The sequence below is a fragment of the Phyllobates terribilis genome, unplaced genomic scaffold, assembly GCF_046119375.1.
Source record: "Phyllobates terribilis strain yellow unplaced genomic scaffold, ASM4611937v1 Scaffold_3__8_contigs__length_932513732, whole genome shotgun sequence".
Taxonomy (NCBI): domain Eukaryota; kingdom Metazoa; phylum Chordata; class Amphibia; order Anura; family Dendrobatidae; genus Phyllobates; species Phyllobates terribilis.
In genome coordinates, this window is record NW_027362763.1 from 231766903 (window position 1) to 231911081 (window position 144179).

General features: G+C 43.9%; 1 protein-coding gene across 2 annotated transcripts; it reads left to right on the top strand.

The window, feature by feature from the left end:
* The first annotated feature begins 36543 nt into the window (after window positions 1–36543).
* On the top strand, window positions 36544–95486 carry LOC141259135 (phospholipid scramblase 1-like). 2 transcript variants are annotated; one of them, XM_073674656.1, is made up of 9 exons: window positions 36544–36654; window positions 65041–65087; window positions 66143–66310; window positions 75904–76055; window positions 81772–81814; window positions 83472–83692; window positions 85763–85924; window positions 88823–88984; window positions 91805–95486. In XM_073674656.1, the coding sequence occupies exons 2-9, from the start codon at window positions 65075–65077 to the stop codon at window positions 91841–91843; spliced, it is 960 nt and encodes a 319-aa protein (XP_073530757.1). In that variant the 5' UTR covers window positions 36544–36654; window positions 65041–65074; the 3' UTR covers window positions 91844–95486. The 2 variants fall into 2 exon arrangements, with proteins under 2 accessions (XP_073530757.1, XP_073530758.1); XM_073674657.1 differs by lacking the exons at window positions 36544–36654; window positions 65041–65087; window positions 75904–76055 and having other exon boundaries at window positions 66144–66310.
* The last annotated feature ends 48693 nt before the right edge of the window (window positions 95487–144179 follow it).

Here is a 144179-nt window from a genome sequence, read left to right on the forward strand (position 1 = left end):
TCACATGGCTCAATGACGTCACCGCAGGTCCTTCACACCGCAAGCAGGGCAAGACACTGGACGGAACAGACAAAACACCGGGAAGACATCGGAAGGTGAGTATAAACTTTATTTTTTTTATTTTTCATTAACTTGGTCACACTACTATAAATCCATGCCGATTGCATGGATTTATATAGTTTGAACAAGTTGTCAAGCACTTTTCCAAATGATGCTAAAATCGCTTGGAAAAGCGCTTGATAACCCGCATGCAGAAATGCATGCAAAGACGCTTCACAAACGCTTCTACCTGGCGGGAAAACCGCATGTAAAAACCGCATGCGTTTTTCCTGCCAGGGAGAAGCGTAAAAAATATGCAGCATTTCTGCATCGTGAGCACATAGCCTTACAGACTGTAACTTCAGGAAATCCATGTGTACATTAGCTGCAATGAACATACTGTGGTTCTCTCTTGTATTGCATCCAATAAGAGTGTGCAGAGGTGATTATGAAGAGAGGGGGTGCCAGGTCAGCTACGACATCATTTACTGTTATTCGTAGATTCTGTGTTATCTTCGTGTATACAAAGAGATGGCACATCCAATATGCGTGAATAATATTTTTTCCCATTATTCCATTAAAACATGAACATCTGGCGTGTTACCACACTTAGTCATAGAGGTGACTATCACTAAGTTCGGTAACACACCAGAAATACATCAGTTTTTTTATCATGTGAATTCAAATATGCTGTTCATGTTTTAATGGAAATGGGATAAAGAAAAGGTTTTATTATGCAAGGAATTTGGCTGTGCTATCTCGTTCTGTACACAAATTATCCTAATTGATAGTTTGCAACATGATGTACAATACAAAGTTATATTGTGGTACCGCGTTAGCCAGAAAATTCGATGTAAATACTTTTATGCCCAAAAATGACAAAAGTATTCTCGGAATAATAACTTTATTGGCTAACCAGAAAAAAATATATACATGCAAGCTTTCAGAGCACTCCTTCATGCAGGTTTGCAAATTAATTAAAAAGACAAACGCAGAAGGGCACAACATGTAAGATATATTCCAGCAGGACATTTGTTCATGAGGTGGAGGGGGTGATGCATCCTAAAGATAAGCCAAAGAAGTCAAATTATGTTTTTTGTTGCACATTTAGAAACTGTGAAAACGTTTAATTATCTGGACACCGTGTCTGGTGGAGGTGCGAGTTGAATCCATGTAGTGAGTCATAAATCCAGGTGTTAAATTGAGTCCTGTTGTCAAGGAATTTAACATTCCTATCAGTTTGAATTTCCAAATTTTTCTCTATCTGTCGTCCTTGAAATTACCTTTTAATATTACGACTTTTAAATCTGTCATACAGTGTCTTGTTCAAGAGAAATGTTTTCCCACAGATGTGTCCATTTAATTCTTAATTGTATGTCTGTGTAGATTCATTCTGGTCTGTAGCTTTTGCATAGTTTCTCCAATATAAACTCCTTCTGGGCACCTTGTACATTGTATCATGTACACTATATTGGAGGATGTACATGAAAAGACATCCATGATTTTATAGTCCTGATTTGTATTTGGTATGTGGACTGTATTTGCTGGTAATATGTGGGTACAAGTTTTGCATTTTTTATTGTTACATGGGAAAGTGCCCTTCTTCATTTGTCTGCTCAATTCATTTGTAATCCTGCCTGAAGAAGGGGCCTCTGTGCTCTGAAAGCTTGCATATATATTTTTTTTTCTGGTTGCTGCAAGGTAAGAATGCTTTAAAACAGAAGAATTAATAGCTTATTTTATTAAGTGAATGAACAAATGAGAAATCTAAATCACATTAATATTTGGTGTGACTGCCCTTTGCCTTCAAAACAATATCAAAGCATCAATTCTTTTAGGTACACGTACATGCAGTTTGTGAAGCATTTCAGAAAGGGGTTGTTCCACACATGCTGGAGAACTAAACACAGATCTTCTGTAGATGTAGGCTTGTGCAAATCCTGCTGTATCTTCATGTAATCCCAGACAAACTCAATGCCGTTGAGATTAGGGATCTGTGGGGGTCATATCATCACTTCCAGGGACCCTTGCTCTTCTTTACCCTGAAGAGTTCTTCTTTACTTCTACAGAATAAATTTGGAGACAATTAGATGCCTCCGTGATGGTATTGCACAATGGATAAGTATTAGGGGTGAGCGAACATGCTCAGTGATACTTGGTTATCACTCGAGCATCACGGTGCTCGGATGTGCTCGTTACTCTGCGAGCAATGGGCAGTGCTCGAATTCAAACTCCAATCCCCGCCCCGCATCTTTGGCGCCTGTTATGAAGCTAATAAGCATGCGGGGATTGCCTGTGTGTCACTGTAATGCCATTGCCATCTTGGTAGTGGCATTACTGTGATTTGCTGGCCGTCTGACATCATCAGAGATTATAAAAGGACAGGCGGTGCCAGGGTCGGCACGCTGACACCATTGCACAGCTCTGTGACAGTTCGTATTGGAGGGAGAGCATGCTTGTACAGGCATGTGTGCACAGTATAACGATTCAGAGTCCTGTACTGTTGATACTCGTGCTGAAACTGAACTATCATACTAACAACCCTTGTCAGGGCTAATGCTTTGCTTTGCTGTTTGTATCAGATACATTCTGCATTTAGTGTAGGGAGGGATTGTGAGTCACAGGAGCAGGGAGAGTGACAGAATACAGTCTGTAGACAGGGATTAGGTCTGTGCAGTCTGTTGGCAAATATATAGCTGCACTTTTTTTTGTGGGGGCTGAAAAAATTGAATATATTTTGATCCATCAAGTATCACGTGCTTTGAGGTCCTTTTTAATGTTATATAACATTCCCAAAAATCATTGAAACATTTTTCTGGGCTCCATTTCTCAGCCATACAGTGTTATGTGGTCTGTGAACATTTCTGTGATCTCTAAAACTGAAAAAAAAAAGCTTTTAAAGATTTAAAGATTTTGCAAAGTTCCATTTTTCAGCCATACAGTGTTATGTGCTTAGTGGGTGACAAAGATGGCAGAAGCACACGAGACTCCCAAGGGAATGACCGGAGGAATATCGGAGCCAGAGGAAGCTGGCACAACAGCAGAAGTGGCAGGAGCCTGTGGTCCTGATCCAGCCGATATCCCTGACACACCAGGGCCTGAGCCCAGGTCGCATCCTTTACCGCTGGGGCTCTTGCAGACTGCAGATGGGAGAACCAGGATCCAGGAACTGGTGAGCGGACTGTGGGGCCTGTCAACTGCAATTTCTCATCAATTTGGAATGTTTTATGATCACTCATTAAATTGGAGTAAAAGTGTGACAACATTGTTATCAGCAGAGATCTGGGAGTCAGAGATGCTTCCAGGGGTCTTCCCCATACTTTTCTCCTTCCATTCAGCACTTTTCCTATCCATTTGATAATTTTCAACGTCCCTCCCAGGCCTCCTTGTATGGTCTACCGGTAAAAAAATGAATTTCCCATTGACTCCCATTATACTCGTTACTCGAAACGAGCATGCGAGCATTAGGAATTGCTCAGTCCGAAAAACGAGTATACGAGCATTTTAGTGCTCTCTCTTCTCTAATAAGTATTTAAAGTGGAATTTCATCTGAATTTGTAATTTGGTTTGTTAAAGACAAGTCAGAGAACAGTTGGTAGGAGTCTATGAAGCTTCCAAAAATAAAGAAACTGCAGCACTCTATTAAGATGGCGCTGCACAGAAATTTTACCTGCTGATGATATCTGATTATTTTATATCAATGTAGAGATGTAGGAAAAATGCTGAACACATAATATCAGCAGATTGAAGATCCTTGAAGTTCAGGAAACAAAAGCTAGTATAATGTAATAACTATTGCATGGCCTTTTTGGAAATGGACTCCTTCAGGCACTGTGGCTGTGGTGCAGCTACACTTACCTATTGCTCAGCCATTGTTAGCGCATATATTATGACTCTAAGCTATTTTAAATTTCCTATGCTTAGTAACCCAAACCTAGAAATAATTTACTCTTACCTAGTACAATAGTAGTAATTCTTAATTTCAGTTATGGACTTCCTAATGGCCCAAGAAAAAGAAAAAATGTTTATAAGATTAAGAACACATCAGGAAGTGAAATGAAACCTAAAAAAGCAGTGATTTCTGCCAACAGGAGATATGAAAAGCTAAAGAAAAAGGATCTCCTCCCAAATTTCATAATGAACGGAATTGGCAAGGAAGTGTTGATGAAATTTCCTGCATATCCGCAGGATAGTACCGTTGCCTTCATGAAAACGATTTTATCAATATCTAAAAAGTCAGCTCATTGAATAGAGACTTTACTTTGCAAATTATCTTGTTTTTGTGAATAGTAGTACACTCAGCGTCAGCCTGTGGACCTCAGGTTGAATTGACTTTAGAAGACCGCACTACAACTATATGCATATAACTGGTAATCGCTTTCCCCATTAGCGTGGAGTGTCGAATACAATATACAGATGGATCACTGCACATCCACTGTGCACACACCATAACTGTGATATACTGTACAATTAAAATGGTTTGCATAATAGGGGTTCTTCGGTGAAAACAAGTTATCAATTTCTGCAGGATAGGTTATAACTTATTGGTGATAACTTATTGATCAGTGGGGGGTCCTGCCACCTGCACCAATTAGAAGAACGAGGAACCTTTATCCTTAATGGGACACTTAAACCCCATTTCAAAATGGAATGGCAAGTCAGATGTCTGACCACTGCTCCAATAATTCTCTATGGGACATTCAGAAAAAACTGAGCACTGGTTAAACATGCTGCTTCATCCTAAGAGGGATAAAAGTTCCCTATTCTCTCGATGAATACATGTCCCAGCAGTTGGACCCCCACCAATCAATAAGTTACACTTATCCTGTGGATAACTGATAACTAGATTTCACCGAAGAACCCCTGTATCTGCATTTCTTCCACTGTGTAATAGTAAGTCATAGGACAGAGAGGGGTTAAACTTTCAAGTATTTAATCTCTTATGGAAATAAAACAATCTTCTTTTATTGGGCAAAGAAAACAAGTGATCTCCATACATAACTCAATCCATTATACCAAGACCAATATACTAATAATACTACATATAAGTGACAAAAAGTCACAACATGACTAGATTCTTATTATCCCCACATAGTGACCGAATAGACCCATAGATCTTAACAGCTCATTTACATATTAATATGTTTTTTGGGAATAAGACATCAGATGGCAGATATGAAGGTCTCGTTTCCCTCAGCTTCCTATTACCTTCATGTTCATATAAACAACTTAGGAAGATCCTACTTAGGTTCCTACTAACAGATTCCCTTTAATAAGATCTGTCAGCTTAAAAATTGCACAGTAACATCTTCATTTACATTCAGAGTAAACTTCTTTTTCACTTGGTTTCTCAAGTGACCCATTACACCCACGCTGTTTACACTAGCGCTGTCATTTGTTTGTGGAAATGTATTGTATCATCCAGGTTCACTAGAAATAATGACTCTGATCACATAACCTACAAATCTCGTCCTACAACTTGCTACATAGCATACTTTCCCTATGCTGTTTTTTAAATGTCCTTGTCAGAAAATAAAACTTGACTGATAGTCCTCATCGTCAGCTTGTCATACAAGAATAATATAAAGTCGTGGTGGGACGTCCAGTCACTGGATAAACATCACACCTGCACCTACAAGTAGATCAGTATCACTACTGACAAAGTTAGAAAAAGATTCAGTTGCCTTTTCCTTGAGGTTTATGCAAATTCTTCTAGAATAAGAAAAACGAACCTTTGAGAAATCTTCCACTAGTCTTAAAGAACTAATCGAGGGGGCCTTTAAACACAAATTATCCCACGAATTTGAAACAAGGGAGGAAAATCTTAAAATAGCGGTTGAAAAGTAACAAGTTATATTAAAAGATAGGAAGCATAAGCGGTTCTTAAGAAATTTGACAGAATTTAAAGAAAAACAGGCCTATGCCATATTGAGTGACAAACCAACCACCTCCACTGACATCTCCTCTACTGATTTGGAATCCTCAGACCCTGAAAATATCTCTAGAGAAACACCTAAATCATTACGGGAGATCCAAGGGAAGGAAAAAGAGGTTCAACAAAAAGATAGCAAGGTGCGGAATGAACAGGACAAGGTTATACCCATACAAACTCTTCTTCAATGGCATCTTCCTTTACTCGCTCCTCTTTTTTAGAGAACAGGGACATTCGCCATAACTTACAGGGCCACACGGTAATGCACAAAAATATAACAAAAAATGGGCCAATGACACACAGGTGGGGTAGAGGAAGGGAAGAAAATAATTGTATTATTAACTTATCCTCACACATTCTTACAGATATAGAATGGAGAGTGTTAGGGGTAGATATGGCCATTGTACCCACCACATGATTCGACCCCTTCATATGGGTCAAGGACATAAACCTCTTCCTGAGGAAACTCAGATGGAGGAAGTTCTTTGCCCATAATGATCAACTCAAATGTCAACAATTGGGGATCTCCATTGAGGATCTCCTCGATGTCCAATTATTGACAGATCTTGCGGATGAGGGCGCAAGAGGCGTAGGGGAGGGTCATTTCTCGAACCTCAAACCTAAAAGCACCAAAATGCCTCCAATAGGCGAAGTTATTAGCATAGACATCTTTTTGAAACTCATGACAGAGGACATAAAAAAGATTAATCCAAAATCTTTGGAAAAGCATTACAAAATTTAAATGCAGATACCTCCACCATGAAACCATCAGACAAAGGAGGTAACATAGTACTCCTTGATTGTGACCAGTACGTGGTGATGTGTCAGACCATTTTAATGGACACTACCACCTATGAGATACTATGTAGAGATCCCACCCCGGAGTATAAGAAAGCGCTTTCCCATATTCCGTGGCAAGCAAAAACAACAGGCCTAATTTCATCTAGTGAATTACATTTTTTACTCTCGAAATACCCATTGATTGCGACCTTCTATGCGATTTCAAAAATCCATAAGGGTTATCCTCCTCTGAAAGGGAGACCGATTGTGTCAGGGATAGATGCCCTGAGTTGCAGCATCTACCTTGACCGCATACTCAGACCCTTTGTAACAGCTCTCCCCTCTTATCTGAGAGATATCACCGCTCTTCTGAGCAAATTAGATGAATCACGGTAAATCCAGATACTATTCTGGTCTCTATCTATGTGGAGGAATTATACTGCAGTATCAAATCATACAGCGGGTTTGTTAGTGGTGGCGTTCTTTTTGAATTCCAGAGGGACGCACCTGATTCCACATAACAAGTTCATTCTGGAATTACTAGAATTAATTTTGCAAGTTAACTACTTCCTGTTTAATGGAAAGTATTACCACCAGCTTAGTGGCATGGCAATGGGAAGCCCTTGCACCCCCACTTATTCTAACCTGCTATGAGCTGGTGGGATGATACGGTGGTCTTCAAGGATGGGGATGTCATCTGGGGCCCACATATCCAGCTTTGGGGCTGTTATATAGATGACATCCTCATCTTATGGTCTTGTGATCACACCTCCTTTGTTGCATTCATACGTCACCTCAATGACAACCAATTGGGGTTAAAATTTACCTATTAAGTAGGGGGGGGGACAAAATAGCCTTCCTGGACGTGATAATCTCAATGGAAGGAAATACGGAGAGAAGATACAAACTCCTTGCAGATGTTGTCCTTGGTGGAATTTGAACCCAGGACTCCAACACTGAGCCACCGTGCTGCTCCTGTTTATTTTGCCTTATATATAAGTTGCTTTATATATAAGTTGCATCAATTTGGCCAATTTTTAGGCCCCCTCCAGACCTCCGGGGGGGGGGGGGGCGTTGGAAAAATGCTTGAGTTTCCCATTGACTTACATTGGGCTCGTTGCTCGGGTCGAGCATTGCGATTTGCTCGACTCAAGCAACGAGCACCCGAGCATTTTAGTGCTCACTCATCACTAATCTCCAATGACTTTTGCACCCCAGTCGCAGACCTGGAACACTAGGCGATGGTGTACTTTTTAGTGTGCTGCATTGATCTCACTTAATTGCAGTCTGTGACACCTTTGTCGTGGCTTCTATGACTGTTGCTAGTGTTGCTGATGTTATTAAAAAAAAAATTAAATATGGAGACTCCAAGTTGGGTCTCCATCTAATGGGTTGCCTGTAGTGGAAGGGGTGTCAGAGCCCCATTACACTATTTCTACTATGGGGAAATTGATAATGTCTGTAAAGCACTGTGGAATTATTGGCGCTATATAAGTGAGTAAATTAAATAAATAGAAATTGATGCCACTTTAGTGGTATCTGCCCATAATTATTGGAAATGTTTGGTCTCCAAGTTGGGTCTCCTTCATGTGTGTTGCTTGAATTTAGCAGAGCTCTCAGAGCACCAGGCTGTCATCTGTCACTCTTTCACCAGTTATTGATCAAAGTTTAAGCTAGAAATGCTGCTAGAAATGCTGCTGCAAGTCCTGTCCAATGCTGAAACGTTTAATGATTTCAGGACCACGCTATTATCACAACCAATTTAGAATCTGAAATGTGGACTCCTGGCTGTAGCACAATATTAGCACAAAATAATTAAAAGCTGAAATGTGACCTAGTTTCTGTAACACAGTAGTAAAAGAACAAATTAACATTTTATCATGTCAACCCCTGTATGGAGCAGAATATCAGCACCAAAGAATTAAAACCTGAAATGTGTCCTAGTATATGTAGCACACTAGTTACAGAAAAAATTTAATTTTTTACTGTGGACGAACCCTGGATACAGCAGAATCTAAGAGCAAAAATAATTAGAATCTCAGATGTAGCCAGCTTTATGTAGCACGGTAGAAAGAAAACAAATTTAGATTTTATCATGTGAAATCCTGTATGTAGAAGAATTTCAGCATCAAAGAATTGAAAGCTCAAATGTGGCCTAGTTTGTGTACCACCGTAGTAGCAGAAAATATTAAGATTTAGTAATGTGAACCTCTGTAAGGAGAACAATATCAGCACCAAAGAATATGAATGATAACAAAAGAACTTTTTCTCCACTCATGGTTATTGGTTGGGTGAAGCCATTTATTGTCAAACTACTGTGTTTTCTCTTTTTAAATCTTAATGACAACCAAAAACATTCCAATGACCCTGATCAAAAGTTCACATACCCCAGTTCTTAATACCATGTATTGCCCCCTCTAACATCAATGACAGCTTGAAGTCTTTTGCTTGAAGTTGTGGATGAGGTTCTTTATTTTCTCAGATGGTAAAGCTGCCCATTCTTCTTGGCAAAAAGTCTCCACTTCCAGTAAATTCCATGAACTGCGCACTTGAGATCTCCCCAGAGTGGCTCAATGATATTGAGGTAAGGAGACTGAGATGGCCACTCCAGAACCTTCACTTTGTTCAGCTGTAGTCAATGATAGGTCAACTTGGCCTTGTGTTTTGGATCGTTGTCATGTTGGAACTTCCAAGTACGTCCCATGCGCAGCTTTCGGACTGATGAGCAAATTTGCCTCCAGTATTTGCTGATAACGTGCTGCATTCATCTTTCCTTCAACTTTTACCAAGTTTCTTTTGTAGCTCACACATCCTCAAAACAACAGTGATCTACCTTCGTGTTATACTGTAGGAAAGGTGTTCCTTTCATCATAGGCCTTGTTGACCTCTCTCCAAATGTAACATTTATGGTTGTGGCCAAAAAGTTCAATGTTGGTCTCATCACTCCAAATTACCTTGTTCCAGAAGTTTTGAGGCTTGTCTCTGTGCTGTTTGGCGTATTGTAGACGAGATACTTTGTGGCATTTGCGCAGTAATGGCTTTCTTCTGGTGACTCGCCATGCAGCCCATTTTTCTTCAAGTGCCTCCTTATTGTGCATCTTGAAACAGCCACAACGTTAGTTTTCAGAGAGTCCTGAATTTCAGCTGATGTTATTTGTGAGTTTTTCTTTGCATGCCAAACAATTTTCCTGGCAGTTGTGGCTTAAATTTCTGTTGGTCTACCTGACTGTGGTTTAGTTTTTACAGAGGCCCTGATTTTCCATTCGTTAATCACAGTTTGAACGCTGCTGACTGGCATTATCAATTCCTTGGATATTTTTTTGGATCTCTTTCCTGTGTTATACAGTTCAACTACCTTTTCCCATAGATCCATTGACAATTCTTTTGCTTTCCCCATGACTCAGAATCCAGAAATGTCAGTGGCTGGATGAAAGATGCAAGAAACTCACTCAGCTTTTATGCACAAACGCTGATTACAAGCAAACAGGTCACAGGTGAGGATGTTACCTTTAGTAGCCATTCAAACCCATTTGTGTCAAATTCTGTGCATGTTATCAGGTCAAAATCACCAGGGTATGTGAACTTTTGATCAGGGTCATTTGGATGTTTTCGGTTGTCATTAAGATTTAAAAAGAGAAAACACAGTAGTTTGACAATTAATGGCTTCACCCAACCAATAACCATGAGTGGAGAAAAAGTTTTTTTGTTATCATTCATATTCTCTGAAACAAGGCCAAGAAAGGAAAAATTCTGCAGGGGTATATAAACTTTTCACCACAACTGTATCTAAAATCTCTCAGTATCCAGAAGCAGCATCAGGAGCATCCTCTCTGCGCTGTTATACTAACAAAATGGCGCTAAAACAACATGTCCGATCTTTATATGGAGAGGGACATGTGATTTCAGCAGCCAATGGCATAAGCCCTTGTGTCTGGACATTGTGGATGGTTTCTGCGCCCTGATTGGCTTGCCGGAACCTGCACACATTAAGTTAAGAAAAAAAAATTAAATTAACAGTACGCCGCTACTCAGACCTCTCCCCACACCCTCCCCTCATCAAACACGTACCCTCGCTCATCATAGAGCACCACTATCCTAGTCAAAGTGATAAAAATACTGAAGTGGAAACGTGATAATTTCCCACACTTTTACTGATTTTTGCAGATTTTTAGTAAAAACGCTCTGGTGTCCGATCACAAATCCGAATGTGCAACATTCGTGCCAAAATTGGCGAACGTTTTCCGAACATTTTCGCTCATCTCTTTTTAGCATGAGTGCTCGCTCTATACAAAAAACTGTTTCAATTGATTCATTTTTTTCAGGAGCTGTTCCACATTATGTACTTAAACTTCATGGATGTGATTAACGATGAGCAGGACTGTATAAGTAATCGCACCATCCATCAAGTGTGAGCCCACATCAAAGGCAGGGACACGACCTTTGACGTAAATTTATGCCAAAGGTCGGGAAGGGGTTAACGATTACACTATCATCTTTGTCTCTAGAAATCATCTTGAATGTGTGATCATTAGGGCTGCAACTGCTGTGCCCTCCAACCAGCATTAGAATTAAAGCTCCTGGATATCAGCATTTTAAGAGTATGTTCACATTTGGTGGTTTTGCAGTGCTTTTTATGCAGCATATTTGATGGGTAAAATACGCCACTTTTTACGGTACCAGCATAATGAATGAGATTTCTGAAATCTCATGCACACGCTGTTTTTTTATTGCGTATTTTGAGCCCTGCTGCATTTTTTTTGAACATGCAGCATATCAATTATTTTACTGTTTTTGCAGATTTTTTTAACCCATTCAAAGTTTTTCCTGCCACCACTTTGGTTTTTGAGTCAGAAAAAAAACACATTGCAAAAATGCCACATGTGAACATACCCTAAAAGTGCTTCTTATTAAATAGCTTTCTGTAATGACAATAGACCTTAGCATATCTAACAGGTTCTCTACTAACTTCAGAATAAAAAAAAACTTAAAAGCCATCCCATGGCGTCAAGGTGACCTTACTCGGGATAGTCCTGTTTTTATCTTAGGTTCTGACTGTTTAGTGGCCAGTGTGAATATCAGCCTACATGCTGCATGCACACCAGCTTATATTCCAGCTTATTTCTTTGGGGTTTTGTTGTAGGTTTCTTGCACTCTGTGCAAATAAGAACATGGCCTCCCTTTTCTTTGAGCCGGACATTAGGTTTATATAACTTCCCATTGCTAGTTGTCAATTAGCCGGGTCTTGGTCCTGCTTCACATTTACGTCATTTGACATATGGTAAGGTTTGAATGCTAGAGGTTAGGACAGTCCCGAGTAGGGTCACCGTGACGTGGTGGGATGGATTTTACGTATTTTTGATCAAAACAATGTTAACTAAGCAACTTATATTATTTTCATGCACTATTGCTATTTATTTCCTTACTGAAGGGCATTTGCTCGTTTTCTTTTTATCTTCACTTCAGAATACAGGTTGCTGTAAATAGTGTTAGTATTCTGCTGGCATCAGCTGCTGATATAACTGAATTCAGCTGGTGCTATGGAATAATTGAGTAAAACTTCAGGAACAATATGCAGTTGTACAGAGCTTCCTTTGGTCATAGTACTTTATGACCCGTGATTACATTTGAAGTGTTGTCATTTTTTAGATAAAGTTTGTTAACGCATACCTGTGGCCTCGCGGGCACGCCCTGTTAATTGTTTTCTATTTTCTGCAAGATTACTTTAGTTAGAATTTTGAAACTCTAGGTATTCCTCTGGTATATAGTTGTTTGTCATTTCCAGTTGTTCATTTATTTTTATGTTACAGGCATTTTCGGTATAACAACTCTTTTTTGAAAATACCCATTTTTATGGTCATGCGTTCTAGGGTTAATAAGCACAAGGTAATCTAACTAATGACGATGGTAATAAAGTCGTTTAGAAATGGAAGACTCTGCGAGAAGGTGTAAAGTCCACAGAATTACCACTATTATGTCCACATCATGAAAACTGTGTCAATCTATGCAGTGAAGAAATCTCTTGACTACACGCAATCCGCTTGTGCAGTCATGTACCCATCTATGGCATATACGGAATAAAGCATTTTCAGACCAGTAGGGTCACACAGGACTAAAGCTGAACAGAACAATCCTATCCCCAAAATTCTAACAATCCAGGATAGTAAGATTTTTCTGATTTTGCACCTTATCCCCTTCCTTCTGTTTTCATTTTTGCGTTTTCCTCTTTTAAGAACCATAACTTTTTTATTTCTTCGTCATTGTGGCCATATGAGCATATGAGGGCTTGTTTTTTTGAGGGACGAGTTGTAGTTTTTAATAACATCAATCATTTCACCAAATAATGTGCTGAAAAGTAGATGAAAAATTGCAGTGACATCATAGGCAATTCCGGACCCCTTTTCTTTCTTTTTTTACAGTGTTCATTGAGTTATAAAAATGACCTGGTAAAATGATTCTCCCGGTCAGTATGATGATTGTGGTACCAAAGTTGCGCGCATTTTTTTTATTTAAATGGTGAAAAAAAATGTCCGAAATTTGTAAAAAAAAAAAAAAGTGGTTGTGTCTCAATTTTGAGACCTATAACATTTAAATGTTTTTCTCGTTGGAGCAGTGTGGGGGGATTACATTTTGCAAGACTTTTTTAGTGAAACCAATCTGTTATACATGTTTTCCAATAATTTAATCTTTTTTACTACACCTTTTTGAGAGGGTTTGGCAACTGAAAAACTACTGTTTTGCCATTTTGATTAGTTTTATATTCAAAATATATAAATTTTAATTAATTTTATAGATGGATATTTAGAGACGCAGCAATACCAAATATCGTTATTTTTGTTTTTCTCTTTTATTTTAAAGTGAAGAGGTGAGTGCTTTTAATGTTTTGTTTTTTTTATTATTTGAATTAACAATAGTTTGATCGCTTGTTCTATATTCCACAATAAAACAGTATTGCAGTGTATAGAGAAAATTATGTTCTCCTATAAAGTCCAATCTGAGGCTGTCATGCCAACCCATCGGCACGTCATAGGGGCCAAATGGAGTTTGTGCTCTCGAAGCAGCAATTGTGTAATTTGAAAACCACTGTCAGTGACTTACAGCGACATTTAAATGGTTAAAGGGAGTCAGCCAGCACAAAATGACTATTCACACACAGTACATGCGCTCCATGCATCAATTAGGTGCACCTTCCCACATGCTTGTTTTCCTTCTAACTCTGCCCTTCTCTGGCTCTATAAAGCCAGCCAGAGCTGTCAATCAAAGAGGAGGGTTAGCGATAGAGGGAAAACAAGCAGGTGGGAAGGTGCACTTAAAGGGGTTGTCTGGTCCAAATCGATAAGTCTGCAGTTACTCTGTGTTACTGCAGACTTCTAAATCCCCCCAGTGCACGCACTGTGCGCTGCCGGGATTTGGCAGTTTCTGAGCTGGGACTGAAGGGTATGTATGAGTTATACATACTCCTGGCCAGAGCCCTTCCATTGGGCGTGGCCTTGCTCCATACACTAGAGGACGTGGCCTTGCTCCATACAAGTCAGCCACGCCTACTGGATGGCAGCATCCCTACTCAGGGCGAGGCCTCACTCAATACAAATGTATGGAGCAGGGCCATGCCCACTGGAGGGGCTCTGACTGGGAGTTTGTATAACACATACATATCCTCCACTACCGGCTCAGAAACTGCCGAATCTCCACAGAGCGCAGTGCAGAGTGACTGCAGACTTATCGATTTGGACCAGACAACCACTTTAAACATTTGACCAAGCCATGATGCACCGAGCTCCTGTAATTGGTTTGATCAGTCATTCATTGCTGACAGTCTCTTTAAAGGGACTCTGTCAACACAAAATGACTGTTCAAACCAAGTACGGGTGGTTGGCGCACAAAGGTGGGGTCAATGATTTAACTACATCTTCCCACCTGTTTGATTTCCATCTATCTCCCCCTTGCATTACTCTATAAAGCCAGAGCTGTCAATCAAAGAAGAAGGTGGAGGGTCAAGATAGAGGGAAAACAAGCAGGTGTGAAGGTGCACTTACCATGGTGGGGCCAAACATATTTCATCAGTCATTCTGTTCCCTTTACACAGCAGCCATCTGAGCAAATTCTGGCTACTGTTGTTACAGGCAGATTGCCAGCTTTATGACACTGCCAGCATCTGCTGAGAATGATGCTGGCCCAGCTCCTGAGCCTGCTACATACCTGGGACACGGGCCCACAAAGCAGGACATACTATGTCGGGAAGAGGTTAAAGAGAATCACCTCTGCTCCCTCTGATTGTCTCCCATGTTGATGGGTAATTCACTTATTGACCAGGGTTTGTGTATTTAGATCATTGTTTTTTAGTGGACATTGTCCCGTTACACGTGGTCCAGTGGATTAATTCATAGTCCTAGATAAAGCAGCTGGTGCGTGGTCCTTGTTATCTTGACATGGACATTCATAATATGAATTTATTCAGCTTTTCAGAAAACGTTGGACTTTTCTTTGCAGAAATATACATAGTATACACAGAGAAGCAGGATAAAAGGTTTCCTTACTATACATCCTCCCACATATGCTGTACCCCATACTATAAGACCCTATCTTATGCCTTTTATTTCCTGTCATCCCCCTTTTACAAAAGTCCTTATAATGTTAGGGTGATCTAACCCACGGTCAGGTCAGGAGTTGCAGCTTCCATAATCATTCTATGGGGAGAGGCAGCAAAACTCCTAAGACCTGCTAGTTGTAAAGTATAGCGATAAGATATAGTCTCTTACAAACAGTTCACTGCACTCATATTCCACATCACCAGTGGAAAATAGTCCCGGGAACCTACCGAAACACATGGAAACGTTTGCCTGTTTACAGCACATGTTTAACTTGTCAGATGGTTAGTCAATGGTTCTAAATGGTACAATCAGCAATCTACTGACTGCGGCTTAGTAAGTGATCCCCGCAGGCCGACTTCACAAATTGGTATCAGATTTTAATCCGCAGAAGAAAAAAATATATTGTATAGTATAGATTTTTTATTCATATCCATGATTCCATTTCTCTTTTTTGTGTCATTCATTTTACACATAAGAAAGAAAAAAAATGAATGTCTCAAATGAAATGCACGAAATACATGGAACTCTAATGTATAAATGAGCCCTGAGCCAGAGAAACAGCAGCTCCTTATCCTTGTTCACACCTATTTTAAGACGTTGCAACAAATACTAATGAGAGATCTGACCATTATTTATTGTGAATGTAAGATGACACAATAATATACACATATTTGTATGTGTGTGTAATATAATATTATATATACAGTACAGACCAAAAGTTTGGACACACCTTCTCATTTAAAGATTTTTCTGTATTTTCATGACTTTGAAAATTGTACATTCACACTGAAGGCATCAAAACTATGAATTAACACATGTGGAATTATATACTTAACAAAAAAGTGTAAAACAACTGAAAATATGTCTTATATTCTAGGTTCTTCAAAGTAGCCATCTCTTGCTTTGATGACTGCTTTGCACACTCTTGGCATTCTCTTGATGAGGTTCAAGAGGTAGTCACTGGAAATGGTCTTCCAACAATCTTGAAGGAGTTCCCAGAGATGTTCAGCACTTGTTGGCCCTTTTGCCTTCACTCTGCAGTCCAGCTCACCTCAAACCATCTCAATTGGGTTCAGGTCTGGTGACTGTGGAGGCCAGGTCATCTGTCGTAGCACCCCATCACTCTCCTTCTTGGTCAAATAGCCCTTACAGAGCCTGGAGGTGTGTTTGGGGTCATTGTCCTGTTGAAAAATAAATGATGGTCCAACTAAACGCAAACTGGATGAAATAGCATGCCGCTGCAAGATGCTGTGGTAGCCATGCTGGTTCAGTATGCCTTCAATTTTGAATAAATCCAGAAACAGTGTCACCAGCAAAGCACCCCCACACCATCACACTTCCTCCTCCATGCTTCATGGTGGGAACCAGGCATGTAGAGTCCATCCGTTCACCTTTTCTGCGTTGCACAAAGACACGGTGGTTGGAACCAAAGATCTCAAATTTGGACTCATCAGACCAAAGCACAGATTTCCACTGGTCTAATGTCCATTCCTTGTGTTCTTTAGCCCAAACAAGTCTCTTCTGCTTGTTGCCTGTCCTTAGCAGTGGTTTCCTAGCAGCTATTTTACCATGAAGGCCTGCTGCACAAAGTCTCCTCTTAACAGTTGTTGTAGAGATGTGTCTGCTGCATTGACCTGGTCTCTTATCTGAGCTGCTGTTAACCTGCGATTTCTGAGGCTGGTGACTCGGATAAACTTATCCTCAGAAGCAGAGGTGACTCTTGGTCTTCCTTTCCTGGGGTGGTCCTCATGTGAGCCAGTTTCTTTTTAGCGCTTGAAGGTTTTTGCAACTGCACTTGGGGACACTTTCAAAGTTTGCCCAATTTTTCGGACTGACTGACCTTCATTTCTTAAAGTAATGATGGCCACTCGTTTTTCTTTACTTAGCTGCTTTTTTCTTGACATAATACAAATTCTAACAGTCTATTCAGTAGGACTATCAGCTGTGTATCCACCTGACTTCTGCACAACACATCTGATGGTCCCAACCCCATTCATAAGGCAAGAAATCCCACTTATTAAACCTAACAGGGCACACCTGTGAAGTGAAAAACATTTCCCGTGACTACCTCTTAAAGCTCATCAAGAGAATGCCAAGAGTGTGCAAAGCAGTCATCAAAGCAAAAGGTGGTTACTTTGAAGAACCTAGAATATAAGACATATTTTCAGTTGTTTCACACTATTTTGTCATGTATATAATTCCACATGTGTTAATTCATAGTTTTGATGACTTCAGTGTGAATGTACAATTTTCAAAGTCATGAAAATAGAGAAAAATCTTTAAATGAGAAGAGGTGTCCAAACTTTTGGTCTGTACTGTATATATATACAGTGGGTACGAAAAGTATTCAGACTCCTTTAAATTTTTCACTCTTTGTTTCATTGCAGCCATTTGGTAAATTCTAAAAAGTTCATTTTTTTCTCATTAAAGCACACTCAGCACCCCATCTTGACTGAAAAAAAACCCAGAAATCTAGAAATTTTCGCTAATTTATTAAAAAAGAAAAACTGAAATATCACATGGTCATAAGTATTCAGACCCTTTGCTCAGATATTCATATTTAAGTCACATGCTGTCCATTTCCTTGTGATCCTTCTTGAGATGATTCTACTCCTTTATTGGAGTGCAGCTGTGTTTAATTAAACTGATAGGACTAGTGTTGAGCTAGTATGTTCTATTAACCCTTTCGCCGAGTATGCTCGAGCCAAGCTCCGAGTATTTACAGCTGCTCGGTGATATGGTTGAATCGCTCCCGTGTGCATGATTTGCGACTGTTTGACAGTTTTATTACATGTGAGGAATGTCTATTTCTTACACATTCCTCACATGTAATAAAGCGGTCAAACAGTTGCAAATCATCAAATCATGCACACAACCGAGCAGCTGTAAATACTCGGAGCTCGCCCGAGCATACTCGGAACAGAACATACTTGCTCAACACTATTCAGGATAAATGAGTACACCGCTTTGAAAAGTAAGATTTTAATCAAGATCTCACTAAACACAAGAACAATTTCTTAAATTTTGATAAGACTGAGTTCCATAGAGCAATTTTTCAACCCATAACATGAAAGTAATGTTAATAAAACTTTCATTACCAAACCTTCAGTTTTCCTCAAAAATGAATATACCCCATCAAATGCTACTACATCTAGTATTTTGTATGGCCTCCATGATTTTTTACAACATCACCAAATCCTCTAGGCATGGAATGAACAAGTTGGCGACATATTGCAACATCTATCTTTTTCCATTCATCAAGAACGACCTCTTTTAGAGTCTGAATGCTGGATGGAGAGTGATACTCAACATGTCTCTTCAGAATTCCCCATAAGTGTTAAGCTGGGTTAGATCAGGAAACATACTTGGTCACTGAATCACATTCATTAGGTTCTTCTTCAGAAATGGAAACGATGTGTGTTTTGGACCATTGTGATGTTGGAAATGTGCAGGTCTACCAAGGGCACAGAGTGATGATAGCATCTTCTCTTTCAATACAGAGCAGAACATCTGTGAATTAATGGTATCATCAATTAAATGTATCTTTCGACACCAGCAACACTCTGCTGCTCAATGTAAGGACACTGATACCACCATGTTTCACTGTAGGCACCATGTATTTTTCAAAATGCAAGGTGCCTACAGTGAACATGGTGGTGGCAGTTTCCTTATGTGGGGCTGCTTGACTGCTGCTGGTACCGGGGAGCTACATTTCTTGATGGTACCATGAATTCACAGATGTTCTACTCTATAATGAAAGAGAAGATGCTACCATCACTCTGTTCCCTAGGTAGATGTGCACATTTCCAACATGACAATGATCCAAAACAGAAATCTGTTGCATTTCTGAATAAGAACAGAGTGAAAGTGATTCAGTGACCAAGTGTCTCCTGATATGAACCCAACCAAACATCTATGGGGAATTCTAAAGAGACAAGTTGAGCATCATTCATCATCCAGCATACAAGATCTAAAAGAGGTAATTCTTGAAGAATTGAAAAAGATAGATGTTACAATTAGTGATGAGCGAGCACTAAAATGCTCGGGTACTCGTTGCTTGGGTCGAGCAAATTGGAATACTCGGGTGCTCGACCCAAGCAACGAGACCAATGTAAGTCTATGGAAAACTCGAGCATTTTTCAGGCGGCTTCCCCCGGCGGTCTGCAGAGGGCCTAAAAATTGCCCAAATCGATGGGAACAGTGCTCAAATGACATGGGAACAGCACGGGGAAGACCTCTGGAAGCATTTCTGACTCCCAGGTCACTGCTGTTAACAACGTTGTCAGAGTATTACGCCACTTTTACGGACTCACAATAAAACATACAAAAACGAAACCAAAATGGATTATCCTGGGAAATATGTTAAGGAACATCCTTTCCAGGGTAATGACTTGTATAGAAGGCAAAATAAATAACCAAAACCAAAAATACTCCTCCACACCTTGGGCTATGTTCACACATTGCACTTCTGATGCGTTTTTGCACTTTTGCATTGCTTTCAACCAAGACAAATGCATTCACGAGGAAATGTAATTTTAACATTTTACAACCTTATCTGGCCATGTGCTGTGTGACACATCATCAGACACATGCATAAAGTGCTGAAAAGACATGGGAACAGCATGGGGAAGACCTCTGGAAGCATCTCTGGCTTTCAGGTCACTGCCTAAAAGTGTGCCCATCATAAATGATCCTTGGCGCATGCGAAGATGCCTCCCGCCATGCACCTGTCATTGCACACTTGCAACAATCACCGTCCATGTCCTTGTCCCACTGCAGCGTTCAGTTGTCCCTACCCCATTCCTTGGAATGCAAGCGCAAGTATGCAGGCAGCCAGCCAGCCACCCACCCACCCACAGGCTGCAATACTATACTGCCAAATTTTTGACAGCTGATTGCACTTGAAATGTGGATTATTAAGCTCGCGGAGGCGGAAGCTTTTCACAACCTCATGCCGGCGGCGGCCGGGTGTCCATACTCGGTCCCCAGCTGCTACTATATTTCCCGGTATCGCCTCCGCCTTCCACAAGCATGGGTCCCACATTACCCGTGCCCTCTCCAGTGCACTTACTTGGAAGGACCGCCTAACCACAAACACGTGGACAGGTGAATGTGGCCAGGGACGGTACGGAGCCAGTCCACAACTTTTTTTGCTGACAATTGTATTTAGCTCTGTGAAAGGACTGGCATAGAGGGAAACCCTATCTACCATGCATGTCATTTCTCTCAGGAAGTCCTCTAATGCAGCTTGCTGCAGAAGCAATGGCAGCCCGACCAACATCAACTCGCCCTTGTCGGTGGTGCTTTGACACACACATCTTTCTTTGCGCATTTAATTTCTTGAATACAGAGTTCGACAATGGCCTGATCTGTAATGTGGTTTGAGAAATAACATGCATAAGCATGGCCGATCCACATTAAAAAAGCAGCCATAGAGTGTCCGGGAACCTTCCCCCACACTTTTCTTTGCCAGGGCTGCTTTTCGGCAGGGTTGGATGGTCCCACCAGAGAATCCTCTGGTGTGCCTTGGCTTCTACCTCAGGAAAGTTCATGATAGCGCTAACTTTGCAGCTGCTATGGGGCTCTTGAGCGGGGGAGAAAGGTTAGCCCTCAGAATCAAATCCTCTGGTGGGCACAATGTTTTTCAATCTGAAACAGCTTCTCAGTGGGAGTTGTATTTCACCACAGTCATATTCTTAAGCTCAGTGAAAGGACTGGCATAGAGGGAAACCGTATCTACCCCGGCTGTCATTTCTCCGTCACCAGGTTCCGCCCATTGTCACACACGACCATGCCTGGCTGTATGTTCAGCAGTGAGAGCCAAAGATCAGGCTGCTGTGTTACAGCTTTCAACAACTCTGCAGCGCTGGGCGGTTTGTCAATTAAGCATGTTATCTTCAGCACAGCCTGTTGCCGCTTGGCCAAGGCAGTGCTACAGTGCTGTCAGCTTGTGACTGATGTGGTCATTTCGGAGATGGAGGAGGAGGTGCATGAGCTGAACAATGTGATTACACTGTTGTTAAATTGGTGATGCTGTTTTTATACTAAAGAAAGATAATATTATTTTGTTTTTTTTAAAGTTTTTTTTTTAAGACAAATGCATTCACCGGGAAATGTCATTTTAACATTTTACAACCTTATCTGGCAATGTGATGTGTGACACATCAGACGCTTCCTGTTTTATTTATGATGGAGGGACTCTGAAAGTCATAAAGCCTATTTTTATAGGGACATCAGACGGCCCTTACTATTCTTTAAAGGCCAGCAGTCGGCCCTAGCTATTGTTAGAGAGCCATCAGCAGGCTATGCTTTGTTGTTCCCATTATTAACAAGTGGGTCTCCTATACTGTTATTGCGTATCCAGTGACTGCAAGGGCTGCCAAAAGTTTGGACGCAACCCAATACCCCTTTGAAGAGACATAGAGCAGGGTCTCAGTAAAAAAAAATGTTCCCATTATAAAGGAGCGGGTCTCCTATAAGTGGTAATGCCCATGCTGTGACTGCAAGGGCTGCCAAAATTTGGGAAAAACCCCACTAAGAATTTAAAGACACATAGAGCAGGGCGACAGTAACAAGTACGACATGTTCCCATTGGAAAGGAGAGAGTCTGCTATACAGTTATAGGGTATGCAGTGAGTCCAACGGCTGACAATTTTAGGAAAAACCCCACTAAGAATTTAAAGACACACAGAGCAGGGCCACAATAACAAGGTACGACATGTTCCCATTAGAAAGGAGAGAGTCTACTATACAGTTATAGGGTATGCAGTGAGTCCAGCGGCTGACAATTTCAGGAAAAACCCCACTAAGAATTTAAAGACACATAGAGCAGGACCACAGTAACAAGGTACGACATGTTCCCATTAGAAAGGAGAGGGTCTGCTATACAGTTATAGGGTATGCAGTGAGTCCAACGGCTGACCAATTTTAGTAAAAACACTACTAAGAATTTAAAGACACATGGAGCAGGGCCACAGTAACAAGTACGACATGTTCCCATTAGAAAGGAGAGAGTCTGCTATACAGTTATAGGGTATGCAGTCAGTCCAACGGCTGACAATTTTAGGAAAAACCCAATAAGAATTTAAAGACACACAGAGCAGGGCCACAGTAACAAGGTATGACATGTTCCCATTAGAAAGGAGAGAGTCTGCTATACAGTTAGAGGGTACGCAGTGAGTCCAACGGCTGACCAATTTTAGTAAAAACACCACTAAGAATTTAAAGACACATGGAGCAGGGCCACAGTAACAAGTACGACATGTTCCCATTTGAAAGGAGAGAGTCTGCTATACAGTTATAGGGTATGCAGTGAGTCCAACGGCTGACAATTTTAGGAAAAACCCCACTAAGAATTTAAAGACACATAGAGCAGGGCCAAAGTAACGACAATTTCCCATTAGAAAGGAGAGAGTCTCCCACAGTGTTGGCCTATGCAGTGAATGCAAGGGCTGCCAAAGATTTGGAGGCACTTCAACGCCCCTTGGAAGAGACGTGGAGGAGGGCCTCATAAAAAAATGTTCCCATTAGAAATGAGCGGGCCTCCTATACTTGTAATGCCCATGCACTAATTGTATGGGCTGACAAACATTTACCCCTGGGGGGTATACATGAACATACTGTATCAAAATTTTTTTTTACGGGCATCATAAACACCCTTTAAAAAAATTAGGTGGGTGTTGCATCACGGACCACGGTCACCCTGGTGATATGGTGGTGGAGGATGAGGAGAAGGAGGAGGACAAGAGCAAATAGCCAAAATCAGGAAGCGTAAACCCATGTGTGAGTGTGAAAAGGTGGATGGGAATACACCTCTCAAGAAAAGGCATTGGATTGGAGTTTATGTTACGCTGCTATCATTAGGTGGTGTTGAGAAGTCTGGCCCAATCCAGCCCTTGTTCATTTTATAAGAGTCAGCCTGTCAGCATTTTCAGTTGACAGGCGGATGCGCTTATCAGTTATAATTCCACCAGCGGCACTAAAAACCCGCTCTGATAAAACGCTGGCGGCAGGCCAGGACCTCCAAGGCGTAGAGAGCCAGTTCATTCCACGTATCCAGCTGGGATACCCAATAATTATAAGGCACAGCGGAATCACGGAGGACGTTGGTACGGTCGGCAAGGTACTCCCTCAGCATCTTCCCAAACTTTGCACTCCTTGTGAGAGTACCCCGCGCCTCAGGGCCTGTGCGAGGGGAGGATCTGAGAAAACTCTCCCAGAACTTTGACAGTGTTCCCCTGCCTCTGCTGGATTGAAGTTGTGTCTCTCTCGCCTGTACTCCTTGGTTGTCCAACGAAGTGTGCCCTCTGCCGCCAGCATTTTCAGATGGGAATTTTTTTAATAGTTCCGCAACAAGGGCCTTCTGGTACAGCCCCATTTTTGTAGACATGTCCGCCTCAGGAATAAGAGATATAAATTTCTCCTTGTAGCGTGGGTCTAGAAGTGTCACCAAACAATAATTGCTGTCACCCAAAATTTTGAGAACGCGAGGGTCATGGGAAAGGCAGCGTAACATAAACTAAGCCATGCGTGCCAGACTACTAACAGGCAAGACTTCCGTGTCCTTACCAAGAGGATGACTAACCATGCTCTCCTCCTCCTCCTCCTCTCTGTCCTCTGGCCATCCACGCTGAACAGACGGTATGACAGCTGTGCAGGTAGTACCGTCTATAGTGCATGAAACTAACTCCTGTCCTTCCTCTTTCTCCTCCTCTTCCTCATTGTCACCCAATCCACGTTGGGATTAGATGAGGCTTGGCTGTGTGTAATCACCCAGTATGGTTCCTTGCTCCATCTCATCGTGCTCCGTCTGCAATGCAGCCTCTTTGATTGTGAGCAGAGAGCGTTTCAGAAGACAGAGAAGCGGGATGGTGACGTTAATTATGGCATCATCGCCGCTCACCATCATGGTGGAGTCCTCAAAGTTTTGGAAGATGGTACATATGTCTGACATCCATTTCCACTCCTGAGGTCTTATGTGTGGAGTCTGAACTGAATACCGATGGCCTGGTTGATGCTGGTACTCAACAACTGCCCTCTTCTGCTCACAAATCCTTCACAACATTTGCAGTGCAGAGTTCCAATGCGTCGGGGCATCACACACAAGTCTGTGAGCCGGAAGCTGCAAACGCTGCTGAAACACTGCAAGGCGGGGAAAGCTGTAGCTGACTTTCTAAAATGGGCACACAGGCGGCATACTTTAACAAGCAGATCCGGCAGCTCCAGGTAGGATTTGAGAAACCGCTGAACCACGAGGTTAAGCACTTGGGCCAGGCATGGTATGTGTGTGAGCTTGCCTCACCTCAGAGCCGCCACCAGGTTCCAGCCATTGGCACACACGACCATGCCTGGCTGTAGGTTCAGCGGTGTGAGACACAGATATTTCTGCTCTTTCAGAGCTGTCCACAAATCTTCAGTATTCTGCGGTTTGTCACCTAAGCATATTAGCTTCAGCACAGCCTGTTGCCGCTTGGCCGAGGCAGTGCTGCAGTGCCTCCAGCTTGTGACTGATGTGGTCATTTCGGAGATGGAGGCTGAAGAGGAAAAGGAGGCTGAGGAGGATGAGCTGCAGGAGCTGTAGACCATGGGGGCAACCCTGATTGACCTAGGGCCCGCAATCCTTGGCGTCGGGGGGACGTGTTCCGTCTCAAGGTCTGACTGGGTCCCGGCTTCCACTATGTTAACCCAGTGTGCCGTCGGCGAGATGTACCGTCCCTGCCCACAAGCACTTGTCCACGTGTCCGTGGTTAGGTGGACTTTACCGGTAACTGCGTTGTTGAGAGCATGGCTAAGGTTTTGGGACACGTGCTTGTGTAATGCGGGGACGGCACACCGAGAGAAATAGCGGCGGCTGGGGACCGAGTACCGAGGGACGGCCGCCGCCATAAGGTTGCGGAATGCTTCCGTCTCCATGAGCCTAAAAGGCAACATTTCGAGCGCAAGCAGTCGTGAAATGTGAGAATTTAGTAGTGTGGCCTGTGGGGCATTGGCTGCATATTTGTGCTTGCGTTCCAAGGACTGGGGTATGGACAACTGAACGCTGCGCTGGGACAAGGACATGGACGTGCTTCCTGATGCTGCTACTTGAGAGTATGCAACGACAGGTGCAGGGCAGGAGGCATCGTCGCATGCACCATGGACAGAGGATTGGCTTGCATCCACAACAGCGGAAGAAGCAATGGTGCCACCCGCAGACACTGTTCCTGGACCCTGGGGTTCGGCCCACAAACTCGAGTGCTTTGCTGCCATGTGCCTGATCAGGCTGGTGGTGGTCAGGCTGGTCGTTTTGCCACCCCTGCTGATGATGGTCTGGCAGGTGGTGCAAATGGCCTTTTTTGGGTTATCGGCAGAGTCTTTAAAAAACAACCAGACTCGGGAAGACCTAACAGTTGTACTGGCAACTTCCTTCGTGTTGGTGTTACGGGGAAAAGTTGCCTGCCTTCTGTCTGTGGCCATCACACTGCTTCTTCCTGCCTGTTGGGGTGCCTCCCTCTCCCTGTATGCTGCTGTCCTCGCTCTGCATGTCCTACTGCCAGGTTGGGTCAGTTACTATATCGTCCACCACCTCGTCTTCCACTTCCGCACCCTGGTCCTCTTCCTGACTTTCTGGCAATTGTGTCTCATCATTGTCCACCTCTTGTGACACTTTCCCACCGTCGCCTTCGTGTGACCGTGGCTGCTCAAATATTTGGGCATCGCTACACGCGGTCTCCTCTTGCCCCGCTTCAAGTGGACCGGACGAGAGGCCCGAATCTATAAATGGAAAAGTGAACAGCTCTTCAGAGTGTCCAAGTGTGGGATCAGTTGTCTCTGGGTACTCGGCATGTTGGGAGGACAGAGGATCAGGGTGAGGAATATGCAGTCCAGACTCACGGCTACTGAGACTTGACCGTGTGGAAGACAGGGTGGTGGTGGTGGCTAAGTGACTGGAAGCATTATCCGCTATCCAACCAACAACCTTTTGACACTGCTCTGGGTTCAATAGTGGTGTGCTGCGGTCCCCTAGAAATTGGGACAGGAAGGTCAGGCGAGAAGATGTGGGTGTTTGTTGTGGCACAATTTCATCTTGCCCACGGCCTTGTCCTTGGCCTCTGCATGCACCATTACCATCACGACTACACTGTGTTCTGAATTATTAGGCAAATGAGTATTTTGATCACATGATACTTTTTATACATGTTGTCCTACTTCAAGCTGCATAGGCTTGAGAGCCAACTACCAATTAAGTAAATCTGGTGAAGTGCATCTCTGTAATGAGGAGGGGTGTTGACTAATGACATCAACACCCTATATAAGGTGTGCTTAATTATTAGGCAACTTCCTTTCCTTTGGCAAAATGGGTCAGAAGAGAGTTTTGACGGGCTCTGAAAAGTCCAAAATTGTGAGATGTCTTGCAGAGGGATGCAGCAGTCTTGAAATTTCCAAACTTTTGAAGCGTGATCACCGAACAATCAAGCGTTTCATGGAAAATAGCCAACAAGGTCGCAGGAAGCGTGTTGGCCTACAAAGGCACAAAATAACTGCCCATGAATTGAGGAAAATCAAGCGTGAAGCTGCCAAGATGCCATTCGCCACCAGTTTTGCCATATTTCAGAGCTGCAACGTTACTGGGGTATCAAAAAGCACAAGGTGTGCAATACTCAGGGACATGGCCAAGGTAAGGAAGGCTGAAAAACTACCACCTTTGAACAAGAAACATAATATAAAACTTCAAGAATGGTTCAAGAAATATCTTAAGACTGATTTTTCAAAGGTTTTATGGACTGATGAAATGAGAGTGACTCGTGATGGGCCAGAGGCTGGATCAGTAAAGGGCAGAGAGCTCCACTCCGACTCAGAAGCCAGCAAGGTGGAGGTGGGGTACTGGTATGAGCTGGTATCATCAAAGATGAACTTGTGGGACCTTTTCGGGTTGAGGATGGAGTGAAGCTCAACTCCCAGACCTACTGCCAGTTTCTGGAAGACAACTTCTTCAAGCAGTGATACAGGAAGAAGTCAGTATCGTTCAAGAAAAACATGATTTTCATGCAGGACAATGCGCCATCACATGCATCCAACTACTCCACAGCGTGGCTGGCCAGTAAAGGTCTAAAAGAAGAAAAAATAATGACATGGGCCCCTTGTACACCTGATTTGAACCCCATAGAGAACCTATGGTCCATCATAAAATGTGAGATCTACAGGGAGGGAAAACAGTACATCTCTCGGAACAGTGTCTGGGAGGCTGTGGTGGCTGCTGCAAGCAATGTTGATCGAAAACAGATCAAGCAACTGACAGAATCTATGGATGGAAGGCTGTTGAGTGTCATCATAAAGAAAAGTGGCTATATTGATCACTAATTATATTGGTTTTTGTTTTTGCATGTCAGAAATGTTTATTTCTAAATTTTGTGCACTGATATTGGTTTACCTGGTGAAAATAAACAAGTGAGATGGGATTATATTTGTTTTTTATTAAGTTGCCTAATAATTCGGGACAGTAATAGTTACCTGCACAAACAGATATCCTCCTAAGATAGCCAAGTCTAAAAAAAAGCACACTCCAACTTCCAAAAATATTAAGCTTGGATATTTATGAGTCTTTTGGGTTGATTGAGAACATAATTGTTGATCAATAATAAAAATAATCCTCTAAAATACAACTTGCCTAATAATTCGGTACACAGTGTAGTTCCCCGTCCCTTGCCACGTGCCTTGCCCATTTTAAATGGAGGACAGTATCTTCCACGCTCACTACAAATGACTGAGTTTGGAGCGAACTTATATGTGAGCCGTTTGACGAGAAAACACAGTTTTAAATACCTGGCCTGTAGGTAACTGTTTTGAACAGCAAACCAGTGTCAAAAACTTTGCTGACACACTGAAATTTTTTTTAATGCAGGCCAGAAATGGCAGTATTTTCTAAAAACGTATATGTGATCCGTGTGACGGAGAAAACAGAGTTTTAAATAGCTGGATTTCTAGCGCTGTAATGTGGAAAGGACCTGGCTGTATTCTGCAGTGCCAACAAGCAAATGGTGCAGAAAAACGGTGTTCTCTGGATTGCTTTTTAAGCAAATTATGAGGATTAAGATGCAAAAAAAATTATTCCTGGCCCCTGAGACCTGGGCCTATTTCTAGAAATATAACAGCAGCAGAAGGCAGAACTGGAATGGAGCCTCTTTTGCTATATGCACTGCAGTCTGCTATATACCCTGCCTGCCTATATACACTGCCTGCCTGATATCTCTGCAGATGGATTAGTCCTCAGAAGGACTGTTTGTTAAGATGGATATGTGTAATGTACGGTTTTTCTCCCTACACTACCTAATACACGATGAAATCTCTCCCTGACACAGCAGCAGCTCTCCCTACACTGTCTGACCCTGAGTGACTGTGACGAGCATGGCAGCGCCAGGTCTTATGTAACGGGTCTGGGAGGCGGAACCTCTGAGCTACTATACAAGGGGGCGGCCCTTGTAAGGGAGCGGGCGGCAGTCTCTGGATGAACGGACAGGGAGATACGGCAAGTGATCAGGGCAGTCTCTGGGTAAAGGGTAGGTACGACCTGTGATGGCAGAGCCTCCGGGTAGGCTAGCAGGCAGATGGTAGATGTGTGCTCCCAGGTGAGCAAGCGAGAGTCTCTGGAATAACAGGTGGTCACGGCACGTGACGGCGGAACCTCCGGGCTGGCAAGCAGGCAGGTAACGGAGAAGCGCTCCCAGGTGAGCGGGCAAGAGTCTCTGAAGTAGCTGATGGTCACAGCACGTGACAACGGAGCCTCCGGGCTGGCAAGCAGGCAGGTAACGGAGAAGCGCTCCCAGGTGAGCGGACAAGAGTCTGAAGTAGCTGATGGTCACAGCACGTGACAACGGAGCCTCCGGGCTGGCAAGCAGGCAGGTAACGGAGAAGCGCTCCCAGGTGAGCGGACAAGAGTCTGAAGTAGCTGATGGTCACAGCACGTGACAACGGAGCCTCCGGGCTGGCAAGCAGGCAGGTAACGGAGAAGCGCTCCCAGGTGAGCGGACAAGAGTCTGAAGTAGCTGATGGTCACAGCACGTGACAACGGAGCCTCTGGGCTGGCAAGCAGGCAGGTAACGGAGAAGCGCTCCCAGGTGAGCGGGCAAGCTGGTCCATAGACAGACTGACCGGAGTTGTAAGGCAGACCGTCGGACCTCAGGAAAGTAGGCAGGTAGCTGATGTGCGCTCCCAGGTGAGCGGGCAGGCTGGTCCTTTAGACAGACTGACAGGAGTAGTAAGGCAGACCGTCGGACCTCAGACTGGCAGACAGGTAACAAGTATTCAGGCAGGAATCAGGCAGGTAACTGGCAGGTAACTGGCAGGAAACTGGCAACGGGACCTGAGGGCTGAAGCACAGGTGAGACACAGGTGCAAACAACATTGCTCGGGCACCTCCATTTTGGAGGAGGTGCCTTATATATGATGAAGTCCTCCGGCCATTGGCCGGGGACTCCTTAGGACGGCGCGCGCGGCCCCTTTAAGAGGAGGGGAGCGCGCGCGCGCCCTAAGCACGGGGGCCGGGAAGGAGCGCGCGCTGAGAGCAGAGCGGGAGGAGGACGCCGGGAAGGAGCGCGCGCTGACAGCAGAGCGGGGAGAGGACGCCGGGCACGGAGCAGAGCGGTGAGGGGAGCAGCGTCCCTGCCTAGCAGAGGGCAGGGACGCCAGCGCTACAGTACCCCCCCCTTTAGGCCCCCCCTTTTTTAGGCCAGACAGAAATTTAGCTAGGATGAGAGGGGCATGGATGTTCTCCCGGGGCTCCCACGTTCTCTCCTCAGGACCAAACCCCTTCCAATCTACCAGAAAAAAGGTCTTTCCTCTTACCCTTTTGGTGGCAAGAATGTTCTCTACCTCAAACTCGTCCTCAGCAGAAACCGGAGCAGGAGGCGTACCTGTAGACTTGGAAAAAGAGTTAAGTACCACAGGTTTGAGGAGAGATACATGGAAGGAGTTAGGGATCCGTAAGTTGACCGGGAGTTTCAATTTATAGGCCACCGGGTTGATCTGACTGATGACCTCCAGTGGGCCGATGAACCGAGGCCCTAACTTATAGGAAGGGATCTTGAGCCGGACATATTTGGACGAGAGCCAGACTTTATCCCCAGGACGGAATTGAGGAGGGTCCAGACGTTTTTTGTCAGCGTGTCTTTTCATACGCTCGGAAGACTGAAGGAGTGCGGATCGGGTACTCTCCCAAATGGAGGAAAATTTGCTAACGAGAGATTCCGCAGCCGGGTTGTCCACCGAGGTGGAGACAGGAAAAGGAATCCGAGGATGCTGACCAAAGACTACAAAAAACGGGGATTTGGAGGAGGATTCGCTCTCGTGATTATTGTAAGAGAACTCGGCCCATGGTAGGAGATCCACCCAGTCAGAATGGTGGGCATTAACGAAGTGCCGGAGGTAACTGGTCAGGTTCTGATTGATCCGCTCCACTTGACCATTGGACTGTGGGTGGTAAGCGGAAGAGAAGTCCAGGGAGATGTCTAGTAGTTTACAAGTGGCTCTCCAGAAGCGTGAGGTGAACTGTACCCCACGATCCGACACGATGTGGAGGGGCAGGCCATGAAAACGGAAGATGTGACGAATAAAGTCTCTAGCTAGCTCGGGTGCAGACGGGAGGCCTGGCAGGGGAACGAAATGAGCCATCTTGGAGAAGCGGTCAGCGACCACCCAAATGACCGTACAACCGGCAGAGGGTGGGAGGTCAGTTATGAAGTCCATTGCAATATGCTGCCAGGGGGCAGCAGGTACTGGGAGCGGAAGGAGGCGACCGGCTGGCAGATGTCTCGGAACCTTGTTGCGGGCGCAGGACACACAGGCAGAAACAAAGTCTATTACATCCTTGTGCAGGGTAGGCCACCAGTAGTGCCGGGAAATAAGCTGGAGGGTCTTCTTCTGACCAGCGTGGCCAGCCAGTTTAGACGAGTGACCCCAGTGAAGGATCTTCTCCCGATCAGGTACTGATACGAACGTCTTTCCGGGAGGAAGACGATTTAGACTCACGGGAGCCACCTGCATTACTCTGGCGGGATCGATGATGTGTTTCGGATCTTCCTCGAGATCAGATACCAGAAAGGATCGAGACAAGGCGTCCGCCTTGACGTTTTTGTCAGCCGGGCGAAAATGAAGGACAAAATCAAAACGAGCAAAAAACAAGGACCACCGGGCTTGGCGCGGGTTAAGTCTCTGGGCATGCTGGAGATAAGCCAAGTTCTTGTGGTCAGTGTAAATTATTACCGGGTGAAGAGCCCCCTCAAGCAGGTAACGCCACTCCTCCAATGCCAGTTTGATGGCCAATAACTCTCGATCTCCTATGGAATAATTGCGTTCTGAGGAGGAGAAGAGTTTAGAGAAGAAGCCGCAAGTTACCATCCTCCCGGAAGAAGATTTTTGAGTAAGTACCGCTCCAGCTCCAGAGGAGGAGGCGTCCACTTCCAGGAAGAACTGCTTGTTGCCGTCCGGGCGATGCAGCACCGGGGCGGAAGAGAAGGCCTGTTTTAAGGAAAGAAAGGCTTCTTCTGCTTCGGGCGGCCACTCTTTGGGATTAGTACCCTTACGGGTGAGCGCGGAAATTGGGGCAGTCCGGGAAGAGAAGTGTGGTATGAAGAGGCGGTAGTAGTTGGCGAAGCCCAGGAACCGCTGAATGGCCTTCAGCCCCTCCGGTCGAGGCCATTTCTCGATGGCAGACAGTTTCTCTGGATCCATTCGTAGGCCGGTCTGAGAAATAATGTAGCCCAAAAACGGTAGCGAGGTCTGCTCAAAGAGGCACTTCTCGTATTTAGCGAAGAGGTGATTCTGCCTGAGCCTGAGCAGGACCTGACGAACGTCCCTCCGGTGAGTCTGGAGATCCGGAGAGAAGACCAAGATGTCGTCCAGGTACACCACAACGCAGGAGTAGAGAAGGTCCCGGAAGATGTCATTGACCAACTCTTGAAAGACGGCAGGAGCGTTACAGAGACCAAAGGGCATTACCAGGTATTCATAGTGGCCGTCCCGGGTGTTGAATGCCGTCTTCCATTCATCCCCTTGACGGATACGAACCAGGTTGTACGCCCCACGGAGGTCTAGTTTGGTGAAGATTCTAGCCCCCCTCAGACGATCAAATAATTCTGGAATGAGCGGAAGGGGGTACTTATTCTTCACCGTGATCTGGTTTAGGCCTCTATAGTCTATACAGGGACGGAGAGAGCCGTCCTTCTTTTTAACGAAAAAGAAGCCTGCTCCCGCCGGGGAGGTAGATTTCCGGATGAATCCCCTGGCCAGATTCTCCTCAATATATTCGGACATCGACCGGGTCTCAGCAGCGGATAAAGGATAAATACGCCCACGGGGAGGAGTAGTACCGGGTAACAGGTCGATGGGACAGTCGTATGGTCTATGAGGGGGTAATGTCTCTGCCTCCTTTTTATTAAAGACATCAGCATAAGACCAATAAGGAATTGGAAGTCCAGGTAGATTAGCTGGGGTAGGAGAGGGACGGACGGGATGGACGGGAACCAGGCAGGTCTTATGACAGTCTTGTCCCCAGCGAAGGACTTCTCCGGTTTGCCAGTCAAGCACGGGTGCATGTCTCTGGAGCCAAGGTAGACCTAGCAAGAGGGCGTGAGAGAGTCCAGGCAGAACATGAAAGGAGATACTCTCAGAATGCAGCATTCCCACCTGCAGAGTAATGGATTCGGTGATGAGTTGGATGGGGCGTGGTAAGAGCCCCCCATCCACGGCAGCCACAGACAAGGGTACAGCCAGAGGTTTGGTGGGGATGCGGTATTTCTCTACCAGGGACTGTGAAATAAGATTCCCGGCTGCTCCAGAGTCCAGTTGGGCTAGTTCGAAATAACGGTTCTCCCCGTAGACGATTGAAACTGACAACAGCAGGGATGGAGAGGATTTATTCTTGTCTAGGTGGACCTCTCTGAGCGAACCTAGACACAGGCGTTTCCCGACCTTTCCGGGCAGGCACGGATCTGGTGCTCCTTACTGCCACAGTAGAAGCAGGTCCCCTCGGCACGGCGTAAGTCCTGTCGGGTCTTGACCATCTTGGTCTGGTCGACCTGCATAGGCTCAGGAGGGTGTACCTGGTTAGAGACAGAAGGAGTGACGGGTTTCTGAAAAGTAGGAGCTAGACGTGGTAACCTCCTCTCACGGGTGACCTCTCTGGCACGCTCCTGGAACCGTAGGTCAATCCGGGTGGCAAGAGTTATTAAGTCATCGAGAGTGGTAGGAGTGTCCCGACCGGCAAGTTCATCTTTAATACGGCCGGACAGACCCTCCCAGAAGACGGAAACCAGAGCGTCGTTATCCCAGGTCAGCTCCGAGGCAAGGGTACGGAACCGTATGGCATATTGGCCCACGGTGAGACTCCCCTGACGGAGGCGTAGCAACGATGATGCAGATGAGGTCTTCCGTCCGGGTTCGTCGAAGACTTTCCGGAAAGCCGTGAGAAAAGCAGGCAAGTTGGACACCAGGGGGTCTCCTCTCTCCCATAGAGGATTTAGCCAGGCCAGGGCCTCCCCGGTGAGATGGGACATGATGAAGGCAATTTTGGCCCGGTCGGAGTTAAACTGGTAGGACAAAAGTTCAAAATGCAGGGTGCACTGATTTAAGAAGCCCCGAGCCTGGACGGAGTCGCCTCCGAAGCGAGGAGGTGCAGAAAGCCGGGGTCCGGGGTAGGATACCATGGTATTAGTGGGCAGCGGAGCTGCCGGATTGCAAGATATGGCACTGGCGGAGGTTGTTGGTGGATCAGACAGAGTGTTCAGGCGAGTATTAACATTCCGCAGGTGACCCAGGATGGACTCCTGTTGGGACCTCTGACGGGACAGTTCAAGACAGAGGTCCGAGAGCGAGGGAGCTTGGGTGCCACCGGGTTCCATGGCCCGAGCAAACTGTAACGGGTCTGGGAGGCGGAACCTCTGAGCTACTATACAAGGGGGCGGCCCTTGTAAGGGAGCGGACGGCAGTCTCTGGATGAACGGACAGGGAGATACGGCAAGTGATCAGGGCAGTCTGTGGGTAAAGGGTAGGTACGACCTGTGATGGCAGAGCCTCCGGGTAGGCTAGCAGGCAGATGGTAGATGTGTGCTCCCAGGTGAGCAAGCGAGAGTCTCTGGAATAACAGGTGGTCACGGCACGTGACGGCGGAACCTCCGGGCTGGCAAGCAGGCAGGTAACGGAGAAGCGCTCCCAGGTGAGCGGGCAAGAGTCTCTGAAGTAGCTGATGGTCACAGCACGTGACAACGGAGCCTCCGGGCTGGTAAGCAGGCAGGTAACGGAGAAGCGCTCCCAGGTGAGCGGACAAGAGTCTGAAGTAGCTGATGGTCACAGCACGTGACAACGGAGCCTCCGGGCTGGCAAGCAGGCAGGTAACGGAGAAGCGCTCCCAGGTGAGCGGACAAGAGTCTGAAGTAGCTGATGGTCACAGCACGTGACAACGGAGCCTCCGGGCTGGCAAGCAGGCAGGTAACGGAGAAGCGCTCCCAGGTGAGCGGACAAGAGTCTGAAGTAGCTGATGGTCACAGCACGTGACAACGGAGCCTCTGGGCTGGCAAGCAGGCAGGTAACGGAGAAGCGCTCCCAGGTGAGCGGGCAAGCTGGTCCATAGACAGACTGACCGGAGTTGTAAGGCAGACCGTCGGACCTCAGGAAAGTAGGCAGGTAGCTGATGTGCGCTCCCAGGTGAGCGGGCAGGCTGGTCCTTTAGACAGACTGACAGGAGTAGTAAGGCAGACCGTCGGACCTCAGACTGGCAGACAGGTAACAAGTATTCAGGCAGGAATCAGGCAGGTAACTGGCAGGAAACTGGCAGGTAACTGGCAGGAAACTGGCAACGGGACCTGAGGGCTGAAGCACAGGTGAGACACAGGTGCAAACAACATTGCTCGGGCACCTCCATTTTGGAGGAGGTGCCTTATATATGATGAAGTCCTCCGGCCATTGGCCGGGGACTCCTTAGGACGGCGCGCGCGGCCCCTTTAAGAGGAGGGGAGCGCGCGCGCGCGCGCCCTAAGCACGGGGGCCGGGAAGGAGCGCGCGCTGAGAGCAGAGCGGGAGGAGGACGCCGGGAAGGAGCGCGCGCTGACAGCAGAGCGGGGAGAGGATGCCGGGCACGGAGCAGAGCGGTGAGGGGAGCAGCGTCCCTGCCTAGCAGAGGGCAGGGACGCCAGCGCTACATCTTATATAGACCTGATGACGCTGTGCGGCCAGCCAATCACTGTAATGCCCACAACCAACATGGCTACGGCATTACAGTGCATGGCAGGCAATCCCTGCATGTTCATTGGCTCTGTAAAGAGCGCCAAACATGCAGGGAGGAGACCTGAGCTCCCGCCGAGCTTGTCGAGCACCATGATGCTCGGGCGAGTACCGAGTAGTGGCGAGCGCGTTCGCTCATCACTAGTTACAATATGTCACCAACTTGTTCATTCTATGGCTAGAAGACTTGATGATGTCCTCAAATATCATGGCGGTCATACAAAATATTAGATGTAGTAGTTGTTGATGTGGGGTGTATTCATTTTTGCATCAACTAATTTGAGCAAAACTTTAGATTTACAGTTCAGTGAATGCAGCTGATATCTTCATACCAAATTATAGTCTGTAGACATGGACCACTTAAAATCTTAAAGGGATTGTCCGGTGTTCTGCTAAAAGTCAGTAGTTACTCTGTATAACTGCAGGCTTGTGAAAGGTCACAGCGCACGCACCGCACGCTGACAGGATTCCCCGGTGTTGCTTTCAGCAATATTTCTACTAGATGAGCCGCACTCAATTCTCTCGTACTCCAGCAATGCCCAAGAACCCTGACAATGTACGGTGTGCTGAGTGACAGCCAACCCCTTTAATGATTTATTATGGTTTTCCAATGTGTCTGCAAAAAATGCTGACTGCTAAATTTTTTTATAAAAATTTTTTTTTAGAAAAAAATAAAAAATTAAGTTGGGAACCTGCTTGCCTCAAGAGCTTGCAGTCTATAAGATCCCACCTGCAGCTGATGTTTGTGGCTGCTCCTATGTATATAAGGACAAGTGCAGTCATGAAGCAGCCCCAGCACAATCACAGCCCCAGCATGGATGACAGACTGCAGGTGTCAAGTTTCGAATTCCTGGACTGCCCCTGCAATCCCATCCCCCAGACGGCAGGAGATGGTCGTCCTTCCCCTGTGCTCCTTCACTTCGCCTTTCTGCTACCTAGGACTGGTGCCTCCTCCCGGGTGACGCCGGGGCAGGCTCCTCCCGCACCATTATTATTACTGCCTGCTGCAGACAGCGGAGCACAGAGGGGACAGCACTGGCACAGGGAGCAGCTGCGGAGGACCGGGTGAGTAGTGCCCAGTGCACAGACCGAGGCTCAGCTCACACCTCTGTGATCACTAGTGTCAGGTGGGAGCTCCCGTGGATGTGGATATCTGTGGATGTGTCACCGCCTGATATCCAGGAATGGGGGATTTCTGCATCTGCTCTTGTCTGAGAAGTTACCAGGACTTATTGAATATTAGAAAACACCAGAAAATATCTGTCTATTGTAGTATATGTCTGTATAATACAGGGTATATCTGTCTATTACAGTATGAGGCGGTATTATATGGGATATAGCTGTCTATTACAGCATGAGGCTGTATTATACGGGGTATATCTGTCTATTACAGTATGAGGTGGTATTATATGGGATATATCTGTCTATTACAGCATGAGGCTGTATTATATGGGGTATATCTGTCTATTACAGCATGAGGCTGTATTATATGGGGTATATCTGTCTATTACAGCATGAGGCTGTATTATACGGGGTATATCTGTCTATTACAGCATGAGGCTGTATTATACGGGGTATATCTGTCTATTACAGCATGAGGCTGTATTATACGGGGTATATCTGTCTATTACAGCATGAGGCTGTATTATACGGGGTATATCTGTCTATTACAGCATGAGGCTGTATTATACGGGGTATATCTGTCTATTACAGCATGAGGCTGTATTATACGGGGTATATCTGTCTATTACAGCATGAGGCTGTATTATACGGGGTATATCTGTCTATTACAGCATGAGGCTGTATTATACGGGGTATATCTGTCTATTACAGCATGAGGCTGTATTATACGGGGTATATCTGTCTATTACAGCATGAGGCTGTATTATACGGGGTATATCTGTCTATTACAGCATGAGGCTGTATTATACGGGGTATATCTGTCTATTACAGCATGAGGCTGTATTATACGGGGTATATCTGTCTATTACAGCATGAGGCTGTATTATACGGGGTATATCTGTCTATTACAGCATGAGGTGGTATTATATGGGATATAGCTGTCTATTATAGTATGAGGCTGTATTATACGGGGTATATCTGTCTATTACAGCATGAGGCTGTATTATACGGGGTATATCTGTCTATTACAGCATGAGGCTGTATTATACGGGGTATATCTGTCTATTACAGCATGAGGCTGTATTATACGGGGTATATCTGTCTATTACAGCATGAGGTGGTATTATATGGGATATAGCTGTCTATTATAGTATGAGGCTGTATTATACGGGGTATATCTGTCTATTACAGCATGAGGCTGTATTATACGGGGTATATCTGTCTATTACAGTATGAGGCGGTATTATATGGGATATATCTGTCTATTACAGCATGAGGCTGTATTATACGGGGTATATCTGTCTATTACAGCATGAGGTGGTATTATATGGGATATAGCTGTCTATTATAGTATGAGGCTGTATTATACGGGGTATATCTGTCTATTACAGCATGAGGCTGTATTATACGGGGTATATCTGTCTATTACAGTATGAGGCGGTATTATATGGGATATATCTGTCTATTACAGCATGAGGCTGTATTATACGGGGTATATCTGTCTATTACAGTATGAGGCGGTATTATATGGGATATATCTGTCTATTACAGTATGAGGCTGTATTATACGGGGTATATCTGTCTATTACAGTATGAGGTGGTATTATATGGGATATAGCTGTCTATTATAGTATGAGGCTGTATTATACGGGGTATATCTGTCTATTACAGCATGAGGTGGTATTATACAAGGTATATCTGTCTATTACAGCATGAGGCGGTATTACACAGGGTATAGCTGTCTATTACAGCATGAGGCAGGGCTGTGTATACGGTACATTGGTGAGATGACGGATGTGTATATCCAGGCGGCAGGTTTGGTGTGGATTGAGCACATGTGAGTTTCTTCATCATGAACTGGGATTACTGCTGTGCCCTGTGTGAATTCACCTAAAGAGGAAATGGCCAGTCACATCTTATCTATTTAACATTGGGTAATTTGCTGCGATTTAACTCTTCGCTGTGAGCAATTCCTTTCCTTTGAGCTAAATTTAAATGTCACCTGGTGAGTTTCAATGAAGGAAGAATTAAAAAGGCAAAACAATGAGAAGACGCATACACGTAATCATCCGAATACCGGAGAGCACCATACTCATACAATGGGATCAGAGGACAGCACTGATGAGCTCAGGCACTTAGGAGAGAATGGTGAGACCCTGTATGGGGGGCTGGGGCAGTGGCTGCAAGGCGTGACCTGATAATGGAAGACATCTTCTATGGTCAGAGAGACTTCTGACCCTGGTGTGAGTTTTATATTGTCAGTGTCCATATAAATCTTGGATGTTGCCGTTGTCAAATCCCTTGTCGTGGTACCCATTACAGATCATCACCCATTTTCTACACAGCAGTATAGATTCTGCGCTCTGGGCATGTTCGCACACAGCATTTTTGCAGCAGATTTTTCAGAGTGTTGGCAGGAACAACGCTGTGCGCTCTGATAGGTCTTTATGTGCGTTTTTGCAGCATTTTTATTTGCATTTTCCATTGATTTAAATGGCTGCAAAACGTTGAAAGAACTGACTTGCTGCAGGTTTCAGAAAACGCAAGGAAAAAAAATGCAGCAAGTGAATGAGAGTTTAGACATCTCATTTACTTTGCTGCTATTGTAAAATACAGCGTTTTTTCCTGGACAAAAAAAACAGGCAGAAAGTATGCTGCAAAAACGCCATGTGTGAACGTATCCTAATGATACAAGTCGCGTCTATAGCTGGTGCAATCCTGACAGGCTGGTGGGTGATGTCCGGTTATTGTGGGTAAGGTTGCCCTATGATGGCACATGGGATCTTGCTGTTTGATGCTCATGGAGTCTGATAGATAAGGCGACACTTTCACTTTTTCTTCTCCTCTAAATGAGGCCCATTATGTGGCCCCTTCATGAGGAATTTCTGGATTTCTTTCATTAGAGTAATCCAATTCATCAGAAGGAAGTTGTGCTTACATCGGAATTCTCCCTAAAGAAACTCGATGCTTTATGTCACTGACCTACACATGAAGCCGGGAAAGGGCAGGTCTTGGGGGCAGTGATTCTGTGTACGCTTCATCTAAGGATGTGGATGTGAGAAATGAGGCCGATCTTCACCTCACTCCCTGGGAATTCTGGATTCCATATATAGTAAAGCTGGATTCTCACTTCCAGAAAACATTTCAGAATCCTCTCCTGACTTTGCACTAATCATTGACTACGTGATTGTAACCTAATAGGCATCTTTGTTTTTCCACCATTATAAACCGCAGCAGTCCTTCTATATTTATTCTTACTTACAGGTAGGTCCAGGAATATTTGGGCGGTGACCTAATCTTCATGATTTGGGATCTGCAGGCCACATTTTTTTTATGTAAAATGAAACAACTGAGATGCAATTGAAGTGTAGACTTTCAGGTTTAATTAAAGGGGCCGGCCCGAAATGATAAGTCTACAGTCACTCTGTGTGTCTGCACTTATGAATCGCCCCCAACGCACGCACTGTGTGCTGCAAGGATTTACCCGTTTCCGAGCCGGTAACAGCAGTGATGTATGTGTTATACATACTCCCGGCCAGAACCCGGCTAGTGGGCGCAGCATCACACCATACACTTGTATTGAGCGAGGCTGCGCCCCTTCCAGAGACGTGGCTGTCCAGTGGGAGTGCCCGAATAGTGGGCAATTACAATAGAGGGCCATACAATTGTATGGAGCGAGGCTGTGCACACTATTCGGATTCTGGTCGGGAGTATGCATATCGCAAACCACCACCACTCAGAAACCGGTGAATCCTTGCAGCCCACAGTGCTTTCGCTGGGGGGGGGATTCATAAGTCTGCAGTCACACAGAGTGACTGCAGACTTATCAATTTGGACTGGACAATACCTTTAATGACGTTGAACAAAAATATCCATTTTTCTACAAAGCCTCCTCATTTCAGGGGCTCAATAGTAATGGGACAAATTAACTTTACCATAAATAAAATGATCATTTTTAATACTTTGCAGAGAATCCTTTGCAGGCAATGACTGCCTGACGTCTGAAAGCCATGGACATCACCAAACGCTGGGTTTCCTTCTTGCAGAAGCTTTGCTGGGCCTTTACTGCAGCTGACTTCCATTGTTGCTTGTTTCTGGGTCTTTCTGCCTTAGGTTTTGTCTTAAGCATGTGAAATGCTGCTCGATGGGGCTGAGATCTGGTGATTGACTCGGCCACTGCAGAATAGTCCCCCTCTTTGCCTTAAAAACTCCTATGTTGCTTTGGCAGGATGTTTTGGGTGTTAGAACCTTGCTCTTAGGTTTTTTTTCCTTTGCTGGTCACATGACCTTGTTGGCCTATTTAATCCTGCTCCGCCCTTCTGGCTTTGCTGGACTTCATTGTATATCTACTTTCTAGCTAGCCTGTGCTCTGTGTCTTGCTCTGTTAGTTTGCTTGGTCTATTGACCTCTATGTTCTATATATTTTGTTTGTTCGTCTGTCTGCTACTATTTCTGTTAGGAGGTGTCCCATACTCCTCCCAGTCCTTAGTACTTGTAGGGATTCCTTCCCCACATCTATAGGTCTCCGTACAGACTAGCTTAGGACTTTAGCAGGTCTGATCGCAGGATCAGGTCCCCTGTTACATCGTAGGGATTAAGCTGAGTTCTATCGTAGGGACAGATCTCCTCTTTCCTTAGCTCTGGTAGCAGAACATAACATTGGGTCATTGTCCATCTGTACTGTGAAGTGCTGTCCAATCAGCCTTGGTGTATTTGTTTGAATCTGAGCAGAAAGTATCATCCTGTACGCTTCAGAATTCATCCGGCTGCTTCTGTCTTCAGTCACATCATCAGTAAACACTTGTGACCCAGTGCTATTGGAAGCCTTGCATGCCCGCGCCATCACACTGCCTCCACCATGTTTTACAGAGGATGTGCTGTGCTTGTTACATGAGCCTTTCCATGCCTTCTCCATACTTTCTTCTTCCCATCATTCTGGTACAGGTTAATCTTAGTTTCATCTATCCAAAAAATGCTTTTCCAGAACTGGGCTGACCTCTTTAGATGTTTTTGGCAAAGTCTAATCCGGCCTTTCTTTTAAGGCTGATTAATGATTTTGCACCTTGTGGTGAACCCTCTGTATTTGCTTTCATGGAGTCTTCACTTTATGGTAGACTTAGATACTGAAACACCTACTTTCTATAGAGAGTGTTTGTCACTTGGGTGAATGTTGTGAAGGGGTTTATCCTTACCATGGAAAGGTTCCTGCAATCATCCACCACTGTTGTCTCCCTTGAATGTCCAGGCCTTTTTGAGTTCCCAAGCTCACCAGTGCACTTTATTATTTTTCCGAATGTACCAAAATGTTGATTAGGCCACTTCTAACACTTCTGCTATCTGCCTAAGTGATTTCTTCTTTTTTTTCCGCCCAACAATGGTCTTTTTCTCTTCCATTCAGAGCTCCTTTGGCTGCATGTTGTGGGTTCACAGCAACATGCAAATGCAAGTTCCAAATGTAAATGCCACACCTGGAATCAGCTCCAGACCTTTTACATGTTTAATAGATGTGGATCATGTGTGCCGGCTTCTGCTTCGGCCGCTAGGAAGCGTTGTGCCTTTGTTGCTTGTGATGCTTGACAGCATCAATCCTGTATTATTGGCCTTGTGGCTATGACCAGTCCAGAAGCCACTGGGTTAATCCTGTTAATATGTAGCAGCTGTCTGCACTGTATGGGGCTGTTACTATATAAACCCCTGAGTGTCAGTTCCCAATGTTAGTCAATGTTTGTGCTATCTGACTTTACCTGTGTGCTGTGCATCTGGGGTTTCTTCGTGAGTTATGTTTCCTGACCTCCTGTTTCCCTTTAACTACCTGCTAGCTTTAAGATTTTGTCCCAGATGTGAACTCTTGTCTTTGACTCTGGTGGGCGACCATTCTTGCCTCTGGTTCACACTTCCGGCTCCTGTTGTAAAATCAGATTCCTGTATAGGGTGTTGTGGTTTCTCTAGAGTGGCTTGTGCAAAGTGTAAGGTAGCCTTATTGAGCCTGTGGCATCTGGAAGACTTGACATAATGATGAATTGACGAGGGAATAGCCCATGCAGCCCATTAAAAAGCTTTTTAGATCATTGTCCAATTACCCTTTGGTCCCTTTAAAAAGAGGCAGCTACATGTTCAAGAGCTGTAATTCCTAAACCCTTACTCCAATTAGGATGTAAATACCCTCAAATTAAGATTGAGTCAGCACTTTAAGCTCACATTGATTATATAACTGCATCATGAATGTTTTGGTAAACTGCTAAAATGCCAAAACTTGTGACACTGTCCAAATATTTCTGGACCTAACTGTATATAGCACCATCATATTCCACAGCACTTTACAGATATAATCATCGCTGTCCCCATTGGGGCTCACAATCTAAATTCCCTATCAGTATGTCTTTGGAGTGTGGGAGGAAACTTTAGTACCCAAAAGAAACACATGCAAACATGATGAGAACACCTGCAGATTGCAGATGTTGTCCTTGGTGGGATTTTAACCCAAGACCCCAGTGCTGCAAAGCAACAGTGCTAACCACTGAGCCTCCATGCTGCCCAATCTGTGCCATGGAAAATACACCACATACATAAAAATACAAAGAATAGGTACGAAACTGTTTCACTTCTTATTTTAGGCTAATATGGGTTTATGTGCGGTGCCGCGCTTCCTCTTCCTACACAGGTAATGAACAAAGCTGTTTTCACACACTGGATTAGTGATACTTTAAGGCTGGGTTCACATAGCGTTTGCCTCTACGTTCAGTTGTTCCATCGGAGTCATTGTGTGCCCTGTTATGCCTAATTTTTGCCCATATACGCATATTGGAGTCGGGCAGCAAAAAGTATTCAGCAGGGCACAAAGTGACTCAGTCTGCATCATTATAGTCAATGGCCCCGTCTGCGCATGCGCCCGAATCCCGTTTTGCCCCGATGGAGCCACTGAACGTAGTGGTAAACGCTTTCACATGTCCAACTAAGAGATCCAAAGTCCAGACCGGCCACAGTTCTCCTGACCCAAACTCATCAGCCTCATATATGACTATGGGGTTCTTGATTTCGGATGAGGACATGTGAAACGGACCTTACATACAGAAGGGAGTGACATTTCTGACTATAGGTTCCACTATATTAGTATTTCTGTTCCTACAGTATAATGAAACAGAATTACTGCTACAACTAGTGCAGAAGTGAATTCTTAAAAATACTATTGTATACCACGTTACCACTTTCCTTTTTTTTTTGCTTCGGAAAACGATATTTTATAAAATGTTGTTAATGGATGGGATTCATTTATATCACACGGTCTTCTGAACCTTTTTGTTTATGACCCGAGTTATTTGGAAAAAAATAATTATCTACATTGCTATCATCTGTTTCCATTTTTGAACAGGAAATGTTCGGCTGTTAGGACAAACTAAGAATGATAGTTATGCAATAGCTGAAAAGTCACAGGTTGGGAAACACTGTTCTTCACAGTAAGGTCTCATACACATGATAAAATGTCCTTAGAGCCTGTAGGGGGCAGACATCCCGCCTTTTGGCATCATAGAGATTCCAGGGATGACCACCTCTGTAGTATGACATGGGCAGGGTTCTGTTCCTTGCATGGAGTAGGTACGTTTCTTTTCTGATTGTAGACAGTATTACCGATTGGCATTTCCATCAGACACAAATACAATTATGGCTTTGGTTTGAATATTCGAGTAGTGGTGGAGAAATTGCTGTAGACCAGAACCCTAGTAAGTTACAGTTCTGTCACACGTGCCAAATATCGAAGGTATTGAGCAAGGTGAGCCAAACTTCATGTGCGCCACCGTAGATTTTCGATTTGTGTTTTTTAGCCACATTGCTTGTAAAGAACCTACAGTGGCATGGAAAAGTTTGGGCACCCCTAGTCCAAAATTTTCCTTTTCGGAATTTTTGAAATGTAAAAGATGAAAATATATACTGTATTTTTCGGACTATAAGACGCGCCCCAAATTTTGGGGTGGAAAATAGGAAAAAAAATTTTTTTTAGAAGATGGGGGTCTGTCTTATAGTCCACATAGGTATCTTACCTAGGGGGTGGCGGCGGTGAGGCAGGGGTCACCGGAGGCATGGCCCCTCAGGAAGTCGGCAGTGGCATTAATGGAGCAATTCTGCAGGCCCTGGGTGGAAGAAGGGGGTGCCCCAGCAGCGGGGGCGGGGGGGGGTGCGGCGGTGGTGGAGTGGCCATTTCCCTAAGGCCCATGACTTCAGGAAGATGTCCTTTGGAGGCGGAAATCGTGTGGCTGAGATCCCAGTCTGCGCATGCAGCCCACGGCTTCAGGAAAATGGCTGCCGGGAAACCTCTGCCTACTAGGGCCCGCAGCATTGCACTGCTTCTGCTGCCGCCGGGTTCCTGAGGGAGGGACCCTGCTTCCTGTGATCCCGCTCCACTGCAACTGCCTGGTAAGCTACATTCGGACCATAAGACGCACCCCCCCCCCCCCCATTTTCCTCCCAAGTTTGGGGGAAAAAAAGTGCATCTTATATATTTTTTTCCTCTAAAATACAAAGTAAATGTGTCATCTTTAACCTTTAGGCCTTTTAGAGATCATTTCATCTTCAACTTTATCTGTTCACAATAACAGTAAGTTTGACCAGCAGTTGCCAAACTTTTACATGCTGTGGATTTCTCGTGTAGCACTCTTGTGGCCAGAAACAAGCATGGTTTTGCCACCTGGTAATTACCTGACAATATAATACAAGTGTTGTTTGGCAGTCTTAGACCCCATAGAGGTGGTCCCCTCTGGTCCTCTATCTATGTAGGTTTTCCTTGTATTTATGTGACCCCTCAAGCCAGTTATTAGGCCCAACAGTCACGTGCTATTCATTTCGGCATGACCATTGAGGCCTGTGGTTGGCTGCAGATGTTCACATGTTGTTAAACATGACTCCATTGCTGCAGAACCTGCTGGGTCCATCGAAGCGGGTGTTACGTGCAGCTCGCCGCCTAAGTTTAGATAGAGGCGAGACAGGTTTCATGAATGCTCTGGAATCCTGGGGGAACAGTTACTCAGGGCGATCATATACTGCAGCTTCTCTCAGGCTCAAACATGTAGGTGGATTCACTTGCTGACCAAACAAATCTCACAAGAGTCTTCATGAACAGTTGAACAGTAGAGTTTAATCTAGCACTTCCAGTACAATTTAACTCATTTGAAGCAACAGGCTTCCCTACAGTACAGTCTCTTAAAGCAGGCACAGATCAAATCTCTTAGCAGCACACTTCTATTCATATCCAACAGCAGGGCTCCCACCAGCAGTCCCCGGTCCAATGTCACAGGCTTTACCTTCTAGTGCAGTGAAGTATGAGGGGGGGTGGTTAGAACAGAAGGATGAGTCCAGTTCTCAGACGTGGTATTCAATCCTTGCTTCTTCTAAACATCAGTTAACTCCTTTCTCCACTACTTTCTCCTGTAGATACCACTAGCAACCACGGCTGTGGAGTTGGTAAGCCAAACCTCCTACTCCTCAATTTCCATGACACTGACTCCGACTCCCTCATACATGGCTCATGTTTAAGTGATAAATTTAGCACAGATTCATCTCAGCTAAAAGTCTAGACCCTTAGATCAGGAATAGGACCGACTTTTATAGGACATTTCATAACTTTCCCAAATTCTTATGAAAAAATATTCCCCACAAACTGCATTGAACTACTGTACCCAATGTATTATATATTTTAGAAGTCGTAGTTGGTCCATTTTATTCCGACTCCATCAAAATGAACTCCGACTCCACCTCCACCAAAATGGGCTCCGACTCCATGACTCTGACTCCAACTCCACAGCCCTGTTAGCAACCAAGCGGCAATTGCAGTGAGAGAGTCCCAGAACCTTCATCAGCCTGGTGAAGAGGTCTGCATCCTTTAAGCTCGCTCTCCAGCTCAGAACTGACACTACCCAGTCTCTCTGAGGCAGGCCTGCCCACTCCCCCCATAGCTGCACCCAGTTAACCCCTCTAGTTGCTGGATGCTTAACACCATATGTGGTATCTACCCGTCACACGGGGACTTTGGTACTGCGGGGATTTGCATAGTTGGGTAATGCATTTTAATTCCATTGCGTTTCCTGCCTCTACACCAGACAACGTCTTGGTGATAATAAATCTCATAGCCCTGATTCTGACCACAGTCTTGATGGTGCGGCATCGGCCACCATAGAGACTGACTGCAAATACTACCAGTACTGCACGGTAAACTTGTTTGCAATGACCCTTTCTATTTTTTTAAATAGACGTCATGGAGTCGCATACCGGCCAGATAATGGACAGAAGGGAACTTGTTTGCCCTCTTTCTGATGACTGGGTGTGTATGTAGTTTTTCCAGTGTGAAATTACATGCACATACTCAATAGAATTGGTTTACTAAAACTTAGGCTAGCCCTAAATGTGTCAGATATTTACACCATTAATAAGTTGGCTTTTTTCCTCAACTAAGTTACACCAAATTGTGGCATAATTTTAGCTGACGGGATCACAATGTCAGCCATGCCTCTTCTCCACACACTTTCAAATTGGTCATATCTGCTGTTGCGTATGTGAAAAATGTCTCTAAGGGCAGGTGCAGACAAGCGCGAGAGATTCGGGCCGATTATGCAAATGACACTCTGATTAGAGTGTGATCTTGGTGTGATCCGATTCTCTTGGATGAGAAGTGGAGAAAAACATTTCTCCAATGTATCAGTCCGTGGAAATCGGACTGCACTTATGTCATCCAAGTGCAGTCCGATGTTCATTGACTTGTAAGACCAAGTGCGATCCGAGTATTGGATCAAACTCAGGCATGCAGTGGAAAAATCTGACATGTTCACGGCCCCATAGAATAACATTGGTCCGGGTGTGATTCGATGTTTTGTCGGATTGCACTTGGACCAAAAATACGCTCGTCAACACATAAAAAAATGCTGTGAAGGGCAGTGAAGACAGGTTGTTGGGGGCATTAATGTTTTTTTTAGCACAGATTAAGACAGATTTCTGCTGCACATGGCTTAGTAAATCAGATTTAGGCTGTGTGCCCACGTAGCCTTTTTCAAGCGTATATGCTGCGGAATTTCCGCAGCGTAAACACTTGAAAAACGCATGTATATCCGCACCCCATGGTCCCCAATGGCATTCCGCAATGTCAATGCCCATGCTGCGGATTTTTCCGCAGCGTTTATGCTGCGTTCACAAATCCGCAGCATGTCATTTAATTTTGCGTTTCCGCAAGCAGAATTGCCTTTGTCCAATGCATAAAAAATGCAAGGCAATTCCACATGTGGAAAACGCGTGATAAACGCGTGCGGAATTCCGCATGCGTTTTTCCGGGAGAGGACTTGCAGAAATGAAGCAGAAATTTTCTGCTTCATAAATGCAACGTGGGCACATAGCCTTAGTGTTTCCAAAATTTTCAATAGACTCAGCAGATGCCATTAGAGGAAAGTAGGAAAACCATTTGTTTGGGAAATCCTACTGTTGGAATTGTGTGCCATTTGCACAATTGTACATATAAATATTGTGTCAGTGTCATAGCAGTAGTGAATATGGTTGCATCATCTACTGTCCCTTGTGGGCACCTGTACAGATACACAACTCTTGTATGATGTGTATGGAAGTCTCAGTGGGTCAGTTTTAACTCTATAAGGCTTCATTCACACATTCAGTATTTGGGGAGTTTTTTACCTCAGTATTTGTAAGACAAAACCAGGAGTGGGTGATAAATACAGAAGTGGTGACGTGTTTCTATTATACTTTTCCTCTCCTGGTTTTGGCTTACAAATACTGATGCATGAGCGTGGCCTATATCATGAAAAATAAATTCCCCTTTCAATAGTGATCTTTTATTTATTTTTTTTAATAATGTGTCTTACAACTATAGAAAAATTCAAGTCCCGCGGTTTCCCGTCCCCCCTGACGACATCCTTTGGTTCACAGCATTTGTAGTTTGAAAATCGGCTTCTGACTTCAGTATCTCAGAAAATAGCCGGTTTCCCATTACCATAGGGGCCGGTGTAAGAAATTTGCTTGAAGGTGCAGACAAAGGAACTTCCAAACAAGTGAACATTGTGTATGACCTTTCTAATTATACGGGACATTTCCCATTCATTCTTCCCACAACATTGATAACTATAGCAATGGGGCTTCTCTGTTTCATTTTGTAAACCAGGTATTCCAAAACAAAGAATGACAAGCAGGGAAGTAAATTAAGTCCCTCTTCATGGTCGGAATATTCCCTGAAGAACACAACCTTCATGTTCTGTATCACCGTGCTGTGTTGTGTCGGCGCCTGGGAACAGCTCAGTGACTAGTAACCGAAGACCATACACACAAGCTAAAAATCGGCCAAACCCATTGGTTTCATCAGGATTGACCAGCCTGATACTCTCCGGGTTGAGCATTGATGCTTCTACTCTTTCCATTGAGATAAACATGGACGCTCAGTTAAGCTGAGGACGCATGTGCATAGTAAGTTAACTGTTATGTAATTGAGAAATAACTTAAAACTATCTCCCAGATCCTATCCCAATATGTAGTAGGTATAATAATAATAATATTAGCAAATACCTTCAATTAGAAATGTAGTATAGTTTTTCTGATTTGCTATGTCTTTCCTCATGTGCAGGCACTGCAGAACCTTAGGTATAGTGACGGTTAGCTAGTAGTTAGTGGTTGTAACCATAGATACCTAAGGTCCTGCAATGCCTACATATGATTAAGTGACAGTGAATCAGAAAAACTATACTACATTTCTAATTGGAGGCATTTGCTAATATTATTATTACATCTACTACATATTGGGATATGATCTTGGAGATGGGAATACCCCTTTAAGTGACAATAAGTCGCTAAAAATGTCCCTCCGCTGGGTAAAAATATGGTCCTTATCAAGCGCCAATCGGCTTCCTATTTACCCGGTACAGGCAGCTTGTCTACCCATGTAAAAGGTCTCAAAAAATGTTAAATGACCTATTGCCTACATCAGGTTTTTGAGTTAAATGTGTTTCTTTTTTATCATTAACATTGGATTTTTTCTTATCATGATCTGATCTGTATTAAAAAAATATATAAAAAGTGTAATTTTCACATTGGCCACCAGTGATTTTTTTAGATTCATACTTCCAATTTCTTACAGAAGACTTTTCAGCAGCCTTATTATCATCACTGGCAGGATTATGATCACAGACAACACGTCTGTACGCAGCTGATCGGTGACGTCAGATAAGCACAATGACCTTTGCACACGCTCATGTGATGTCTTAGTACAAAACATGAGGTTTAAGGCAGTTTGTTGCTGACAATGTATCTCAGAGCACAAGAAGTGGGAATGGTCCCAGTGACCAGTGTGAAAAGTGCAAGAATTCAATTTAAAAAAACAAAACATAAAACCATAATTTAAACAAGTCATTTATTGGTGACACATTCTCTTTAGGGACTAATATGAAGTACATACATAAAAAATGAGAGAAGGTAAAGATCTCTTATAACATCATTACTAATGCCACCTGCTTCTTGTAGCTTTATTTTTTTCCATATATAAGTGGTTTGTGGGGGCTTGTCTGTGAGCCTCACCTTTATCCTACTTAATGGTAAAGTAAACTTCTGTCTGGAAACTCTAGGTACAGGCCTCTATTATGGCAGGTGCAGACGAGAGGACGTTCGTTTTGAGTGAGATCTGACAAAACATTGGATCGCACTCAGACCAGTTTTATTATATAGGTCTGTGCACATGTTGAGTTTTTTTGCTTGGACTAAGCCTGGGAAAAAAAAAATCACTGCATGCAAGCGTTTGATCCATTATTCAGAAGAAGAAAAAAAAAATCGCTCAATTCCCGAGTTTGCATTCAGCCTGGTTGCACTCAGCCATGCAAGTCAATGAGTCAGTGGAAACCACTGGACTGCACTCTGATGACATCTGAGTGAAGTTCGATTTCCACAGACACATCATGGAGAAGATGGAGAATGAACCTAGAGAATCTGATCACACTATGATCAAACTCTGATCAGAGTGTGATTTGCATAATCTGCCTGATTCTTTAGGATGAGTTACCTAAGGTCTTCTGCAGAAATAATAGCTTGTGTGATCAGAAATGGCAATACCTGCAGGGCCCGCCCGGCCTCTGTGATCTCAGGAGATCGTTTTGCACGCTAGGATTGTTACATGCTGCATTCCATTCATTTAATTAAAAATGATAGATAATAAGGCAACAATCACATCAAAAGAATTAAATTAGTTAAAGGACATTTTGATCAAAGAGGTTCCCCAGCCTTTTTTTAAATTGTGTTACGTTATTAAACCTCACCCTCCGACCCCCCCCCCCCCTGTTGCTCCTGTAGTTCCCCCGCCAGTCTCCGAGCGCCCTCGTCCAGCAATGTCAGACATGTGACTGCTATATTGAACCACTTATGGCAGGAGTAACATGTTGGTCACTGCTGCGGTCAGTGGTCAGTTGCAGCGGTCACATGCTCGACCTGATATATCTCCTGTTCAGGTCTTAATAGAGATTATTTTTGGGAGTGGTGGAATGGGTTCAGTGCACACAATGAATGCAAGTTTGCACATAGTTTGCTTTTATTATCTTTATTAACGTCACTGGAATGCGCGGTGTTATGTGGATTTAGTTATCAAAGATGCAGTGAACAAAGCTTTTAGGAATATCACTGAGAGCAGAACAATGTCTAGCATCCTAAACCTTCATATTTCAGTAGAAGATTTATGAGAATCAAACTGACTGTTTTGCTTGCAGCGGTGTTATTCCGCTCCATTTTTGGTTGAGTTAGTCAAGTCCACTGATAGGGCCTGTACGAAATGCCTCATTGGGCGGGTTACAAATACCGAAATGGGCTGGATCTTATTTTTAAAGATTATGGGCCCTGCCAGAGGCTTTTCCACTTTGCTGAGAGGCATCATGCAAAAAATATATTGCATATCTAATGTGACATTACATCTCAGTGCAGAAAAATAATGTTATGTAGGTGGGGAAGGCACCATGTCCCTCAAGGCTAGACATACACTACAGACCAAAAGTTTGGACACACCTTCTCATTTAAAGATTTTTCTGTATTTTCATGACTATGAAAATTGTACATTCACACTGAAGGCATCAAAACAATGAATTAACACATGTGGAATTATATACTTAACAAAAAAGTGTGAAACAACTGAAAATGTCTTATATTCTAGGTTCTTCAAAGTAGCAACCTTTTGCTTTGACTGCTTTGCACACTCTTGGCATTCTCTTGATGAGCTTCAAGAGGTAGTCACCGGAAATGGTCTTCCAACAAACTTGAAGGAGTTCCCAGAGATGCTTAGCACTTGTTGACCCTTTTGCCTTCACTCTGCAGTCCAGCTCAACCCAAACCATCTCGATTGGGTTCGGGTCTGGTGACTGTGGAGGCCAGGTCATCTGGCGTAGCACCCCATTACTCTCCCTCTTGGTCAAATAGCCCTTACACAGCCTGGAGGTGTGTTTGGGGTCATTGTCCTGTTGAAAAATAAATGACGGTCCAACTAAACACAAACCGGATGGAATAGCATGCCGCTGCAAGATGCTGTGGTAGCCATGCTGGTTCAGTATGCCTTCAATTTTGAATAAATCCCCAACAGTGTCACCAGCAAAGCACCCCCACACCATCACACCTCCTCCTCCATGCTTCACGGTGGGAACCAGGCATGTAGAGTCCATCCGTTCACCTTTTCTGCGTCGCACAAAGACACGGTGGTTGGAACCAAAGATCTCAAATTTGGACTCATCAGACCAAAGCACAGATTTCCACTGGTCTAATGTCCATTCCTTGTGTTCTTTAGCCCAAACAAGTCTCTTCTGCTTGTTGCCTATCCTTAGCAGTGGTTTCCTAGCAGCTATTTTACCATGAAGGCCTGCTGCACAAAGTCTCCTCTTAACAGTTGTTGTAGAGATGTGTCTACTGTGTACCATTGACCTGGTCTCTAATTTGAGCTGCTGTTAACCTGCGATTTCTGAGGCTGGTGACTTGGATAAACTTATCCTTAGAAGCAGAGGTGACTCTTGGTCTTCCTTTCCTGGGGCGGTCCTCATGTGAGCCAGTTTCTTTGTAGCGCTTGATGGTTTTTGCAACTGCACTTGGGGACACTTTCAAAGTTTTCCCAATTTTTCACACTGACTGACCTTCATTTCTTAAAGTAATGATGGCCACTCGTTTTTCTTTACTTAGCTGCTTTTTTTTGCCATAATACAAATTCTGAGGCTGTGTGCACACGATGTGTTTTTAATGCGTTTTTGCAGCTGCGGAAACGCATTAAAAACGCATGGTAGAAGGGCAGCAATGTTCCCCAATGATAATCCGCATGTGCTTTGCACATGCTGCCGAAATTTCCGGTGCGGATTATCATTGCGGAAAAAAACGCAGCACTAACAATTATTTTGTGGAAGTGCTGTGTCTTCGCCGCCATTGACTTGCATTAGACCGCATGGATGACGCATCACTGTATATGTAAATGCGTAATCCAAGCATTCTAATGTGCGGATGGTACCCGGGTGTAGATGAGAGGAGACTCTCCTCCACACCCAGGTACCATTAAAAAATCTGCAAAAAAAAAAATAAAATAAAAAATAAATGTATACTTGCCTTCGGTTGGCCCGCGCACCGCTCCTGCTTGGTTCCCGGCACTTTGCAGTGAGTTGAAGGACCTGCGCTGACGTCAGAGTCATGTGATGGGTCACGTGACGCTGCCGTCGGCAGGTCTTTCAATTCACTGTTGCCGGCAAGGGAGAAAGGAGTGAGCGGGACACTGGGGGCCATCGGAGGGTAAGTATACATTTATTTTTTTATTTTTACCACTCTCTCGGGTCACACTATATAAATCCATGCCGTTTGCATGGATTTATATAGTGTGACCTAGTTGTCACAAGCACTTTCCAAGTGATGCTAATCGCTTGGAAAGCGTTTGTCAATCCGCATGCGGAAATGTCAGTGGGTTACCTCTCCATTTCCGCATGTCCCTGGCCAGAAAACGCATATACAATCCGCATGCGTTTTTTTCTGCCAGGGAGATGCAGAAACGCTCAGGAAAAAATCCTGAGCATTTCTGCATCGTGGGCACATAGCCTAACAGTCTATTCAGTAGGACTATCAGCTGTGTATCCACCATACTTCTGCACAACACAACTGATGGTCCCAGCCTCATTTATAAGGCAAGAAATCCCACTTATTAAACCTGACAGGGCACACCTGTGAAGTGAAAACCATATCCAGTGACTACCTCTTGAATCTCATCAATGCCAAGAGTGTGCAAAGCAGTCATCGAAGCAAAAGGTGGCTACTTTGAAGAGCCTAGAATATAAGACATATTTTCAGTTGTTTCACACTTTTTTGTTAAGTATATAATTCCACATGTGTTAATTCATAGTTTTGATGCCTTCAGTGTGAATGTACAATTTTCATAGTCATGAAAATACAGAAAAATCTTTAAATGAGAAGGTGTGTCCAAACTTTTGGTCTGTACTGTACATACCCATAAGATTAGGGGCTCATGCAAGTAGGTGCGATCACAGACCGCAATGCGTTGACTGGCCACAGGTCTCCCGACTGGAGCATGACTGCTTCATATATTTCTATGGGGCTGTCCCGCTCTGGTCAGGAGACCCACAGATCAATTTGTACAGACATCTCCATGAGCTCTAAAGTTGGCAAAGCTGATTCCTATCAGTCAGGCTCAGTCCAAGACTATCTGTATAGTCAGCTTCACTTCTTTTCCTGATTCCAAACTATTCCCTGTGTTGTCTACCCCCACAGTCCTCTGGAGTTTCTGGATTACTCCCTCTTTTTTTTCTTTAGGCCAAATTTAGATGTAGTTTTTTTTTTCATTTGCGAAAAAGCAAACCATTTTCCTCAGAATTCTGGATCTAATCTCCAGCCCTCTTTGGCCCACGTGTCCTTTTTTACAATCCATGTGTCATCCATTTCTCTCGTATGTAAAAAAAAAAAAAAAAGCGATAGGGTATGTTCACACCAGGCGTTTTTTCGGTGCATTTTGTTTATGCAAATTTTCACCTACATTTTGCAGTACCAGCAAAGTCTATGAGAGCTCAGAAATCTCACGCACACACCTTGGTTTTTGTGTCATCAGTATTTTGTGCTTTGCATGCTTTTTTGCACAATAGAGCATGTCAAGTGTTTCAGCGTTTTTTCAGCATTTTTCATCCCATTGAAAGTAATGCGCAGTGAAGAGACAAATGGACAGTGCCAAAAATGCAGCAAAAAAACAAGCCAAACCAACCAAAACCTGCTTTTTTGAGGCACAAATTTTACTGCCAAGAGATCAAGTTTTGTTGCAGAAAAAAATGGTGCAAAAACACCTAGTGTGAACATAGCTATAGAGGGTTTCCCAGGCTTCTTCTAGCAACCAGTTAGTCAAAAAAGGACAGCACATGAATATATCTCATATGGCATCTGCTGTCCATATAATTTTTTGGTCAGTGGACTCTCATATGTGTCTTTTTTAATCTTTTTTTTTTTGGAGACCAATCAGACCTTGATATTGATGGCCGGTGCATATGATGGGTCTTCAATATCAGATTGGTGTAGGTCTGGCACACTCACTTGTCTGTATAGAGGCTGTCCTCAGGTATCATAGCTCAGCTACTATTCACATCAATAGGAGCTGCGCTCATCCAATGACTCCGGGACCTGGTAACAGCTATCTACCATTACTACCTCTTGTGGTCGGGCATTCCACAGCCTGACTGCTCTGACTGTAAAGAACCCTTTCCTGTTTAGGTGCTGGAATCACCTTTCTTCTACCCGTAATGAGTGCCCCCTGGTCCTTAGTATGCTCTTTGCTAGTCCTTTGTACTCACCACACAAAATATTTAGGCTGTGTGCCCACGATGCGTTTTTTAAGCATTTCCACAGCGGCAAAAGCGCTGCAGAAATGCTTAAAAAATGCTTGGTAGAAGGCCTGCCATGTCCCCCAATGATAATCCGCATGTGCTGTGCACATGCTGCGGAAATTTCCGCTGCGGATTATCATTGCGGAAAAATACGCAGCACTAACAAAAATTTTGTGGAAGTGCTGCGTTTTCGCCGCCATTGACATGCATTAGATCGCATGGATTATGCATCAGTGTATATGTAGATGCGCATTCCATGCGTTCTAATGTGCGGATGGTACCCAGGTCTAGAGGAGAGGAGACTTTCCTCCGGACCTGGGTACCATAGAAAACTGTGTATAAAAAAAAAAAAAATATATATATACTTACCTTCTGGCGGCCCCCGATGCTCCTCCTCCTCGCATGCCGGCAGTTCGCGATGGACTGAAGGACCTGCGCTGACTTCAGAGTCATGTGATGGGTCACGTGACGCTGACGTCGGCAGGTCCTTCAGTGTACCGCTGCTGGCCAGGGAGAATGGAGTGAAGCAAGACACCGGGGGCGATCAGAGGGTAGGTATATATTTATTTTTTTATTTTTTACCATTCTTTCGGTCACAGTATATAAATCATGCCGTTTGCATGGATTTATATAGTGTGACCAAGTTGTCAAGCACTTTCCAAGTGATGCTAAAATCGCTTGGAAAGCGCTTGTCAACCCGCATGCGAAAATGCAAGTGAAGAACGCTTCACATCCACATCTCCCTGGCAGGAAAACGCATGTACAATCCTCATGCATTTTTTTGTGCCAGGGAGATGCAGAAACGCTCAGGAAAAAATCCTGAGCACTTCTGCATCTTGGGCACCTAGCCTTAATGAGATCTCCTCTGAGGCATCGTTTTTCTAAGCCAAAAAGACTCAACTTTTTCACCCTCTCATCATATGAGAGTCCTTCCATCCCTTGTAATAAACTAGTTGCTGCCTTTGTACTGACTCTAACTTCTGAATATCCTTTTTAAAATGTGGAGAACAAAACTGGATCCCATATTCTAGATGTGGCCTCACCAGTGATTTATAAAGGGGTAACAGTACTTTGGGATCGTGGGATTTTATGTCTCTTTTTATACATCTTAAATATTCTTTGCTTTTGCGGCTGCTGCTTGACATTGAGTACTGCTGCTCAGCTTACTTGTAACCAGAATACCCAAGTGTTTATTTCTGCTAATGTTGATGATTATGGCTTACAGCCAATGAAAACACAAAAGTCATTATCTCAGTAAATTAGAATACTTTATAACAGCTTGAAAAATGTTTTTAAAATCCGAGATGTTGGCCTACTGAAATGTATGCTCAGTAAATGCCCTCAATACGTGGTCGGGGCTCCTTTTGCATCAATTACTGCATCAATTCGGCATGGCATGGAGGCGATCAACCTGTGGCACTGCTGAGGTGTTATGGAAGCCCAGGTTGCTTTGATAGCAGCCTTCAGCTCATCTGCATTGTTGTGTCTGGTGTCTCTCATCTTCCTCTTGACAATCCCCCATAGATTCTCTATGGGATTAAGGTCAGGCGAGTTTGCTGGCCAATCAAGCACAGTGATACTGTTGTGTATAAACCAGGTATTGGTGCTTTTGGCAGTGTGGACAGGTGCCAAGTCCTGTTGGAGAATGAAATTTCCATCTCCAAAAAGCTTGTCGGCAGAGGGAAGCATGAAGTGGTCTAAAATTTACAGGTAGACGTCTGCACTGACTTTGGTCTTGATAAAACACACTGGACCTACACCAGAAGATGACATGGCTCCCCAAACCATCACTGATTGTGGAAACTTCACACTAGACCTCAAGCAGCTTGGATTGTGGCCTCTCCACTCTTCCTCCAGACTCTGGGACCTTGATTTCCAAATGAAACTCTGGGACCTTGTGGAGTGTGTCAATGACTGCCTTCTGGACATCTGTCAAGTCAGCAGTCTTCCCCATGATTGTGGAGCCTACTGAAACAGACTAAGGGACCTTTTTAAATGCTTAGGAAGCCTTTGCAGGTGTTTTTTGTTAATTATTTTAATTTGCGCAGTTAATGACTTTTGTGTTTTCATTGGCTTTAAGTCATAATTAAACAGAAATAAACACTTGAAATAGATCACTCTGTTTGTAATGACTCTATATAATGAGTTTCACTTTTTGTATTGAAGAACTGAAATAAATTAACTTTTTGATATTCTAATTTAGTGAGAAGCACCTGTATGTTATTCTGTAATGTCTTATCTTGTCTGTACAAGTCCCCTCTGAATTCTAAAGTGCTGCGGAATATGTTGGCGCTACAGAAATAATAATTATAGTGAATACATGATACTGCATCACACGGCGCTTTCGGGAAAATGTATGTTTGCATGTTCTTATGTTACACAGCGGGAATATTTGGCTTGTAGCCTTCATGTCATTCTTTGTTCTTCCCAGCTTTATACCTAGTTCTGGCAATTTAATTGCAGTTGGCAGCATAGACTTGCAATATATCGCGTGTAGTGTAAGAATAGCCTTTACTTATCTTGTAAATCTACAATACTCACTGCAGGGGAATGACAAAGCCATCCATGTTCAGACTTGCATTTGTGAGGTGTATGTCTTCCTATTTGTTAATCTGGTTCCTGTAGCTTTTGCTCCTACCCCTTACACCGATTCAGGCAATGTGGTGAGAGCCCGGTAGTCATCCGCCACTGACCTGGTCATCACCTATGATGTGGATTAGCAGGAATCCCTCCTTAATTGTTGTATAAATGAGAGGTTCTAGAAGACTGGATTCCCAATTCTAAGTTGTTTTTTGCCTAAGCTGGACACTACTGATGGCAGATTTGTGTATTCACTCCAGTGGTCCGGAGTCCATAGTGGAATCAAAACTTTGCTGCATGTGACTTTTTTGATCCCGTACCTGGAGCAGTCTGCTGTCAGTGACTGAGGACATGTGCACGGCCCGTCCTGCTCTCTGCTGGAGAGCTAAATACACCAGCAGTAGCTGCATGAATCTCTCAGGCAGTTTGCTATGTTTCATTCAGAAGTAAAGGTGTTTAGCCATTTAGGCCCTGTTCACATTGAGTTAAAGGGGCTGTCCAGGAGATAGATTGAAGTCCTCCATGCGGAGATTCAGTGTTCCTCTCCATACATTGCATAAACCTAGGTATGAGCTCATCGATCAGATAGGTGGAGGTGCTGGGTGTCTGATCTCCACAGATCTCATTTTGATGACTTATCCTCAGGATAGGTCAGCAATATCTAAGTCCCGGACAACCCATTTAAAGGATTATTCCCGTCTCCAAGATCCTATCCCAATATATAGTAAGTGTAGTAATAATAATAATATTAACAGATGCCTCCAATTAGAAGTGTAGTATAGTACTTCTGATTCGCTATGTCTCTTACCTCATGAGCAGGGCATTGCAGTAGCTTGGGTATCCATGGTTGCGACCACTAACAGCTAACTATCACTATGAGTGGTTGTAACCATGGATTCCTAAGCTACTGCAATGCCCTGCACATTGGGTGAGGGCATAGCAATTCAGAAATAATAATAATTTTATTTCTATAGCACCAACATATTCCGCAGCACTTTACAATTAAGTGGGGACATGTACAAACTATAAAGACATTACAGAGTAACAAATAGTTCAACAGTTACAGAAGGAGTGATGGCCCTGCTCGCAAGCTTACAATCTATGAAGAAATAGGGTATAAGAACTACTACATATTGGGATAGGATCTTGAAGATGAGAATACACATTTAATGGCTTTTATTATCTGTTTAGATGAGTAAAAGCTCCCTCAAATCTGTCACCCATAGACTAATATGGGATCAGTTCAGGGGATAAATTCTGAGTTTGTTAATGATCTTAAATTGATGCCATTGCAGCCTATGAAAGGCTGTTAAAAAAACTTCTGACGTATCGAATGAATGTATGTTATGGATGCCATACGGTAGTATCTGTCAGCCACTTGCTAATGTGATGTCTGATTAATGAAAACCTATTTTTACAGGCTCTAATCTATAGAAAGTGTTCTGCTCTCGTCCATAGTTCATTTTTTGCAGTATACTGGGTGGATAGAGGCAAAAGACATTAATAGACGCCTACGGCGACATTTAGGGCGTTTCACACGTCCGTATATTTCCACTACCGGAGATATCCTTGTCCCATGTGTCACACATGTGGCCACCGTGTGCTGCATCAGGATCACACGTACCGGCGCCTGGGAATCAGCAGTATAGTTAGCTCTGTCCCCAGGCGCAGGGTGCTAAACGCTGCTGTCATCATTGTCCCTTCTGTGATCAGCACGAGCAAGGGACAATGTTGGGAGTAGTAGCCTGCTCCCGCTGTGTCCATGTGTGAAAATAAGAATAAAATAACAAAATCCTTATACTCACCTGTCCGGGGATGTCTCACTCTGTAATCTTCTGACCCCTGACACCGAGGAGCTGGGGAGAATGAGCCGCTCCAGCGAGCAGGCCCCGGAGATCAGAAGCAGTGTCCGATCACTCAGTAAGCTCCACATAGCTCCGGTGCTGCTGGAGTGGCTCATTCTCCCCTGCTCCTCGGCGTCAGCGGTCTGAGGATTACAGCGGGGGACAGGTGAGTATAAGGATTTTTTTATTCTTATTTTTACACAGAAACAGTGCGGGAGAAGACTACTACTCCCAACATTGTCTCTTGCTCATGCTGATCTCAGCGTGAGCAAGGGACAATGATTAGGTGTTATGATCTGCAACAAGTACTAAGGAAAGAAAGGGGAAAACTGTCCCTACTGTAAGACTAAGCTGAATCCCTACGATGTAGCGGGCTGCGTGTTCCTAGTGAACAGACCCGCCTTTGTCCTCGGCTAATCTGAAAGAAGACCTATAGCAAAAGGAGAGGGGTCCTTAAAAGAACTAAGGACTTGAACAAAAATGGGACACCTCCTAAACAGAGAAGTTGATGCAGAGCACAAAGACAAACTGACAAAAAAGTACTAGAGGTCCCAGAAGGACCAAGCGAACTGACAGATAGGCGCCGAAGCACCTGGCTAGAAAAACAGTCAAGCAACACTGAAGTCCAGCACAGCCAAAAGGGCGGAGCTGGAATATAAAGGCAGGTGGTCACGTGACTGCAAAACACAAGATGGGAAAAAACAAACAAGGGTTCTAACATGAGGACAGTGTTCAGCACTTGGGAACAGCGTTAATTGTACACCGATTCCCAGCCGCCATCACTTGTCACACTGATGACACATGGATGTTGTCTCACGCTGAACACACATGGATATTTTGCGGACCGTGCAGCGTGTAAAAAAACCGGACATGTCAGCGTGTGGAGCACAAGGACACACAATCTGTGGAAACACACTGACATGTGCACAGACCCATAGATTTGAATGGGTCTGTGTTTCCAGTACGTGTGGTAACTGTCACGTACCGGACACACGGACGTGTGAAAGAGCCCTTATGATCTACATCAGGTGCCTTTCTGTCATATAGACTAAACATAAGGGAGAAACCCATCCTCGCTGTCACCGAGCACTGACTCGGCGTGATTTAATGGGCCTTATTTATCAAAACTGTGTAAAGGAAAAACTCTACTTGTCCATAACAACCAATCATAATGAAGCTTTCATTTTACCACATACATTCAGGAGCCCCAGCGTATACTGGTGTCAGCATTAGGTTATATACAGCTTACTTTTCTGTAGTGCTTTGTACAATTTTGTCCAATATTATTATTATTATTATTATTATTATTATTATTAGTGCTAATTAGATGGTTTGACACCTGATTACTCTGTTATGCAGGACATCTGATTAGGAGTTATATTTATGTACCACCATCTTTCATGATGTGATACAGTATATTGCATATACCGGTATTTTCGTTCATGCTCCTGTTTTTCCCATCACATGTCTGTCTGTCCCCCATTCCCCTACCCTTATTTTTCTACGAATAAAAGCTGTTTGCATTTTTTACTATATCAGGGACTGTTGATCGTTATTTTTTATGCCTTTTTATATTACACTTTAAGAATAAGTAGCTTCTTCCGAGTGGTGTGCGCTGCCCTGCGCCACACCACAAATCTTGGTCCAGTCACTGACCTGAAGTAAGATTAAGGCCCCGGTCCCACTATCAGTATTCGGTCAGTATTTTTTCTCAGAAGTGGGAGCCAAAACCTGGAGTGGGTGATAAATGTAGAATTGGTGACTTGTTTCTATTATACCTTTTCTGATTGTTCCTCACCTGGTTTAGGCTCCCACTCCTGAGAAAAAATACTGACCAAATACTTATGGTATAAGTAACGCCACATATCATTGTGAATTAAACGAGCTGTGGCCTCATGCCCCCTTCCCACCCCAGTTCCAGCTATTTTGGCAAAGCTATAAGAAACTTGTGTGAAAGCATCAAAAATCACAACATTTTGGCACAACTGAGTTTTGCATACACGTTGCAACTTTTCAAAGAAATGTACCCCAGAGTTACCTCTGTATCTGTAGATTACCACTGTCTGCAAATATACAGCATTTCTGAAAGTGACTGGTTCCCTTTAATTCACTAGCACCACTTCTGCAGGAAGCGAGGAGCAGCACCTATTTAATGCCACTTATGTTCCTTACAGGCATGCAAAAAGACAGCTTGTATTGTAGTTTTATTCAGTAATTCTTGTGTGTGAATGAACTGGACATTTGCTTGAGTATCATTAATAGTGTCAGGCTTCCATCTTAACTTAAGCTATCAATTTAGCTGTCACAGTTGGTGTGTGTGTGTGTGTGTATATATATATATATATATATATATATATATATATATATATATATATATATATATATATATATATATATATATATATATATATATATATATATATATATATATATATATTACTACTGTCTGTATAATGAATGCCGCCCATATATCAGTTATTTTGTCTCTGCTTATTTACTACTACATATGGGAGTCACAGACTGTAACATTAGCACATTGTGCTGTAAGCAACCAGTCAATTAACTGTAGTTGTTTATGACTAATTTTAGACTAGATGCTCGCAACCGGTGGCTGGCGACAACTGTCCTGTCACTTGTCACTGTATGTCTACTACGCAACAGTGCTGATCCCTTGTGGGTGAACCTTGAGAGACAGAAGCAATGTTGGAAATGTCTGCTGCTATTCTGTTCACTTTTCCAATATAATATATATATGTATATACCATATTTTTCGGACCATAAGACGCACCTAGGTTTTAAAGGAGGAAAAATAGGAAAAAAAATGTAAGCAAAAAATGTGGTCATGATGCCCTGTTTTCAGGGAGGGGTCTGCTGCTGACACTGGTATTGGGGTAATGTCCCCCAATTCTGTTTTAATATCCTCTATCCTGGTATGTATGGCCTCTCCTTCCTGGTATAACTGGCCCCCATCCCATCCTGGTATACCTGGCCCTCATCCCCATCCGGGTTTGCATGGTACCCCTTTATCCCCCATCCTGGTTTGCATGGCACTCCTTTATCCCCCATCCTGGTATGCATGGCACCCCTTAAGCCCCCATCCTGGTATGCGTGGCACCCTCTGAGCACCCATCACGCTGCCTGCAAAAAAAAATAAACAATCATACTCACCTCCTCTCTCCTCCAGCGCTGTCCCACTCTGCTGCCGACACTCTCACTGTGAGAGCCGCGCATGGCAGGGCGCGCATGGCCTCCCTGCCATGCACTCTCACACAGTGTGAGACGTTGTGCTGGAATAGTCACTACTCTCCACGCCGGGACTCTGTGCGTGGGGAGCAGTGACCATTCAGTCTGTTCAATAGCCGGCACACTGTACCGCAGCGCGGCTCCTGCTGCCGCTCTGCGGTCAGTGTGCCTGCTATTAAAGACCATGAATATTCACTACAACCCATGAGAGTGGGTTATAGGGAATATTCATGAGCTTTAATTGTGGGTACATAGACCGCAGAGCGGCAGCAGGAGCCGCGCTGCCGCTCCAGTGTGCTGGCTATTAAGAAAAATTAATATTCATTGCTCTCCACGCCCATGGGCGTAGGGAGCAGGGAATATTCATTTTCTTTAGTAGCAGGCGGCTGCTGCCTCCTCTGCCACGCTGATTCCTCGCTCCCCCTCCCCCACACCCACCACCACGCCCAGCCATGTATATAGTATTTGAACTATAAGACGCACCCCCCACTTTCCTCCAAAATTTTGGAGGAAAAAAGTGCGTCTTATAGTCCAAAAAATACGGTATACACACATACGGTTAGGTCCAGAAATATTTGGAAACAAGTTTTGACATTTTAGCTGTTTTCCAAAACATATTTGATACATGTATATAATCAATATGGGTTTAAAGTGCAGACTCAACTTTAATTTGAGCGTATTCATAATCAATTAAGCAGGTAAAAGGTCTGGAGCTGATTCCAGGTGTGATATTTGCATTTGGAAGCTGTTGTTGTGAACCCATAACATGCTGCCAAAGGAGCTCGTAATAGAAGAGAAACAGACGATTTTTAGGCTGAAAAAAAAGGAAGAAATCCAGCAGACAGGTGGCAAAAATGTTAGGAGTAGCCAAATCAACAGTTTGGTACTTTACATGGTGAAGAAACGCCTTAACAACATCCACTCAAGTTAAGAACTCTCTTCAGAAAGTAGGTGTTTCAGTATCTAAGCCTACCATAAATAGAAGACTTCATGAGAGCAAATACAGAACGCTCACCACAAGGTGCAAACCATTGATTAGCCTTAAAAATAGAAATACCAGATTAGAATTTGCCAAAAAACATCTAAAGAAGCCAGCCCAGGTCTGGAACAGCATTCTTTGGACAGATGTACCAGAATGATAGGAAGAAGAAAGTATGGAGAAGACTAGGAACGACTCATGATCCAAAGCACAGCACACCCTCTGTAAAACATGGTGGAGGCAGTGTGAAGGCATGGGCATACAACAGTGTTTTTTGATAATGTGACTGAAGACAGAAGCAGCTGATGAATTCTGAAGCGTACAGGGCTATACTTTCTGCTGAGATTTAACCAGATTGACTCGGCCATTTTAGATTTAACTGAAATGGCTGAGTCACTCACCAGATCTCAGCCTCATAGAGCAGAATTTCACATTCGTAAGACAAATTTTAAGGCGGAAAGGCCCGGCAAAGCATCACAAAGGAGGAAACCCAGCGTTTGGTGACGTCCATGGCTTCCAGACTTCAAGCAGTCATTGCCTGCAAAGGATTCTCTACAAAGTATTAAAAATGAACATTTTATTTATGGTAAAGTTAATTTGTCCAAATAAAAAAATAGTGGCATGCAGAGCCAAAATCACGAAGATTCAGTCACTGTCCAAATATTTCTTGACCTAACTATATATTTTGCTGGCAGGCATCAGGATTCAGGAAGGAACTGTGTTGCTTTACTTGGCGTGTGGACAGTGACATTGACCTTGTTTCCATTTTTTCTCTAGATTTAATAATTAAGCGCCATCACTTTCTGTTCTCATTTGTATCTCTTCATTTTAGGATCATTACACTTCTCTAGCTGCTTGCTGCAACCATGGAAATGAAAGGTAATGTGGATTGTAATTTAATTGTAAACTGAGCTGGTTTATATTAACTCCATATTATATGAATGTAATGGAATATTTATTATGCATTCCACAATATTAATAATAATATCTTGTATTATTGGGTTTATTTTATAGATGCATACATGTTTTTGCTATCTCAGCAAAGGAATGAACAGATCTGTTTGGCCAATTAATGAATTTTAATTGGACTGTTAACCTAAAATGTGTAAAAGGAAGATATCATGAGAAAATGACCTTTGTTTAAATCAGGATTTTGTGTTAATTGTATTATTTTTGCAATGTTTTTTTCCCCGATTTGGATTAAAATAAAGAATTTAAAACTTTTCACACCTCGGTAGTTTCACGGTATCCACATGTACCTGCCACAATGACCAGACTCTGACGTTATCTTTTTGTATTGTAGCATTTAATGAGAGCGTGCAGTGGTCTTTGTGAGGGGTGGATGAGCAGGATCTGGGGTGACATCGCCTATTGCTATTAGTGAATTTTGGATTATCAGCTGTGTATAGCGAGTATTACCCCTGTCATTATAATCCTGCCTCTGATGATAAAGAGCCTGCTGTAAACTCTGCTTGAAAGAACAGGAAGTATGAGTCTAAGAAACCCCCAGTGGCCACTGTGAAAATTACAAGACTACTAATTTTTTATTTTTTTTTTATTTCTTAAACGGCTTGTACTATGGAAACCATGCCAAAAAGGTTTAAAAAATAAATGTAACAGAAAAACCTGATTTTAAATAAATAGGTAATTTTCTGATGATAGCTTCACTTTAAGCAGCCATCTCTCTGGCCTGACTAATGGAAAGGTATCCAGAACATGGTATCGTTACTTCTGGTAGTTCATGAGAACTCCTTTAAATATCCTTCATAAATAATTGAGCATTTGGTCTTAATATTCTGTTCTTTAAGGGTTGTTAGTTCCGATGTTAAAGATAAGCACTTGTATATTAACAAATGGAAGATTGAAGGGCAAGTAATACTATGTTTTAACTACATAACTTATGTTTCTTTAAATTGACTTTCTATTCATTATAGATGGAAACTACGGACCGAACCCAAATTCTGGAACTGCGTACCCTCCTGCAATGAACCCAGGTCCAGGCCAACCTGCTCAAGGATATCCACCAATGAATTACCCTGCTCCTGGATACCCAGCTCCAGGTCCTTATGGATATCCACAACCCCAACCAGGAGCTTACCCAGGTAAAAGGGCTGTTTGGAATGATTTGAATTGCACTCAAGTTTAAGTAGATTTAAAAAATGATCCAGCTTTGTACCATATACATTGCATTTACATAAATGTGACATACAAACGCAATTCCCAAAAAGATGGGTCGCTGTGTAAAATGTAAAGAACACAAAAATGCAATGATTTTGAAATCTCTTATAGCCATAATTAATTCACAACAGAACATAGGACAAAGATCAGACGGTGAAAGTTAGTTTTTTTTTCAAATTAAATGGAAAAAGGCTGCAAAATTAGGTGGTGCTAATCAAAAACAGCTGGAGGGTTTAATATGATCATACAAATCACTGCATGGGCTCAGGAATTCTTCCCTAAATCATTGAACGCAGTTCACCGTGAAATCCACAAATGCAAAATAATGCTCTATCATACAAAGAAGAAGCCATACAGTCATGGTTGAAAGTGTTGGCACCCTTAAAATTGTTCCAGAAAATGAACTATTTCTCCAACAAAATTATTGCAATTTATTTCCTTTGTGTGTATTGGAACAACACAAAGAAACTGAGAAAAAAGGCAAATTGGACATAATTTCACACAAAACCCCAAAAATGGGCCAGACAAAATTGTTGGCACCCTCAACTTAATATTTGGTTGCACACCCTTTGGAATAAATAACTGCAATCAATCGGTTCCTATAACCATCAACAAGCTTCTTGCACCTCTCATCTGGAATCTTTGACCACTCTTCTTTTGCAAACTGCTCCAGGTCTCATATTTGAAGGATGCCTTCTCCCAGCAGCAATTTTACAATCTCTCCATTGTTGTTTAATGGGATTTGGATCCGGATTCATTGCTGGCCACTTCAGAACTCTCCAGCGCTTTGTTTCCATCCATTTCTGGGGGCTTCTTGAATTATGTTTGGGGTCATTGTCCTGCTGGAAGACCCATGATCTAGTACACAAACACAGTATTCTGCCCCTGGGCACTACATTGTGACCCAAACTCCTTTGGTAATCAGATTTCATGATGCCTTGCACACAATGCCAGGGGCAGCAAAACAACTCCAAAACATCTTTGAACCTCCACCATATTTGACTGTAGGTACTGTGTTCTTTTCTTTGTAGGCCTCATTTTGTTTTCGGTAAACGGTAGAATGATTTGCTTTACCAAAAAGCTCTATCTTGGTCTCATCTGTCCACAAGATGCTTTCCCTGGAGGATTTTGGCTCAATCACGTACATTTTGGCAAACTGCAGTCTAGCTTTTTTTCGCCCCATGTTAGCAGTGGGGTCCTCCTGGGTCTCCAGCCATGCTGTTTCATTTCATTCAAATGTCAATGGATAGTTTGTGCCGACACTGATTTTGAATTTCTTTGTAACTAGATTGGGGCTGCTTATCCACCATCCGGACTATCCTGGGTGTCAACCTTTCATCAATTTTCTCTGCCGTCCACATCCAGGGAGATTAACTATGGTGCCATATGTTGTAAACTTCTTGATTATGTTGCAGACTGTGGACAAAGATCTCTGGAGATGGACTTGAGATGCAAAATTGTTGAATAATATCAACAATCTCAAGGTTGCAAGTCCTCAGACAATTCTCTTCTCCTTTCTGTTCTCCATGCTTAGTGTGGCACACTGACACACCATGCAAAGATTGAGTCAACTTCTCCCCTTTTTATCTGGTTTCAGTTGTTTTTTCTTATTGCCTACACCTGTTACTTACCACAGGTGAGTTTGAACCAGGCATCACATGCTTGAAATAAAGTTGCTTACCCACAATTTTTGAAAGGTGCCAACAATTTTGTCCTGCCCATTTTTGGAGTTTTGTGTGAAATTCTGTCAAATTTGCCTTTTTTTTTTTTGTTGTTCCAATACACACAAAGGAAATAAACATGTGTATAACAAAACACGTCATTGCAATAATTTTCTGGGACAAATACTTCATTTTCTGGAACAATTACAAGGGTGCCAACACTTTCGGCCATGGCTGTATATCCACACAATCCAGAAACACTGCCGTCTTCTCTGGACTAAAGCTCATTTTTCATGGACCAAGTCAAAATAGAAAACTACTGTGGTCAAATGAATCAAAACTAGAAATTCTTTATGGAAACCATGGATGCCATGTCCTGTGAACTGACACGAGCCCATTTTTTCATCCTGTTTGTGTAGTTTGACTAGTTTATACTTAATTGCATTCCACATTCACAGGCCTGCTGTAATGCTGTCAAATGATAGCACTATCTATTACTGCTGATGCTTGCGCTTTGGATCATGGAGCTAATTACTAATGGCGTAGATCAGATTTGCTATTTTTTTTTTTTTCAGGAATGATGACAAATGCACTTACAAGCATTACAGATGAAATCCAATTAGGTTCTGTGTTCAATATCAGCAAGTGCACCTTCTGTGATTGTTCCCTTGTTGGCCCCATCACTGTTTTTAAAGCCCCATTCCGCAGGAAAAAGAAAATAATTTGAGTATAAAACTATTGGTGCATGAAGCCTGCCAAATCTAGACAATTTAAAGGGAATGTGTCATAATAAAATTACCTATTGGGTAAATTGGATTTTTGTGTTTAAATCTATGTTTTAAAACATTTTGGCAATGTTTTTACCCATCTCACAATCTTTATTAAATATATAAATTGGAATTCACTGGCCATTGGGCCTTTTTAGACTTTAACTTCCTGTAGTTTCAAGAAATCTACATGTACATTAGCAGCAATGAACCTTATCTTTTCGATTGAAGCTTCTAATGAGCATGTGCAAAGGTCACTGAAGCGAGATGGAGCAGGGTCAGCTGTGACATCGCCTACTGTGAATTGTGGATCCTATGTTGTCAGGAGGTGTTACCTGGTATTGTAATCCTGCCTCTGATTATCATGAGCCTGCTGAAAGGATAGGAAGTTTGAGTCTAAAATATTCTTACTTGAAAGTGTGAAAGTTACAAGATTGCTATTTTTTTTAAGAAAGCTCATTCTATGTAAAAACAAATTAATCTAAAAAAAATATTTGCAACACAAAAACTTGATTGAAACTATCAATGTCCTGATGACATATTGTCTTCAAGTCCGTTTTTATATTGCTGAAATATGGCTGCATTCTTGGGGTCTATGGCGATCTTGGTTTACTAGAAGTAACGTGTGTCCATATTTGTGTCATCCCAGTGATGTGCCCATATTTTATACACAAAGGCTAGGAGAGTGCCATTGCATTGTATATTGTACCCCCTGTGAAAAATAAATGAAAATCTAATTGTTACCTGGAAGGCCCATTCTTTTGATTGGTTTTCTTTAAAAGTTATGGACACCTTTTGGAGACACTTTTTTTTTTTTTTCCCTATTACTTTCACTGTAAGGCTATGTTCACACATCATGTTTTTTTTCAGTGTTTTTTGCTGCAGTTTTTTTTATGCAGGCTTTCAGCTGCCTTTTGCAGTATCAGCAAAGTCTATGAGATTCCAGAATTCTTAGTTCACACATCATGTTTCGTTCAAGATTTTGTACCTTTCATGTTTTTTTTTTGGAAAATAGAGCATGTCACTTCTTTAAGCATTTTTTCATTTTTTTTAGCGTTTTTTTCACCCATAGGAAGTAATGAGTGGTGAAAAAAAACTCTGAAAAAACACACCAAAGGTCCCAGACACCGGTTTACACGTTTCAGGGCCAAATATGCTCCTTAGTCATAACCTAGTGTTATACCAGTGAGTCAGGGTTTTATATTGACCAAGGATTCAAAAACCCGGCCCCCCGTCACATGATTCCGATTTTTCCACACCCACAACCATTAAAAATCTTTTGCCAGTACAAAAAATACAAATTTATAACCAACAATACAATGCTGACATTATACACAGTTAGAAGGTAAGTGAACAGTATTAATAAAATAAGATTACGTCTGTACGCTTATTTGTACCTGTGGGATGGGCGGTATCCATCAGGATCCAGGGGGTTTCTTGGCTAAGAAGTTTCTGTCGCCAGGCTCCGCCCCTTCTGGGCTTAGTAACCCTTTCTATGCCGAAAAACTGAAAAGCGATGAAACCACCGTCGTGAAATTGTTAAAAATGTTTCGATACGTTAGAAGGATTCGGTGCATCTCAGTTCATTGAATCCCTTAGATGTTCACTGATGCGCTGCCGGAGTTTCCGTGTTGTGCAGCCAATCTAGGAGAGATCACAAATATTGCAGGTAACCATATATATAACACCGGAACTATTGCAGTGTATAAAGTCACGGATAACGATTATTTCAGACCTCACTTTCTTTACAAATTGCTTAGTGTTAGCTGCATATCTGCCTCCCCCACAACTAAAGAAACCTTTAGTAGACAACCAGGACGTTTTAACTGGATTCTCCATTACCATACTAGGTGGTAGGAGATTGGAAAGAGTAGGAGCTTTCCTTGTGGAAAATAAACTCCCTTCCTGGAGAATCCTTTTAAGCAGAATCACTTAAGCATTGGTAAGTATTTATTGATGATCATCTTTATCTGGTTGTATTCTTTGCTATAGATGGTGACAAAAATGGGTTTTTGATTCTCCCGTTTCTTTGCACTTTTTTTAGGGAATTTTGCCATGTCTGTTCTGGAGATTTTTTTTCACGGCTTTTTTTGCTTTTTCCAAAGACTAACTCTGATAACCTCTTTCCCTTGCACAGATTTCTCCTCTCTAATATAGGATTCATGGTCACTGCAGTTTCTTTTAGATCTATATAATTCTCCCCTTGGAATATTAACCCTCACATGTCTGGGATGACAGGAATCCGCTCTCAAAATAGTGTTACCCATAGTTTGCTTGTGGAAAGTTGTAGTGTTTACCTTATTCCTGTCATCCACAGAGATCAATAAGTCCAAAAAACTGATGTTGGTTTTCTTATAGGTGTGAGTAAAAAAAAAAAGGTTACAATTATTATTATTCAGGTAACTTATAAATTTAGAAATATCAGAAACGTCAGCAGACCATATAATAATCAAATCATCCATCTATCTAGCATCGCTGAATATACTAGACTGGAATGGGTTGTTATCAGAGAAAAGGTTTGCATCTTCCCACCAAGACACAAATAAATTAGCGAAAGATGGAGAGAATTTCGCTCCCATGGACGCGTCTGCACTGCAAAAAAATTTTTTTTGTTGTACAGAAAATAGTTGTGTCTGAGTAGGAAGTCAAGGGCTATGCAAACAGAAGAAATCAAATCAGGGCTGTAGGTAGAATACTTAGACAGCATTTCAGAGACAGCTAATGTACCCATATCGTGTGGGATACACGAGTAGAAAGATTCAGGTAACCCACGTGAACTTATCATCCCACACAATATGGTCCAAAACTGTCAGTAAATGGCTTGTGTCCTTAATGTAACCCGGACAAATCTGGACCACAGGCTGTAGGAGAGAATCCACCCATTCACATAATTTTTCACTAAAGGATCCCATCCCAGAGACAATAGGTCTCATGGGTGAGGGGAACCTCTCTTTATGAAGCTTGCGTACAGAATGAAAAATTGGGACCACTGGATCACTTCCGTACATATACTCTACCTCTTTTTCGGACAACACCCCCATAGAACGACCCATATCAAGACGTTTCTTAATTTCCTCATTAAATCTGTTAGTAGATCATTAGAGACTTTAGTGAGGGCAGTTTCAGTAGAATGTAAAGAGCGGAAACCAGATTGTAAAGGGTCAAGAAGAGAGTTGTCTGAGAGATAGCGGATTAGACGGGAATAGACCAGGTGTTCCAGGAGTTTAGAGATAAAGGAAAGATTAGAAACAGGTCGAAAGTTGGCCGTGCAGTTCTGGTCAAGGGATGATTTTTTAAGTAATGGATGTATGCTGGCATGTTTAAAAGAAGAGGGAAAGATACCAGATGAGAGGGAGAGATTGAAAATTTTAGTTAGGTGAGTGGTGACAGCTGGAGAAAGGGACTGAAGGAGATGTGAGGTAATAGGGTCACTGGTGCAAGTGGTAGGGCGAGAAGATGCAAGGAGCCTGATTACTTCATCTTCCGTGACTGGTTCGAAGTCAGGGGGAGAGCATGCATAACGTTTGGGGATTGGAAGAAAATTTCCTGTCGGATATGGTCAATTTTTTCTTTGAAATAATTGGCCAGATCGTCAGCGCTGAGGTCGGTGATCGGGGCCTGTGCTGTTTGAGGAGAGAATGAAACGTGTCAAAGAGTCGTTTAGGATTATTGGAAAGTGAGATTGAGGTTGTTAAAGTAGGTTTATTTGGAGAGGTGAAGCGCAGAGTTATGTTTTCAGCATAAATTTATAATGGAGGAAATCTTCGGGCTGATAAGATTTTCTCCACAGCCTTTCAGCGCACCTGGAGCACCGCTGGAGAAGACTTGTTTGAGGCGTGTGCCAGGGTTGTCGCTGTCTATGCCGAATTGTTCTTTGTGTAGGAGGTGCGGCTTCATCCAGGGCGCATAGCATTATTTAGTTATAATGCTTCAATTCCGAGTCGGGACATGAGAGGGAGGAGATTGGGGCCAATGATTGCAACTTTTTCATAAATTTCTGGGTGTTAATGGCGCGTATATTTCTAGAAGTGTGGAAAGTGGGGGTGTCTTGAGTACAGTCACAGTTGTTGACAGAGAATGAGAGTATTATGGTCAGAGAGTGGAAGGGGAGAGTTAGTAAAGTCATGTACTGAGCAAAGCCGGGAGAAGATCAGGTCCAATGTGTTCCCGTCTTCATGTGTAGGAGAATTAGCAAGCTCCGAAGGAGGAGGTTAGTGATAAAAGGTGAGCGGTAGATGGGGAAAGAGAATCGCCAATTGGGATGTTAAAATCTCCCATGATTATCGTGGGGATGTCGCAGGATAGAAAATTTGGAAGCCAGGCAGCAAAGTGATCCAGGAACTGACGGGAGGGACCTGGAGAGCGATAGACAACCGCCACTTGCAGGGAGAAGGGCCGGTAGAGTCTGACTGTGTGGGCCTCAAAAGAAGGGAAGATATGGGAGGGTACTGGGGGGATAACCTGAAAAGTACATTTTGTTGAAAGAAGCCGACCAACACCTCCACCTGATCTGTTGTCAGGTCTCGGAGTATGAGAGAAGTGTAGGCCACCATAGGAGAGAGCTGCAGCGGCGGTGGTGTCCGACTGCTGGATCCAGGTTTCTGTGAGAGCCAGAAGGTTGAGGGAATTAGAGAGGAAAAAGTCATGGATGTAAGAGTTTATTACATGCTGAGCGCGAATAAAGTTCGTAGGGGTGTAACCTTTTGGTGCTGGATTCTTTACTACTAATTGGATTATTCTGGGATGGTAGCCATGCACAAAGAGGACAGGTGAGCTGAAAAATACTTTCGCCCCTTTTCTGAAGCCTCAGTGTTGCACTGTCTGATGCTGGCTGCAGAATGTGTTAAATAAGAATCAGTCAGTGAGCTCATTCTGGCAGAGCGTTTGTAACTCTTCTATGCTTGTGAACGCTGCAATTTTAGGCATGCAGTGTGACCTCAAGACTCTGGCATGTAAGTAGAAGTCTATTACTCTATTGCGTATTCCCGAAGTCGTGGTGTTCACAAGCAGACGTGGGATACCATGTTCTGGGAGAAGAGTTTGAGGCCGGATTAGATATCTCAGTAACACCTCAGTGGGCATGCTATCAGCAAATGGGGCAGGACAAGTTTACCCATAGTGCACACCTTTTCGACTAGCCAAAGTCTTTTGGATACTTGGCAAAAGAAGTTTGAATATTTGACTATCATTATATACTGTGTACTATATACTGTAAGAAGGCAAAGAAGACAAATCTACAAGGAAGACAAAGATACAAAGAAGAGAAAGATATTGACTACTGCCAGGTATGACAGCGGCACACATTTGAGATGGACGGCAACGAACTGGAAGTTGTAGAAGACTTCAAACTACTCGGATCAATAATCATTCAAGATGCAGCTATGACATCAGAAGTCAATAGGAGAATAGCTATGGGCAAATCAACAATGAAGTCAGTTGACAAGGTCTTCAAATCGAGGAACATTTCACTGGTGACAAAGACACGGCTTGTACATGGTTTGGTCTTTTCTGTGGTAACATATGGATGCGAAACCTGAACGATAAAGAAACAAGACAGAAGAAGAATCGACAACTTCGAAATGTGGTGCTGGAGAAGGATGTTATCAATACCGTGGATGGCAAGAAGAACAAAGAAATCAATTTTGGAACAAATCAAGCCAGATATGTCACTCGAAGTAAGGATCATCGAGCTACGACTTCCCTACTTAGGACACATCATATGAAGAGAGCAATCACTGGAGAAGGACATCATGGTCGGAAGTATAGAAGGAACAAGGTGAAAAGGAAGATCAGGGACTCGATGGCTTGATACTGTCAAGATAACAGTGGAGAAGACCCTGTTGGATCTATGCTTGCAGTAGATTGATCTTCCTATAGAGCGTTCATCCATCAAGTCGCCATGGCTAGAGAAAAAGCTGAGGACCGTATAATACTAATAATAATAATATACTGGAAACTTTTTCCAGAAATTGGGGTTGCATGTAATCAGTCTAAAAAGAAAGACACAGCCATATAATTACTGAATAGCCATTGATACAGCTGTCAGATTCCCTGTAAAAGCTAAACTGTTCTAAAATTTTAATAAAACCCAATTACAAAAATTATTTTTAGCCCTAAAAACATGCATTCAAGTAAAAAACAATGTCCTGAAGATGTCCATATCATTGAAATATGCCCCTTACTTAATTTAAATTGGGGAGGTTAATGTTTCTATTGGGCAAATGGATCATACTTAAAATCATGCAAGGTTTAATCATTTGATACAATTGCAGTTGCTTATTAGAGCTGTTCTACATGAATATAATTGCAATTTTTATTTTAAATCGCCAGTTTGGACTGAAATGTTTAGGCCTTTTAGTGAAGTGACTATGAGTTTTGTCTCATGAACTTTGTTCATATTTGGAAACTTTTCAGTACTGAAACCTTAAGGAAATAAACATGGCTTGAGAATATTCAAACCGGCATGATTTGTCCTTTTTCTTGGCACTGTAGTACTCTGTTTCTATAATTAACTGTATTAAATGATCTGATAGAGGATCATGGTGTGGGCTCTTAAGCTTTGGTATGTACATTTTAAGTATGTATGCAAAAACCAAGAATTTTGCCAAGCGACAGCCTCAAAATCTGAATGATTTAGAGATGATCTGCAAAGAGAAGTGGACCAGAATTCCTCCTGACATGTGCCCAAACCTCATCAACTACAAAAAAAGTCTTACAGCTGTGCTTGCCAACAAGGGTTTTGCCACCAAGTATTAAGTGTTGTTTGCCAGAGGGATCAAATACTTATTTCTCACTGCAAAATGCAAATACATTGTATAAATTAGATAAATGTGATTTTCTTGTTTTGGATATTCTATCTTTCAATGTTAAAATTAACCTACCCTTAAAATTATAGACTGTTCATGTCTTTGTCAGTGGGCAAACTTACAAAAACAGCAAGGGATCAAATACTTATTTCCCCCACTGTAAGTACTCCAGCATCAGCATTAGAGATTGAAGCAAAGGAGCTATAAATTACTATTTTATCTACGTGGAACCTGTCAAGATATTTTCCCTTGTTTAACTTGAATTATTGCTTATCAATCTCAGGTCCCCAAGCTTATCCTAACTATGGCCCATACGCTGGAGGACCTCCTGTTCAAAACCAACCAATGGGTCCAGGTGGCCCACAAGGTGCATGGATGCCACCACCTCCAGCAGCAGATCCCAACTGCCCACCAGGTTTAGAATATCTGTGCCAGGTAAATGGTAAACTATATTTGTGGGAAAAGTGATCAGGCCCAAAAAATGGTAGGGAACTTCTGCATAGGACATTACTTTCTTAGCTAAAGCTGACATCTCTTATTTGTTATGCCATCTATGTGAACTGCTTCTCGAAGGGATAGAAGCTTAGTTTCCTCTCTGAGGGTGGATGCTTGTGTTATGAACATGTGCTCAGCTTTTTATAGGGAAACCTACTATGTAAATTAGAGTTTCATGGAGTTAGCCTATGTTCACACATCTTGTTTTTTTTTCAGCGTTTTTGTTTCTGCAGCAAAACCTGATCTCTTGCCAGGAGGTTTGTTCAGGATTTTTCTTGCTTTTTTGCTTGTTTTTTTGGTGCATTTTTTCAGCATTTTTTCACCATCCTTTTGTCTTTTATGCATGTGCATAAAGTTCAGTGGAAAAAAAATCGCATTCTGGTTTTGGCACAAAAAACGCTGAAAAACCTGACACCTACATTTTTGGTGCGTTTTTTCACTACCCATTACTTCCAATGGGTGACAAAAACGCTGAAATAAGGGACATGCTCTATTCTGCAAAAAAACATGCAATGCACAAAATCCTGATTAAAAAAAAACCATGATGTGTGCATGAGAATCTCAGACTTTGCTGATACTGTAAAACGCAGCTGAAAATTTGCATAAACGCTGAAAAAGCCAAGATGTATGAACATGGCCTGAGTGTTACAAAGAAACAAAAACTTACCTAAGAGTGCAGCAAATGTGAACAGATGCAAGCTGCTGTGACTGCAATACATGCATACCAAAGAGTGCAGCCACACATTGTCTGTGCCAAGATATGTACAAACACTGAATCTATGATTTTTATATGGCATTACTGCAATTTAGAATATAATTAAAAAATGTTGGTACTTTGCACGCAAATTGGCATGTGTGCCCATCAGCCATGACAAGTTTTTTTTTTTTTTTTTTATAAATAGGATCATGTCTCTAGCGGACTAAAAGCATACACCTTTAAAGAACAGGAAGGATCCAGCACTCATTAAACCAGTCTTAGTCTGAGAGGAGGAGTGCTCAGACAAGTATGGAGAAAGTCACCACCTCCAAACATTTCTATGGAGCATGCATTTGGAGGTTGTGACTGACTCAATAATTGGCTGAGCACTCCACCCTTTAGTCAAAGACTGTTTTTTAATTAGCACTGGATCCTACTCGCACTTTAAATTTGTAGGTTTACAGCCCTGGAGAGGTATGTGTGATAGAAAAGGGTAGGGTCCCATCAAATAAACATACACCTTGTCGGGCTAGTGGGCACACACGAATGGGCCATATTAGTACCTTCGTTTTACAGTAGATGGCCCATCCCTGGACATAGACTGTAATATAAAATGCATCCACTTAATGGCAGCGTTCGTGCCCCAGGACAATGACTACAATCTATATCCACTAGACTGATGAGTGAGTGGGGCATCATCGTTCGCCCTCAACCCCCACCTCGCCCATGTGGTGAGCGCTGCTCAGTGTGCTCTATAGTATAAAGAATTAGGTGTCAATCAAGACCCCCTCTATTGACTGACCTATATAAATGCTTTAGTGTACCAAGTAGTTATTCAACCACATGGTGGCTGTATTTCGGTTACAAATCAACACCGGACCCGCTTAGGCGCATATCTATATTATATATATATATTAGATGGCAGTAATACAGCTTATCTTTCCTATCTTCACTGCTTGCATATATCTTGGCGCACAGTGGAGCAGCATTAGTCGCCATGTGGTTTTGCGTCCAAGGTTTAGGGAGTCTCCTAACTGGAAGACCTTTGTGTGGCATCCCGTGCACAAGCCTTGTACAGAAAGCCAGTCTTCTCTGCCCAGATCACTCTGTTTAGTGGGTCATACACATTAGATAAATGTCCGAAAATATAGATTATTTTAAAGTGCTCATAGACCTGCCTAGACACACGTGAGACGAACTCTCATTTGGCCCACGGCTATCTCTCCCGATTTCCCCATATACATGAATTCTCAGTTTAGCCGAGGATTCATGTGTTCTCTATGGTAAAAGCAGAATAAGGAGCTGACAATCATCTCTGCCAGTGGCCTATATATCTGGAGAGCAAAGGATCGGGCGTGTGAACTCAGATTGCCTGATCCTTATCTTCCACCTTGTCATCTGTCCGAGGACTCCATGCACATGTGATAGTCTTCTGGTCCTACCAAAATCGTCAGCTCAACTGACCATAATCTGAAGTATATGAGGGACTTTTCGTTTCCAGGAAGATATGCACTGCAAGAAGTGTCTAGCATTGTTTTAGCTCTTTTCCATGTGAAACTGTTTTGGTGACAGCGTTCCCCTGTCCATGTAGAGTTAAAGATGAGCGGTCATCAGGTCAAAAGTGGCCACTTTTTCTCTTATTTTATTCTTGATGCTCCCCTGAGTATTCTGCTTTATTTATTTTTTTAAATCCACCATACGGTTCCAGAGATATAGGCCTTTTTATTTAGTGCTACTTTTTATGGTCTTTTCCATGAGGGCGAAGCTCACAAAATTATCTATGGGTGTGTCGTTGAGCTGTTCTGTGAGCAACGCCCCCTTGGTAAAGAACAGGAAAGGTAGCACTAAATAAAAAGGCCTATATCTCTCAAACTGTATGGCGGATTTAAAAAAATAAATAAAACAAGTACTCAGCGGAGAGGCAGGAATCAAATAAGCGCATATCCTGGCCACTTTTGACCTTTTTGACAGGTTCTCTTTAAAGATCTGTCATTTAAATCTCTTTATGAGATTAAAACAAATCGTAATTAGACCCCTCAGTAAAAATTCATTTTTGTTAACTTGTTGATTTATTTAGTATTTGTACAATAAATGTAGATTATATACAGTTGAAACCATAAGTTTACATACACTCTATAAAAAGACACATGCATGTTTTTCTCAATATCTGACATGAAATCAGGATAAATCTTTCCCGTTTTAGGTCAATTAGGATTACCATCATTTTTAATATTTGTCAAATGCCAGAATAATAAAGAGAGAGAATGTTTTTAAGGCATTTTTATTACTTACTGCAAAGTCAAATGTTTAAATACAGTAAGATTACTATGTCTTTAAACAATTCTGGACTGCCCATATGATGTCATGTGTTTGAACGCTTCTGAGTTTTTTTTGGCAACATCTCAGTTTAGGCTGCGTGCCCACTATGCGTTTTTCAAGCGTTTTTGCCACGGAATTTCCACAGCGAAAACTCTTAAACGCTTGGTAATACGGATTATCATTGCGGAAAAATCTGCAGCATGTCCATTAATTTTGCAGATACGCGGCGTAATTTCCGCCATTGACTTGCATTGAATCGCATAATATCCACATGAGTACATGTGCACATGCGGATATTAAGCGATTCAATGTGCGGATGGTACCCGGGTCTGGAGAAGAGGAGACTCTCCTCCAGACCCAGGTACCATAATACCTGTAGTTAAAGAATTAAAATAAAAAAAAAAAACATTATACTCACCTTCTGATGGCTCCCGGTCTCCTGTACGGTACGTCCGGTGTCTTCGGCAGCACGCGGTAGTGTAAAGGGACCTTCCATGACGTCATTTAGTCATGTGACAGGTCGCGTGACCTGTCACATGACTAAATCACGTCATGGAAGGTCCTTTTACACCATCGCGAACCGCCGAGGAGACCGGGGGCCATCGGAAGGTGAGTACAATGTGTTTTTTTTTTTTTTTTTTTTTTTACCATTTTTATTCCTTTTTTAACTATTAACTTGGTCACACTTTATAAATCCATCCCGGTTGCATGGATTTATATAGTGTGACCAAGTTGTCAAGCACTTTTCCAAGTGATGCTAAAATCGCTTGGAAAAGCACTTGATAACCCGTATGCGGAAATGGATGCAAAAATGCTTGACAAACGCTTCTACCTGGCAGGAAAAACACATGTAAAATACGCATGCTTTTTCCCTGATGGGGAGATGCAGAAAAAATCCGGAGCATTTCTGCTTCGTGGGTATTTAGCCTAATTAGAGACACACCTGTGGATGTTTTTTAATGCACACCTGAAACAGACTGCTTCATTGTGTAGCATCATGGGAAAGTCTAAAGAAATCAGTCAAGATATCGGGAAGAGAATTGTGGACTGGCACAAGTCTGGCTCATCCTTGGGTACAATGTCAAGATACCTGAAGGTGCTTCGTTCATCTGCACAAACCATTATATGCAAGTACAAACAATGTGGGAATGTCCAGCCATCATACCGCTCAAGAAGGAGACTGGTTCTGTGTCCCAGAGATGAACGCGCTTTGGTCCAACATGTGCATATCAACCCAAGGACAAAAGCAAAAGATCTTGTGAAGATGATGGCGGAAGCTGGTAAGATTGTGTCAATATTCACTGTGAAACGAGTACTGTATCAACATGGGCTGAAAGATCACTCTGCCAGGAAAAAAGCCATTACTCCAAAAGAAACATAAAAAAGCCAGATTAATGTTTGCAAATGCACACAGGAACAAAGACCTTAATTTTTGGAGACATGTCCTGTGGTCTGATGAAACTAAAATTGAACTTTTTGGGCATAATGACCACCGTTATGTTTGGAGGAAAAAGGGAGAAGCTTGGAAGCCTAAGAACCCCATCCCAACTGTCAGACACGGGGGTGGCAGCATCATGTTGTGGGGTTGTTGTGCTGCAGGAGGGACTGGTGCACTTCACAAAATATATGGCAACATGAGAAAAGAAGATTATGTGGCAATACTGAAGCAACATCTCAAGATGTCAGCCAGGAAGTTTAAGCTTCGGTGGAAATGGGTCTTCCAAGTGGACAATGACCCGAAGCATACTGTCAAAATGGTAACAAAGTGCCTTAAGGATAACAAGGTCAATGTTTTGGAGTGACCATCACAAAGCCCTGATCTCAATCCTATTGAAAATTTATGGGGAAAGTTGAAAAGGCAGGTGCGAGCAAGGTGACATACAAACCTGGATCAGTTACACCAGTTTTGTCAGGAAGAATGGGCCCAAATTCCAACCAACTATTGTGAGAAGCTTGTGGAAGGATATCCCAAACGTGTGACCCAAGTCATTCAGTTTAAGGGCAATGGTACCAAACACTAATGACATGTATGTCAACTTTACCAAACACTAATGACATGTATGTCAACTTTTGACTTTGCAGTAAGTAATACAAATGACTTAAAACATTCTCTCTCTCATTATTCTGGCATTTGTCAAATAATAAAAATTACGGTAATCCTAATTGACCTAAAACAGGAAAGGTTTATTCTGATTTCATGTCAGATATTGAGAAAAACATGCATGTGTCTTTTATATATAGTGTATGTAAACTTCTGGTTTCAACTGTAATTATTTCTGCCCTGCCTTATAAAACAACAATAATGTATCAGGCGATTAATCATGCCTAACCATCTTTTGAGGTTACCATCAGGGTTATTGTGATTATTGCATTTGACAAGGATATTGTTTTATAATATATATTTTATGTGCTGTTTTGCTTGTGGTAGGTATTTATGAAAGGAGGGATTGAAAAGGTCCCAAGAGTGATTTACTTCTCCTCTTCCTAATCGATGCCAGAAGCATTTTTTTATTTGTCTGTGGACTGTTCTGATCTCAGAAGCATAAATTGTCTGGCCTGATAATGCGATTCCTACGTCTCATAAACCGCTGCTTATCCATTTAATAAATTACTGATCACTTTATGCTTTGGATTTTGCAGATAGACCAACTTCTTGTCCATCAACAAGTAGAGCTACTGGAAGGTAGGTTATATTTTACTAATGAATAAATAATTACTAAATTATTAGGATTGTTTTTCGGTTTATGAGATGATGTTATATTATTATGTTACACAGACTGCATTTGTGTAAGCTACAGAAATGTGGATAAAGTCTCTCCAAGACTCCTATATTAAGTATTGTAATAAATGGGAACACTACATTAAGACGTATGTACTAAATATCGGGTATTAAAAACAGACAGGGCATGTTTAAATCAGATTTAAAGGGAGCCTGTCACGTGATAAAAACTCTAGTAACCTGCAGATATGGGGTTAATAGTGTTCTGAACCTGCCCGGTACCCCCAATTTGAGCTCAGCTGCCGGAAGGAAATGAACTTTATTCCTACAGTCAGCGTTCGGGTTTGATCCATGGGGGCGGCGCTGGCGTAGCTTCAGTCACCGCTCTGTGTAACAGCAGCAGCTGTAACTTCGCCTTCGGCACTGACTGACAGCCGACCTAAAGCTGTCAGTCAGTGCTGGGTGGCGCGGTTACAGCCCCCACTCTCCATACTCAGAGCGGTAACTGAACCCGCGCCAGCACCACCCCCATGACTGAAACCCGAACGCTGACTGTAGGAATAAAGTTCATTTCCTCCCGCAGCAGGGCTCAAAGTGCAGGCGTCGGGCAGGTTCATAACGCTATAAACCTGCCAATTAATCCAGTATCTGTAAATTAATAGTGTTTTTTGTTGTTGTTTTTTTAACGTGACAGGTTTCCTTTAAATCAGAGGCGGAATTACAAACTATAGCGTCAGTCTGTTCATTGTGGCTATGTACATGTGGTGTTTCCTGAAACAACAAGAAGTTAAGAGTCTAAAAAAAGCTGAGTGGCCAGTGTGAAAATTGCAAGATTTCTATTTTTTATCCTTAATACCGATTGTAATGTGGGAAACAAAAACATTGCTCCCAAAAAAATACATTTAACACAAGAACCTGATTTAACAAGTCATTTTTTGATGTTGGTCCAAATGACGAATGACAATTTTAGATATTTATAAATGTATCTTACCATCCCTTTAATCCGTCATGCTGTAACTTTTTGGTTGTCTTTGGGTCCTGCCGGTGATGTCTGTTGGTCAGATGCCCAGGAATGGCATGTGTCACCTATAGGCTGCAATAGCATCCATTTAATGGATACATCATAGAAAGCTGTTGAAAAACTTATCAGATATCCATGGAGACCTTTCTAGTTTTAGGGTGATGCATGCCAGCGTTACCTCTCCATCACAACCTTCGTTTAATTTATACATCTAGAACTTTTCTTGGTGTATACCGCAAACCAACACCGGAGATTCCCAGATATAAATACTGTAAGGGGAAGTTTGCCTTAAATTTTGTGAGAAGCTGCTCCTACTGAGGTGATAATTAATAGGGGTTCTCCAGTAGCTACAATTGAATAAAAAAATGTTTACTTGAACCCTATGTAACGTGCACTGCATGAATGTACATACATATACCGTAAGGCCTGATCATCCATACATGAGCTTATATATATGGATTGGAAGCTGTACAGAAGTCACTACATGTGCTACTGGATCATCTCCTAGAAGATCTTTCTGAGCATCAAGCCCAGAAGTAATATTTGCATGAGGATAGTTCTGTTTGATAACGGCTTTCTTTCTTTTATCTCCATATTAAGCTTTGATTGGCTACGAAAGCAATAACAAATATGAGATAAAGAATAGCTTGGGACAGAGGGTGTACTTTGCTGCCGAAGAAAACGATTGCTGCACTCGGAACTTCTGTGGAGCCGCTCGCTCCTTCACTATGACCATCATTGATAACACCGGTCGGGAAATAATTCGGCTCATCCGACCTTTCAGGTGCTCTGCATGCTGTTTTCCCTGCTGTCTACAGAAAGTAAGTAATAGAGTATTTCCATGGCTTTTACACCACTAATAGCCAAGAACTGGTCTCTGCTTAGTGTTGTAATGCTGTCATCTGCTGGACTGACTTCTGGTGCCCACATTGCTGGAACAGTGTCTGTACGGGAGGGAAATAAACGTGTTTATGTTACATGAGGGAATACAGAGTTTAAGAAGCTCTTATCCAAGTAGTAGTTGTTCACCTATCATTTGAATGTTTAACATAAAATGTCATTAAAATGAGAGAGCATTTTCTGACAGTTTGCTTCTCTTAAAGGAAATCTGTCAGCAGGTTTTTGCTACCTTATCAAAGAGAAGCTGACTCCAATGATATTTCACTGGGATTAATGGGTGCTGTCGTTCTCACCCAATCAGAACTTTTAGATGTAGCATGCTGCAGAGCTGAGGAAGCTAACCCCGCCCACAGCAGGCTCTGTATATACAATGTCCTTAAACAGTGAGCTGCTTATCACAGGAAGGGGCGTGGTCAGATCAGAGCTCACATGTCTAGCTAGTCACAGCAGTGATAAACTACTGGTGATAAAACAATCATTGTAAGCGAACAAAACCACACAGCTTGATAAGACAGGCATAGCTGAAATCTGTTTTAACCCTTACCTCATGCTATCTTCAGATTACAGAACAAAAACCTGGTGACAGTTTACCTTTAAGGCATTTGGCAGTCGATTATGATGATGACATACTGTACAATGCAACTTTCAAGAGCTCTCCATAAGAAGAATAATTACGGACTTAAAATATAATGTTGCCTTTTTGATTATTATATTTAATAATGGTTACTAACACAATTATTTCTTTGTTCACTTACAATGAGCTTGCAAAACAAGCAGTTTAGCGATTAGAATAAAAAGCTGAGAACAAATTATAGGGGTTGTACCAAGTTTCTAAATGATCCCCTAATTATTGGAGAGAAGATAATTTAAAGATTGCTGGCACTCCCACTGATCCCTAGATTTTCGAGCCCCTGCTTTATGAATTGGAGGTAGAGCTTTGTACTCCGTTATCATTGGCATGAGAAGAAAATCACAGTATGCTACAGGTGCATCTGATGATCGGATCACACGCACCCATAGAAGTCTATGGGTGCTTGTGAAACATCGGCCCGCACTTGGATGTCATCCCAGTGCAGCGCGATTACCGCAGAAAGAGACGATGGAGAATTTGATTCTCCATCTTCTCCGTACCTGTGGTACAATTCTATCTGATCCGAGTAACATTAGCATAATCTGCCCGATTCTCTCGCATGAGAGAATATACGGCAATGTGACCACGCCTTAAAAAGAAAACGGCACATAATCTCACGAAACCCCTTTAAAGGGAATCTGTCACCCCCTGGGACTTATCTGACCTCTAACATGGGCATACAGGTGATAGAAATGTGAATCTATACCTACCTGTATGCCTCATATTAGAGATCTTGTTGCTGTGAAATGTCTTTTTATTCCTACAAGTTTCTGATATGTTCCAGTCCTGGAGACTGGAAGAAATCCCGACTCCTGTGTGAATTACAATGTTTCCTCCCTCCCCTGCACGTCACAGTGCCTGGATTTGGCTGCTGCAACTGCACGTCACAGGGCACTGTGATGTGCAGGGTAGGGGGGAAACATGGTAATTCACACAGTAGGCGGGGAGTTCACTGCAACAAGACCATTAATATGAGGCATACGGGTAGGTATAGATTCACATTTCTCTCACCTGTATGCCCATATTAGAGGTCAGATAAGTGCCAGTGGGTGACAGATTCCTTTTAAGATCTTTTTGTGTCTGGCAGAGGTAGTGGAAACTGCACCTGGCATCATTGAACAATAACCAACATTCCTGTCATTCAGTCTCCTCTTTTCCATCCAGTATGTATAGGATACTACTTCTGACTCCTGCTTAGATTTTTTTCTTTTTTTTTTTAGAACTTATCTAAAACTCCCTCCACACTGACGTATAGGAATTCCTCTTTGTTATCTAGCATGATACACAGTCTGTTATGAAAGACTTTAAGTTGGCTCTAAAATTAGAGAGCGACTATGATGTTTTGCTTTTCTCCTGACAGCTTGAAGTGCAGGCTCCTCCTGGAAACACAATCGGATATGTGAAACAGAACTGGCACCCATGTCTACCCAAGTTTACTATACAGAATGAGAAGGAGGAGGATGTTCTTAAAGTGCATGGACCTTGCATCCCCTGTAGTTGCTGTTCAGATGTGAACTTTGAGGTATTGAATGTCCTATCAAGATATGTTTGTTCACTGATCATATTGAGGAGTAGTGGTTACAACGCCTTACAGTGGTGTGAAAGTGTTTGCCCCCTTCCTGTTTTGTGATTACTTTTTATATCTTCGTCTAAGATTTAAATTTGTTTTGTGATCTGAAACATTTGAGTGTGACAAACAAGCAAAATAATACAAAATCAGGAAGGAGGCGAAAACTTTTTCATGCCACTGTATATGGCAGTCAGAACACTGCATAAATTCAGCCTTTTCTATACCTTTCTTAAGAGAAAAAAACAATGCCTTCTTACACTTTTTGGAGCCTATCAGTGTAAAGAGGTTGTCCCAAATGGGCAAGTTATTACCTATCCACTGAGGCAATGATCACAAGGGGTCAGACCACGATCTATCTCTAATTATCACCAGTTACAATGGAGCAGTGCATGCACTGTACTCCGCTGACTTGTAGTCAATGAATGGAGCTCCTTTTTTACAAGGCATTTCAGAGCCTTGTTCTCAGGATTGGTGGATGAGGTCCCAGCAGTCCGACCCGACCGATCAGCACATAATAACTGAAATTACAACACATTTCAAAACGAATAATACCTTAATACAATGAAAAAGGGTGAGATTCCCTCATCCTATCAAAACCTATAGATACTGCCTGGAGAAAAGAAACTACCCCAACTTCTCAACATACCTCAGTTAACCCTAATTAGGTGCATTTACACTGAAAGATTATTGTGAATGAACGTTCCTAGTAACACTCGCTTTGTGATAATCTTGCAGTCTAAATTGGTTGATGATCACTCGATGAATGTGCAAAACGCTTGTTCATCTTTTACAAAAGATCATCGTTCTTGGTGTTGCATGATTGTGAGGTGTAAACAGGATTTGCACCTCCGCGAGCAACGGCAGCCTGAGTGATCTGCTACACATTGTGTAAATCGCTTATTAACGATCATAAAAACACCTTTTAAGGATTTTTTCCACAAATAGATAAACTGCCCATAACCAGCGCAGATTGACAGTATAGGTGGTCAATTGGTACTGAATCATAGCATCATAAAATGTTAGAGTTGGAGGGGACCTCCAGGGTCTTCGTGTCAAACACCCTGCTCAATGCAGGATTCACTAAACCATCTCAGACAGTCCAGCCTCTGTATGAAGACTTCCATTGAAGGAGAAGTCACCACCTCTCGTGGCAGCCTGCTCCACTCATTGATCACCCTCACTGTCCAAAAGTTTTTTTAATATCTAATCTGTATCTTCTCCCTTTCAGTTTCATTCCATTGCTTCTAGTCTTTCTTTGTGCAAATGAGAATAAGGATGATCCCTCTACCCTGTGACATCCCTTCAGATATTTGTAGACAGCTATTAAGTCTTCTCTTCGCTTTCTTTTTTTGCGAGTTAAACATTCCCAGATTCTTTAACTGTTCCTCGTAGGACATAGTTTGCAGTCCGCTCACCATCCTGGTAGCTCTTCTCTGAACTTGCTCCAGTTTTTTGAGTCTTTTTAAAATGTGGTGCCCAGAACTGGACACAGTATTCCAGATGAGGTCTGATCGAGGAGGAGTAGAGGGGGATAATTACTTCCCGTGATCTAGACTCTATGCTTCTCTGAATACATCCCAGAACTGTGTTCTTCACTTTTGTTACATGGAGATAGTAAGGGGGTTTTCACGGGGGAGTCTTTCTCTCCAGATCTATATCGATATTATCAGCAGCACATTTATATGAAAGGATGTGCTGACAACCAACATTAATTTTTAGATGTACATAAAAAGATGCAAAAAATGACAAATTAAGTCTCTTTTCGCTTGAGTAAGTTTACACTAAGCAATGTGAAGCATTGTACACATGTTATTTTGGGCAGTCATCGTCACTACACATTTTCCAATAGTTTATCAGGGGACACAATAAAAAATAATAGATTTGTTAGCTATCCAATAAAATGAGCTCTCAACCTATATGGAAAAATTCATATGAAAGTACAGTTCAATGATTACACATTATAGCCTGTTAAAGGGAACCTGTCATGTACCTCAACTAATGACTTGTAAGTACAGGGGCTTTCATGCTGATTAAATCCATACCTTGCTTGTAGAAATCCATTTTACCGTCTCTGAGAAATCCAGCTTTAAAATCATATACAAATGAGCCGCAAATGCTTTGGGGTGGGGCAATGCACTTGCAGCTCTCCTGCCCTCTCTCACTATTCCCCGCCTGCTGCCTGTCTCATGTCTCTAGCTGACAGGTCAGGAGAAGCAGGTTACTGGAACAAGTGAACTGTCAGTCATACAAAGGAGACAGGTTGTGTGTGGGGAATAGGGAGAGCGGCAGGAGAGCTGCAAGTGCAATCTCCCATCCCAAAGCACTTGCAGCTCATTTCTATTCGATTTCAGCATTGGCTTTCTCAAACTGCAAAACTGATTTCTACAATTAAGGTTATGAGTTTAATCCGCATGAAAACCCCTGTACTTACATGTGAAAAGCTTGATTTATAAAATAATAGGAACTTGTCATGCTGTTCAAAAACAGCAGGTTGATGGGTTTTAGATGTTCCAATGGATATTGCCAGATATTCCATGAGCACAGATGACCCTTCGGGTATATGTTTGACTTTAATGGTTAATGTATAATAGCCCATAGTGCTGATGCGTCAGCCCTGGGATTTACCTTTGCTCTTCTGTTCCATTTCTTTCTTTTTTTTATATAGCGCAGTATCATGCGATAAGATTGTGGAATGTTTTCAAACACCATATCCAAAAGGTTATTATCCAAGAATTAAACTCCCCAATAAGGCATGTTCTATTCTGCAGTGTATCTAGATATAAATCCTAACTTACCTAAACAGCTTCCTGTCTGCTTTTCACAACGTTTCTACTTAATTTCTCCCTTTAGCTGAAAGCACTCGATGAGCAATCTGTAGTCGGGAGGATTTCTAAACAATGGTCTGGACTAGTAAAGGAGTATTTCACAGATGCTGATAACTTTGGAGTTCAGTTCCCCATGGACCTTGATGTCAAAATCAAAGCTGTTATTCTTGGTGCCTGCTTCCTTATTGTAAGTATTATTTGTTCAGCGTCTTATTTCTCCTGCGGAGGCGGGGGGAGGAGTTGTGATTAAATATATGGGTTGTTTGCTGGAACTATTTTTTTTTTTTTTTTTTTAAGCAATCTATGGCTTGTGTAGAGTGCAAAGGGATTTGATTAGATCGAACCCATTCTGCTCTTATTTTTTTTATAGCCTGTAAATGTTCCTAGCCTGTCCTTTACACTCCAGTGTTAAAAATACAAACTGTGATTGATGCAGGAAGGTAGGTAAATGGTTAAAGCCGTCAGACGATAGTAAAATATTCTAGAGGGGAGAAAAGGTGGAAAGCGACAGAAGCAGGGCTGCGGAGTCGGTGTCCATTTTGGTGGAGTCAGAGTTGGTATAAAAGGGAGCAACTCCTAAAATATATAATAAATTCGGTTTAGTAGTTCAGTGCAGGATGTGCTGTAAATGTTTTCATAAGAATTTGGGAAAGTTATGAAATGTCCTAAAAATGTCTGTTCTGTTCCTGATCTAAGGATCTAGGCTTCTAGCTGAGATGAATCTGTGCTGCACTTTATGTACACGCTCAGTGTTGAGGCAGAGCTGTGGAGTCGGGAGTCATGGCAGTTGAGGAGTCGGGAGTCATGGCAGTTGAGGCGTCGAAGGTTTGGCTTACCGACTCCACAGCCCTTGACAGAAGGCAACAAGAAAACAAATGCTCTAGAAAACGCTGGCAGAAGCATATAGGTGGCCCATAATCCATGAAGCTTGCTTAAGTGGGTGTATCTGATGTTAGGTGAATCATTACACAATCTGTAGTCACAGGGGCAGGGACTTCATACCAACCAGTGAAAATCGTATGACCTCAATGCAAAATGTGCTTCAGGAAGTAGTGGAGGAATGGAGACATTGTGACTTGAATCCAGCACTCTAAGGGTGCATTTACACAGTACGATTATCGTGGGCGAGTATTCCTAGGACAAGAGACTTCAGATCTGACTTAATTCTGTCGGCGCGTCAGTTTTTCTCGAGCATTGCTATAATTAACTCCTGCTAGTTTGCTCGATTATACACCAAGACAACTGATCACGTTCACGGTGTTGAAACAGGAAACCACAGTTGTGACTTGGAGAGGTGGAGAAAACAATGTAACATCCTGTAGTAAGGCGTTGCTCCACCTGTGGTTTGGGTTATGTCTCTAGAAGCAGGTTCTGTTCACACTGGCTCTCTCTTGCAGCAAATCCTAATGGATATCATTGCATCATAATGGCTCCCTCAGGTTTTTATCAGGTTTCTCTTTGCTTATAATGCAGCTGATGGTAAAAAAAGCAAGCTCAAGTGAGCCTAACAATCTGCAATTGACATTTCTGAATGATTTCGTGGTTCCTGTTTTTGGAAGGCATTTTTTTAAAGTTTTTGAAGTATATGGGCATATTATCATTACATACAATATTTTGGCATGTGCCATTTTTTATCAAAAACGTGGAAGTTTTTTTTATAATTTTTACAGATTGTATCACCTTTTACAGTACATTTAACCTTTTCTATTATTGCCATTGCTCTGAAAATGGCTTGAACAGTAATGTGTGCTGCACCTTCCCTTCTACATCTAGCTCTGCTCCCTCTCCCTTCATTGAAACTTTGCAGCCGTGTAGCCTTTTTTTTAGCAGGATCAAGGTAGATCCGCAATGTGGCCATATGGTAGTCAAGTACGCTGGAAGATGCACTGAATTTATTGCCCCAGCTTGAACAGTCTTTTGCTGCTCACTGACTCCATTTTAAAGGGTTATTCCCATCTTCAAATGTGGTTATTGTCGGAGAGTTCTCTTAAATATTAGAATTGAGATATTAAAGGGATTCTGTCACCAGATTTTTGCCACCTAATCTGAGAGCAGCATAATGTAGAGGCCGAGACCCTGATTCCAGAGATGTGTCACTTTCTGGGCTGCTTTCTTTAGTTTTGATAAAATCACTGTTTTATCAGCAGGAGATAAGCTCTGTAGAACTTCGTCCCTACTATTGATTGACAGCTTTCTGTGTACACTGTGCATAGGCAGAAAGCTGCCAATCAGTGGTGTGGGCGGGGATATACAGAGCTCTGCTTTCAGAGAACTGCTAGATCTGCAGCAGAGAAAACAGTGATTTTATCAAAATGACCACAAGTAACTCCGTATATCTCTGTAATCCGGGTCTTTACTACTACATTATGCTGCTCTCCTATGGGGTAGCAAAAACCCGGTGACAGATTCCCTTTAACAAGCAATATCGGACAATATACACCCATGAAAATGGGAATAACCTGTTTGTTAGTGGGCCAACAAGTGGGTAATACGTCTGAAATGTGGATCATCCGGCTTCTGCTACAGTGCACAATGCTGTGATTATACTCTGCCACCTAGTGGTTGTCTAGCTCTAAGCAACTCCTTGCACTTTATAGAACCTAGGATAAAGACAAAATGAGCAAATACTCTGTAGTAAGGAAATAAATAGTAATACTACATGTAAATTAGATGGGGTACTTAGTTAATACTATATTGATTAAAAAAGCGTAAATGCCATCCCACCTCGACAAGGTGCATCTATTACTATACTATGAAACCCCGTACTATTACTATTCACTTACTGCAGGGTATGTGCTCATTGCTTTTCTCCTAGGTTCTGTCTGTTAATGGCCACAGTGTGAATGTGCACCTACACATTGCACTTATACCAACATATATTCCAGGTCATTCTTTTGGTTTTCCTGTCACTTTCTGTCTCTCTGAATATCTGCTCCTGGTCATGTAACTCTTCCAAGTCATTTTCCCTGATTACTAGAGGACACTAATTCTTCTTTCTTTTCTACAGGATTTCATGTTTTTTGAAGACAAAGGAAATAAACATTAGAATGTGAAGATGGATGTAACAGAAAGAAAAAAAGTCCCTATAGAAGAATTTGCCCTGTTTTTTATTTTTTTATGTATATTTTATTTTTCTCAAGTTTTTAAATATGTGGTTCAAATGTTATTTTTATGTATTTTCTATATTTTTTTCAAGTCACATAAGTTTCAAGTTCCTAATAGCCTGAGTGCTTTGACTTTTTTAGATTTCATCTAGAAGTAAAAAAAAAAAAAAAAAAAAGGGCAGATTGTTATATCTGTGCACCGTTTTTCTTTTTCTGGTGCTGCTGGGACCAGTGTGGTGTCTGAATGGTGGATTTTACTGGGACCTATCAAACCAAATAGAACCAAATAACACATTTCTGTAACAGGGGGCCATGTTCATTTCTATCCTGCTTAGAGGACTTCTCTCTGATGACCAGACACTTAGGTCCCGATTCCTCAGGACTGGCGTTGTGCACACCGGTATTAGTGAAGGAGTAAGATGCTCCAAATTCTTTAAGGTGATTGCCTCCTAATGAATCTGTCCCATCTTACAACTGGTGCGCACCACTGCCAGTGGTGTAATTTACGCCACTTCATGGTGCAAATAATAGTGAATTTGATGTACGGGCTTTATCGCGCCCCTGTACCGCCCCGGCTCCACCTATTTTGATAGAGACAAGCATAGAAATGTCAAAAGTCAGAACCTGCAAAACTTTAGTAACATTTGAAAGTTTTGCATCCTAATTCAGGCGAAAACACCTTGATTGTAGGGTTTTTATGCTAATAATTCCTTATGAGAATATTGTTTATAAAATTTACAAAACTTTGCACATTTTATTATAAAATATTACACTTTTAGGCTGTGTGCCCACGTAGCGTTTTTCAAGCGTATATGCTGCGGAATTTCCGCAGCGTAAACGCTTGAAAAACGCATGTATATCCGCACCCCATGGTCCCCAATGGGATTCCACAAGTTCTATGCACATGCTGCGGATTTTTCCGCAGCATTTATGCTGCGTTCAAAAATCCGCAGCATGTCATTTAATTTTGCGTTTCCACAAGCGGAATTGCCTTTATCCAATGCATAAAAAACGCAAGGCAATTCCGCATGTGGAAAACGCGTGATAAACGCGCAAAAAATGCGCGATAAACGCGTGCGGAATTCCGCATGCGTTTTTCCGGGAGAGGACTTGCAGAAATGAAGCAGAAATTTTCTGCTTCATAAATGCAACGTGGGCACATAGCCTCATGCAATTTAGTTGTTGTTGGCATTTCAATGCCCTTTCTTTTATTAAGACCTTTGCCTTTAAAGTGAAAAGTCTACCTCTTGTAAGCCAATGTACAATGAATGTACTGTTTAACGTCTGGGCATTAAATAAAAAATAATTTTCCAATTTCTTGACATCCATGTGCCAAAAATATCAATGTAATGTATAAAAACTATGTACTGCACATTAGATTTTTTCCAGTTTCAGAGGAAGAATATTAAGAGTCAGATGCAAGAATATATTCATTAGTCGGGGTTCAAACACAATTTAAAAGGAATCTGTCAGTAGGTTTTTTGCTATGTTATCTAACAGCAGCATGATGTACAGACAGAGTCCATGATTCCAGCGATGTATCACTTTGTTTAGTGGTTTCAGCAGTTCTGATAGAATCAGTTTTCTTTGCTACTGATCTGGCAGAGCTCTGAATGCTGAGCCCTGGATAACCCCGCCCCCACCACTGATTGGCAGCTTTCTGTGTACATTGGCAGCTTTCTGTCACTGTACAATCAGTCCTGGGGTTGTGGTTGGACTAAGAGGCACGAGAGCAGCTTGTCCTGTAGTGATACTCTCCTGCTGATAAAACACTGATTATTTAGAAACCGCAAAATACAGCCAAGTAAGTGACACATCCCTGGAATTAGGCTCTTTTCCCCAACATGCTGTTTTCAGATTACATGGCAAAAACCTGGTGATAGATACCCTTTAATATAGTTTGAGTGTTTTTAACTTCTTTTTGGAGCCAATCTTGATATTGACTGCCAATAGATTCTTCAAAACTAGATAAAAACGCCGAATTAACAATGCACCCAGTGCCCATATCCACCCTCGTACCTTGTACTCGTTTTTATATTTGTGAGAAAATGCATTCTAAATAATATTTACTTTCTAATTAACTAGTATTAACCATGTAAATTATAATATGTAGTGACATTCTGTATAATCTACACTACCGGTCTCCAATCTGTGCCTGAGAGTCACATTTGGTTTGCAACTCTCTGCATTGTGGCTAGTCATGTGCATCCTGACCATATATACTATGTACTTGCTACAATACGGCATCCACATGCACGATATTACCAACCTACCCTATACCCAAGTCAGCGCTACTTTAGGTAGTGTAATGCCATTGTATTCAATTTTAAAATTCAGAACGTTCATTCATGATTTACTGTTTCTCCATGTCAAAAGGGGTTTTCTCATAATCATAAATGGGTTAAATTGCAGATTACGTGTAAAAACAAGGACCTTTGCGATCTACTTCTCATTAAAGAAGTTAGAAATGCCTTGAGAAAGGAGATTTTTAGTTTACTGCTCATTGCCTAGTTACCGGCCACCTTTGCAGTCTATCAGCGGTGGTGGGTCTTCTAGACAAGGAGCGCACACTTGCAAGCTGTTTGCTTTAGAGCTTGTAAGCACTGCTTTGAAACTGGCCAGAGTGCTGGATCTGGTCACCCTGAGTGACCCTGTGCTTCTCTGATGCCGGAGAGTGTACAGTTTGGGCCAGCGATGAAATCATGCCATTGGCCCAAACTGTCAGCCTTCGGGGTTGCAAAGCCACTGGCAAGCAGAAATCCGGGAGGCAGGGGAGCTGTGTGCTCTTGAAGAAAGATAACAAAAACCTTTTCACCTGCTAAAAATTTTGAATTGAATGTGACTACTTACAGCTCATTTTGGCTTACAAGGTTGGGGACTTTCAGCCTTGTACATGTAAAATGTGTAACACTGTGTTCAAATGTAGTTTTAAGTGTCCTTTACTTGAAAGCTTACACTCTCCTCATGTGCCGGCGCCGTTCTAGAGGTGTCAGCACTCGCGGTCCGGGGGTACTTGTGCTGTTGTTGTAACAGGTGACCCCGGCACCCAAATCAGTGACCTTGGCGTCACTGTCCCCGCCTTCGTACAAATCGAACATGAAGAGGAAATCTGGGCTACGGCTGATCTCTGATTTCCTCTTCATGTTAAATTCAACATGAGGCGGGGACAGTGACGCCAGCCCTGATTGGGCGCTGGGGTCACAACGACGGCACGGGAACCCTGGAGAGAGCGAGTGCCGACCCCGCAAAAACAGCGCCGGCACAGGAGGCGAGTATAAGCTTTTTTATTTTGGGGGATGACAAGGAGTTGTCCAAGTAGTGGACATCCTCTTTATGTCAAACTTGCCTATAAAAATATTTACCAAAGTAAGCTGGTCTGTGGCCATATGGCCTTTCCAAACTTTTTATCTGCAATACTATTAATACTGTGTTTGTTAATAGAAGGTTAATCTTCTAGTCTTATTCTGGGATCAACATATATTTTTTTTAAGACCTTACATTGATGGGGTTGTCTGGTTGTCTTAAACATTCAATCATAAATCTCAACTTTTTTCATAATCTTTTGGAAAATTCACTTTTATATTTTTTAAAATAAGTTTTCTTGTATTTTATATGTGTATTTTATTGAATGACCAAACCCACTTGTGCATCTGTCAGCTACAACGGCATCACTATGAATAATTGACATACACATGACCGCTATTATTTACCTAGCCATCATGTGCCTTTAACAGCCGCAGATACCCAAAAATGGTATCCCTAAAATCGTCAGCTCAGGGCGCAAAAAATAAGCTTTAACACAGCAACATATCCCGAAAAATCAAAATGTTATGGGTCTTGGAAACTGGCAACAAAGGCAAAAAAAAAATTTCTTCCGAATTTCTGAAATTGTTTTCACCACTTAAATAATAACAAAAAAACTATACAGGTTTGTTATCTGAGTACTTGTACTGTCCTGGAGAATCATAGTGCCAGATCAGGATTACCACATAGTGAACATGGTCAATAAAAAAAAAAAAAAAATCCCCAAAAATTTGTCGAATTGCACTTTTTTTTTGCAATGTCAATGCACTTGGAATTCTTTTTCCCGCTTTCCAGTGTATCACATGGTAAAATGAATGATGTCATTCAAAAGTACAACTTGTCCCGCAGAATACAAGACCTCATACGGCTATGTGAACAAGAAAATAAAAAAGTTATGGCTTTTGGAAGAAAAGGAGGAAAAACAGGAGGGGGGGGTAAGGGTGAAGGGGTTAAAGGATATCCAATATCATTCCGAACTGATTACCTTTTCTTCCAATATTGTGACGATTAGAGTTGGAGCAGATTTATTTGCATGCCCATTCTATCAGCCACAACAGCCTTTGCGGCCCCTGTATTGGAGTGGGGGGATACCGCTCGTTACCTCTCGCTCTGCAGTAACCACAGACCACTGCTGTGGCTGATGGAATGGGACATGCGAATTAATTCCTACCAACTCTAGTGATCATTTCTGCTCATTTTCTATATTTGGGCATAATTTACATTAAGCTAAATTACTCAATAACGCTAAGTTTGAAAATTTGGTGTAACACTTTTTGGGAAGATTAGATCAATGTGTTATCTGTTATTTTTCATAAGGTAACTGGTAAATCTCTTTTGGTTGTCTTTAAACGAGTGAGATGTTTTATGATGCTAAAGAGAAACCATTCAATGACAAATTTAGTTCTGCCAACTTTGTACCGATACCAAAGTCTTTTCTGATTACTGCAGTTTTTGAACCACAAAGGAAATCCGTTATCAGGTTTTTGCCACCCCATCTGATGTAAGGACAAAGATGTCGATTCCAACGATGTGTCGCTTACTGAGCTGCTTGCTGTCATTTTGATAAAATCAGTTTTCTCTGATGTAAATGTAGCAATTCTCTGAATGCTGAGCCCTGTATAACACCACGTCCACCACTGATTGGCAGCTTTCTGCCTATATACAGTGGACACAGAAAGCTGTCAATCAGTGGTGTTGGTGGAGTTATCTAGGCCTCATGAATATGGTGGAGTACATGACAGCAGGTTTACAAGTCCTCTAGCGATAATCTCCTGTGATATTATAAAAACTACACTAAGCAGCTCAGTAAGTGACACATCGCTGGAATCAGAATCTCTGACCCCACTTTATGCTGCTCCCAAATTAGGTAGCAAAAACCTGGAGACAGATTCCCTTTAAAGGGTGTCTGTAAGGGCAAAATTACATTATGAATTAAGCACATCTTTCCTTGAGAAGAATAACCGTAGCTCCAAAATCCGTGGGCTACTATTTAAGAAAATAATCGATGACTTAACTTTCATATTAAGTGCTCAGAGCACTATGGCTGGTTCAGCGCTCCACTCCTCAGTCAAGCTGGCCACACAACTCTTCATTGATTGACAGCTCTATCCAGAATGACGCCAGTGCTGTCAGTCAATGCTGCCTTATGTGGAGATGTGCTTAGTCCATAACATCATTTTCCCTTTAAGTACAATCCCTTCACTATTTTTATCTCGTGTCATGGACATGTGAAGTGCCTAAAGAACATTGATTTTCATCTTTTTATTCAACAACTACAAATGATTTTACGGTATATTGCAAGCATTTTATCACTATAATCTCTGTAAAACTATTACACAAATGCGTGACACTATGTATAATATTCAAATAAATGTTACTATTTTAATCCAAATTGGGTAAACTGTTTGTTGTTGCACCCATAACATGGCATATGTAACATCCTCTATTGGTCATTCTCTGAAGTCTAAGTCCACTCTTAGACTACAAGTCTGCAGTCAATCTATATGACTGCAGACTTGTGAATCCTCACATCACGCACACTGCCCACTGTGAGGATTCTCCGGTGCCAGAAGTGGGCGGTACGTGACCTCAGGTATGAGATTTGTATACCTCTGTCCACATTCTGGCTAGACTTGTCTGGCCTCTCTCAATACACTTGCACTGAACGACACCGGGCCAATCTAGTTGACACGTGATCTCATGTATATAGATCACATACTTACGGTCATACATCCACCACTCACGATGCTGGCACCAGAGAATCCTCACAGCAGCAGTGCACGTGATGTGAGGATTCACAAGTCTGCAGTCACATAGACTGCAAGCTTGTAGCCTAAGGCTGGACAATCTCATTAAAGTGTGATGATGGACCTGTATCTTTGGTATGTGGAATATTTGTGATGCTGTAGCATTAAAACAATCTGCTGTTGGTTCATTTGCAATTATACGTCAGTATATCATTAAAAAAGGCTATTTTGAAACTAAACAAACAAGAAAACCCTCATGACTGGCATTAGAGATTTATAAAATGCCATCTTTATTAGATCAATGCTGGACAAAATTGGCGTGAAAACACCAAAAGTCGCAGAATTTTAGCTCAACTCCATGTAATTGCTTTGATGTGTCTGGGCCTTAGACTTTGAGACTTGTAAGTGTCCTTGCCTCTTGACTGTCCTTTCTGGATATGTCAGAAAGGTGAACACATCAAGATATGCTAGAACATTTCTAAAACAACCTTGTGTGCAAAACATCAGACACCAATAACTAGAGCACCTCTGGGACTATGATACAGAAGTAAACAACTCCTAATAGATGCCCAAAGCACCCTACAAAAAGTGCTACCAAGCTAATGATTACAGTACAGAATGCACCTGCAAAAACTGAACATGAAACACACATGCAACGATCACCTCTGAAATAACAGGCAAGAACTGGGAAGAGCACCTCCATCAGACAACCAGCACCTCTGAGAATGATCATGTCATTCTTGGCACTATGCAAAGTGCAAATACACTAGAATGTCAGCCACCAAATCACCATCATCAGTTTGTAAGGAGGGCGGAAAATGAAACCTGATGCACCTTATGGACTGTTCATGTATCTTTTCATTGTTACATGTTCCTTTAAGTCATGGAGTAGATGGCTATCTAGGATCTTACGTTCTACAGTCTGGGGCTCAGAAATGAGGTGACCTGCAAATGTTTTGTGTAGACAGTTTCATATCGTCGGCTCTAGTGGATAGCTTTATAGAGTCTGCTAGAACTATGGAAAAACCTCTCAAAGAAGGAACCAATAGTGGGTGAGTCGGCGTGCTCAAACCGAGAGGGGTTAGGAGTAGTGATGAGCGAGCATGCTCGCCACTGCTCGGTACTCGCCCGAGCATCTCAGTACTCGAGATGCTGGGAGCTCGCCGAGTACTTGCGCGATGCTCGGGCGGGAGCTCTGATCCCCGTCCTGCATGTTTGGCGCTATTTAGAGCACCAATCATGCAGGGATTGTCTGCCACTCACTGTAATGTCACAGTCATGGTGGTTGTGGCATTACAGTTATTGCCCTAATCGATGGGAACAGTACTCACAGTGAAACATGAAAAGCCGGCAATTCAGCAGCGGCATACACCGGTACCCGACAATGTAGAACAGAAAGAATAGAGCTTCCCACATAGATTAGATTAGATAGAAAAATGTCAGTCACATATATAATAAGTATAGTGACCGTGTTGGTTACTGTACTTGTCATTTAGTGTTAAAATAAAGGATTTATTAAAAAAAAAAAAATAGTGTTTTCATGCACCCGTCTCTTTAAAAAAGCCGGCCGGCAATTCAGCAGCGGCATACATCGGTACCCGACAATTTAGAACAGAAAGTATAGAGCATCACACATAGATTAGATAGATAGAAACATGTCAGTCAAATATATAATAAGTACAGTGACAGTGTTGGTTACTGTACTTGTCATTTAGTGTTAAAATAAAGGATTTATTAAAAAAAAATTGGCGTAGGGTTCCCCGTAATTTTAGTCTCCAGCGGAGGTTAAGCAGACGGCTGGGGCAGATGTTTGAAGCCTGGGAAAGGGGTAATACCGACGGAGCTTCCCAGGCTACTAATATCAGCCCCCAGCTGAATACCTAGCCTTTACCAGCTATTAAAATGGGGGACCCCCCCAAAAAATGACCTGGGGTCCCCCCTATTTTAATAGCTAGCAAAGGCTAGGCAGACAGCTGGGGGCTGATATTAATAGCCCAGGAAGGGTGCCATGAATATTGGCCCCCTCCCAGGTTAGAAACACCAGCCGTCAGCCGCCCCAGAAATGGGGCATCCATAGGATGCGCCCATTCTGGCACTTAGCCTCGCTCTTCCCACTGCCCTGTAGTGGTGGCAGTGGGGTAATAGGGCTGGGGTTGATGTCAGCTTATAATGCCAGCTGACATCAAGCCCAGGTTAGTAATGGAGAGGTGTCTATAAGACACCCCCATTACTAACCCCATAGTCAAAGTTAAAAAAAACACAAAGACCCAGAATAAAGTCCTTTAATTGAAATAAACACACAATTCTTTAATGTTCTAAATTAAACCATACTTACCATCACGCCCATTCAAGCTGAAGCCAACGATCTCCTGCAATAAAAATAAAATAATAAAGCAACCTCATCCTTACCTTTCAATGGTTCCCAGGACAGCTTCAGCTCTGCTACATTCACATGACAGGCTGGATCGCAGCCGAAAGCTGCCATCCAGCTTGCCATGCCGCAGACACTGAGAAGCGCAGGCATGCTTGCGCTCCTCAGTGTCTGGCTGTGACGGCATCCAGATGAGCCGAGATCATGTCTAATGAACTCAGCTCACCTCATGCACGTCATTGACAGCGTGGGAGAATTCTCCTGCGCTCAGCGCTGTCAGTGACGTGCATGAGGTGAGCTGAGTACATTGGACATGATCTCGGCTCATCTGGATGCCGTCACAGCCAGACACTGAGGAGCGAAGCATGCCTGCTCTTCTCAGTGTCTGCGGCATGGCAAGCTGGATGGCAGCTTTCGGCTGCGATCCAGCCTGTCATGTGAATGTAGCAGAGCTGAAGCTGTCCTGGGAACCATTGAAAGGTAAGGATGAGGTTGCTTTATTTTATTTTTATTGCAGGAGATCGTTGGCTTCAGCTTGAATGGGCGTGATGGTAAGTATGGTTTAATTTAGAACATTAAAGAATTGTGTGTTTATTTCAATTAAAGGACTTTATTCTGGGTCTTTGTGTTTTTTTTAACTTTGACTATGGGGTTAGTAATGAGGGTGTCTTATAGACGCCTCTCCATTACTAACCTGGGCTTGATGTCAGCTGACATTATAAGCTGACATCAACCCCAGCCCTATTACCCCACTGCCACCGCTACAGGGCAGAGGGAAGAGCAAGGCTAAGTGCCAGAATGGGCGCATCCTATGGATGCCCCATTTCTGGGGCGGCTGACGGCTGGTGTTTCTAGCCTGGGAGGGGGCCAATATTCATGGCACCCTTCCTGGGCTATTAATATCAGCCCCCAGCTGTCTGCCTAGCCTTTGCTAGCTATTAAAATAAGAGGGACCCCACGTCATTTTTTTTTGGGTCCCCCATTTTAATAGCTAGTAAAGGTTAGGTATGCAGCTGGGGGCTGATATTAGTAGCCTTGGATGCTCCGTGGGTATTACCCCCTTCCTAGGCTTCAAACATCTGCCCCAGCTGTCTTCTTAACCTCCGCTAGAGACTAAAATTACAGGGAACCCCACGCCAATTTTCTTTTTAATAAATCCTTTATTTTAACACTAAATGACAAGTACAGTAAGCAACACTGTCACTGTACTTATTATATATGTGACTGACTTGTTTCTGTCTATCTAATCTATGTGTGATGCTCTATTTTTTCTGTTCTAAATTGTCGGGTACCGGTGTATGCCGCTGATGAATTGCCGGCTGGCTTTTTTAAAGAGACGGGTGCATGAAAATAGGAGGGCACTAGTGTGTTCCAAGTGCCCTGCTATGTTTTTCATGCACCCTCCTATATACCCTGCCTGCCTGTCTGCCTATATATTCTGCCTGCCTGACTTTAATTGAGCACTGTTCCCATCGATTTGGGCAATTTTTGACCTTCTGCAGACCGTCGGGGGGAACCGCCAGAAAAATGCTCGAGTTTCCCATAGACTTACATTGGGCTCGTTGCTCAGGTCGAGCACCCGAGTATTCCAATGTGCTCGACCCGAGCTTCGAGCACCCGAGCATTTTAGTGCTCACTCATCACTAGTTAGGAGGCTTCATGTGGGCCTATACACACTGCAGTGAGATCTGATTGCCCTGTAGACCTAAGATGTTTCCTAGTAGTACAGTCTTGAACTTTACTGAATTGTGTATGGACAAAATGTTAGCAGAAAGTGTAACGGGTCTGGGAGGTGGAACCTCTGGGCTACTATACAAGGGAGCGGTCCTTGTAAGGGAGCGGGTGGCGACCAGGCAGGCAGTCACAGCAGGTGACCGGGACAGTCTCTGGGTGTACGGGCAGGAGGTCACGGCAAGTGATCAGGGCAGTCTCTGGAAGAACGAGCTGGAGGTCACGGCAAGTGACCGGGGCAGTCTCTGGAAGAACGGGCTGGAGGTCACGGCAAGTGACCGGGGCAGTCTCTAGGTAAAGGGTAGGTACGACCTGTGATGGCTGAACCTCCAGGTAGGCTAGCAAGGCAGATGGAGGATGTGTGCTCCCAGGTGAGCAAGCGAGAGTCTCTGGAATAGCAGGTGGTCACAGCACGTGACGGCGGAGCCTCCAGGTAGGCAAGCAGGCAGGTAGCGGAGAAGCGCTCCCAGGTGAGCGGGCAAGAGTCTGGAATAACTGGTGGTCACAGCACGTGACAGCGGAGCCTCCGGGCAGGCAAGCAGGCAGGTAGCGGAAAAGCGTTCCCAGGTGAGAGGGCAAGAGTCTGGAATAGCTGGTGGTCACAGCACGTGACAGCGGAGCCTCCGGGCAGGCAAGCAGGCAGGTAGCGGAGAAGCGCTCCCAGGTGAGCGGGCAAGCTGGTCCATAGACAGACTGACCGGAGTTGTAAGGCAAACCGTCGGACCTCAGGCAAGCAGGCAGGTAGCTGACGTGCGCTCCCAGGTGAGCGGGCAAGTTGGTCCTTAGACAGACTGACCGGAGTTGTAAGGCAGACCGTCGGACCTCAGGCAGGCAGGCAGGTAACAGGAAATCAGGCAGGATTAGGACAGCAAGCTGGCAGGAATCTGGCAGGTAACTGGCAGGTAACTGGCAACGGGACCTGAGGGCTGAAGCAGAGTAGAACGGTGCAACAACATTGCTCGGGCACCTCCATTTTGGAGGAGGTGCCTTATATATGGTAAAGTCCTCCGGCCAGAACGGGAGAGGGACGCCGGGCACGGAGCAGAGCGGTGAGGGGAACAGCGTCCCTGCCTAGCAGAGGGCAGGGACGCCGGCACTACAGTGCCCCCCCCTTTAGGCCCCCCCTTTTTTAGGCCAGATAGAAATTTAGCTAGTATGAGAGGGGCATGGATGTTCTCCCGGGGCTCCCACGTTCTCTCCTCAGGACCAAACCCCTTCCAATCTACCAGAAAAAAGGTCTTTCCTCTTACCCTTTTGGTGGCAAGAATGTTCTCTACCTCAAACTCGTCCTCAGCAGAAACCGGAGCAGGAGGCGTACCTGTAGACTTGGAAAAAGAGTTAAGCACCACGGGTTTGAGGAGAGATACATGGAAGGAGTTAGGGATCCGTAAGTTGGCCGGGAGTTTCAATTTATAGGCCACCGGGTTGATCTGACTGATGACCTCCAGAGGTCCGATGAACCGAGGCCCTAACTTGTAAGAAGGTATCTTGAGTCGAACATATTTAGATGAGAGCCAGACTTTATCTCCTGGACGAAATTGTGGAGGATCCAGGCGTTTTTTGTCAGCGTGTCTTTTCATACGCTCGGATGACAGAAGGAGTGCGGACCGGGTACTCTCCCATATGGAGGAAAATTTGCTAACGAGAGATTCCGCAGCCGGGTTGTCCACAGAGGTGGAGACAGGAAAAGGAATCCGAGGATGCTGACCAAAGACTACAAAAAACGGGGATTTGGAGGAGGATTCGCTCTCGTGATTATTATAAGAGAACTCGGCCCATGGTAGGAGATCCACCCAGTCAGAATGGTGGGCATTAACGAAGTGCCGGAGGTAACTGGTCAGGTTCTGATTGATCCGCTCCACTTGACCATTGGACTGTGGGTGGTAAGCGGAAGAGAAGTCCAGGGTGACGTCTAGTAGTTTACAAGTGGCTCTCCAGAAACGTGAGGTGAACTGTACCCCACGATCCGACACGATGTGGAGGGGCAGGCCATGAAGACGGAAGATGTGGCGGATAAAGTCTTTAGCCAGCTCGGGTGCAGACGGAAGGCCTGGCAGGGGAATAAAGTGAGCCATCTTGGAAAAGCGGTCAGCGACCACCCAAATGACCGTACAACCGGCAGAGACGGGGAGATCAGTTATAAAGTCCATTGCTATATGCTGCCAGGGGGCAGCAGGTACAGGAAGCGGAAGGAGGCATCCGGCTGACAGATGTCTCGGGAGTTTGTTGCGGGCGCAGGACACACAGGCAGAAACAAAGTCTATTATGTCCTTGTGCAGGGTAGGCCACCAATAGTGCCGGGCAATAAGCTGGAGGGTCTTTTTCTGACCGGCGTGGCCAGCTAGTTTAGACGAATGGCCCCAGTGTAGGATCTTCTCCCGATCAGGTACTGAAACAAACGTCTTACCGGGAGGGAGACGATTTAGACTCACGGGAGCCACCTGCATTACTCTGGCGGGATCGATGATATGTTTAGGTTCTTCCTCGAGATCGGACACCAGAAAGGATCGGGACAAGGCGTCTGCTTTGACGTTTTTGTCTGCCGGGCGAAAATGAAGAACAAAATCAAAGCGAGCAAAAAACAAGGACCACCGGGCTTGGCGCGGGTTAAGTCTCTGGGCATGCTGGAGGTAAGCCAAGTTCTTGTGGTCAGTGTAAATTATTACCGGATGAAGAGCCCCCTCGAGTAGGTAACGCCACTCCTCCAACGCCAGCTTGATGGCCAATAACTCTCGGTCTCCTATGGAATAGTTGCGCTCAGAAGAGGAGAAGAGTTTGGAGAAGAAGCCACAAGTTACCATTCTCCCGGAAGATGATTTTTGAGTAAGTACCGCTCCGGCTCCAGAGGAGGAGGCGTCAACTTCCAGGAAGAACTGCTTGTTGCCGTCCGGGCGATGCAGCACCGGGGCGGAAGAGAAGGCCTGTTTTAGGGAAAGAAAGGCCTCCTCTGCTTCGGGCGGCCACTCTTTGGGATTAGTACCCTTACGGGTGAGCGCGGAAATTGGGGCAGTCCGGGAAGAGAAGTGCGGGATGAAGAGGCGGTAATAGTTGGCGAAGCCCAGGAACCGTTGAATAGCCTTCAACCCCTCTGGTCGGGGCCATTTCTCGATGGCAGACAGTTTCTCAGGATCCATTTGTAGGCCGGTCTGAGAGATAATGTAGCCCAGAAACGGAAGCGAGGTCTGCTCAAAGAGGCACTTCTCATATTTAGCGTAGAGATGGTTCTGCCTGAGCCTGAGCAGGACCTGACGAACATCCCTCCGGTGAGTCTGGAGATCCGGAGAGAAGACCAAGATGTCGTCCAGGTACACCACTACGCAGGAGTAGAGAAGGTCCCGGAAGATGTCATTGACCAACTCTTGAAAGACGGCAGGAGCGTTACAGAGACCAAAGGGCATTACCAGATATTCATAGTGGCCGTCCCGGGTGTTGAATGCCGTCTTCCATTCATCCCCCTGACGGATACGAACCAGGTTGTACGCCCCACAGAGGTCCAGTTTGGTGAAGATTCTAGCCCCCCTCAGACGATCAAATAACTCCGGAATGAGCGGAAGGGGGTACTTATTCTTCACCGTGATCTGGTTAAGGCCTCTATAGTCTATACAGGGACGGAGAGAGCCGTCTTTCTTTTTGACGAAAAAGAAGCCTGCTCCCGCCGGGGAGGTAGATTTCCGGATGAATCCCCTGGCCAGATTCTCCTCAATATATTCGGACATCGACCGGGTCTCAGCAGCGGATAATGGATAAATACGCCCACGGGGAGGAGAAGTACCAGGTAACAGGTCGATAGGGCAGTCGTATGGTCTATGAGGGGGTAGTGTCTCTGCCTCCTTTTTATTAAAGACATCAGCATAAGACCAATAAGGAATCGGAAGTCCAGGTAGATTAGCTGGGGTAGGAGAAGGACGGACGGGATGAACGGGAACCAGACAGGTCTTATGGCAGCCCTGTCCCCAGCGAAGGACTTCTCCGGTCTGCCAGTCAAGAACGGGTGCATGTTTCTGGAGCCAAGGTAGGCCTAGCAAGAGGGCGTGAGAGAGTCCAGGCAGAACATGGAAGGAGATACTTTCAGAATGCAGCATTCCCACCTGCAGAGTAATGGATTCGGTGATGAGTTGGATGGGGCCCCCATCCACGGCAGCAACAGACAAGGGTACAGCCAGAGGTTTGGTGGGGATGCGGTATTTCTCTACCAGGGACTGTGAAATAAGATTCCCGGCTGCTCCAGAGTCCAGTTGGGCTAGTTCGAAATAACGGTTCTCCCCGTAGACGATTGAAACTGACAACAGCAGGGATGGAGAGGATTTATTCTTGTCTAGGTGGACCTCTCTGAGCGAACCTAGACACAGGCGTTTCCCGACCTCTCCGGGCAGGCACGGATCCGGTGCTCCTTACTGCCACAGTAGAAGCAGGTCCCCTCGGCACGGCGTAAGTCCTGACGGGTCTTGACCATCTTGGTCTGGTCGACCTGCATAGGCTCAGGAGGGTGTACCTGGTTAGAGACAGAAGGAGTGACGGGTTTCTGAAAAGTAGGAGCTAGACGTGGTAACCTCCTCTCACGGGTGACCTCTCTGGCACGCTCCTGGAACCGTAGGTCAATCCGGGTGGCAAGAGTTATTAAGTCATCGAGAGTGGTAGGAATGTCCCGACCGGCAAGTTCATCTTTAATACGGCCGGACAGACCCTCCCAGAAGACGGAAACCAGAGCGTCGTTATCCCAGGCCAGCTCCGAGGCAAGGGTACGGAACCGTATGGCATATTGGCCCACGTTGAGACTTTCCTGACGGAGGCGTAGCAACGATGATGCGGATGAGGTCTTCCGTCCGGGTTCGTCGAAGACTTTCCGGAAAGCCGTGAGAAAAGCAGGCAAGTTGGACACCAGGGGGTCTCCTCTCTCCCATAGAGGATTTAGCCAGGCCAGGGCCTCCCCGGTGAGATGGGACATGATGAATGCAATTTTGGCTCGGTCGGAGTTAAACTGGTGGGACAATAGTTCAAAGTGCAGGGTGCACTGATTTATGAAGCCCCGAGCCTGGGCTGAGTCGCCTCCGAAGCGAGGAGGTGCAGAAAGCCGAGGTCCGGAGTAGGATATCATGGTGTTAGTGGACAGCGGAGCTGCCGGATTGCGAGACATGGCACTGGCGGAGGTTGTTGGTGGAGCAGTCAGAGTGTCCAGGCGAGTATTGACATTCCGCAGGTGACCCAGGATGGACTCCTGTTGGGACCTTTGACGGGACAGTTCATGACACAGGTCCGAGAGCGAGGGAGCTTGGGTGCCACCGGGTTCCATGGCCCGAGCAAACTGTAACGGGTCTGGGAGGCGGAACCTCTGGGCTACTATACAAGGGAGCGGTCCTTGTAAGGGAGCGGGTGGCGACCAGGCAGGCAGTCACAGCAGGTGACCGGGACAGTCTCTGGGTGTACGGGCAGGAGGTCACGGCAAGTGATCAGGGCAGTCTCTGGAAGAACGGGCTGGAGGTCACGGCAAGTGACCGGGGCAGTCTCTGGAAGAACGGGCTGGAGGTCACGGCAAGTGACCGGGGCAGTCTCTAGGTAAAGGGTAGGTACGACCTGTGATGGCTGAACCTCCAGGTAGGCTAGCAAGGCAGATGGAGGATGTGTGCTCCCAGGTGAGCAAGCGAGAGTCTCTGGAATAGCAGGTGGTCACAGCACGTGACGGCGGAGCCTCCAGGTAGGCAAGCAGGCAGGTAGCGGAGAAGCGCTCCCAGGTGAGCGGGCAAGAGTCTGGAATAACTGGTGGTCACAGCACGTGACAGCGGAGCCTCCGGGCAGGCAAGCAGGCAGGTAGCGGAAAAGCGCTCCCAGGTGAGCGGGCAAGAGTCTGGAATAGCTGGTGGTCACAGCACGTGACAGCGGAGCCTCCGGGCAGGCAAGCAGGCAGGTAGCGGAGAAGCGCTCCCAGGTGAGCGGGCAAGCTGGTCCATAGACAGACTGACCGGAGTTGTAAGGCAGACCGTCGGACCTCAGGCAAGCAGGCAGGTAGCTGACATGCGCTCCCAGGTGAGCGGGCAAGTTGGTCCTTAGACAGACTGACCGGAGTTGTAAGGCAGACCGTCGGACCTCAGGCAGGCAGGCAGGTAACAGGAAATCAGACAGGATTAGGACAGCAAGCTGGCAGGAATCTGGCAGGTAACTGGCAGGTAACTGGCAACGGGACCTGAGGGCTGAAGCAGAGTAGAACGGTGCAACAACATTGCTCGGGCACCTCCATTTTGGAGGAGGTGCCTTATATATGGTAAAGTCCTCCGGCCATTGGCCGGGGACTCCTTAGGACGGCGCGCGCGGCCCCTTTAAGAGGGAGGGAGGGCGCGCGCGCGCGCCCTAAGCACAGTGGCCGGGAAGGAGCGCGCGCTGCCAGCAGAGCGGGAGAGGGACGCCGGGCACGGAGCAGAGTGGTGAGGGGAACAGTGTCCCTGCCTAGCAGAGGGCAGGGACGCCGGCACTACAGAAAGCTATCCATTGGAGACAAAACCCTGGAGATACAGGGAACAGTCACAACGTCAGAGGAAATGGTGGCACAGAGATGGATCCTTTTGAGAAACTTGATGAACAAAGCCATTGAAGACTGAATCCTGGAGATGCAGAGAGAAGAAGAGCGAGAATGATGAGGTCAAAGTGTGTGCTGAATATGTAGAGCCCTAGGAGTAGGTCATTTGTGAGATACTGACCCTAAGCCATGATGGAAATGCAGAGTGTAGTGGAAGGCAACACAGTGTTTGTTTTGGCGAAAAAAAAGAGACCAAAAAGAATTTCATCTATTATAAGATTGTTGAAACCATTACGCACAGTGGCGTAACTAGAGTCCGATGGGCCCCACCCGCATGAGTCCGATCGTAGTCGAGATCTCTGTGACCGCGATCATAATGCCCCTGATTACGCATATTCCAAAAGTTAAAGTTACAGAAACCTGCTTTGTGTGCCACTGTATATAATTATTATTTATATAGCACCAACATATTCTGTAGCACTTTGCTGTTCAGAAAGTACAAATAATATCAGACATTACAGCAGAAGGCCTCATTCAGATGTCCAATATACATATCACAATTCAATCTGTATTGTTCAAGGTTGAACTCATACTCATTATACTGTTTGTGGCTGTTCACATGTCCGTATTTCTTTTGTCAACCGAGTGATCTGTAAAAAAAACAACCAAAAAAAACCCAGACATGTCTGGTTTTGATCTGAGTCCTGGATCAAAATCACCCACACACCAGACAAGTCTATGGGTCCGAGAACATGACAGAGAATGGATGCCAACTGTGTGCAATCCATGTGTGGTCCGTTTTTAACTTTTTAGTGGGTAGAAGAAGTTTTAAAATTTTTTTTTGATTAGTAAATGAGAAAATCACTAATGGTACAATCAAATGCACATGAAAATAAATCTGATCCAGCACATTTATGAAAATTGGTTCTTATTTTCACATCATGAAAAATCATGGATTTCTGAATAAGGTCTAATACATAAGACAGGAAGTGGGAGGAGGCCTGACAGGAAGTGGTGGAGGCGGAGCCTGCCGTGTGCTGCAAGAGTTGTGCTGTGTGTGGAGAGAGCTCCTGGGAAGGGAGGAGAGCCAGGCGGAGGTGACCGAGCGGACCGGGAGGACCAGTAGGAGGCGACCGGAGGGACGAGCGCAAGAGAGCGCTGTGGCAGCGTGCAGTGCCGGCCAGCGGAGGGTACCAGGTGGTGGTGACCAGGAGGTGATCAGGAGGACCGGTAAGAGGCGACCGGAGGGACAAGCGCGCTGTGATAGCGTGCAGCGTCCCTAGAGGAGGTGAATGAGGGGCAGGAGGCCGCGATAAGCGGCCCTACTGAACCCAAGTGTGTACTGTACTGTATTGTATTTGTATCTGTATTGTAATTGTATTGTATTCCCTAGTCCATATTTAATTGATTACCCCCCCGTCCATATTTAATTGATCACCCCCGTCCATATTTAAATTGATTCCCCTGAACACCCCCGTCCATATTTAACTGATCCCTCTGACCACATTAAATTGACCCCCCGTCCTCATTTAATTGATCCCCGACCACCCCCCGTCCATATTAAAGTGATCCCCCTGACCACATTTAAATGATTGACCCCCCCAGCCCATAATTGATTGATCCCCCTTGTCCTATTTAATAGATTCCCCTTGTCCACTTTTACTCATCCCCAGTCCCTATCTATTTGCCTTATCCCCCACCATATTTAATTAACCCCTGTCCATAATTAATTGATTGATTCCCCAGACCACAATTAATTATTTCCCCAGTCCATATTTATTGATATTATTGATACTTATTGATCCCCAGTCCTTAGTTAATTGACCCACCGTCCATACCTATTTATTTGCTTTACCCCCCATCCTATTTTAAACCCCCTGTCCATAATTAATTGATTGATTCCCTAGTCCACAATTAATTATTTCCCCAGTTCATACTTATTGATCCCAGTCCATAGTTAATTGATCCCCCGTCCATACTTAACTGATCCCGCGCCGATATCTAATCGATACACTTGCACATCCCTAATTGATCCCCGTCCATACACCTATATATAAATAATTGTGTTTTGTACTTGTACATATATACTGACTGTATCCCCATATTTAGAATGACGTCCATGTTGGCCGGAGCCGTGCAGTGTACATCTTGCGCAATGTATGCATTCCCTGAGCTACCGCTCAGGGATCCATACTGCTGCGAGAGATGTGAGCATATCGTGCACTTGGAAGCCCAAATCCTGGATCTAAGTGCTCAGATAGCGGTACTGAGGAGCATCGACAACATGGAACGGAGTTTGCTGCTCACCGAGCAGACACTCAATGGGTCAACACTGGGGGTGGAGCTTAGTGGGGAAGCGCAGGCTGAACAGGCAGGGAGCTGGGTAACAGTTAGAAGGGATAGAGGGAAGAAGTATAGGAAGGCTGGTTCAGAACCGGCATTATTGGAGCACGACAGATCCTCTGACCGCCGGGGGAGTGTATGCTCCAGTAATGAGGGGGAGGGGGGAAGTGTAGGGCAGGCTAGACAGGTCCTGGTAGTGGGTGACTCTATTATTAGGGGGACAGACAGGGCAATCTGTCACAAAGACCGGGATCGCCGAACGGTGTGCTGCCTCCCTGGCGCTCGAGTCCGGCACATCGCGGATCGGGTTGACAGGTTACTGGGTGGGGCTGGCGAAGACCCAGCGGTCATGGTCCACATTGGCACCAATGACAAAGTGGGTGGTAGATGGAGGGTCCTTAAAAATGATTTCAGGGATCTAGGTAGGAAGCTTAGGGCAAGGACCTCCAAGGTAGTTTTCTCAGAAATACTACCAATCCCGCGAGCCACACAGGAGCGCCAACGGGAGGTTAGGGAGGTGAATAAGTGGCTAAAGAGTTGGTGCAAGGCAGAAGGGTTTGGGTTCATGGAGAACTGGGCCGACTTCGCTGTCGGCTACAGGCTCTACCGTAGGGACGGGCTGCACCTCAATGGGGAGGGTGCAGCGGTGCTGGGGAAGAAGATGGCTAATAGGTTGGAGGAGTTTTTAAACTAGAGACGGGGGGGGGAAACCAAGGAAATAGGTGGGATGTGAGGCAAGCAAGGGGGAAGGGGAGAAGTGAATATAATGAGGGTGGAGAGGGGGGTGGGGATAGTACAGTTAGATCGTTAGAGAAGAATAGGATGCTAAATAACCCCAAAGTTTTATCTTGCATGCTGACCAACGCAAGAAGCCTGACCAATAAGGCGGATGAGCTGCGGGCGCTTATATCGGAGGAGAGGTATGACATCGTAGGTATAACAGAGACTTGGCTAGACGATAGCTACGACTGGGCGGTAAATTTAACAGATTATAGTTTATTTAGAAGGGACCGGAAACAGGGAAAAGGCGGAGGAGTCTGCTTATATGTAAAGTCACGTCTAAAGCCCAGACTAAGGGAAGATATAGGAGAGGGAGAAGAGGGGGTCGAGTCCATGTGGGTAGAGATAGAGGGGGCAAAAAATAATAATAAAATATTACTGGGGGTCTGCTATAAGCCACCCAATATAACAGAGGAGAATGAGAAACTGCTATTAGGACAAATAGACAAAGTAGCAAAACATAATGAGGTGATTGTAATGGGGGACTTCAACTACCCGGATATTGACTGGGAAACAGAAACCTGTAGATCGCAGAAAGGAAAAAGGTTCTTGACAAATATCAAGGATAATTATCTCTCCCAACTAGTGCAGGAACCAACGAGAGGGAAGGCCGTGTTGGACTTAATATTGACTAATAGGCCTGATAGAATAACTGAGGTACAGATAGGGGGGCACCTAGGTAATAGCGATCATAATATTATCAATTTCAAAATGCCCTTCAGTAGGGTTATCAATAAGAGAACAACTAAAACATTAAACTTTAGGAGGGCGAAGTTTGATCAGCTGAAAGAAAACCTTCAACTTATAGACTGGGACAAAGTTCTTAATCAAGGAAATACGAATAGTAAATGGGAAACCTTCAAAAGAATTCTGAATACTCAGTGCGAGAGGTATATACCGTATGGGAATAAAAGGGCCAGAAATAAGAGGAAACCAATATGGTTGAATAAGAACGTAAAAGGGGCGTTAAATAGCAAAAAAGAGGCATTCAAGAGATTAAAACAGGAAAACAGCAAGGAGGCACTAATGTGTTACAAGGAAAAAACGAGAACCTGAAAAAAATAAATAAAAATAGCGAAGGAGGAAACAGAGAGACGTATTGCTAGGGAAAGTAGATCAAATCCCAAACTGTTCTTTACGTATATAAATAGTAAAAGGATTAAATCGAATAATATTGGACCGATAAAAAGTGATGAAGGCAAAATCATAGAGAAAGATAAGGATAAAGCTTATCTATTAAATAAATTTTTTTCGTCAACTTTCACAAAGGAAAAAGAACTAACAGGAGAAATGAGAAGTGACAAGCTTAATCCTCCACTAAGTATGACAAATCTAACCCAAGCTGGGGTACAGAAACGCCTCAGTAACATTAAAATAAACAAATCACCAGGACCTGATGGCATACACCCACGGGTACTAAGGGAACTAAGTAATGTGATAGACAGACCGTTATATCTTATATTTAAGGACTCTGTTGAGACTGGGTCTGTACCACTTGATTGGCGACAGGCGAATGTAGTGCCAATATTCAAAAAGGGAGCGAAAAGTGACGCCGGAAACTATCGGCCGGTGAGTCTGACGTCCGTTGTGGGCAAAATTTTTGAAGGCTTTATTAATGAGGCAATCATGGAGCATCTTGATGCTAATAATCTATTAACCCCGAACCAACATGGATTCATGAGGAATCGTTCCTGCCAAACAAACCTGATTGACTTCTACGAGGAGGTTAGCTCTCGAGTAGATCAGGGGGAACCAGTGGATGTCGTGTATCTCGACTTCTCAAAAGCGTTCGATAGCGTGCCACATAATAGGTTGGTATACAAAATGAGAATGATGGGACTGGGGGAAAATGTCTGCAAGTGGGTAGCTAACTGGCTAAAGGATAGAAGGCAGAGGGTGGTTATAAATGGAATATACTCAGATTGGGTAAGCGTCACTAGTGGGGTACCACAGGGGTCTGTACTAGGCCCAATGTTATTTAATATCTTTATTAACGACATAGTCAACGGGATAAATAGTAAAATATCAATATTTGCAGATGACACAAAGTTATGTAAAACAATTAATACAAAAGAGGATAGTGAAGACCTACAGAGGGATTTGGATAAGCTGGGTAGGTGGAGCATTAAATGGCAAATGAGGTTTAACGAGGAGAAATGTAAGGTCATACATATGGGAAGGAAAAATGGAAGTCACCAGTACACACTGAATGAGAAATCATTGGGGAATTCAGAGATGGAGAAGGACTTGGGCATCTTGATTGATAGCAAACTAAATTGGAGTGCCCAAAGTCAGGCCGCTGCTGTAAGGACAAACAGGGTAATGGGATGTATCAGAAGAGGTATAGCTGCAAAGGATGAGAACATTGTTCTTCCACTGTACAGAGCACTGGTCAGACCACACTTGGAATACTGTGCTCAGTTATTGGCCCCAATATATAGAAAGGATATAAATGAGCTTGAAAAGGTACAAAGGAGGGCAACAAAATTAATAAGGGGAATGGAGGGACTGCAATACCCAGAGAGGTTGGCAAAACTAGGACTATTCAGCCTGGAAAAGAGAAGGTTGAGGGGGGACATAATAAATGTGTACAAATATGTTAGGGGACAGTATAGAGACCTTGCCCGGGATTTGTTCAAAAGGAGGGATATTACGGTAACAAGAGGGCATTCACTAAGACTGGAAGAGAAAAGGTTTCAGCACCAGCATAGGAAGGGGTTCTTTACGGTAAGAGCAGTGAGAATATGGAATTCACTGAGTGAGGAGACGGTAATGTCGGATTCACTAAACCAGTTCAAGCGGGGACTGGATGCTTTTCTAGATACCAGGCAGATTTCTGCATATACTTAAAAATAGAATAAAATAGTAGGTTGATACAGGGATTTATTCTGACTGCTGGTTTCAGAGTCGGGAGGGATTTTTTCCTCAGGTGAAGATTGGCTAAATCATTTGGGGTTTTTGCCCTCCTCTGGATCAACTTTAGCAATTACAGAACTAACAGGTCGAACTTGATGGACGCAAGTCTTTATTCGGCTTTACTAACTATGTAACTATGTAACTATGTAACTATATAATTCACAGAAGAGAAGTGAGGGCCCTGCTCACAAGAGTTTGCACTCTATAAACAGCTTTTATTGAATGGAGAACTGGGCCGACTTCGCGGTCGGCTACAGGCTCTACCGTAGGGACGGGCTGCACCTCAATGGGGAGGGTGCAGCGGTGCTGGGGAAGAAGATGGCTAATAGGTTGGAGGAGTTTTTAAACTAGAGACGGGGGTGGGGAACCAAGGAAATAGGTGGGATGTGAGGCAAGCAAGGGGGAAGGGGAGAAGTGAATATAATGAGGGTGGAGAGGGGGGTGGGGATAGTACAGTTAGATCGTTAGAGAAGAATAGGATGCTAAATAACCCCAAAGTTTTATCTTGCATGCTGACCAACGCAAGAAGCCTGACCAATAAGGCGGATGAGCTGCAGGCGCTTATATCGGAGGAGAGGTATGACATCGTAGGTATAACAGAGACTTGGCTAGACGATAGCTACGACTGGGCGGTAAATTTATTAGATTATAGTTTATTTAGAAGGGACCGGAAACAGGGGAAAGGCGGAGGAGTCTGCTTATATGTAAAGTCATGTCTAAAACCCAGACTAAGGGAAGATATAGGAGAGGGAGAAGAGGGGGTCGAGTCCATGTGGGTAGAGATAGAGGGAACTAAAAATAATAATAAAATATTACTGGGGGTCTGCTATAAGCCACCAAATATAACAGAGGAGAATGAGAATCTGCTATTAGGACAAATAGACAAAGTAGCAAAACATAATGAAGTGATTGTAATGGGGGACTTCAACTACCCGGATATTGACTGGGAAACAGAAACCTGTAGATCTCAGAAAGGAAAAAGGTTCTTGACAAATATTAAGGATAATTATCTCTCCCAACTAGTGCAGGAACCAACGAGAGGGAAGGCCGTGTTGGACTTAATATTGACTAATAGGCCTGATAGAATAACTGAGGTACAGATAGGGGGGCACCTAGGTAATAGCGACCATAATATTATCGACTTCAAAATGCCCTTCAGTAGGGTTATCAATAAGGGAACAACAAAAACATTAAACTTTAGGAGGGCGAAGTTTGATCAGCTGAAAGAAAGCCTTCAACTTATAGACTGGGACAAAGTTCTTAATCAAGGAAATACGAATAGTAAATGGGAAACCTTCAAAAGAATTCTGAATACTCAGTGCGAGAGGTATATACCGTATGGGAATAAAAGGGCCAGAAATAAGAGGAAACCAATATGGTTGAACAAGAACGTAAAAGGGGCGTTAAATAGCAAAAAAGAGGCATTCAAGAGATTAAAACAGGAAAACAGCAAGGAGGCACTAATGTGTTACAAGGAAAAAACGAGAACCTGCAAAAAACAAATAAAAATAGCGAAGGAGGAAACAGAGAGACGTATTGCTAGGGAAAGTAGATCAAATCCCAAACTGTTCTTTACGTATATAAATAGGAAAAGGATTAAATCGGATAATATTGGACCTATAAAAAGTGAGGAAGGCAAAATCATAGAGAAAGATGAGGATAAAGCTAATCTATTAAATAATTTTTTTTCGACAACTTTCACAAAGGAAATCGAACTAACAGGAGAAATGAGAAGTGACAAACTTAATCCTCCACTAAGTATGACAAATCTAACCCAAGCTGGGGTACAGAAACGCCTCAGTAACATTAAAATAAACAAATCACCAGGACCTGATGGCATACACCCACGGGTACTAAGGGAACTAAGTAATGTGATAGACAGACCGTTATATCTTATATTTAAGGACTCTGTTGAGACTGGGTCTGTGCCACTTGACTGGCGACAGGCGAATGTAGTGCCAATATTCAAAAAGGGAGCGAAAAGTGACGCCGGAAACTATTGGCCGGTGAGTCTGACGTCCGTTGTGGGCAAAATTTTTGAAAGCTTCATTAAAGAGGCAATTACGGAGCATCTTGATGCTAATAATCTTTTAATCCCGAACCAACATGGATTCATGAGGAATCGCTCCTGCCAAACAAACCTGATTGACTTCTACGAGGAGGTTAGCTCTCGAGTAGATCAGGGGGAACCAGTGGATGTCGTGTATCTCGACTTCTCAAAAGCGTTCGATAGCGTGCCACATAATAGGTTGGTATACAAAATGAGAATGATGGGGCTGGGGGAAAATGTCTGCAAGTGGGTAGCTAACTGGCTAAAGGATAGAAGGCAGAGGGTGGTTATAAATGGAATATACTCAGATTGGGTAAGCGTCACTAGTGGGGTACCACAGGGGTCTGTACTAGGCCCAATGTTATTTAATATCTTTATTAATGACATAGTCAACGGGATAAATAGTAAAATATCAATATTTGCAGATGACACAAAGTTATGTAAAACAGTTAATACAAAAGAGGACAGTGCAGACCTACAGAGGGATTTGGATAACCTGGGTAGGTGGAGCATTAAATGGCAAATGAGGTTTAACGAGGAGAAATGTAAGGTCATACATATGGGAAGGAGAAATGGAAGTCACCAGTACTCACTGAATGGGAAATCATTGGGGAATTCAGAGATGGAGAAGGACTTGGGCACCCTGATTGATAGCAAACTAAATTGGAGTGCCCAAAGTCAGGCCGCTGCTGTAAGGGCAAACAGGGTAATGGGATGTATCAGAAGAGGTATAGCTGCAAAGGATGAGAACATTGTTCTTCCACTGTACAAAGCACTGGTCAGACCACACTTGGAATACTGTGCTCAGTTATGGGCCCCAATATATAGAAAGGATATAAATGAGCTTGAAAAGGTACAAAGGAGGGCAACAAAATTAATAAAGGGAATGGAGGGACTGCAATACCCAGAGAGGTTGGCAAAACTAGGACTATTCAGCCTGGAAAAGAGAAGGTTGAGGGGGGACATAATAAATGTGTACAAATATGTTAGGGGACAGTATAGAGATCTTGCCCGGGATTTGTTCAAAAGGAGGGATATTACGGTAACAAGAGGGCACTCACTAAGACTGGAAGAGAAAAGGTTTCAGCACCAGCATAGGAAGGGGTTCTTTACGGTAAGAGCAGTGAGAATATGGAATTCACTGAGTGAGGAGACGGTAATGTCAGATTCACTACACCAGTTCAAGCGGGGACTGGATGCATTTCTAGATACCAGGCAGATTTCAGCGTATACTTAAAAATAAAATAAAATAGTAGGTTGATACAGGGATTTATTCTGACTGCTGGTTTCAGAGTCGGGAGAAGATTGGCCAAATCATTTGGGGTTTTTGCCCTCCTCTGGATCAACTTTAGCAATTACAGAACTAACAGGTCGAACTTGATGTACGCAAGTCTTTATTCGGCTTTACAAACTATGTTACTATGTAATGGCCCAGCCATCTGTATAGTAAATAACGGTATTCAGTTAAAAGCGACTTTTTTAAAAAAAAAACTTAATATGGAAAACAAACAGTAAAAAACCCTCAGAATCTCACTATTATTTATTCCTTTGTCCCTTTAGGTCCATTGCCTTCATTTCTATTTGCAGCATTCCTAAAGTAAGGGGCGATCTCTCTGTGCTCCATGTGTGAGTGCGGTGAAACGACAGTTCCCATGAGATCCACATGTATGTCTCCCTTCGGCTCCCATTCTTATTTTTATAACTCCCTTGCGTCAGGTGAGTTTAGTCAGTGTCAGTGCTGTCAGCATCTTATTAGACAGCACAACAGTGCAGGAAGATTTAAGGGGTTTTATAATTTCAGGAGAGTGGACCCTAAAAGCTCTAAAATAAGTGAATAACAGAAAAAATACTTACGTTCCCCAGGTCATGCATGGCTCCCTGCTGCTACCCGAATCTCAGTGCTTCAGCTGCAGCGGTGGCAACACATCACAAGCGAGCATCACTGCTATAGCCAATCACTAAGCCTGGCAGCTTGTGACTGACCCCAGCAGTGATGCCCGCTGTCAATATTGCACCCAAAAATTTGAGACACCAGTGGTGGTGGAGAGCTGGGACTGGACCGAGAGAAGGTGAGAAGCTCCTCTGTTTGTTATATTAAAGCGTCTGAGGTGCACTTTCCTGAAAAAGGAAAACTCTTTTAATCTTCTGACTGATGTACCTGTCGATTAATTATGTTCTACATGATAACAGTTAAATCACGCGTCCTGTAGTGCAGGCTTACAACTGACTTCTTGCTCTCCATGCTGTAGGATTTTTGCATCATCTACTGAGGGGACATGATAAAGCTGTTGCATGAGCAAGGTCCTCATCATATCCACTCAGCCTCCTGTACCAGGAAACTAGCAGTGTGCTTCCTCCTGACAGTTACAGGTGCTGTAACTACAGGAAGCACTGTGCTAGGACAGCAGACTGCACATAGCAGAAAGGTGAGCACATAAGACATAAAATGGCCACAGACTGTGTGTACTCAACCTGGAAGACAAAAAACAGCTACAGGATGGAAGGGTGGTGAACTGCACAGTCACATTCCTACCCCTGAAGACACCAATCGTGTTGTGTTGTATTGTAATGCATCTTTTCTATATATTGTGATGTGGTTATGTACAGTGTGTAGTAATGTATAAAATAAGTAATGTAAGATGGAGTTAGTTGACTGTAGCATAGGTAGCGATGTTCGGGTAAGATAGGATAGAGTTAATGTTTGGAACAAGTCCATAAGGGGTGGGGTTAGTGTTAGGGTAAGTGACTGCTTCCTATAGGAAGGGGAGTTCGAGTTTGGAGTGCTAAGTGAGCAGTGCTGCCTAAAGCATGATCCATAGAAAGAGGAGACCAAAGGTTATTGATAGTAAGATCCTGAAGAGAAGTGACTGAGCTCGTAGGACTAGTAGGGGTCCCGAGCAGTAGATTCAGGGCGCCAGTAGTGGAAGAAGTAGGATGCTTAACCACTGAGCAAGTAGGTAGACTTACTGATCAGGACTGTGGCATTGAAGCTAGGTTATGGAGCAGTAGGGTGAAACAGTGTGCCTCACAAGCACTGGCGTAGACTACAGTGAAAGGTTACTATGTGAAGGAAAATGCTTTGTACGGTAAAGGATACATCCATAAGACTTTATACCAAGTTATCGTTCAGTTAAGACTCTATTTTTGAACGACGGTCTCCTTTTTTACACTGTGGTATTGGCCAGCCCACACCACCGGCTACATGTGTGGCACCCCAGGGGTCCGGTTGCCACAGTGGCATTGCTTCCCTCACAAGAGGTGATGCCATGCCTGGAAGCAAGCAGGGGTCCCCTAGTCAGTATACTAGCATGCAACACTTTCCTGGCTCCAGACCAGCAAGGGGAGCGCCTCCCCATAGCAACTGGAATCTGGAGGCGGGGTTAGTTAGAGTTAGTGAGAGGAGTTGAAGACAGGACAGCGAAGAGGAAAGACCTGGGGAGTGGAGCTGCACGGCAGCTCACCCCAGAGAGGAGCGTAGAAGAACCGGACACCGGAGTCCGAGGTTGTGGGGTACTGAAGGCCCAGCAGCAGAAACCGGAGGGCAGGAGACTGCAGGTCTCGTGGCCCCATCAGACACCCGGAGGCTCAGCAGCACATAGGGCCCAGCATCGCCACATGGGAGCGACGCTCCAGGAAGGCCCGAGCTGCCTGCCATATGGGTGAGCACAAAGACGTTTTACTCAGGGACGAGGGCCACAGCACAGCTATAAGCAGCAGGGCCAAAGAGATTAACACAAAGGGAAGGCCTCCAACTTCACCTGGCGAGGTGGATTCCCAACTTGCTTCCAGGCCGCCCGAACCTCTACTACCAGCTAGTACCCATGCCCCGGTCTGCCTAACCACCGCAAATATTGATAAGAGGAAACCGCCATTAAGTTGTGGGCTGGTTATTATCTACGCCATCACCTGCACTACACTGCACAGCAACATCTATAACATCACCATTTCCTGCCCTAGAGCTAAGCTCTGCCTGTGGAGAACTGAACCAACTCTGCTGCGTCACCATCAGCTTCAGAGGATCTGCACCGCAGCCGCGGCTCCATATAGCTGCATACCACAGGTGGCGTCACGAACATTAAACTATAAAAACTATAATCCCCTTTTATTGACCTCCCTGGGTCATGGACCGGGTCACTGCCACTGTGACATCCCCTGCACCGACTGGCCCGGCACCGAGTACCCCACGGCCCAGGGGGCGCGTCACATGCACCCTCACAGCACAAGTCCACGCACCCAGCCAGTAGCCACAATTTCATGTAGCATGCTGAAGCGTAAAATTAGACGAGTGCTTTGTCCCCGCTTACCGCTCTGCTCCGAGCTACAGGGTGATAACTCATGAGCCAAGTAAAAGACACACAGAACATGTTGTATTCTAGGGATGAAATTACAAAGGAACTGTTGTTTTTTCTGTTGGTTTTATTTGCAAACATTAGTTACTTTAAGGGCAGGTGCATGCGAGTGTATATTTGGTTTGAATGTGATCCAACAAAACACCTGATTGCACTCTGACCAATGTTATTCTATTTGGCTGTGCATATGTCAGATTATTTCCTCAGACCGAGCCGGTCAGAGGAAAAAATAGCTGCATGGCTGAATTTGTTCTGATATTTGAATCAAACTCGGCCATGCAAGTCAATGAGTTTGTGCAAACCATCAGACTGAACTTTAAATGGAGAAGCTGGAGACATTTTTTTCTCTATCTTCTCCTCATCTGAAAGAATTGGATTACACTGTGATCACCCAGTAATCAGAGTTTGATCAGAGTGTGATTTGCATCATCAGCCTGATTCTCTCGAATGAGAGAATACACGCTCGTCTGAACCTGCCCTAAGGCTTGTGCATTGCCTCATAGAACAGCATTGGTCCGATGTTTCGCTGGATTACACTCAAACTGAAAATACGATCGTCTGCACCTGCCCTCAAGCTGCATGAACCGGTCAGTATGTACTGTATATATGCCCAGGTACATAGTGAGACGGTAAAGACATATTATGTACAAGTAATTTACAAAGCAGACCAATTCTTGTGATTCTTGTGAATGCTGCATGCATTGACCTTCCTGGGTACCTAAGTGGTGCTTCTCCAAGTCACTAGTTTGTGGCATAACTTCCTGGACCCTGAGAGCAAAATGCTAGACAAAACCCAGCTGAACTGGTGGGGGAGGGAAAGATGCCTAATAGTGATGAGCGAGCGTCCTCCTTTAACCCTTTCACCATGCACGCTGGGGTGTTTTCCGAGTATCTTAGGCGTGCTCGTATATTAAGTTCGAGTCCATGCGTCTGCATGATTTATGACTGTTAGTCAGCCTCAACACATGCACAGATTGCCTGTTTGTTAGGGAATCCTCAAACGTGCTGAGGCTTTCTAACACTCATAAATCATGTAGACGCAGGAACTCAAACTTATTATACGAGCATGCCGAAGATACTTGGAAAGCACCCGAGCGTGCTCGGCGAAAGGGTTAAACGAGCACGCTCGCTCATCACTAATGCCTAACATACCGTACATACAGAATTAAAAGGAACCTGTCTTGTAATTTATGCTTCCCAGAGAAAAATACACCTAGATCCTTAGGAAGCATAAAACACCAGCCCTCACCACTTCTGTAAATAAATAAATAAATAAATAAATGTGTATGAGGTTCTAAGGCTGCTTCACACATACATTAGTGGGTATGTGATGATCTCGCTAAAGGCCCCGTCGCACTAAGCAACGCTACAGCGATCCCGACAACGATACGACCTGTCAGGGATCATTGCTACGTCGCTATGTGGTCGCTGGTGAGATGTCAAACAGTCAGATATTCCCAATGACGCAGCAACGATGCGGCGACCCATAACGATCTGTATAACGATGCATGCCTATGTGTTTCTGTGTCTGAATCGTCAACAAGGTCGTTGGTAAGGTGTCAAACACAGCGATGCACGCTACCCAGCGGGACCTCAACGATGAAAGAAAGGTCCAGACCATTCCGACACGACCAGCGATCTCACAGCAGGGGCCTGGTCGCTGCTAAGTGTCAAACGTAGCGAGATCGCTGCTGAGTCACAAGTTCTGTGATGCAACAGCGACCTCAGCAGCGATCTCGCTACGTTTGACACTTAGCAGCGACCAGGCCCCTGCATGTTTGGCGCTCTTTAGAGAGCCAATGAACATGCAGAGATTGCCTGCCACTCACTGTAATGCCGTAGCCATGTTGGTTGTGGCATTACAGTGATTGGCTGGCCGCACAGTGTCATCAGGTCTATATCAGACCTGGCGCTGCCATGCTCGTCACAGTCACTCCGGAATCAGACAGTGTAGGGAGTGCTGCTGCTGAGCTAGGAAGAGATTTGCTTGTTCTAGTTAGTGTATGTGTACAGACTATATTAGAGACACATATCCTTCTCAACAAACAGTCTTTCTGAGGACTAATCCATCTGCAGAGATATCAGGCAGGCAATGTATATAGGCAGGCAGGCAGTGTATATAGGCAGGCAGGGTATATAGCAGACTGCAGTGCACATAGCACAAGAGGCTCCATTCCAGTTCTACCTTCTGCTGCTGTTAGATATTTCTATACAAAGGCCCAGGTCTCAGGGGCCAGGAATACTTTTCTTTGGATCTTAATCCTCATTATTTGCTTAAAAAGCAATCCAGAGAACACCATTTTTTCTGCGCCATGTGCTTGTTGGCACTGCAGAATACAGCCAGGTCCTTTCCATATTAGAGCGCTAGAAATCCAGCTATTTAAAACTGTGTTTTCTCCGTCACACGGATCACATATACGTTTTCAGAAAATACTGCCATTTCTGGCCTCCATTAAATTTTTTTCAGTGTGTCAGCAAAGTTTTTGACACCGGTTTGCTGTTCAAAACAGTTACCTACAGGCCAGGTAATTAAAACTGTGTTTTCTCCGTCACACAGATTACATATACTTTTTCAGAAAATATTGCCATTTCTGGCCTCCATTAAAAATTTGTTTCAGTGTGTCAGTGAAGCAATTGACACCAGATTGCTGTTCAAAATAGTTGCCTACAGGCCAGGCATTTAAAACTGTGTTTTGTCCTTCACACGGATCACATATACATTTTCAGAAAATACTGCCATTTCTGGCCTCCATTAATTTTTTTTTTCAGTGTGTTAGCCAAGTTTTTGACAACAGTTTGCTGTTCAAAACAGTTACCTACAGGCCAGGTATTTAAAACTGTGTTTTCTCCATCACATGGATCACATATACGTTTTCAGAAAACGTTGCCATTTCGGATCTTCATTAAAAATTTGTTGCAGTGTGTCAGTGAAGCAATTGACAGCAGATTGCTGTTCAAAATAGTTACTTACAGGCTAGGTATTTAAAACTGTGTTTTCTGCGTCACATGGATCACATATATGTTTTCAGAAAATACTGCCATTTCTGGCCTCCATTAAAAATTTGTTTCAGTGTGTCAGTGAAGCAATTGACACCAGATTGCTGTTCAAAATAGTTACCTACAGGTCAAGTATTTAAAACTGTGGTTTGTCCGTCTCACGGATCACATATCCGTGTGATGGAAATGTTCGCTCCAAATTCAGTCATTTGTTGAGAGAGTGGAAGATATTGTCATCCATTTAAAATAGGCAAGGCACGTGGCAAGGGATGGGGAACTGGACGTGATGGTGATGATAGTGCATGCAGAGGCCGAGGCCGTGGGCAAGCTGAAATTGTGCCACAACAAACACCCACATCTTCTCGCTCGACCTTCCTGTCCCAATTAATAAGCGACCGCAGAACACCACTATTGAACACAGAGCAGTGTCAAAAGGTTATTGGTTGGATAGCAGATAATGCTTCCAGTCACTTAACCACCACCACCACCACCTTGTCTTCCACACGGTCAAGTCTCAGTAGCTGTGAGTCTGGACCACATATTCCTCACCCTGAACCTCCTTCCTCCCACCATTCCTAGAGACAACTGATCCCACACTTGGACATGCCAAAGAGCTGTTCACTTTCCCATTTATAGATTAGGGCCTCTCGCCTGGTCCACTTGAAGCGGGTCAAGAGGAGAACGCATATAGCGATGCCCAAATATTTGAGCAGCCATGGTCACACGAAGGCGACAGTGGGTAAGTGTCCCCAGAGGTGGACTATGATGAGACACAATTGCCAGAAAGTCAGGAGGAGGACCAGAGTGCGGAAGTGGAAGATGAGGTGGTGGATGATATAGTAACTGACCCAACCTGGCAGGAGGACATGCAGAGCGAAGACAGCAGCACACAGAGGGAGGGAGGCAGAGCAACCCAACAGGCAGGAAGAAGCAGTGTAGTGGTCGCAGAAAGAAGGCAGGCAACCGTTTCCCGTTACACCAACACGAAGTAAGCTGCCAGTACAACCGGTAGGTCTTCCCGAGTCTGGTTGTTTTTAAAGACTCGGCCGATAACCCCAAAAAGGCCATTTGCACCACCTGCCAGGCCAGCATCAGCAGGGGTGGCAAAACGACCAGCCTGACCACCACCAGAATGATCAGGCACATGGCAGCAAAGCACCCGACTTTGTAGGCCGGACCCAAGGGTTCAGGAATAGTGTCTGCTGGTGGCACCATTGCTTCTTCCGCTGTTGTGCATGCAAGCCAACCCCCTGTCCATGGTGCATGCGAAGACGCCTCCTGCCCTGCATCTGTCGTTGCACATTCTCAAGTAGCAGCATCAGGAAGCATGTCCACGTCCTTATCCCAATGCAGCGTCCAGTTGTCCATACCCCAGTCCTTGGAACGCAAGCGCAAATTCGCAGCCAATGGCCCACAGGCCACACTACTAAATTCCCACATTTCACGACTGCTTGATCTCAAAATGTTGCCTTTTAGGCTCGTGGAGACGGAAGCATTCCGCAACCTGATGGCGGCGGCCGTCCCTCAGTACTCGGTTCCCAGCTGCCACTATTTCTCCCGGTGTGCCGTCCGCGCATTACACAAGCACGTGTCCCAAAACATCTGCCGTGCCCTCAACAACGCAGTTACCGGGAAAGTCCACCTAACCACAGACACGTGGACAAGTGCTTGTGGGCAGGGACGGTACATCTCACTGATGGCACACTGGATTAACATAGTGGAAGCCGGGACCAAGTCGGACCTTGGGACGGAACATGTCCTCCCAACGCCGAGGATTGGGGGCCCTAGGTCAATCAGGATTGCTCCCAAAGTCTATTGCTCATGCAACTCATCCTCCATAGCTTCCTCCTCCTCTTCAGCCTCCATCTCTGAAATGACCACATCAGTCACAAGCTGGAAGCACTGCAGCACTGCCTCAGCCAAGCAGCAACAGGCTTTGCTGAAGCTAATATACTTAGGTGACAAAACGCACAATGCTGAAGCATTGTGGGCAGCTCTGAAAGAGCAGGCAGATCTGTGGCTCACACCGCTGAACCTACAGCCAGGCATGGTCGTGTGTGACAATGGCCGAAACCTGGTGGCGGCTCTAAGGCGAGGCGAGCTCACACAAGTACCATGTCTGGCCCATGTGCTTAACCTCGTGGTTCAGCGGTTTCTCAAATCCTACCCAGAGCTGCCGGATCTACTTGTTAAAGTACGCCGCCTGTGTGCCCATTTTAGAAAGTCACCTACAGCTTCCGCCGCCCTTGCCATGTTTCAGCAGCGTTTGCAGCTTCCGGCTCACAGGCTGGTATGTGATGTCCCCACGCGTTGGAACTCCACACTGCAGATGTTGGAAAGGATTTCTGAGCAGAAGAGGGCAGTTGTTGAATACCAGCATCAACAAGGCCGTCGGTATTCAGTTCAGACTCCACACATAAGACCACAGGAGTGGCCATGGATGTCAGACATATGTACCATCCTCCAAAACTTTGAGGACTCCACCAAGATGATGAGGGGCGATGACGCCATAATTAGCATCACCATCCCGCTTCTCTGTCTTCTGAAATGCTCTCTGCTCACAATCAAAGAGGATGCATTGCAGGCGGAGCACAATGAGATGGAGCAAGGAACCATACAGGGTGATTACACACAGCCCAGCCTCATCTCATCCCAACGTGGATTGAGTGATAATTAGTGTTGATCGAGCACTAAAATGCTCGGGAGCTCGAAGCTCGGGCCGAGCTCACCGTGATACTCGGGTGCTCGACCCGAGCAATGAGCCCAATGTTAGTGTATGGGAGCATTTTTGCGGCGGCACCCCTGGCAGTCTTTTAAAAGCCTAACAAGTGCCCAAAACAATAGTGACAGTGCTCAAATGACATGGGGACAGCATGGGGATCGCCCCAGGAAGCATTTATGACCCCCAGGTCACTGCTGTCAACAACGTGGTCAGAGGTATTAAGCCACTTTTACGGGCTCACAATAAAACGTTCAAAAACGAAAGTGAAACTGTTTTCCTGTGAAATATGTTAAGGAACATCCTTTCCAGGGTAAAGACTTGTGTATAAGATAAAATAAATAACCAAAAACAAAAATACTCCTCCACACTTTGGGCTATGTTCACAAGTAGCATTTTTTATGCGTTTTTGCACTTTTGTATTGCTTTCAACCGTGACAAATGCATTCACCGGGAAATGTCATTTTAACATTTTACAATCTTATCTGGCCATGTGCTGTGTGACACATGCATACAGTGCTGAAAAGACATGGGAACAGCATGGGGAAGACCCCTGGAAGCATCTCTGACACCCAGGTCACTGCCTAAAAGTGTGCCCATCAGAAGTGATCCTTGCCGCATCAGAAGATGCAGACTTGCAACTATCCCCATGCAAGTCCTTGTCCCAGGGCAATGTTCAACTGTACCTCCCCCATTCCTTGCAATGCAAGCGCAAGTATGCAGCCTGCCACCCACCAACCCCCAGTCTGCAATACCATACTGCTTGATTGCTTGCACTTGAAATTGGGCCTTTTAGGCATGTGGAGGCGGAATCTGGCCACCACGTCATGGCTGCGTCTGCGGCCTGGTATCCATACTCAGTCCCCAGCCGTCCGGCGGCCGGGTGTCCATGCTTGGTCCCCAGCCGCCAGGGGGTGGCCAGGTGTCCATACTCGGTCCCCAGCCGCCCCTATTTGTCCCGGTGCGCCTTATACACAAGCACGCATACCAAAACATTACCTGTGCCCTCCCCAGTGCATTTAGTGGGAAGGACAGCCTAACCACAAACACGTGGACAAGTGAATGTGGCCAGGGATGGTCCATCTCACTGAAGCCTTCACACTGGGTAAATATTGTGGAAGCCAGGACACAGTTGGACACTGGGATGCCACATGTCCTCCAGACATAGAGGATTGCGGGTGCTCGGTCAATCAGGCTTCAACAAAAAGTTCTTAAGATAGACAGCAGCAGTGGTCAGACTCCTACACAACGAGTAAATTATTCATGATTATAAGGCCATCGATCTCCTTAGCTTTCTGTTCCTTGGAATGCAAGCGCATGTATATAGTCGCGACTAGGCCTGAGGATGTCAGCGTTTTGGCGCATATCCTACCTCCTCAGAGTTTTGCTGGATGTTTTCCTGCTACTATCCCAGTTATATGATTCCCGTTAAAACTAAGCTTCAGTTGATGAATGATGGATGAGTTGGTGGCAAAGGAGAAAGAGCAGGAGGAACAGGGACCATTCACATCAATATCAGGCCAGTCAACTACACATGTGTTGTAGGATATGTTTCTGTACCAAAAGGAGTTGTTCGGCTACACAGTTAAAGGGCATGCAGTGAGTGCAATGCCTAACAAAAATTTCGAGGCACTCCAATGCCCCTTGGAAGTGACATGGAGGTCAGAGGGCCTTAACTAAACCATTTTTTCCATTTATAGCAACTGGGTCTCCAGTGCACTGTTGGCCTAAGCAGTGAATGGAAGGCTTTCCAAAAATTATGAGGAACTGCAATGCCCCTTGAAACAGACGTGAATTACAGCATATTAAATACATTCTACCCATTATTGGGAAGTGGGTCTCCCTTAGTGTTCGCCTATGCATTGAAAAGCAAAAGCTGACTAAAATTAGGAGGAAATGCAACGCCCGTTGGAAGAATGGTGGAGGTCGCAGTGGAATCAAAAGACAATATCAATGCCCCTTGAAAATGTGGTGGAGGTCGCAGTAGCTTAACAGGACGGTTATAATGCCCCTTGGAAAAGTGGTGGAGGTCACAGTAGCTTAAAAAGACGGTTTAAATGCCCCTTGGAAGAGACGTGGAGGTAACAGTGGAATAAAAAGACAATATCAATGCCCCTTGGAAGAGTGGTGGAGGTCACAGTAGCTTAAAAAGACGGCTTAAATGCCCCTTGGAATAGACATGGAGGTCACAGTGGAATCAAAAGACAATATCAATGCCCCTTGAAAATGTGGTGGAGGTCGCAGTAGCTTAACAGGACGGTTTTAATGCCCCTTGGAAAAGTGGTGGAGGTCACAGTAGCTTAAAAAGACGGTTTAAATGCCCCTTGGAAGAGACGTGGAGGTAACAGTGGAATAAAAAGACAATATCAATGCCCCTTGGAAGAGTGGTGGAGGTCACAGTAGCTTAAAAAGACGGCTTAAATGCCCCTTGGAATAGACATGGAGGTCACAGTGGAATAAAAAGACAATATCAATGCCCCTTGGAAGAGTGGTGGAGGTCGCAGTAGCTTAACAAATGGTTTTAATGCCCCTTGGAAGAGACGTGGAGGTCGCAGTGGAATAAAAAGACAATATCAATGCCCCTTGAAAATGTGGTGGAGGTCGCAGTAGCTTAACAAGACAGTTTTAACGCCCCTTGGAAGAGACGTGGAGTTCAGAGTGGTTTAACAAGACCATTTTAATGCCCCTTGGAAGAGACTTGGAGGATCCAATAGCTTAACAAGACGGTTTTAATGCCCCTTGGAAGAGACGTGGAGTTCAGAGTGGTTTAACCAGACGGTTTTAATGCCCCTTGGAAGAGACGTGGAGGTTACAGTAGCTTAACAAGACAGTTTTAATGCCCCTTGGAAGAGACGTGGAGGTCACAGTAGCTTAACAAGACGATTTTAATGCCCCTTACAAGAGCCATGCATTACAGCATATTAAAAACATTATTCCCATTATTGGGGAGTGGGTCTCCCATAGTCTTTGCCTATGCCTTCCAAGCAAAAGCTGCCAAAAATTAGGACGGAGGAACTTGCAATGCCCCTTACAAGAGCCATGCAGTACAGCATATTAAAAACATTATTCCCATTATTGGGGAGTGGGTCTCCCATAGTCTTTGCCTATGCCTTCCAAGCAAAAGCTGCCAAAAATTAGGACGGAGGAACTTGCAATGCTGGCAACAAGGACCACGGTCACCCTGGTGGTATAGTGGTGGTGGAGGCTGAGGATAAGTAGAAGAGCAAAAAACAGCCGAAATGAGGAAGCGTATACCCATGTGTGGGTGTGAAGCGATGCATGGGAATACACCTCCCGAAATAACACAGTGGATTTGACTTTATATTACTCTGCTGTCATTTGGTGGTGATGAGAAGTCTGACCCAATCCAGCCATTGTTAATTTTGATAAGGGTCAACTTTTCAGCATTGTCAGTTGACAGGCGACTGCGCTTATTAGTTATAATTCCCCCAGCGGCACTAAAAACACGCTCCGATAACACGCTAGCGGCAGGGCAGGTCAGGACCTCCAAGGCGTACAGAGCGAGTTCATTCCAAGTGTCCAGTTTGGATACCCAATAATTAAAAGGCACAGAGGAATCACGGAGGACACTGGTACAGTCGGCAAGGTACTCCCTCACCATCTTTTGAAACTTTACACTCCTTGTGAGAGTACCCCGCGCCTCAGGGCCTGTAAGCAGGGGGGGGGGGTCAGAAAACTATCCCAGAACGTTGACAGTGCTTCCCTGCTTCTGCTGGATTGGAGTTGTGTCTCTCTCGCCTGTACGCCTTGGTTGGGCAACGAACTGTGACCTCTGCCGCTAGTGTGTTCAGATGGGAATTTTTTTAACAGTTCTGCAGCAAAGGCCTTCTGGTACTGCCCCATTGTTGTAGACCTCTCCACCTCAGGAATAAGAGAGTGAAAGTTCTCCTTGTAGCGGGGGTCTAAAAGTGTCACCAACCATTAATGACCGTCACCCAACATTTTGACAACGCGAGGGTCACGATTAAGGCAGTATAACATAAATTCAGCCATGGGTGCCAGACTGGTAACGGGCAAGACTTCCGTGTCCTCACCCAGATTACGACTGACCATGCTCTCCTCCTCCTCCTCCTCCCCCCTGTCCTCAGGCCACCCACGCTGAACCGAAGCTGCAAACGCTGCTGCAACGCAGCAAGGGCTGCGGAAGCTGTAGCCGACTTCCGAAAATGAGCTGACAGGTGGCATACTTTGATGAGCAGATCTGGCAACTCGGGGTACGATTTAAGAAACCGCTGAACCATGAGGTTAAGCACATGAGCCAAGCATAGTACGTGTGTGATCTCGCCTCGCCTCAGAGCCACCACCAGGTTCAGGCCATTGTCACACACGACCATGCCTGGATGTAGGTTCAGCAGTCTCAGCCACAGATCTGCCTGCTCTTTCACAGCTGTCCACAGCTCACAAGCAGTGTGAGGTTTATCACCTAAGCTTATGAGTTTCAGCACAGCCTGTTGCCACTTGGCTGAGGCAGTACTGCAGTGCTTCCAGCTTGTAACTGATGTGGTGATATCTGAGATGGAGGCTGAACTTGAGGAGGAGGATGATGCGCAGGAGCTGTACACTGTGGGAGCAACTCTGACTGACATAGGGCCCGCAATCCTCGGTGTGGGGAGGATGTGTTCCGTCCCAAGGTCCGACTGGGTCCCGGCTTCCACTATGTTTACCCAGTGTGCCGTCAGGGAGATGTACCGTCACTGGCCACAAGCACTTGTCCACGTGTCCATTGTCAGGTGGACTCTCCCAGTAACTGCATTGTTGAGGGCACGGCAGATGTTTTGGGACTTGTGCTTATGTAGAGCGGGGATGGCACACCGGCAAAATAGTGTCGGCTGGGGACCGAGTACCGAGGGACGGCCACCGCCATAAGGTTGCGGAAGGATTCCGTCTCCACCAGCCTAAAAGGCAGCATTTCCAACGCAAGCAGTCGTGAAATGTGCGAATTTAGGACTGTGGCCTGTGGGGCGTTGGCTGCGAATTTGCACTTTCGTTCAAAGGTCTGGGATATGTACAATTGAACGCTGCGGTGGGATGTGGACGTTAATGCTGTTTCTTGAGAAACTGCAATAACAAGTGAAGACTGAGAGGAGGGGGATTGCCTTGCATGCACAACGGGGGGTTCTCTTACACGCACAACAGCGGAAGAAGCAGTGGTGACACCCACTGACACTAGTCGTGGACCCTGGGGTTCGCCCCACAAAGTCGGGTGCTTTGCTGACATGTGCCTGATCATGCCGGTGGTGGTCAGGTTGGTAGTTTTGTCACCCCTGCTGATGCTGGCCTGGCAGGTGATACAAATGGCCTTTTTGGGGTTATCAGCAGAGTCTTTAAAAAAATGTCAGACTCTGGAAGACCTACCGGTTGTACTGGCAACGTCCCTCGTGTTGGTGTTACGGGGAACGGTTGCCCGCCTTCTATCTGCGGCCACCACACTGCTTCTTCCTGCCTGTTGGGGTACTCTGCCTCCCTCCCCCTGTGTGCTGCTGGCCTCCCTCTGCATGTCCTCCTGCCACGTTGGGTCAGTTACTAGATCATCCACCACCTCTTCCTCTTCCACTTCCGCACCATAGTCCTCCTCCTCACTTCGTGGCAATTGTGTCTCGTCATCGTCCACCTCTTGTGACAAATTGCCAGCGTCGCCTTCCTGTGGCCATGGTTGTTCAAATATTTGGCCATTGCTACATGGGATCTCCTCTTCCACCACTTCAAGCGGAGCAGGCGAAGGGCACAAATATGGAAATGGACCAGTGAACAGCTCTTCAGAGTGTCCAACTGTGGGATCAGTTGCTGTCTGACGACACTCGGCATGGTGGGAGGAAGGAACATCAGGGTGAGGAGGAGTATGCGGTCGAGACTCATGGCTACTAACACTTGACCGTGTGGAAGACAGATCGGTGGTGGTGGTGCCCAGGTGACTGGAAGTATTATCTGCTATCCAATTAATAACCTGTTTACACTGATCAGTTCGCAATAGTGGTGTTGTGTGCTTCCCTAGTAATTCGGTCAAGAACTGGGAGCGAGAAGATGTGGCTGTTGTTTGTGGCACATTTTCACCTTGGCCACGGCCCCGTCCTCTGCACGCACCATCACCAGAACGTCCAATTCCAAGTTCCTTGCCACGCTCCTTGCCCATTGTAAATTAAGTAAAATAGCTTACACTCGCACTATCAATGGCAAAAGGGTAATAAAAAGGAGATTAGAAACGTTGAAGAGGAAAACCACAGTTCTATTTCTCTGGCCTACACCAGAATTTTTTAAACAGATATATTTGTGTCTGAACAGTCAGCGATACACTCAAATTGGTTTTTTTTATGCAAAAAGGTGGATTACACCCAGATTTGAACCATGGAAGAGGAAAACCACAGTTCTAGTTCTCTGGCCTACACCAGAATCTTTTAGACAGATATATTTGTGTCTGAACAGTCAGCGAGACACTCAAACTGTTTTTTTTATGTAAAAAAGGCAAAAAGGTGGATTACACCCAGATTTGAACCGTGGAAGAGGAAAACCACAGTTCTAGTTCTCTGGCTGAAACCAGACTCTTTTAAACATATATATTTGTGTCTGAACACTCACAGACACACTCAATTTTTTTTTTTTGGGGGGGGGGGATATCAAAAGGTTAATAAGATGGGTATTTGTACAGTCTGACTGAGGAACAAAAAAAAAGAGGATTTAGATGAAGAAAAAAAAGGACTTTTCCTGGCCCCTGAAACCTGGGGCTAAGTCTAGCAATTTGAGAAGCAGCACACAGGACTGTAATGCAGTGCTTGTTGGTATAACCACTGCATCTCCTATACAGCCTGCCAGCCTGCCTGCCTGATATCTGGGATGGATATTAGTCCTGAGAAGGACTGTTTGTTTGATTTTACAGGCTTTAGAGACCCTACACTACCTATTTCGCAGTATAAATCTCTCCCTAGCTCAGCAGAACTCTCCCTACACCATCTGATCCGGAGCGACTGTGTCCAAGATGGCGGCGCCCGGTTTTAAATACTCGAGGTGACATTGTGCGGCCAGCCAATCACTGTAATGCCCACAACCAACATGGCTGCGGCATTACAGTGACTGGCAATCCCTGCATGTTCATTGGCTCTGTAAAGAGCGCCAAACATGCAGGGCGGAGACCTGAGCTTCCGCCCGAGTAACCCAAAAATACTTGGTGCTCGCCGAACATCTGGAATAGTGAGATGCTCGGGCGAGTACCGAGCAGTGTCGATCGAGCATGCTCGCTCAACACTAGTGACAATGAGGAAGAGGAGGAAGAACAGGAGCCAGTTTCGTGCGCTATAGATGGTACTACCTGCACAACTATCATACCATCTGTTCAGCGTGGATGGCCAGCGGACAGAGAGGAGGAGGAGAAGGAGGATTAGAGCATGGTCAGTTATCCTCTTGGTGAGGACATGGAAGTTTTGCCTGTTAGCAGTCTGGCATGCATGGCTGAGTTTATGTTACGCTGCCTTTCCCATGACCCTCGCGTTCTCAAAATTTTGGGTGACAGTCATTACTGGTTGGTGACACTTCTAGACCCACGCTACAAGGAGAACTTTATATCTCTTATTCCTGAGGTGGACAGGTCTACAAAAATGGAGCAGTACCAGAAGACCTTTGTTGCGGAACTGTTAAAAAAATTCCCATCTGAAAACGCTGGCGGCAGAGGTCACACTTCGTTGAAAAACCAAGGAGTACAGGCGAGAGAGACACAAATGCAATCCAGCAGAGGCAGGGGAACACTGTCAAAGTTCTGAGACAGTTTTCTCAGACCCTCCCATCGCACAGGCCTAGAGGCGCGGGGTATTCTCACAAGAAGTGCAAAGTTTTGGAAGATGCTGAGGGAGTACCGTGCCCACCGTACCAACGTCCTCCGTGATTCCTCTGTGCCTTTTAATTATTGGGTATCCAAGCTGGATACGTGGAATGAACTGGCTCTCTACGCCATGGAGGTACTGGGATGCCCTGCCGCTAGCGTTTTATCAGAGCGGGTTTTTAGTGCCGCTGGTGGAATTATAACTGATAAGTGCATCCGCCTGTCAACTGAAAATGCTGACAGGCTGACTCTTATAAAAATGGGCTGGATTGGGCCAGACTTCTCAACACCACCGAATGATAGCAACGTAACATAAACTCAAACCCAGTGGTTTTTTTTGGGAGGTGTATTCCCATGCACCTCTTCACACCCACACATGGCTTCCTGAATTTGGCTATTTGCTTTTGTCCTCCTCCTTCTCCTCATCCTCCACCACCATATCACCAGAGTGACCGTGGTCCTTGATGCAACTCCCACATAATTTTTTTAAAGGTTGTTTATGATGCCCGAAAAAAAAAAAATTATACAGCATGTTCATGTATACCCCCCAAGGGTAAATGTTTGTCAGCCCATACACTTAGTGCATGGGTATTCCAAGTATAGGAGACCCGCTCGTTTCTAATGGAAACATTTTTTTATGAGGCCCTCTAAGTCTCTTCTAGAGTGCCCCCCAATTTTTGGCAGCCCTTGCATTCACTACATAGGCCAACACTATGGGAGACCCTATCCTTTCTAATGAGAATTTGTCGTTACTGTGGCCCTGCTCTATGTGTCTTTAAATTTTTTGTGGGTTTTTTCCTAAAATTGGTCAGCCGTTGGACTCGCTGCATACCCTATAACTGTATAGCAGACTCTCCCCTTTCTAATGGGAATTTGTCGTTACTGTGGCCCTGCTTTATGTGTCTTTAAATTCTTAGTGGGGTTTTTCCTAAAATTGGTCAGCCGTTGGACTCGCTGCATACCCTATAACTGTATAGCAGACTTTCTTCTTTCTAATGGGAATTTGTCATTACTGTGGCCCTGCTCTATGTGTCTTTAAACTCTTAGTGGGGTTTTTCCTAAAATTGGTCAGCCGTTGGACTCACTGCATATACCTATAACTGTATAGCAGACTCTCTCCTTTCTAATGGGAATTTGTCGTTACTGTGGCCCTGCTCTATGTGTCTTTAAATTCTTAGTGGGGTTTTTCCTAAAATTGGTCAGCCGTTGGACTTACTGCATACCCTATAACTGTACAGCAGACTTTCTCCTTTCTAATGGGAATTTGTCGTTACTGTGGCCCTGCTCTATGTGTCTTTAAATTCTTAGTGGGGTTTTTCCTAAAATTGATCAGCCGTTGGACTCACTGCATACCCTATAACTGTATAGCAGACTTTCTCCTTTCTAATGGGAATCTGTCGTTACTGTGGCCCTGCTCTATGTGTCTTTAAATTCCTAGTGGGGTTTTTCCTAAAATTGGTCAACCGTTGGACTCACTGCATACCCTATAACTATATCGCAGACTCTCTCCTTTCTAATGAGAATTTGTCGCTACTGTAGCCCTGCTCTGTGTGTCTTTAAATTCTTAGTGGGGTTTTTCCTAAAATTGGTCAGCAGTTGGACTCACTGCATACCCCATAACTATATAGCAGACCCTCTCCTTTCTAATGGGAACATGTTGTACTTGTTACTGTGGCCCTGCTCTATGCGTCTTTAAATTCTTAGTGGGGTTTTTCCTATAATTGGTCAGCTGTTGGACATACTGCATACCCTATAACTGTATAGCAGACTCTCTACTTTCTAATGGGAATTTGTCGTTACTGTGGCCCTGCTCTATGTATCTTTAAATTCTTAGTGTTTTTTTTACAAAATTTTGGCAGCCCTTGCAGTCACAGCATGGGCATTACTACTATAGGAGACCCCCCTCCTTTATAATGGGAACATTTTTTTTACTTAGACCCTCCTCTATGTCTCTTCAAAGGGGTATTGGGTTGCATCCAAATTTTTGGCAGCCCTTGCAGTCACTGGATACGCAATAACAGTATAGGAGACCCATTTGTTAATAATAGGAACAACAAAGCATATCTGGCTGATGGCTCTCTAGCAATAGCAAGGGCCAACTGCTGGCCTATTAAGAATAGTAAGGGCCGTCTGATGGCCCTATAAAAATAGGCTTTATGACTTTCAGAGTCCCTCCATCATAAATAAAACAGGATGTGTCTGATGATGTGTCACAGACCACATTGCCAGATAAGGTTGTAAAATGTTAAAATGACATTTCCTCGTGAATGCATTTGTCTTAAAAAATAACATAAAAAACCCCCAAACAATAGGATCTTTCTTCAGTATAAAAAACAGCGTCACCAATTTAACCTCAATGTAATCACATTGTTCAGCTCCGGCACCTCATCCTCCATCTCCGAAGTGACCACATCAGTCACAAGCTGACAGCACTGCAGCACTGCCCTGGCCAAGCGGCAACAGGCTGTGCTGAAGATAACATGCTTAATGCTTAGGTGACAAACTGCCCAGCGCTGCAGAGTTGTTGAAAGCTTTAACAGAGCAGCCTGATCTGTGGCTCTCAACGCTGAACATACAGCGAGGCATGGTCGTGTGTGACAATGAGCGGAACCTGGTAACGGAGAAATGACAGCCAGAGTAGATATGGTTTCCCTCTATGCCAGTCCTTTCACTGAGCTAAAGAATATGGCTGTGGTAAAATACAACTTCCACTGAGAAGCTGTTTCAGATTGAAAAACATTGTGCCCACCAGAGGATTTAATTCTGAGGGCTCACCTTTCTCGCCCGCTCAAGAGCCCCATAGCAGCTGCAAAGTTAGCGCTATCATGAACTCTCCTGAGGTAGAAGCAAAGGCACACCAGAGGATTCTCTGGTGGGACCGTCCAACCCTGCTGAGAAGCATTCCTGGCTAAGAAAAGTGTGGGGGAAGGTTCCCGGACACTCTATGGCTGCTTTTTTAATGCGGATCAGACGTGTTTATTCATGTTATTTCTCAAACCATATTGCAGATCAGGCCATTGCCCAACTCTGTAGTCATGAAATTAAATGCGCAAAGAAAGATGTGCGTGTGCCTAAGCACCACCGACAAGTGGGGGTTGATGTTGGACGGGCTGCCATTGCTTCTGCAACAAGCTGCATTAGAGGACTTCCTGGGAGAATTTACACCCAGAGTAAATACAGTTTCCCTCTATGCCAGTCCTTTCGCTGAGCTAAATACAAATCAGAAAAAAAAGCTGTGGACTGCCTCCGTACCGTCCCTGGCCACATTCACCTGTCCATGTGTTTGTGGTTAGGCGGTCCTTCACTGTAAGTGCACTGGGGAGGGCATGGGTAATGTTGTGGGACCCGTGCTTGTGGAAGTCGGAGACGATACCGGTAAAAATAGTGGCGGCTGGGGACCGAGTATGGATACCTGGTCACTGCCGCCATAAGATTGTGAACAGCTTCCGTCTCCACGAGCCTAAAAGGCCACATTTCAAGTGCAAGCAACTGTCAAAAATTTGGCAGGATAGTATTGCAGCCTGTGGGAGGGTGGGTGGCTGGCTGCATACTTGTGCTTGCATTCCAAGGAATGGGGTAGGGACAACTGAATGCTGCACTGGAACAAGGACATGGACGGTGATTTTTGCAAGTCTGCAATGACAGGTGCATGGCGGGAGGCATCTTTGCATGCTCCAAGGATCACTTATGATGGGCACACTAGGCAGTGACCTGGGAGTCAGAAATGCTTCCAGAGGTCTTCCCCATGCTGTTCCCATGTCTTTTCAGCACTGTATGCATGTGTCTGATGATGTGTCACACACCACATGGCCAGATAAGGTTGTAAAATGTTAAAATGACATTTCCCAGTGAATGCATTTGTCTTTGTTGAAAGCAGTGCAAAAGTGCAAAAACGCATCAAAAATGCTACGTATGAACATAGACCAAGTTGTGAAGGAGTATTTTTTATTTTAATTATTTATTTTGCCTTATACACAAATCATTACCCTGGAAAGGATGTTCCTTAACATATTTGCCAGGAAAATCCATTTTGTTTTTGTTTTTGTATGTTTTATTGTGAGTCCATAAAAGTGGCGTAATACTCTGACAACGTTGTTGACAGCAGTGATCTGGGAGTCAGAAATGCTTCCAAGGGTCTTCCCCATGCTGTTCCCATGTCATTTGAGCACTGTTCTCATCGATTTGGGCAATTTTCAGGCCCTCTGCAGACCGCCGGGAGGAGCTGCCTGAAAAATGCTTGATTTTCCCATAGACTTACATTGGGCTCGTTGCTTGGTTCGAGCACCCGAGTATTCCAATTTGCTCGACCCGAGCAACGAGTACCCGAGCATTTTAATGCTCGCTCATCACTAATCCACACGAAATGCATTTATAGAAGAAGACAAAGGCTATTGTGAAATCATTACTTATAAACAGAGATGAATATCATTGTGAAATATCAAAATAAAACAGTTGAGGAATAACTACACACGCTCACTTCATCCCAATAGAACTCAGCCTATGAAAAGAGAGACAAGCCATTAATAACATATATAGAATGTAAGAACCACAAGTCTCAGAAACATATTCAGTGGACAGACCTCTACAAAAAATTGCAGATGGGTTTCACTGAAACAACCACTTCAAACGCATAGAATAGAAAAAAGGGAAATGAAGTCTTAACGGTTGGTACAAAAATATAACAACTTTATTGATTCAAAAAATACACATTTAAAAGTCTGCAAGTGCAAGGGATGTGTGTACAAAAGAATGGCAATACCGAAAAGCAGCAGGGACACATAGAGGTAGAGAATCGATCAATCAATCCTGCCTTTATCAGAACGCATGGGACTCGATAGGGATAGATGGAGAGGAACAATAGTATATCACAAGAGATAAATATATAAACAATATTGTAAAGCTTAGTGCTCTATCTCCTGCATGATATAGTGCAATCATATAGGCAGTAATGCTCGTCTCCTAGAGCCCACAGCTCAATGATATAGCTGTGCCTTATCATAATCAATCCCCCTAAGTACCCTATGAACATCCATGTATATCAACAAAATCATTACCTCAAAGTATAAAAATGTGCCCCACCAGGTGGTAGGAAGGACTAGGAAGATGTGCCTGCTAGTCTGACTCCGCCCACTCCTGTGATAAGCAGCTCACTGTCAATAGACAATGTGCATACAGTGCCAGGTGTGGACGGGGTTAGCTGTGGTGTGGGCAGGGGCAGCTTTCTCAGCTCTGCTGCATTCTACATCTAAAAACTATGTCATAACTGCTGCACAAGTAAACTAAGTGATACATCGTTGGATTCAGGGTCTCTTTGCCTACATCATGCTGTCCTCAGATAAGGTAGCAAAATCTTGGTGACGGATTTCCTTTAAGAAACACTCCCATGAAGTTTTTTTTTTTTTTTTTACTAAATCTGTGTATGTGTAATTTAGTGTGTGCGTGTTACTATACTCACCTACCGTCGCATTCTTCATTCTGTTCCTCTTCTCAGTGGCATCATCACACTTCAGACTATCCGGATCATACTATGCGCTATGCGTGAGCCCAAAGTGTCTTTTAGGGTATGTTCACACGAGTGTATAAAAAATGTTCAAGTTTCATCCAGAAAAGTTGGACGATTTGTTTCTCTCTTGTCATCCATATGCAATTCATTTTTTACAGCAGCAAGCTATTAATCATTTACAGGACCATTTACAGTTTCCTATGTTACAGAATTGCAATGTATCTGTAAAAATCGGATGCTATACTGTGGCTCCATATGGCATACAATTTTTTTTTTTGCACACCTACCCATAGACTTGAATGGGAGAAACTAGTGCATGTTGCGATTTTTTATTTTTTTTTCACAAGCAGATTTGGTCTGTGAAAAAAAAATTACTCATCTGCACTGCCCCATTAAATAGCATTGATCCAAGTGCTGTCCGTTTTTTTGCAGACTGAAAATATGGTTATGTGAACAAGCCTTTACAATGTAAATCTATGGAGCCTCGTTCTGATGTATACACTGTATGTAACATCGCTAAAGCGACTTCCAAGTCAACGCAGTGTGACCCAAAGAGTCTGAAGAATGGTGACGTCACTGAGAACGGCGCTGGACATCAGAGAGTGCAGCGGTAGGTGAGTATATTAATGCACATGTATACAGATTTACTAAAAAAAAATTAATGGAAGAACTTCTTTAAATGTTTTCTTTGAAATTTGAATCTTCCTCTTTAGGTTATTTTTAGGTTTGTACAATGGCAGTAATATAATTGTTTTTGGCTACATAATTTCATCAATTTCTGTATACATGTAGTTTTATTCTCTTTTTGTAACACCTCTGGTTGCTGCAGAAGTACGCAGATTTGCTGTTATAATACTCGCTAAAAAAAACAATACTAAAACATAATAAAATTGAAAAAAGGCCTCTGTGCAGATGGATAGATGGATATGTGGTGCATTCTTTATAAAGTGTTTATTGATGCCAGCGAATCTGTTCATATTTTGACCTAAAAACAATGACGTTTTAGGTCTTGTTTTTCTCTTTCGAAGTAGATATATACAATATCATTAAAAAATGCAATACAGCTTTTAATAAAAATAGTTCCAGGGATAACATTTAATCAATATGTACTGTAATTGTATTATCATTCTGTAGCTGTTTTTTTCAGCATTGATGTAGCTGTTTGTAACACCTTAAATAATATGATTTAGACAATAAGGATATTGTCGAAAATCAGTTATGTATTTTCAGGAAAATCTGTATCAGAAGTCCTAGACTGATATTCGGGTTTTTAACACGGCTTTGTAGTTTGGACTAGAACAGCTCCACAAATGGATTAGCCCTATTTAATGGGGGTATTTGGCGATCAACCATGGTTTACAGGCAGGATCCACATGGGAACTTTGTTTTTAAAAAAAGATGTAACTTATTGAATCACCTTTTGGATTTGGGAAGCATTGTGTAGTGGATTTCATAATATGCACCAGAATCTACAGTATATGAAAAAACTGTGTCCGGCTGAGTCACAATAAGCAAATAAACATATAACAAATGAATCACTTAAACATTGTATGGAAATTACATACGATAAAATAGTAAAAAACAGCTGTGACATTGGCTTTGGTAAAAAACTGAGAAACTAAAGTGATAGTTATTTTTTTAGGCAGTTTATTGAGCATAAAATTAACTGCCTAAGAAAGTGACCCAAAAACGTATTTTATTCCACTTAGTATTGCAAAAGTAAATGATCTACAAGTATTTATTTCACGGTAATAACTTAGCTGGAAATGTACTGCCCCCTAGTGGTCACTGCACATGCATACAGCCATACTACATGGCATTTGTCTTTCAATACTAAATAAAATTAAATAATGTTTGGTACAACCCCAATTCCAAAAAAGTTGGTACGCTGTGCAATAACAAAAGAAAGGAAATAAAAAGAAAACAAAAATGCAAGAATTTGGAAATCTATTCTCAACTTTTTTGAGATATGTTGCTGCCTTCAATTTCTAAATGAATAGGTTTTTTTTTCAAATGAAAAGGAAGAACGTCGTTGAACTTCTAATCTTTGTTCTATGTTGTGCTATGAATAAAATATTGCTGTAAGAGATTTCCAATCATTGCATTCTTGTGTTCTTCACATTTTTCAGAGTTTCTTTTTATGGAATTGGGGTTGTAGATAGTAGATACTAGAACCAGTATCTTTACTGTTAAGGATGAGCTGATAATTAATAATAGTAATCTTTATTTTATAGCACCAACATATTCCGCAGCACTTTACAATTCAGAGAGAAAAATGTACAGACATTATCTGACATTACACATTGTGAAGAATCCTCGCCACCTGCCTGACGTCGCTATTACATCAGATGGATCACGTGATACGGGTCCGCACTTTGCACCAGCTTGATGTTTCACACCCCTCCAGGACACATAAGGTCAGATTCAAAGAAAATGATAAAGTCCGCTCACCTATAAACTCCTTCCCATTGTTTCCTCTTTTCTGCTCGGATAGCAGGCAACTGCATTGAACACAACTTCAGACCAAAATTCAGTGAGTGAGGAGAGTCCAGCCATGTGGTGTAATTAAAATTTCCATTTATTTGAAAGATGATATTTATGGAAATATCATCCTTCAAATAAATGGAAATTTTAATTACACCACATCGCTGGAGTCTCCTCACTCACTGGATTTTGGTCTGAAGTAAGGTCAGATTGGTACAGTTTTACACAGACACCCCCTGTTCGCATGGGTTCAGGAAGGTACCAAGAGTGAGAAGAGGTAGCCCACTCAATCACTGACATAGCACCACACTCGCTCACACCTCTGACAGGTTGAGAGACCCCTTTTCACTAGCCCTAGTGAAAAAAAGAACCTTAGCCCAGTAGAGCTGCTACCAGTTCCTATTGGATATAAGCCCCGGTCAATTCATGGGAATTATATCAGGGCAGAATCCAGCCCCGGTAGCATGAGAATTAACCAAACAATGGACGTGTGGATTCGTGGATCAAAATAAAAGAGCAGCCCAATGTTAAATTATATATAACTGCACACTAGACAATACACTATATACACACAATGGTTAAACATACATATACAATGGTCAGAAATGCAAATACAACAGTAGTGGTACAAAATTATGCAGATATTAAGAGTCAGTTACAAGTCAGATGAAAGACCTGGCTTGCGGGGGAGTGCTGCCACATGGGAGGCTTGTGGTTCCCTCTGTTGCGTGACTTCTCTCACACGATATGTCGTCGCGACCTCCGAGAGAAAAAGCACTAAGCCAAGATCTGCAGGAGCATTTAACCCCTCTGGGTAACTCCCCTCCTGTCCCCTGGGCTGAACCTGAGCCCCCTCCTTGTGTCCCTGACAGATAATAACTCCAAAACATCAGATGGGTCATAACACCTTAATGGATGGTCGGCGGTTCTGGGGTCATTGGATCCAGCCGGACCCCTGCTACCCATGGAAACTAAACACAGCTGTATTATTGGTTTCTGAATAGCTGTTCTATGTCTTCACCATGTCATGGGGATATCAGTAATATATTCGATGTGTGGCTAGGACATATAGTATTTCCATAACTCAATATGGAATTATAGCTGTCTGAAAAAAGGGAGACCGCATGGCTTGGATCCACAGGGGTCTTCCTGTAGTAGCTCACCAGCTAGCTGGTGGGTGGTGTAACTCCTTTGTTTGAAGCTGACCAGGTCTCTTGTTACAACTACACATGCTTACAGGATGATTGTGAGCTGCCATTACATCCCACCATCCTTCACACACATCAATACCTGATTCTACAATTTCCAAGAGCAGCGAGGGCCCTGCTTGCAAGCTTACAATCTATCAGGAAAAGGTATAAAGTTTTTGTGGTTCATCCATCACTATAATAAATAAATAGCATTGTTCATATAATGCTGCATGACCAGGTCATCAGTCAGTATCTCCATATATACAGATACAAAGTCCTGTTGAGTGCGTGGAGAGTGTGGACCCAGGTGAAAAAAGGGGTCAGATTTTTGAAGAAAGTTTATGAAAGAAGAAAAAGGGAAGAGTTATATTAATGAGGTGAGGTGATAAGCCAGTCTAGAGACATATGTTTTTATGGACACTGAAAATTAACTGAATTGACCTTGGTAGAGCATAGCGG

What these genes read in the sequence shown, in the direction of transcription:
- LOC141259135 (XM_073674656.1), top strand. An exon ending in GTTCAGATGTGAACTTTGAG is followed by an intron (nt 85,925 to 88,822) that starts GTATTGAATGTC and finishes TTCTCCCTTTAG; the next exon opens with CTGAAAGCACTCGATGAGCA. An exon ending in TTGGTGCCTGCTTCCTTATT is followed by an intron (nt 88,985 to 91,804) that starts GTAAGTATTATT and finishes TCTTTTCTACAG; the next exon opens with GATTTCATGTTTTTTGAAGA.